Source organism: Hordeum vulgare, chromosome 3H (genome assembly GCF_904849725.1).
Source record: "Hordeum vulgare subsp. vulgare chromosome 3H, MorexV3_pseudomolecules_assembly, whole genome shotgun sequence".
NCBI lineage: Eukaryota > Viridiplantae > Streptophyta > Magnoliopsida > Poales > Poaceae > Hordeum > Hordeum vulgare.
The window spans coordinates 502,789,414-502,933,592 of record NC_058520.1 but is presented as its reverse complement, the minus strand read 5'-3'; positions in this window follow the sequence as shown (position 1 = coordinate 502,933,592).

Here is a 144,179-nt window from a genome sequence, read left to right as displayed (position 1 = left end):
TCTACTTTTTATTTGATATTCCTATTTGCCTTTTTATTTGGCTCGCCTATTGATCCCCACCCACTTGTCCAAAAAAAATCAAAAACACAAAAATATTTCGGTTTGCTAGTTTACTTGCTTTGCCACTATGGTAGTCTTTTATTATCACTTGTACTCCCGAGAATGAGGTGATTAACTTTAAACAAAGGGGAAGATGAAGTTTAAAAGATGGCTGGTATATAATTTGTGATGCTAAAAAGTTGGAGGAAATCATTAATAATTTGGGTTCCGCTTTTTCTTCTGTTAAAACTATTGGGAAAGCTCCTCATAAAAGAAAATCTAGGTTAAAGTACATTCCTAAGGATAGAAGTGCCACATCTAGTAAAGGAAGTGAGGATCTTAAAATGATTACTGTGCACCCCAACTTCATTGATTTGATAAAGGTACCTATTCATGAAAACAAATTTATCTACTTTGTCCCTAGGAGTATGATCATTAAAAACTTGTTAGCCGAACCACCTAGGAAGTATGGTTGTATAATTGCGGAGTTGGATATGAAGGATTCCAATACTTGATACTATACAATATGCCTAGCTAGGGGCTTAAAATAATAGCGCTTGTTGGGAGGCAACCCAATAGTTATATTAAATGTTTTTACTTTTACCTTTTGTTTTGGTGTGATGGCATAATTATTGATTATGTAATAATTGTGTATTTATATTTTAATTAGTGTTTGTGCCAAGTAAATCCTTTGGGGTGATTTGGATGATAGTAGAATCGATCATGTGCAAAAACATAAAAATTTTGCGTCCAATATTTATTTTGTGTAATTTTACTGTAATCTCTTTGATCTGATTTTTTTACACAATATGGTTATAAAAATTACCTAGCTTTTCCTTGTTTTTTTAATGTTCTAAGTTCCATAGGTATGGTTTTAGTGTAGATAATTACAAACTGTTATGTTTTAGACACATCATGTTGTTTGCTTGCATAGTTTGCTTGTTTTGATGATGCTATGGATTATATCGAGGGGTATAAGTCATGGAGAAGTTTGAATACAATAGCTATCATGCAGTAATAAAATATGAGTGAGTTTATGACAGTACCTAAGGGTTATTATATGTTTATTATACTAACAGATCTCATTAGGTTTCCATTGAGCTTTGTGTGACGAAGTTTTTATGTTTTGGGTGAGACAACAATGGATAAAGAAATAAGGAATGTCAAGACCCTAATATTGGCGATTCCCAGGGCACCCCAATGTAATGTTCAAGGAAGACCCAATCATCTAAGTGTGGGTTTGCCCCGAATGGCATCCCCTCTTTCGTCTACAATCTATTAGTATGTCACTTGGAGCAATATTTTTATTCATCACGTAATACGAGTTTTGCTTGGAGCATCATGTATTATAGTTTTCTTTGTTTTTAGTTTGTAACAATCATCATTTCCTGCCAACACCTTTTGAGAGATGGACACACAATTATCATGATTTGTTAGAATACTCTATGTGCTTCACTTATATCTATTGAGCTAGACAGTTGCTCTAGCGCTTCACTTATATCTTTTAGAGAGCACGATGACGGTCATATTTTATAGAAATTATTGCACTCTCATGCTTCATTTAAATCTTTTTGAGAGTCTAAAAAACATTAATGGCACCATGCACGTGTTATAAGACTAGTCCGAAAAGGATATGTATTCAAGGGGGATATAATGAAAACCTTCATTTAGGTCACTAAATAAGAAAGCGTATAATTTAATTATATTGATGTCTTAATATGATGGGGTATTGGTCCACGATCATTCATTAGTATAAATATCACCATTAAGGTTTGTCAATACTTTTCATCTAAATGTTGGTCATGGCATGTTAGTGATGTATGACCGTTTTTATTTCTGACTGAAATACTTGAGTGTTGTTATAATCGGATGTATGTGATGGTTAATTCCAACGAACCAATTCCTTGGTGGCATGCGAGTAGTACTTTGCTTCGAGGAGCTAATAGAATTTCAAAACAAGCATATGAGTTCTTTATGACTAATGTGAGTTAATCGATATTACGCACACCTATCCTTCCACACTTTTCTAGCCTCTCGGGTACCAAGCATTGCCCTTTTCTCACCTTGAGAGTCAGTGCAAACTTTGAAGATACATCCGAACCCCGTGAGATTATACTCTTTCACACATAAGACTCCTTATATTACCCTCAAAATAGCCACCATACCTTCCCATATATCATGGTATTTTCATAGGCATTTTGAGATATATTGCCATGCGGTTTCCACCGTTCCCACATGAATTGTGTGTTCATCATCATTTTTCTTTGCATGATCATATAGAGCTCACATGATATTTTTGGCAAAGCCACCATTCATCCTTTTATACATGTTACCCTAGATCATTTCACATCCTCGTACACTTAGAGAGGCATTCATATAGAGCCATTATATTGAGTTGTAATATCAAGTTGTAAGTACATAAAAATGTGATGATTATCATTATTAGATAATTTCCCTAGTGAGGAAAGGATGATGGAGACTACAATTAACCCACAAGTCGAGACGAGACTCCGGATGAAAAAACTCAAAAATTTCCCAAAGAAAAAAATGGAGGAAGAAAGAAAAAAATGAGAGAAAAGAGAGAAAGGGCAATGTTACTATTATTTTATCACGCTTATACTTCACACTAGCACTATATTCTTCATATAAAGAGTCTCATGAGTTATCACTTCCATATACTAGTGGGATTTTTTTGTTATATAACTTGCCTTGTATATTCTGATGATGGGCTAACTCAAATGCCCGAGGTCTTCATGAGCAAGCAAGTTGGATGCACACCCACTTAGTTTCCATTGAGCTTCCATACACTTATAGATCTTAGTGCATCGAATGCAAGGAAATCCCTACTCCTCGCATTGATATCGATTGATGGGAATCTCCATAGCCCGTTGATCTGCCTAGTTGATGCAAGACTTTCTTCCTACTTCCTTTGATCTCCACTAGAACATTCTATTCCACCTATAGTGTTATATCCATGGTTGATGCTCATGTATTGCGTGAAGTTGAAAATGCTAAAGCGTGTTAGAAGTATGATCTAATTGCTGGCTTAACACTGAGGTGCTCATGATTTATACTTATGCGGTGAAGTCAGAGTCATGCCATGCCAATACGATAAAATGAATAGGGATTATACATTCTTTAGCGATCATATATTTTGAAGAAGTAATGATTATGTTCTTATATTTAAGAATATTATTATGCTGATATCAATTGCTTTATTGTTCTCAATATTTATACCATGATCAAGATTACATGTTGGGTAGCATTCAACATCAAAAATTACAAGCGGGAAAGTAATAATGATTGCAACGGAAAAGTAAATGAAAGCGGGAAATGATGGAGGTGTAAACAATGATGGTGATATGGACCGGAGTCACATGATGTTCACTAGTGATGTCTCTCTCCCAAAGGACGATAAACAACTATGATTCGGTAAACAAATCACAGTTGGGCAATTGACAGAATTATGATCGCACCGCAATTGTAATTATGCTACTTGATAGTTAGAGGTTCAATAGTAATGGGAAGTATGCCAAGACAAGTAGACCTTTTATTCACCAACATCTACTTACTAATCATCCACCTTGAGATATCTATCCAGAAGATCTCTCCAGTATTAAGTTGCGAGCCCCACCCAAAGTGTAAACTCAAAGCAACGGACAACTGCATTAACGAACTATGCGTAAGGTAAACAATCCTTGCAACCGTGGTCACAAGCACCATTGTTTTCTCCCTGGTAGCAACAAGCACATCCCCTAGTCTCATGTTTCTATCACTCAAGCTAGACATTGGGGGGCATGAACCCACAATCATGCATAATGCTCCCTCTTGGAGTTACAATCTACTACTCGGCTAAAGAAATAAATAGCAAAGGAAAACATGCATGAATCACTAAGGAACATAATATAAAAGGATAATTAAATATATAACTCATAACAATATGAACATAATCTCATAATCCATCGAATCCCAACAAACCGAGCATAGAAATAGCAGGAGAATTACATAGATGCCTTGATCATGTAGGGCAGCTCACAAGGACTAACCATTGAAGCACAAGATTGGAGAGAATACATCACATATCTACTGGTCATGGACTCATGGTCCAAGGAGGACTACTCACGGCACGTCCGGGAAGCGTCAATGACGGTGGAGAAGCTCCCGAAGGTCAATCCTCCCTCCGGCAGGGTGCCGGGAAGGGGTCTCCTGACTCTCCCGATCTCGGAAGCACTGCGGCGGCTTAACAATGGAGAAATTCGTGATTCCATATGTTCTGGAAGGGTTTCTTATTGAGACTCTAAATATAGGCCAAAGGAGGGCACCGGAGGAGGTGGAACCCACCCAGGCGGCCTCCTGGCGCGACCTAGGGCCTGGCCGCGCCAGCAGGTCGCCTAGGAGGCCCCTCTCCCCCCTCTGGCCCATATTCGGTGATCCGGAAGCTTCTGTTTCGCTGATTTTTTTTTATATTTTTTCTGGAATTTTTCAGCCTTCGGAAAACTAGGTAAAAGCCCCTGCAGAATAGACATCAACAGACAGAAACTGGCACTGGGTGCATTGAGTTAGTAAGTTAGTCCAAATATGTGCAAAATGATATGAAACTGTAGCAAAACATATAACAATGTCACCCAAAAGATCATGGAATAAGAAGAAATTATAGATACGTTTGGGACGTATCAACATCCCCAAGCTTAGTTTTTGCTCGTCCTCGAGTAGATAAATGATAACACAATAAATTCTATGGTGACAGGCTAACACACATATAAGAACTTCAAAGTAAAGCAAGCGAGATATGCAATTCAAGTCAAGAAAATAACAAGCAAGAGTCTATATCTAGTATTGAGTTTAGCAAAGTAAGAACATAAAGGTGCAAGAGCTCTCGCTGTCCATGACTCGAATGTCTCCAAATGGTTTTTGCGTGCAAGAAGTGGGAGATGGGTTGAGATCATAAAATATTTTTTAATTGAGAACTCTATCTACTAAAATTTCACACTTAGTCTCCTTCGGAATCTTATTTAGACTCATCCCTAGACCACTAGTCAGGCACAAGTCAAAATGATCCTCTCCCTTTCGACTTTGAGCACTCATGCAATGGATGAGCGTAAGCAAGATATGTTGGCACTTAGGATGGAAAATAGAATAATGATGGGGAAGGAAGACAAAAAGGTGTGAAAGACTCAAATCAATGAGGACAACCATAGGCGAGAGAAAGCCAAATGATAGATATGATGTGAGGAGTAGGGATTGCCATGTAACAGATGCACATATGAGCTAAGGTAAGCTCTTCGATGGAAATAGTGGGGGTGCATCCAACTTGTTTTCTCATGAAGACCTAGAGCTCATTTGAGGAGGCTCATCATTGGAATATGCAAAACAAGTTCTATAGTGTAAGGGTCCCCACATAGTTATGCATGAATAATAATCTCTATGTAGTACCAATATAGCAATGCAGTACGGGTGTGGATCTTTCAAAAGGAATAGTAGTGTTGCCCCCTTATCTCTTTTTATTTCTTTTTATTTATTTATGGCCTCTTTGGCTCTTTCTTTTTTATCTCTCATTTGTCCTCTCCGGGATCTTTTGTTTTGTCCACTTTGGGATCTTTTCCTCACTTAAGGGAAACACTCTATGTTTTACATGAATAAAATAAAAATCATCACACTTTATAATAAGTACTCAACATAAAGACAAGTGAAAACTATCACGATGTATGCAAATGTATGCCTCTGCTAGTGTAGCAGGATATGCAATGATACTAGCGCGTCATGTAGCAGTAATAAGGGCAATGCCCAACTAGCATGCGACTCCTCGATTAAGCAAAAGCATTTATGACATGAAGATCAAGTCATGAGATGGTGGATGTTGCATGGCAATGTATCTCAGAAAGGCTATGGAAATGCCTTAATAGTAGGTATGATGGCTGTTTTGAGGAAAGATATAATGAGGCTTATGTATCACAAAGTGTATCATGTCATGGGTTTGGATGCACCGGCGGAGTTTGCACCAGCTCTCAATGTGATAAAGGGCAATGCACGGTAACAAAGAGGCTACCAAAACATGAATGGTGGAAGTGCCAACAATCGAATACTCGCATTAGTCCGAAGAACTCATACACTTATTATTTGTAACTCTTTATCTAGTTAGGAAATTCACAAACAGATAAGTACCCCGAGGAGGAGTGTTTGGGGGTTTGGTTATCCTTGCGCATCCTCGACTCATGGTAACATGAGGGTACTCTATATATTCCAACCCCTCCAGAGGTTAGCGATCAATTTAGTAGCCAGAGTCCTCAACTAATTTTTAGTTTTTGAAAAATGCACGGATTTCCCAAAATACGACACCTATCACTAATAGGCTCAAGCTCTTGGCACCAATAGTCCAAACATTACTCAAATCAATACCTCAAAACTATTGCAAGTTACTACTATACTTAAATAGCAACCTCAATTACCTACTCATGCAAGACACACAACTCAGTGCAATGAGCCAACTCTCTAAACAAGATAAGCATGATAACTCAAGAGAGTTCCAAAAGAAACTTAAATAATAGCTCTTAAAAATATAAGCATGAAAACTAAGAGCTAATCATGACAGTAGCTACGAAAAGATGAAGAACAGGCAAAAAGGATAAGCATGAGAACCTATGTTGTGTTCTAGAGTGGAATGGAGCGTATCTTTCTCCCAAACAAGGTAGGATAGGTTCCGACTTGTTGTGAACAGCAAGCAAAACTAAAACAAACTAAAAATTAAAGAATGAGACGCTCCAAGCATAGCACATATCATATGAACTGATAAATATATTGCATGGAGATGGACGAACTGATGATTCTTGATAGAGAAGGGGATGCACGGGGGCATCCCCAAGCTTAGACGCTTGAGTCTCCTTTCAATATTTTGTGGGGTGCATGGGTGTAAGTGCATCTAGTGCCCCTTAGTGATTTTGGTGGTTTGAAGACTTATAGGTTAAGTATCTAATGTGTTCGTGAGTGTACACAGGATCTATAAGTCGCTGAGGAGTTTGAAATATTCGATGAATATCGACCCCTAAAAATGTATATCTTCGGCTGAAGAAATTAGTCCTCTGCTGAAGACTTTGAGCGCGAAGAAATTGCGATGAAATTGATATTCCTCATGAAGATATTGAAGATGAGGAATTCGGTGTGTCCTGAAGAAAATCAATCCGAAGACTTTGAAGCGTGAAGATTTATTGTTTCTATTTCATTTTCTTCACTCTTGAGTCATAGGAAAACCGTACTGTTAAAGGGGGTCAAGGTAACACTTCGGAATGAATTTCCTCATGATGGTCAACCCAAGCCTAATCCTACCAAAAGCCTCAAGTGAGGAATATGAGAGACATGAGGACTCTCACAGTTGAGGGTCCCGATCGTTGCCGCAATTCGCGCCACATCACCGATCTTATCCACTCCAACGGTCATATTATTTAAGGGCATTAATGTAAAATCATGTTGGAATGCTCCCAGGCTATAAATAGCCGCCCCCACAACCATTAGCTGGTTGGCTGCTCCGTTAGAAACTGACACTTGTCATAAGAGCAACCCAAATTCGTCAAAGTCTTCGAGAGTAAATCATCAGTGAGGAAATACCCCAAACACCAAACCACAAACCAAAAACCAAGTGATTGAGCATCACTGAAGAATTTGTTCCTGTGTGGAACCGAAGCCTTTTACCTTTGAGTATTGTGCATCCTCTAGACGGTTAGGCGTCATGGTCTAGAGCAATCCAACAGTCTATTGTGGATCGCCGGGTGACCAAGTTTGTGAGGGTTTTGGAAGTCTGCCCTGAAGACTTACCACGAGTGTTGGGCGAGGACTGTGTGTCTTTAGCTCAAGGAGAATACGGTAGGGATTGTGTGTCTCGGGACTGTGTGTCCTTTGGTTTCAGTACCAAGCCGCTCCGAACCAGACGTACAACTCTCACAATAGTTGGAACTGGGTCATCAACCAATGTCTTCACTGTGATACGGGTTCTATTTCTTCATCTCTTTCAATTCCTCAATATTGTATGTTGAAGATTTTCATTGTCATTGTTTGAATAATTTGCTGAAGACTTTCTCTGAAATTCCTCAACCCCAAATTCTTCACACGAGTTAATCCTCACCTGTTTTCTCTGTGCCTGCGTACTGTGTAAACTACTTTTCATTTTCCTCATCTTGAAAACCGTTGTTGTGATACTTTGCACTCCTGATCCTTCGTTGTTTCCGCTGCAAGTTAGTCATCAGTGAGGAATTTCCTCAGTGATGAAATTCTAAAAATCTCCTATTCACCCCCTCTAGTCGATATAACGCACTTTCAATTGGTATCAGAGCAAGGTACTCCCTTGTTCTGTGTGATTTTGGTTTAACCTCCTGGAGTTTTAGTTATGTCGACTGCAGGCATGATCAAGGTTACTGTAGGATGTCCTACTTTCGAAGGAAAGGACTTCCCCTTCTGGAATACCAAGATGCAGATGCATCTACAAGCTATTGACAATGATCTCTGGTATATTGTGGAACATGGTGTCCCTATCATCACTGCTACTGTCTCTGCCGCTGATGTGAAGAAATTCAAGCAACTTGATTCTCAAGCAAAGAATATCATTTGTGGCCATCTGAGCAAAGGTCGGTATGGCAGAGTGAGTGCTTTGGGCTCAGCAAAACTAATCTGGGAAAGGATGTCCAAAGTAAATGAAGGAGTATCAACCCAGCGTGATTCTCGTGTTGATGTTCTTCGCAATCTCTTCAGTCGCTTCAAGAGGCTTGACAATGAAAGCTGCCAAGATACCTTTGATTGCCTCACTCACATATCAAATGAACTGCAAGCACTGGGAGCTCGAGAAATTACTGACCATGAAGTTGTGAAGAAACTACTAAGATCTTTGGATTCTTCATTTGATACTTTAGTTCTGATGATTCAAGAAAGACTAGACTACAAGATGCTTGATCCTGCTGATATCCTCGAAAGACTCAATACTCATCAATTCCAACAAGAAGAAAAGAGAGATCTATATGGACCAAGCTATTCTAGACCTCGTGCACTGAAGGCCAAAGCAATTTCCTCATCCGAAGAAGAAGACTCGGATGGCAGCATTGGTGAGCCTGAAGAATTTGGACACGAGCTTGCAATGCTCGTGAGGAAATTCCAGAAGTTTATAAGACGTGGTCAGTTTGGTAAATCTTCAAGAAGAGATATGAGGAAATCAGAATCTTCATTTGAGGACTACAAGAAAAGAACCAGCCACAAATGCAAGAAATCAGGTCACTACATTGCTGATTGTCCTCGTTGGGTGAAGGAATCAAAGAAGAAGAAATACAAGGATGAAACTTCTAATGATTCGAAGAAAAAGAACAAATCTTCAAAATCCTCATCCTCAAAGTCCTAATCGCACAAGAAGACTAGTTTCAGAAAAGCTCGGGCAGTTATTAGCAAAGAAATGGATTCTGAGGCAGAATCGGAGGAATGTGATGAAGAGGAGGGTTCCGATGAAGACTCATAATCTGGACACGCTAGTCTTGCACTTGCAACCACATTCGTCAGCAAGTCAATCTACAACCTTGAAGAAAATGATAACACCATCCACACTGATGACTATGCTGATGACTTCGCTCCAACCTATTGCTTCATGGCAAAAGGTTCAAAGGTACCGAATGATGCTTCCTCCTTTGATTCAAGTGACTGTGAACCTAATGATTATAAAAACCCACTTAGTAAACTTGCTATTATTGCTACTAAACAACAAACTTCCCTAGAAAAGCTTCAAAAACTGCTAGACAGAAGCGATGATCTATTGAATGATGAAATGAATCTTACCCAAATCCTCACTGAAGATATGAAAATTCTTCAGTCCAGATTTGATAATCTTCAAGATCATCATGTCACACTCCTAGCTGATCATGAGAAACTTTCCTATGAATTTCTTCAAAGGAAACTTGATCTTGAGAAGCTGAGGATTTCTCATGATGATCTTCATATGGAAAATGATTCATTACTCGCTCAACAGATCAGTGCCACTCAGGACAAATTCATTCCTCCATGTCTTAAATGCATCGAACATGAAACTGCTAATTCTTCACCAGAATCATCAAATGCTTCTATTGCAACAAATTCTTTAACTGCTCCTGTGGTATCAAGTTCCTCACTTGAGGAAACCACAAATTTCACTAATGAAAATGCAGGGCTGAAGGAATTATATGTGACATGCATGTACAAAAGTATCAAAGGTCACCAAACCCTTTGCGATGTGCTCAAAAAGGATATTTTGAACAAGAACCCGAGGAAAGAAGGAATTGCCTTTGAGAGGAAATTGAATGATGATGGATCATACTGGAAACCTGAGCAGTATCCCAAAACCTCATGGGTTGCTCCTAAAGGGCCTCATGTTGATCCATCCAATCTAACAGGCTTTGCATGTGAATTATCCTATTCCTCAGATGAGTCATTTGACAACAACTACAAACTGTTCAAAAATCAATCTGGTGAAGTATTTGCTCGATATGTTGGAACGAACTGCAGGAATGGACCACCCCTGAGGAAAATCTGGGTCCCCAAAAGTTGCCTTGAAAATCTTCAGGTGAATGTCCTCATGACACCACCTGTGAAGAATAACCCCAGATCAAATTCCTTAGGAGGACCAAAGTCTTCAAGAGGATCAAAATCCTCAACTGGTCAAAATTATGCTCATACCCGTGCTAAGGCTTCTAACATGGAGGGAAAGTACAAGGTATATTAATATGAGCATTATTCTTCAAATCATTATGTTCATAAATCTTGAAAGAAATTCTCTGCATATTCGTTTGAGTACTATAACCCCCCTATTGTAAAGAGAAGTGCATTAGCTTCAATGCCCCCTTTCTCATATGGTGCTCGCATGATGATGAACTCTTTACCACCCCTTCAGATGTGGGTGGTGAAGAAATTGAACTAATCACTTCTGTAGGACAAGTCTCCAGATGAAAATCATCATCTGAAGAATTTGCTGGAGACCTGAGGAAAATACTTGATAGGACGCAAGCTAACACTGATGAAATGAAAAACATTTGACAAGTCCTCATAATTTCTGTTTATGATGATATTCCTATTTGATGAAATTGATATCATATTCTTTAAGTCTGAAGCATATGAGATGGTAAGATGTACTAATTCATCTACAGGATGACAAACCTAAGAGTACTGAGTGGGTTCTTGATAGTGGCTGCACACATCACATGACTGGTGACAAAAGCTTGCTGATGAATATGCCACTAACTCCATCACCCCTGAAGCAAATCACTTATGCTGACAAAGGTAAAAGCAAGGTATTGGGTCTTGGCAAAGTGGCTATTTCCAAGGACATGCACATGGATAAAGTGATGCTTGTTGAATCCCTTGGGTTTAACCTCATGCCAGTCTCAATGCTTTGTGATCTTGCTATGGTTGTTATCTTTGGAAAATATAGATGTGTTGTCATCATGGAATCTGACAGATCCAAAGTCTTCGAAGGTGTTAGAAGTGGGGATTCACTACATGAATTAGCTTCTTTGCCGTCTGCCATCACAGACGGAAAATAGTAAACCACCGACGGCAAAGAGTAATACACACACGACAAAGAATCCCACTGTCGGCAAAATTTCTGCGTCAGCCTACGACGGCATTGTAGCTTCTTTGTCGTCTGCCTCACCGAAGCGGACGACAAAGAACTTTGCCGTCAGCTTTTCATAAGAGCAGTCGACAAATATGTCGAGACGGCAGCCAGTAGGCGTTGCCTCCGTTAGGGGCTAACGGAGGCTTTGCCGTCTGCCTCCCCCTCTTCTTTGCCGTCTGCCTCCACCTCCTCCCCCCACTCTTTGCCCTATGCCTCCCCCTCTTCTTTGCCGTCTGCCTCCACCTCCTCCCTCCCTCCACTCTTTGCCGTCTGCCTACCCCTCCTCCCCCTCCTCTGCGCCCTCTTCTTTGCCGTCTGACCAGCCCTGGAAGCAGACGACAAAGATACTATATGCCCAGCCCTGGAAAAAAAACAAGAAGGAGGAGGAGGAGGAGGAGGAGGAGGGGAAGGAGAAGGAGAAGGAGGAGGAGAAGAAGAAAAAAGAAGAAGGAGAAAAAGGAGGAGGAGGAGGAGAAGAAGAGAAGAAGAAGGAGAAGGAGAAGAAGAAATAAAGGAAAACAAGCTAAGTATCCCATTTTAGAGGAAAACAAGCTAAGTATATAATATTAATGAGCTAACGAAGGTTCTTATGCCATTTTGAGGTTATTATGGCATTTTGGATCTAAATGGGCTAATTATGTCATTGTTGGGGAAATTAAGGCAAGGAGAATATGAAAGAGGATAAGAAAGAGGAGGAGGAGAAGAAGAAGAAATAAAGGAGGAGAAGGAGGAGGAGGAGGAGGAGGAGAATTACTAGAAGGTCCTTGGCCTTCTCCTCCTTCTCCTCCTCCTACTTCTTCTCTTCTTCTTCTTCTTCTTTCTTTTCATTTTTCCTATTTCTTCTCCTCTTCTCCTCTTCTTGGATCTAAATTAGCTAACTATGTATTTTTGGAGCTAAATGGGCTAATTATCCCATTTTAGAGGAAAACAAGCTAAGTATATAATATTAATGAGCTAACCAAGGTTCTTATGCCATTTTGAGGTTATTATGGCATTTTGGAGCTAAATGGGCTAATTATGTCATTGTTGGGGAAATTAAGGCAAGGAGAATATGGAAGAGGAGAAGAAAGAGGAGGAGGAGGAGAAGAAGAAGAAATAAAGAAGGAGGAGAAGGAGGAGGAGGAGGAGAAGGACTAGAAGGTCCTTGGCCTTCTCCTCCTTCTCCTCCTCTTGCTCCTCCTTCTCCTTCTTCTCTTCTTCTTCTTCTTCTTCTTTCTTTTCATTTTTCCTATTTCTTCTCCTCTTCTCCTCTTCTTGGAGCTAAATTAGCTAACTATGTCTTTTTGGAGCTAAATGGGCTAATTATCCCATTTTAGAGGAAAACAAGCTAAGTATATAATATTAATGAGCTAACGAAAGTTCTGATGCCATTTTGAGGTTATTATGGCATTTTGGATCTAAATGGGCTAATTATGTCATTGTTGGGGAAATTAAGGAAAGGAGAATATGAAAGAGGAGAAGAAAGAGGAGGAGGAGAAGAAGAAGAAGAAATAAAGAAGGAGGAGAAGGAGGAGGAGGAGGAGAAGGAGGAGAAGTCCACCTCCTCCTCCTCCTTCTCCTTCTTCTCTTGTTCTCCTTCTTCTTTCTTTTCATTTTCCTATTTCTTATCCTCTTCTCCTCTTCTTGCAGCTAAATTAGCTAACTATGTCTTTTTGGAGCTATATGGGCTAATTATCCCATTTTAGAGGAAAACAAGCTAAGTATATAATATTAATGAGCTAACCAAGGTTCTTATGCCATTTTGAGGTTATTATGGCATTTTGGAGCTAAATGGGATAATTATGTCATTTTTGGGGAAATTAAGGCAAGGAGAATATGAAAGAGGAGAAGAGAAACTTACTGTAGTGGTCATCAAGGAGGAGAAACACGTGGAGAAGGGTCGTGCGATGCCGCTCGGGAGTTATTCTGCAGAATAGATATTTTGCAATGTCTTAGTTAGCATGATGACACTCAATTATTAATACTAGTTTATAATGAAACTCACCGTGTCAATCGAAGAGAAGACGGGCATCGGCGGAGGGACTTGACCGCTCTTCTCGCACAGACCCTCAAGAGTGGGTCGTATTAGTTAGTAATGAAACAAACATTATACACATGATTTGGCTAATGTGAAAAAAAACTTACCACAAAAAGCTCGTACAGGGCCTATTGACCCGCCTCATTCCGGCCCCTCTCCTCCTCAATCAATCGTGTCGTGGTCTGGTCCCTCTCATCAAGAGCAGCCCGAAGAGCAGCGTGGCTTGCCAATCTCTCTTTCTCAAGAGCAGCCTGGTTTGCCAATCTCTCTTTCTCAAGAGCAGCCTGGTTTGCCAATCTCTCTTTCTAAAGAGTAGCCTGAAACACCATTCCTCGTTACCACAGTAATGATCTATGGTGACACACATAATGAAATGGATGAAAGTTTTCTTAGTCCGTACAACTAACCTCGATGGCAAGATCGACTCCCCGTGGACGACGTGTTATCTCAGGACAGCTGCTCGACTGGTGCGCCTTGATCTCCGGGAGAGTGAGTGGACAACGTATTATCCCATCTCCAATGGCTATCGAGCCATGGGGCCTCTCGCCACCAGATATCATCACCACCTCTGGATCCAAAGGTTCCTGGCTAGGGCTAAAGTCATCCCCTTTCGTAGCCTTCCCCGTGTCCCTGTATGTCACGAGCTTGTGGTGGTATGATATGTTGGTGAAGTTATTTGGATCATCTAGGTCAGACTCAGAGAATGCCTTCACCTTCTTGTACGAGGCAGTATGGGCCATGCCATAAAGGTCGTACAAGTGTGGCATCTCCGTCTTATTGTGATGCGCCTAAAAGAGAGGAACAAAATATTAGCATGAAGAATGAATTGCATGAATCATGAAGCAAATCACATACCCAGTTTCATCCGAATTGAAGTAAGTTGGCGCTGCCTTGATGGTGTGGCACACCAACCATTTGGCTACGCTGATCCTTCGCATTCTCGTGGACGGCTCGCCAGCTGCCTGTGCACCACTCGTCAACCAACGCCTCCCAACAATCCATCTTATCCGCACACCATCTAGGGGCACCTGTAAGTTATTAGAAAGAATTTTGAGTGCTACGCCTATGAATGAAATCAAGAACACTATGTAGAAGGACTTAAGAATAGGTAATTACCTTAATGTATTTCTCCTTCTTCAGAAACTTTCCGCGGCAATCCTTCTTCTGCTTCTTAATACCACATGTGGTGTAGTAGTCTCGAATAGCCTGCGGCCGAGCCTCGTGGCGTAAGTTCTGTAGTAACCGCCTACACTCGGCCTCGAGAAACTTAGCCGCCTCCTCCTCATATCCATCCTCACACCTATAGAAGGTCTGCAATCAAACGTGAAAACACTGATTAGTACAATAATTAGCTATATTGTTAATTTTAGATTGTGTAAAAGGATAATTTACCCCAAAGCTCTTGATCACCATCTCGGCCCTCGTGTGGCACAAGACACCATCTATAATCTCCTCCGGCGGGGCCTGCGCAGCCTGGTAGTGCTCCCAGGAAAATCCTAGTGTAGGAACCTTACCCTCACCAGGCAACGTGACAAACCCCGGGAAATTTGTCCGGCAAAGCACACCAAGGACGGAGTTCGGCTTGCGGACTACACGAGGGTGTGCCCATCCCCTGTAGTATGATAAGGTCAACGCATTAGATATTTGAACAAACTTGAAGGCAAAAGCTAAAAAAAGAGTAAATGTACTTACCTATCTCCTTCAGGTTTAATCACCGGCCTCTGCTCGCGGGTAGCCAACACGACCGGGAGACATGTACTACCATGCTTGTACACGCTGGCCCCGTCCACCTGCACATCGCCCTCACTATCCGTAAACTCATCCCCGTCATCCCCGCCCCCTAAGCCACCCGGACCCTCGGTCCAATCCGGCAACTCGGTCCGATCCGGCCAGGTATCCCATCCGGGCCTCTCCACGTCGGGTGAAGCCTCCGGAACTGTAATCTCGTGGGCCGAATGCACCTCGACCCGAGGCTGATCCTCGACCGGAGTCTCATGGGACGAATGCCCGTCAACATCAGGCTCCTGGACCTGAGTCCCCGTAGTCTCCTCCGCAAATGGGTCGACCATAGTAGTCCTATGCTCGGGTGAATGAGCTGGTGGTGGTGGCGAGGACGGCTCAACAGTCCTCCTGGATCTTCCGCGGCCACCACCTCTCCCTGTACCCTTCCCCTTCTTCCCAACCCGACCAGCACCTCTCGCAGTGGGCAATGCCGCCGACGAAGAAGAACCCACGGGTGGTGTCGACAAACTGTCTGCCAAGGCTCTGCGGAGAGATAGGGGTCGAAGGAAAGTACCACCCCTCGTGCGGGGCGGCTGGGAAGAACCCGTCGAGCACTCTGGACCAACGCCCACCATCTTTCAACACCTGGTGACCTGCCATGATAAAGATTAAAATAAATTAGTACAACATAAAAAAATTGAATAACTGACATGAATAATAATATGTACATGAATAATAAAGATTAAAAAATATATAATTTAAGTTGTGAATCTTACAAACTAATAATCATCATCAATAAATGCATCATCATTATCACTATCACGCATGTCTTCATGAATGACGTGCTCGTCGGGTTCAACGGCGTGCAGTTGTGAAAGGCCTTTCTTTAATCATTGAAGCATTGACAGGTCATCCGCATCAGTAACCTCTACGAGTTCCAGGTCTTCTGGTTCTGGCTCAGGGGTGGAGTCGGATTCATTGTCGCTGTCTACTTCCATGTTCTTGGGTTTAGCACGGCGGTTCTTGAAACGTTTCTTGGAAAGACGTGTTTCTTGGAAGAATTCTCCATCATGTGTGTCTGGGTTAATGTGAGGTTCATAATCCTGTTCATTTGGGAGAGGTGGTCTGACATGTGGTGGCACTTCATAAATAACATACCAACCTTCCAAATTCTTATCCGTTTGGCATGCCCACGGTAGATAGAAAACTTGGGTCGCCTGTTGAGCCGTAATATAGACATCGGGAACATCTAAATGGGTGTTTGGATTGATTTCGACTAGTCCTATATGTTCATGAGTCCTTCTAGTCTCGTTTGGCTGGAACCAATAACATTTGAAGACTACGACGTTCGGTGGGTTTTCACCATAGAATTGAAGTTCATAAATTGCTGCAACTCTTCCATAATACTCGATAACACCTTCACCGATAGCAGAGACACCACAATTTGTAGATTTCCGGTCGGGCATAGATAGCTCTTTGCCAAAGGTATGAAAGAGATACCGGTTGATGTTGTATTTCTGAAATGAACGAACCTTATAGTCAAAACCATTAGCGACTTGTCTCAATTCGGCGTCCATAGACTCTGAATTAGCCTACAAGTCTAATACGAAACGATTGGTGCATTAGCCGCAAGTTAGACCAAGAAATGAAATGGTCCATTATTGATAATTACCGTTTATTTGAACCAAGAGATGAAACCGGGATAGCCGCCTCCTGTCTTTGACAGAAGCTCATACTCTTCGATGGAATCATTTTCGATCACCGCTCCATCCGAGAATTTGGCGACATAACGGTTGTTTGAAATATCCCGGAATAAGAGCAGTTCAAAGGAATTAGAAGTTACGGGAAAATGTGCCGAGAACTCACTTGATGTACAGCCACACTTCTGTTAGGTTGTTGAAGATATAGAACGAAATGTTCTGCCATTCTTCGACATCCAATGTTATTGGTTTCGAAGCACCGGCTGGTGCGAGCTTCCCTTTGAATAGGCTGAGGTTGGACCCACCTTTTTTAGGGTCTGCATCATTGTGCCGAGGCTTCGGATTATGCAAATGATGATTTTTGCCTTCGTAGTGTGCTGTCACAAAGTTTTCCACCTCCTCAGTAATGAATGCCTCAGCCATCGATGCTTCAATTCTACACTTATTTTTACATTTAGCTCGAAGGGTCTTCTACATCCTCTTAGTTGCATAGCACCAACGATCTTGCACGGGCCCACCTAATCTTGCCTCGGTCGGTAGATGTAAAATCAAATGCTGCATTGGATTAAAGAAGCCTGGTGGAAAGATCTTCTCTAACTTGCACAACAACTCCGGTGCAAACTCCTCCATGTCTTCTACCATGCCAGGCGACAATTCTTTCGCACAAAGAACATGGAAGAAATAGCTCAGCTCCACTAGTACTAGACATTCATCCTGAGGAATAAAGCCACATAACATCACCGACATTACCCGCTCTAGCAATATGATCCAATCATGACTCTTGAGACCAAAGATTTTAAATTTTTTAAGACTCGCTCCCCTCTTTAGATTCGCTGCATACCCATCGGGGAACATCAAGTGCATTTTGACCCACAAGATAATTTCCCTCATAGCTGGCCTTCCAAGATTGAACCAGGCATTTGGCTTCGACCACTTCTGCTTTCCTTTGCCTTCTCGCATGTTTTGTAACGGTCTATTACATAGTGTCTCTTGATCGACTCTAGCCTTAATATTACCCTTTGTCTTCCGATCTATGTCGAACAATGTACCAAAAATAGCTTCTCCGATATTCTTTTCAGTGTGCATCATGTCGATATTGTGTGGAAGAAGGAGGTCTTTGAAGTAAGGCAGATCCCAGAAGCATGGCTTGTGAGTCCAGGCGTGTTTTGAATTATACCCCTTGAAATACCCTGGACGCTCTAGATTAGGCTCGAGGGCATTTATCTGATCCAGGATCTGTTGGCCTGTCAACGTAGGTGGTGCCAAGTTTTTGACAACTTTACCTTTGGTAAAGTTCTTCTTGTCTTTTCTGAACTCATGGTCAGGATCTAGGAACTGTCTATGCAAGTCAAAGCAAGAATACTTCCGACCCTCCTGCAACCAATTAAACTGAAGAGCTGCCTTGCATTGGGGGCACGGGAACCTTCCATGCACACACCATCCAGAGAATAGTGCATACGCCGGCAAGTCATGCATAGAGTACATGTACTACACATGCATTTTCAAGTTTTGTTTTCTAGCGGCATCGTATGTCTTGACCCCATTATCCCAAGCGTCTTCCAATTCATCCTTAAGATGCTGCAGGTACACATTCATATTCTTCCCGGATAATTGGGCCCTGGAATTATCAACGTCAGAAATATGTTCTTTCTTTGCGTAATCTGTCCGGGGGGGGGGGAGATTGAGTGGAATGACAAATACAGGCCAACAACTATATTTGGTTGCCTTCATGCCGAAGGGATTAAAACCATCCGTGGTGATGCAAACTCGAGGATTCCTTGGATCTGCCGCTTTATCCTGATGCAATCCATCGAAATGTTTCCACGCTTCCCCATCCGATGTGTGTACCACCATCTTATTCCCATCTACATCTAGTTCGGTTCCTTTGCCCAATTTGTGCCATGTCATCTATCTGGCTGTCTATTCGACCATGAAAAGACGTTGAAGTCTTGGTACGATTGGCATATATCGATGAACACTAACTGCGATTTTGGTCTGCCTCTTCTCACCCATACCGTTATCTACCACAAGATACCTGCAAGACTCGCAATTGGGACAATAGTCCAAGTGTGCATACTCCTTCCTAAATAAGACACATCCTTTCTCACATGCATCTATCTTCTCATAGGGCATCTTAAGTACACGAAGTATTTTGTCCGACTAGTACAGGTTTGCACGCATGACATGGCCTTTGGGTAGGAAGCGTCCAAATAGTGTCCTCATCGCGTGGTAGCATTCTCTTCCCAAGTTGAACTAAGCCTTTAGAGCCATTACTTGTGCAGTTGCATCTAGCTGACAAAGCTCAGTGTGCTCATGGAGAGGACGTTTTGAAGACTCCAACATTTCTTAAAAGGCCTTTGTAGATTCCTCCATCTCATCTTCCGAATCCCAAGCATCATCAAAGTCTTGCACCATGTCTTCGATCCCGGTACCATGCTCGTCCGTGCGACGACGGACCACCTCAGCTCTTGTGCGTTGTATAGACTCACCATGAAATGTCCACACCGTATAATTAGGCTTAAAACCCCTCCTCTGCAGGTGTTTAATCATTACAGCCTCTGTCGTCTTTTTATAGTTGTCGCATCCAGGACAGGGGCAATAGTTTCTTTCCTGGCCATTTGCGAATGCGGCTTTCACAAATTCCTTTGTTTTTACAAACCATTCTTTCGTCATCTCTTTCTGACTAGCGTGACCGGTATACATCCACGCACGATCACTCATCTTGCCTAGCTACTAAAGACAGGAGAAATATATTTATATATAATTTAGCATTTATATTCATCGGTTAATCAGGTTCGCCATTTTTATTATGTCTAGGCAACCTACACGCTAATAGGTAAAGATAGGTCCTAATCCCACCCGAGTATGTGTAGATTGGGTTCGTTTTCCCATGCTCTGCTCCGGATCCAACGCAAAATTTCGGCAGCACCTCCCCGCTGTTCTCCTGATACACGTCTCCACAATAAACAGAAAGGATGTGCATCCGGAGAACAACAGGGAGGCACTGACGAAATTCCGCATCGGATCCAGAGCACAACATACGGGAAAACGAACCCAATCTACACATACTCGGGCTGTCCATGGATAATGTTGGACAATTCGAAAGGATGGCGGTTATAAATATGCAAAGACATGCATATTTATAGATGTCGCCCTTTCGAACGGGAGATGCATACTGGTCACGCATACTGATAAATTATATTCATTACCTAAATCTAGAAAGTTACATCCGGAAACCAAGCCATAGTAAATGAAGGCGCGAGGAGGAGATGAAATTTGTACTGACCCACGAATGCAGGGGCGGAGCTCGTACAATGCACGGGGAGGTCTTCACACAGTAGACCTCATAGCGACGAGACAACTATCACATGTAAATCCACCCCATCAACACAAATATTCTAATTATGTCATTTTAGAGGAAAACAAGTTAAAAATATAATATTCATGAGCTAACCAAGGTTTTTATGCCATTTTGTAGCTAAATGGGCTAATTATCTCATTGTTGGGGAAAATAAGGTAAGGAGAATAAGAAAGAGGACAAGAAAGAGGAGGAGGAGGAGAAGAAGAAGAAATCAAGAAGAAGGAGAAGGAGGAGGAGGAGAAGAAGGAGAAGGTATTCTTCTTCTCTTCTTCTCTTTTTCTTCTCTTCTTCTTTTCTTCTTCTTTTCTTCTTCTCCTTCTTATTTTTGTCTTCTCCTCCTCTTATTCTTCCTCTTCCTCTTCTTCTTCTTCTCCTCCTCCTCCTCCTGTTCTCCTCTTCTCCTCCTCCTCCTCTTCTTCTTCTTCCTATTCTTTCTATTAAGCTAACTAACTAACCTAACTAACCAAGCTAACTAAACCTATCGCTAAACCTATATAGCACTAAACAGCAAAAAAAATAACGAAAATAGAATCTACCACTAAGTAACTAAAAAAGAATCTAGCTACCACTAATTAACAAAACAAATTCTACCACTAAACGACCTACTAAATCTACTAATTAACTAACTAAATCTACCAACTAACTAAACTACCACTAAAACTACTAATTAACTAACCTACCAACTAAACTATATATGCCACAACAACTACAATAACAACAACAACTACAATAAAAAGAACAACTACTACAACAACAATAAAAAATCATGCTGGTAGTTATAATCTAATTCCAAAAAACTAAATACCAAACAACAAAAAATCGACTTCTTCTTCTTTTTTCTCTTCTTCTCCTTCTTTTTTTTCTTATTCTCTTATTCTCTTCTTCTTTACTTCTTCTCCTTCTTATTTTTTTATTCTCTTCTTCTTCTTCTTCTTCTTCTTCTTCTCCTTCTTATTTTTTTCTTCTCTTCTTCTTCTTCTTCTTCTTCTTCTTCTTCTTCTTCTTCTTCTTTTTCTTTTTCTTCTCCTCCTCCTCCTCCTACTCCTCTTCTTCTTCTCCTCTTCTCCTCCTCCTCCTCCTCTTCTTCTTCTTCCTCCAAAATACTAAATAACAAGGGGGTGGGGGTGTGGGGGCTTACCGGCAGTGTTGGGGCTGCGGGGGTGGCGCTGGGGCCTGCGGGGCAGTGCCTGGGCCGGTGGCGCCGCCGGTGGGGCTGCGGGGGCGGCACCAGGGGCGCCGGGGGTCGGGCTGCGGGGGCGGCACCAGGGGCACGAGCGGCGCCGACGGTGGGTCTGCGGGGGTGACACCAGGGGTGCCGGGGGGTTGTGGAGCGCCGGGGGCGCCGGGGGTGGCCGGGCGACGGTGGTGGCGGCGTTGGGCGTCGGGGGGAGGAGAGAGAGGGCCGGGGTGGGGGCGGGACAACCGTTAGTAGATTCAGGACCTTTGCCGTCTGCTGGCGGACGGCAAAGGGGTCTATACTCTTTGCCATCTGCCTGTGGCATCTTTGCATCAGCCAGCAAACGTCAAGGAAGGGCGTAGTTTGACCTAAGGTTCCCCCAGCCAGATGAGCTTCTTTGCCGTCTGCTGTCGCCTTCTTTGCCGTGTGCGGCAGATGGCAAAGAATTGACTGCTCGCAAAGACCTTCTTTGCCATCAACCAGTTCTTTGCCGTCTACTTTCTGGGAGCTGACGGCAAAGACACTCTTTGCCATCAGCTAGCAGACGGCAAAGATTTGGCAGACGACAAAAAACTGATTTCCAGTAGTGATTTGTACATTGTTGATTTCTCTACAGGTCCTCAACCAGCCACTTGCTTACTAGCAAAAATCTCATAAGCATGGCTATGGCATCGAATACTTGGTCATGCAGGCATGAGGAACTTGCACACACTGGCGAAGAAGAAGTATGTCATTGGCATCGAATCAGTCAAATTCCTAAAGGACCACCTCTGCGCTGCTTGTGAGTGTGGGAAAATGACCAGATCCAAGCACCCCTCGAAGACTATCATAACCACTACTCGTCCATTTGAATTGCTTCACATGGATCTATTTGGACCTAATCATTATGCCACTCTAACAAATGCTGCATCTTTATATGGATTTGTCATAGTTGATGATTATTCCAGATACACTTGGGTGCATATCATTCTGTATGAAACTAAAGTGCAGGAAGTCTTCAAACAATTTTCCTCAAGGGCCTCGACAAACTTCGGCGTCAAGATCAAACACATCAGGAGTGATAATGGAACAGAATTCAAGAACACTGGTCTTGATAATTATCTTGATGAACTTGGTATTACTCACGAATTGTCTGCTCCTTATACTCGTCAATAGAATGGTGTCGTCGAAAGAAAGAACATGACTCTGGTGGAGATGGCACGAACCATGCTTGAAGAATATCAGACTCCTCGTCGTTTCTGGCCTGAAGCAATCAACACTGCTAGCCATATCATCAACAGGGTATATCTTCACAAATTCCTCAAGAAAACCTCATATGAACTCCTCACTGACAAGAATGTAAGTTATTTCAAAGTCTTCGGTGCAAAATGCTGAATTAGAGATCCTCACCATAGCTCAAAGTTCGCACCTAAGGCACATGAAGGTTTTATGCTTGGTTACGGAAAGGACTCGCACACCTACAGAGTCTTCAACACCTATCACAACAAGGTTTTTGAAACTGTAGATGTGCGGTTCGATGAAACTAATGGCTCGCAAAGAGAGCAATTGCCTCCTGATCCAGATAAGCTGTCTCCTGAGGAAACAATAAAGCTCAAAGCTACTGAAGACATTGTTCCTACTAAGGAAATTGCTAAAGAAATCATTCCCAACACTGATGAAAATCAAGAAGATGCTCCTGAGGAAATTGCTCCAGAACCAATTCCTCAGCCCAGAAGAAATCCTCAACCAGCTCATCCGAGGAATGCAAATGAAGTAGAACTTGATGAAATCCTCGATGACATTAACGCGCCAGGTCCTCTCACTTGCTCAAAAGCTTCACACTTAGTTAAATTTTGTGGGCATTCTTCCTTTGTGTCTATCACAGAACCTTCAAAAGTTGCTGAGACTTTCATGGAACCGGAGTGGATTCAAGCCATGCAAGACAAACTTCTTCAATTCAAGTTGAATGACGTATGGGAGCTCGTCAAACGACCAGATCCTCGCAAACACAATATCATCAGCACCAAGTGGATTTTCCAAAACAAGCAAGATGAGGAATAAGGAACGACTTGTAGCCCAAGGCTACACACAGGTTGAAGGAATTGATTTCGATGAAACTTTTGCACCTGTTGCTATACTTGAAGCTATTCGAATACTACTTGCTTATGCTAATCATCATAACATTACCTTATATCAAATGGAAGTGAAAAGTGCATTCCTCAATGGATAATCTTGAGGAAGAAGTATATGTTGCTCAGCCCCCAGGTTTTGAGGATCCAAAGAATCCAGACAAAGTCTTCAGACTCAAAAAGGCGTTTATGGTCTCAAGCAAGCCCCTCGGGCGTGGTATGATACATTGAAGGAATTCCTCATGTAGAAAGGCTTCAAACCTGGTTCACTCGATCCAACTCTTTTCACAAAATCCTATGATAATGAACTATTTGTGTGCCAGATATATGTCGATGACATCATATTTGGCTGTACCGACAAACGTTACAATGATGAATTTGCTTACATGATGAGTGAAGAATATCAGATGTCCATGATGGGGGAGCTGAAATTTTTCTTAGGTCTTCAAATTCGTCAACAACGCAATGGGATCTTCATATCACAGGAGAAATACCTCAAGGATGTTCTAAGGAAATTCGACATGCATGAACGCAAAGGCGCTAAGACTCCTATGCCTACCAACGGCCACCTCTGCATTGACGAAAATGGTAAAGAATTTGATCAGTAGGTATATCGCTCCATGATTGGCTCTTTATCGTATTTGTGTGCATCTAGGCCTGATATAATGCTTAGTGTTTGCATGTGTGCACATTTTCAATTAAAATAGAAGGAATCACACCATAAGGGTGTGAAGCATATTCTTCGATACTTAGCTCACACACCAACACTAGGATTATGGTATCCCAAGGGCTCAAATCTTCATCTTGTGGGATATTCTGATTCTGACTATGTCGGTGACCGTGTGGATCGCAAGTCAACTTCTGGCACTTGTCATTTCCTCGGAAGATCATTAGTCCGCTGGTCCTCAAAGAAGCAGAACTTCGTTTCTCTCTCCACTACCGAAGTTGAGTACATTGCAGCTGGATCATGATGTGCTCAATTGCTATGGATGAAGCAAACCCTCAAGGACTACGACATCAACATGAAGAATGCCCCTCTCTGCTGCGACAATGAGAGTGCAATCAAGATTGAATACAACCCAGTACGACATTCGAAGACTAAGCACATCCAGATTCGTCATCATTTTCTTCGGGACCATGTCCTCAAGGGAAATATCCTCATCAACCATGTGAAGACTGACGATCAACTAGCAGATATCTTCACCAAGCCCTTGGATGAGAAAAGGTTTTGCAAGTTGCGGTGTGAGCTAAATATCTTAGAATCTTCAAATTTTTTGTAAAAACATGCACACATCCTAACACTTATGCAAAATTGATGACTTAGATGTGAACGCACGAAGAATCGATTTTCTTCAATCAATGAAGAATATCACTCTTAGTGTGAGGAAATTAATAAAGAAATTGGTTCTCAGGGCCCTACGACAATTGTACGCGGTGCTTGGAATCATCATTCTTGTACGGTGGGTCACGCCACCACCCAACTTTGTAAATCCTCAAGTTGATTTTCTTCAAAGTTATTTTTCCTCAAAGTTGATTTTCTTCAAAGTTGATTTTCTTCAAAGTAGTGTCTCTTCAAAGCTAAAATTCATTAACATGACGCTTTGTCACAAAATCCTCAACTTAATCAAAATCTTCAAAACACCTGATGTTTTTCATTTGCCTAGATATATATATATATATATAGACTGTGATTTCAAAGTCCTCAACAACATTCACTTATAGCTATTTCTTCAACTTGATATTTCATCTAAGTGAATCTGATCGGACCCTACTCCCCTCTATGGTTTACTCACCCAGTCTATTCAATTCTTCATATGCGTTCTACTTGAAACTTTGTTCAAAATCCTCACTGTGTCCTTGTCAGCTGATGAATTTGCAACAAAATCCACAAATCCTCAAAAATGATTTTTATATTGTTACACAGTAACTGAACCCCACTTCCCACGATCAGATAATCACGATCTCGGCCGCTTTAAACTGTAGCTACACGTGTCTTGCGCGGATGAAAGGGCAAGGGCAGTGCGGTCCGAAAGAATCGGCCGGACAGTTTTCATCTAAGCTATAAATATGCCCTTAGCCCCTTCGGTTAAAACTCTTCGTTCCTTCTTGACCATCTCTCCGCCACAGCAAAGACCTAGCGCCACCGATAGAAGTTTCGTCGCCGGTGAGGAACAGCTTCACTGCCTCGACCTCTGCGTCACCGAAATCACGTCGGAACCGGAACTTCTTCGTCTGCCGCCTCCGTAGCCGTCTTCTGCCGCCAAGTTAGGGCGCAGTGGACTTGCACCGAAGAGCATACCCTACTACTTCTTCTGTTTTTGTGCTTGCTATATAGGGTAAATAAAATCCTATTTTTACACTCCCTTTCAATCTACTATTTTACCTTAGATTCGTGGAAGCTGTTTTTCCTCAGTGTCTATCAGTCTCTATTCCTCAAACACTGCTTATTCCTCAAACACTTGATGAATTTCACTAAGCAACTAAAATACTTCACGTGATTCCTCAATTGTGAAATTTTTTGAATCTATACAACTCTGGAACCCAAGATCAAAGTGCTTAGACAAATTCCTCAACCCACAGGTCAAATTCCTCAACTTTAATTTTTTTTCAATTTCTTCAAATCTAAGAACGCATATGACCTCTCCAAATCCTCGCAACTATACTCTGTTCACAGGTAAAAAATGTCAGCTGATGAATCTCTAGGTCCTCATCAACTTAACTCATTTGCAACATTTCTTGAAGAAAATTTGCGAGTGCCATCAGAATCCTCAAGATCTCAATTTCCTCAGCAAAAGCCTCAGCTTAAGAAAATGGAAGATGACAGGAAGCAAAAGGGTGGCAAGAAACTAGAACAAAACACTGCCATTGATGTCCCTGAGGATATATACTTGGACTATTGCACACCAGATGAGCAAGAATCAATGCCAAAGAGGAAAATCAGGCTCCAAAAAATAGAACGCAGGTGGGCTAAGGAGTGGAAGGAATACTAATTCCTCACTCCAAAGTACGCGAAGAAATTCGCTCTTAAGCCACCTGGAAAAAGGCCTCTTCTCGAGGATCATCAGAATGCCCATCCTTCAAGCCTCAAGACGATTGATGATTATCTAGAGGAAAAGACCAAACACTTGTGAAAGCTTCAGAAGCAAGCAGAAGCTGTTGTGAGGAAATTCAATGAAGAATCTGCTGCTGCTGCTGCCGCAGCCACCTCCTCAGCTGCTGAAACTTCTGACATGGCCATTCCTCAAGTGAAGCCTGTGCCACAGAAATCAACGACTTCAAAACCTCAAGAGAAATTGCTTCAGAAGGCTGCGCCTGCGTCTATGCCAAAACCCTCAACAACCACACAGGCTTCAAATCCTGAACACAAGCAGATTGTGAAGCAACTGCCTACTGTCTCCAGATCCTCTGTTCCATCTGCCACGAGCTCAGAGACAAAGTATTCACCAACACCATTGAAGACTAAGATGACTGCTGGAAGAGGAAACAGACCCAGCCCAAGCAAAGTCATCAAAGTCTCTTCTTCATCAGAAGGAAGTGATGAATATGATGACCAGACACTGCAAGCAATCATCATAAACAAGCAGGAACGGGTCGCTCAAGCTTCAGGCAGTGCCATTCCTCTTGCCATGGACCCAAAAGTCCTATTGGACTACATCAATGTCTGGTATGATGACTCAAACACACCCGTTGATGACTTGAAGCTTCCTCCGGGCATCAGCCATATGGTGGCCACATTCATCAATGATGCCAAGTGGAAGGAGACGCAAGCCAAACAAGCAAAGGCTACAAAGCTGAAGAAGGAGAAATTCCTCACACAGAATCTCTTCAGCCTGACGCCTGATGCTCTTGTGTCAACCCAGGCAGAACTGAAGACTTTGACAGACAAGTATACCAAACTATCTAATCGTCAAAGTCTCGAGACCAATTTCATCAAGTTTGCAACCAACGTAGTTGATGATTACAACAAAAAGGCTGCTCCTCCAGCAAAACCACAGCAGCCTGAGGAAGAGGCAAAACAAGCAACCCCTACCGAGGAAATGCCTCAAGAAAGCCGTGCTGATGCACCGGCTATTGAGGAAATAGCTAAGGATATTCCAGATGATGCATCTAAGCCAGCTGATGAATCTGCTCGAGCTGAAGAAAAAGCTTCAACTGAGGAAACTGCCAGGGCGGATACGGCTCCACCTCCTGAAGAGAAAATGCCTTCACCAAAATCCTCAAAGGTGAAGAAAATGACTCCATCAGCATCAGACGTGAAGAAAACCAGAGATGCAGAAAAAGAAGCTAAGAAAAGCTTCTTCAACACCAGAATCAACACATGCGAAGCGCCTCAAATCTCTTGACGAAAATGCTCCTTTGGATGCTGTGCCTCTCAAGATTGCTCCATCCTACCCTATGATTCCCTTCGAAAGCGAAGACAAGGAGCATCTAACTAATGAGGAAATGAAAACTGCTTAGTCTGAGGAACACACCGATGAGAAAATTCAAATTGATGATATTCCTCAAACATTCATTCCTCCTGAAGAACCTGCTCAAGGATCAGTTGTAACAGCTGAAGTATTTGGCTGCTCCTCCAGGCAAATTCCTCAAGCTGAGGAAAACCAAGGAGAAGATCCTCAGCCCGAGGAAAATCCTAATCCTGAGCAAGATCCTCAACCTGAGGTTCAGGCTGAAGAAAATCCTCACCCTGAGCAAAACCCTCAACCTGAGGCACAGGCTGATGACATTCCTCAACCTGAGGAATGATGACCCACAAGCGTGTGGATCACAGCAGTTTTCGAGGGTAGAGTATTCAACCCAAATTTGTTGATTCACCAAGACGGAAGCGAAAGAATATTCTCAAGTATTAGCAGCTGAATCTGTGAGATTCAACCACACCTGAAAGATTAGTGTCTACAAACAAAGTATCAGTAGCAAGGTAGTATGATAGCAATGGTGCCAGAAGCAGCCTTGTTGACGGGGTGTTAGTGCTGCTTACCTAGCCTCCCCGGCAACGGCGCCAACAAAGTCTTGCAACAAGTAACAACGGAGTAGTAAGGAACAGTAGTAGTAGCAGCAGCAAAGTAACAAGTAACAACAGTAGTGACAGCAGCAACAAAGTGGCCCAATCCCTTTTGTAGCAAGGGACAAGCCTAGGCAAAGTAACGTAGCGAGAACCAGTAGTAAAACACTCGTAGGCAGTGGATCGGTGATGGATGAGTATAACAGATGTGATTGATCATGTAACAACTATAACACAGAGAGATAAGTAACTACCTCCCGTTCGTTAATCTAATGTAGGCATGTATTCCGTATGTAGTCATACGTGCCTAGGGAAAAGAACTTGCATGACATCTATTGTCCATCCCTCCAGTGGCAGCGGGGTCCTAATGGAAACTACGGGATATTAAGGTTCTCCTTTTAATAAAGAACCGGACCAACGCATTAACACGTGGTGAATACATGAACTCCTCATACTATGGTCATCTCCGGGAGTGGTTCCGGCTATTGTCACTCCGGGGTTGCCGGGTCATAACACATAGTAGGTGACTACAACTTGCAAGATAGGATCTAAAACACGCATATATTGTCGACAACATAATAGGTTCAGATCTGAAATCATGGCACTCGGGCCCTGACTGGCACTCTCTGGCAATGGTCAGACGAATGCTATTCTCGATTGCTCAACAATTAGAAATTGTCTTGCAATAACCCACCAGCGCGTGGGATCGAGGCAGTTTTCGAGGGTAGAGTATTCAGCCCAAATTTGTTGATTCGCCAATAGGAAGTGAGAGGATACCTAATGTGTCAGATTCAACCACACCTGAAAGATTAATATCTGCAAGCAAAGTATCAACAACAAAGTAGTATGATAGCAACGGTGTCAGAAACGATCTGTTGACGGCAGACTATTCCTAACTGTCGTATCAATGGCGCTAGTAGTTGCCCGTTGATGAAAATTGTCTTTTCCCATCAACGCCGAGCGAATCAGAATTGTAGCAGGTAGCAGCAGTGTAACGAGTAACAGCAGTGGCAAGGAACAACAGTAGTGACAGCAGTAGCAAGTAGCAACAGTAGCAAGTAACAACAGTAGCAAGTAGCAACAGTAGCAAGTAACAACAGTAGCAAGTAGCAATAGTAGTAACAACAGCAGAGCAAAACAAGTAACAGCAGCAATGGGACAAACTCGTAGGCAATGGGTTGGTGATTTGTTTGGATGATATTCATCGTGCAACGGTTATAACACAGAGAGATATGTGGCTAGCTCCCGTTCGTCAATGTGATGTAGGCATGCATTCCGTGTGTCGTCATACGTGCTTTGGGAAAAGAACTTGCATGACATCTATTGTCCATCCCTCCCGTGGCAGCGGGGTCCAAAAGGAAACTATGGGATATTAAGGTTCTCCTTTTATTAAAGAACCGGGCCAACGCATTAGCACTTGGTGAACACATGAACTCCTCAAACTATGGTCATCACCGGGAGTGGTTCCGGTTATTGTCACTCCGGGGTTGCCGGGTCATAACACATAGTAGGTAACTACAACTTGCAAGATCGGATCTAAAACACACATATATTGGTGACAACATAATAATTTCAGATCTGAAATCATGGCACTCGGGCCCAAGTGACAAGCATTAAGTATGACAAAGTAGTAGGAACATCAATCTCAGAATATAGTGGATACTAGGGATCAATCCCCTTCAAAACTAAATCGAATACATGATAGATCTCATCCTACTCATCACCGCCTAGCGAGCCTACAAATAGATTACTCACGAACGACGAAGAGCTTTATGGAACTGGAGAGGGAAGAAGGTTGATGATGACGATGGCGATGATTTCCCTCTCCGGAGCCCAAAACGGACTCCAGATCTGCCCTGCAGATGAAGAACGGGATGTGGCAGCGCCTCCATATCGCAAACGCGACGAAATATTCTCTCTTGATTTTTTCTGGGACGAAAGTGAATTTATAGAGCTAAGATTGGGGGCGGCAGAGCCACGTGGGCCCCACAAGCTTGCTAGCCGCTACCAGGGCGGTGGCGGCTACATGGCTTGTTGTCCACTGGCCCATCCCCTCTGGTGGATCTTTGCGTAGGTATTTTTCATATTTTCCAGAAATATTCTCCGTAAATTTTCACGACGTTCTGAGAACTTCCATTTCTGCACAAAAACAACACCAAGGCAATTCTACTGAAAACATCGTCAGTCCAGGTTAGTTCCATTCAAATCATGCAAATTAGAGTCCAAAACAAGGGCAAAAGAGTTCGGAAAAGTAGATACGATGGATACGTATCAACTCCCCTAAGCTTAAAACCTTTATTGTCCTCAAGTAACTCAGTTGACAAGCTGAGAGAGAAAGAAAAACTTTGACAAACTCTGCTTGATCTTGTTGTTGCAACTATGTCTAACTCATAACCAGAATTTCAGCAAGATCACAAGTTAACCACATAAGCAAGTGACTCAAAGGTCTCACGGTAAACTAATATCAATGGCATAATCAGCTAACGATCAAATAATAATGAGTTTCAAATACCAACACTTCAATCAAAACAAGCATGAAGCAATATGAATAGGTGGTATCTCACTAGCTCTTTCTGAGACCGCAATACATAAATGCAGATCACTTTCAAAGATCAAGGGCTGACTAAACATTGTAATTCAGAGCAACGCAGACCCAGTCATGGTCATACTCAATATCAATCAAAAGCAAAGCATAAAAATGACAGAGGTGCTCTCTAATTGGTGCTTATACAAGATGAGGATGACTCAACAGGAAAATAAATAGACAGGCCCTTCGCAGAGGGAAGTATTGATTTCAGAGGTGCCAGAGCTCAAGCTTTGAAAACAGAGATAATAATTTTGGGTGGCATGCTTTCATTGTCAATGCAATGACCAAGAGTTCTCAATATCTTCCATGCTACTCATGCTATAGACGGTTCCCAAACAGAAAAGTAAAGTTTTAACTCCCCCACCATCAATCAATCACACTCCATGGCGAGCCGAATCCTCGGGTACCGTCCATACTAACATCAATCCGGGGGGAGTCCTGTTTTACAGTTATGTTTTCTATTTAAGCGTGGAACTGGGCATTCCAATTACCGGCCCCTTTCTCGTGAATGACAGTGAATAAACACATGTCGAGGATAACACTCCTAGCATGGAAGATACCAATAGCCCCCTGTCACCACATGAGCGGTTCGGGCATGCAAAACAGATTATTTCTTGAAGGTTTAGAGAGTGGCACATGCAAATTTACTTGGAACGGCAGGTAGATACCGCAAATAGGTAGGTATGATGGACTCCCATGGAAAAACTTTTGGGTTTATGGAAGTGGATGCACAAGCAGTATTCCGCTTAGTACAAGTGAAGGCTAGCAAAAGACTGGGAAGCGACCAACTAGAGAGCGACAACAGTCATCAAGATGCATTGAGTTTGACTAACATTGAATGCAAGCATGAACAAGATATAAATCACCATGAACACGAACATCATAGAGGCTATGTTGATTTTGTTTCAACTACATGCATGAAGATGCGCCAAGTCAAGCCACTTGAATCATTCAAAGGAGAATACCATCCTATCATACTACATCATAATCATCTCAAAATCTATGTTGACATTCAAGACAAACCATTATAAGCTCTTAGCTAGTTAAGCATGGCATCATAAACTATGATCTCTAAGTTGTCATTGCAAACATGGTTCTCTAACAACAAAGCTGAATCTGGGATGACAAGCTAGTCATATTTACAAAAACAAAATAGATAGAGTTCATACCAGCTTTTCAGTCCCAGTCACTTCATCATATATCATCATTATTGCCTTTCATTTGCACGATCGAACGATGTGAACAATAATAAGAGCGCTCGTGCATTGGACTAAGCTGAATCTGTAGGCAAACACAAAGGAGAAGACAAAGTAATATGGCTCTTTGAAAGCTAAACAGGTATGCATGCAAGAAGCACTAAACATTGTAACCAATATCTTCTACCTTGACCCAAAGAAAAAGAAAACTATTTACAAGGGAAAGCTCCCAACAAGCAAAATAAGAAAGAAAAATCTTTTTGGGTTTTCTCAAAAGGACACAAAACAAGAAAATGAAAAATAAACTAGCATGGATAATACAGTGGCAAAGTGTAAACACCGGCTAACAAAGTTAAAGCATAAGCATGAATGTAAGGTCGGTGAGAACACATACTCCCCCAAGCTTAGGCTTTTGGCCTAGCTTGATCTACTCCCATGGATGGTCCTGGTGAAACACAAAATCATAATGGGTGTTATACGGGAGTGCTACAGCCACTGCCTGAATAGCTGCCTCACGAAGTCGAGCAGCCGTCGCCTCCCTCTCTTACTCCTCTGCCTCTCCTATGGTTATATAGTATCTTCGTTTTACCTGAAAGTCAAAGAAAGCAGGAGCAGGAAGGGTAACATGGAAAACACGCTGCCGGTTAAATATCAAGCGGTATAGGAGGGATCCATGATCCCTCTCAAGGAACTAGTAGCGTGTTAGAGCGACACGATCAAGGTAGGCTGTACGGAGAGGAGGGTCTTCTGAACGGATGGATACTCCAAGAAAATTTGCTAAGCATGTAGCAATAATTCCACCAAAGAAATCCCCCTCAATGGCATTATTATTCAGCCTCCTTGCTATTATAGCTCCCATATTGAAGCTCCTGTCACTTGTTACTGCGCTCTTAAGGATATTAAGGTCGGAAGCGCATAGGTGACAGTGTGCACCCTTGCCGTTAATGCACCTACCTATGAAGAGGGAAAAGTAGTGCAAGGAAGGGAAATTAATGCTTCCTATGGTAGCTTGTGTGATATCTCTGGTTTCTCCAAAAGTTATACTAGAGATAAAGTCTCTGACCGAAGACTTAGAAGGATCATTAATACTACCCCCATCGGGATCTTGCAAATCCTATTGAAATCCTCCAAATCCATGGCGTAGGATTTATCATACAGATCAAACAGCATGGATGAGTCACGGCCAACTGAAAATTTAAATCTATGCATGAAAGAGGCAGTGAGCATAGCATACTGTTCACATTTATCTGAGAGGAATTCTGCTAACCCGGCATTGCGGACAAGTGTATCAAACTCATCCTTGAAACCTGCTTCGATCATGAACTCATCGGAAGGCCATTCACATGGTTGTACCGGTGCGTCCCTTAGTTGATAAGGTTCGGGCTCCAAAAAAGAAAGACGGGGACCCTTCCTACTTGAGGAACCACCATGAAACTTCCGCCTGAACATAATTTCATTTTGCTGAAATTTTTGAAGTTCAAGAAAAAAGTGAATGAAGACCAACCACACCTTGTAGCAACTACTCCTACTAGTGCCTAGAGACTGTATCACGCGCTAAAACTACTTGGGACTAGCTAAAATCAACATTTCTAGCTCAAGAACAAGGTCACCAAGGTAGCAAGAATACGCGAAGGATAAAACACTAGAGCAAAAACTAATTGGACCAATGGAGGAGTCACTTACCAAGGAGTAATTTCCCCAAAACGGTTCGGAGAATGGTGCTTTGAGAAAGGAGATCAAAAATCACAGCCAAATGAGCAAGAACACGGGTTTGAGCTGCGAATTTTTTTTTTCTGGAGGTGGAAGAAGAGGATGGGAGCTGGAATGAGTGGAGGGGGTCCCTGTGGGCCCGACAAGCTTGTTAGCCATCACCAGGGGGCGGCGGTTGTACGGCTTCTGGCCCACTGGTCTGGCCCCCAGGCTAGCTCTCAGGCCCAGTATTTTTCAAATATTCCAGAAAAAATCATACTAAATTTTCACGACCATCGGAGAACTTCTATTTTCGGGGTATTTTTCTCCGGAACGCTAAAACAGAAAACAGAAAAAACTAAACTAAATCTATCATTTTTCTTCTAAGCAACAGAAAATGAAAGCTCTTTGATTCATCCATTTCGTGGTCATTTTTCTTCTATTTTCGGGGTATTTTTCTCCGGGACGCTAAAACAGAAAACAGGAAAAACTAAACTAAATCTATCATTTTTCTTCTAAGCAACAGAAAATGAAAGCTCTTTGATTCAAAACAGAGGTATGTGACTCTTTGATTCATCCATTTCATGGTCATCGAAAGAAATCCGTTAATAGGGTTGATCAAGTCCTCATGAAAAAACCTTCTCGAATCGCAAGAGAGAACGGAGAATTTTCGAATAGCCACTAAGTCACCTCAATGGGGATAGTATCTCCCCAACAAGCAAATCATACTTCATCTTGACATGAGGAATAGGGCATTCAAAGCTCCCAATAAGAATCGATGAAGTCTTTCTGATAGCATTGATGCAATGTACTTGATATCGTTTCTTTGGAAAGTGCACTGTATGCTCATTACCGTTGACATGGAAAGTGACATTGCCTTTGTTGCAATCTATAACGGCCCCTACAGTGTTTAAAAAGGGTCTTCCGAGGATGACAGCCATTGCATCGTCCTCGGGAATATCCAAGATAACAAAGTCTGTTAAGATAGTGGTGTTAGGAACCACAACAGGCACATCCTCGCAAATGCCGATAGGGAAAGAAGTTGATTTGTTGGCCATTTGCAGAGAAATTTCAGTGGGTGTCAACTTATCCAATTCAAGTCTACGATAAAGAGAGAGCGACATAACACTAACACCGGCTCCAAGGTCACATAAGGCAGTTCTTATGTAGTTTCCTTTAATAGAACAAGGTATAGTGGGCACTCCGTGATCACCAAGCTTCTTAGGAGTTCGACCTTTGAAAGTGTAATTGCCAAGCATGGTGGAGATCTCAAGATCTGGTATCTTCCGTTTATTGGTCACGATATCTTTCATGTACTTGGCATACGGAGACATTTTGAGCATATCAGTTATCCGCATCTACGGAAAGTTTGGTCTTATCATCTAAACGAAGCGCTCAAAATCCTCATCATCCTTTTTCTTGGATGGCTTAGTTGGAAAGGGCATAGATCTCTGAACCCATGGCTCCCTTTCTTTACCATGCTTCCTAGCAGTGAAGTCATTCTTATCGTATCTCTTAGGTTGTGGGTTATCAGGATTAACCATAGGTTCAATCTCCACATCCTCATCATTGCTAGGTTGAGCATTATTATGAACATCACTGTCCATATTGTCACCAGGTTCATGTTCATCACCAGATTGTGTTTCTGCATCACACGTAGAAATATCATTAGGTTCTTCAGGTGTGACAGCATTTGGTGAACTGGCATGTAGGTTTCTATCATCCTTCCTCTTCTCCTTAGGATGACTGGGTGTATCAGCATTAATTCCTTGAGAATCTTGATCAATTCTCTTAGGATGACCTACAGGATACAAAGGTTCCTGAGTCATTTTGCCTCCTCTAGTGATGACTCTGACAGAGTTGTCATTTAATTCATTGAGCAAGTCATTCTGAGATTTAAGTACTTGTTCTTCCTGAGTAGTAATCATAGAGGCATGTTTACTCAGAAGCTTCAGATCATTGACATTTCTGTCTACACAAGCACTTAAATGGCTAAGCATACGAGTACTTTGTTCCAAATGTCTGCTAACATAATCATTGGAACTCTGTTGTTTGGCAACAAAGTTGTCAAATTCATCAAAGCATAGGCTAGCAGGTTTGTCAAAAGGAATATCACTCTCATCAAACCTACGCAGAGAATTCACTTCTACTACTTGTATCATGTTATCGAGACCATGGATCTCTTCGATAGGTGGTAGATTTTTGACATCTTCAGATCTAATGCCTTTCTCTTGCATAGATTTTTTGGCTTCTTGCATATCTTAGGGACTGAGGAATAGAATACCTCTTTTCTTTGGAGTTGGCTTAGGAGGTGGTTCGGGAATAGTCCAAGCATTATCATTGATCGAGATGTTATTCAATAGGGTCTCAGCTTGTTCTACAGTTCGTTCCCAAAAAACACAACCGGCACAACTATCTATGTGGTCCCTAGAGGCATCGGTAAGTCCGTTATAGAAGATATCAAGTATCTTGTTCTTCTTAAGAGGGTGATCAGGCAAAGGATTCTGTAGCTGGAGAGCCTCCCCCAAGCTTGTGGGAGACTCTCTTCTTGGAGTTGAGCAAAGTTGTATATTTCCTGCAAGGAAGCTTGCTTCTTATGGGCAGGGAAATATTTCTCACAGAAGTAATAGACCATATCCTGGGGACTACTCACACATCCAGGAGCAAGAGAGGTGAACCAGGCTTTAGCGTCATCCTTTAGAGAGAAAGGAAATAGCTTAAGGATGTAGTAGTGGCGTATCTTCTCCTCACTAGTGAAAAGGGTGGCTATATCGTGTAGTTTGGTAAGATGGGCTACGACCGTCTCAGACTCATAACCGTGGAAAGGATCAGATTCGACTAGAGAGATTATCTCAGGATCGACAGAGAATTCATAATCCTTATCGGTGATAAAGATAGGTGAAGTGGCAAACTTTGGGTTATATTTCATCCTAGCTTTCAGAGACTTTTTATTCCACTTGAGAAGTAATTTCTCAGCATCATAGGCATCCTTACACGCAAGAAAATCCTTAGCTATCTCTCCTTCCATAACATAACCCTCAGGTATATCAGGCAATTCATATCTAGGAGAGCTAGATCTAGCAGGAGCAAAAGCAGGTTCTATCTCAATAGTATCGGCAGTTTCAGAAGCATCACGAGCATTGGCAGTAACTCTAGCAATATGAGCATCAAGCACTACTGGAAAACAGTTTTTTGCCATCTGCCTAGTCTTTGCCGTCTGCTAGCTGATGGCCACTCTTTGCCATCAGCTTTAGCAAAACAGACGACAAAGCACAGGCTGATGGCATAAAGTGTTTTTGCCATCTGTCACATCTTTGCCGTCTGCTAGCAGACGACAAAGAGTCCGGAGGCAGACGACAAAGATATAGATGGGCCCACCTGACCGCAGGGTGGCTAGGTCAAACTGGAGTCAGACCTTTGCCGTCTGCTAGCGGACGACAAAGAGTCCGGAGGCAGACGGCAACGCGCTAACTCCGTTAACGGCTCCTTCCCCCACCCCGTCCCTCTCTCTCTCTCTGTAACGGTCACCCCGCGCGCCCCTCTCTCTCCCCACCCCGCGCGCCCCTCTCTCTGTAACGGCCACCGCCGCCCCCGTCGCGCCGCCGCCCCTGTCGCCCCCGCCGCCGCCCATGTCGCCCCCGCCGCCGCCCCTCACTCTCTCCCCCACCTCGCCCCCACTGCCGCTGCCCCACCATCGTCGCACCGCCGCCCCTAGCGCCCCCGGCGCCGCCCCGCCACCCCCAACACCCCGGCCCCTCCACAGCCGCCCCTCCCGGTGAGCCCCCACACCCCCACCCCCACCCTCACCCGCATTATTTTTTAGTAGTTTTATTATTTTTTAGTAGTTTTAGTAGTTGTTATTGTTAGTAGTTTTAGTGGTAGATTTAGGTAGGTTAGTAGTTTTAGTTAGGTTAGTTAGTTAGCTTGGTTAGTTAGGTGGAGGAGGAGAAGATGAGAAGAGGAGGAGGAGGAGGACGAGAAGAGGAGAAGAAGCAGAGGAGTAGGAGGAGGAGGAGGAGGAGAAGAAAAAGAAGAAGAAGAAGAGGAGAAGAAAAAAATAAGAAGGAGAAGAAGAAGAAGAGAAGAATAAAATAAGAAGGAGAAGAAGTAAAGAAGAAGAGAAGAAGAAGAGAAGAAGAGAATAAGAAAAAATCAAGAAGGAGAAGAAGAGAAAAAAGAAGAAGAAGTTGATGTTTTATTGTTTGGTATTTAGTGGTAGCTAGATTCTTTTTAGTTACTTAGTGGTAGATTCTGTTTTTGTTATAGTGGTAGATTCTGTTTTTGTTATTTTTTTGCTGTTTAGTGCTATCTAGGTTTAGCGCTAGGTTTAGTGAGCTTGGTTAGTTAGGTTAGTTAGTTAGCTAGCTTAATAGAAATAATAGGAAGAAGAAGAAGAGGAGGAGGAGGAGAAGAGGAGAAGAGTTGGAGGAGGAGGAGAAGAAGAAGAAGAAGAAGAAGAAGAAGAGGAGGAGGAGGAGGACAAGACAAAAATAAGAAGGAGAAGAAGAAAAGAAGAAGAAAAGAAGAGAAGAAGAAGAGAAGAAGAGAAGAAGAATACCTTCTCCTCCTCCTTCTTCTCCTCCTTCTTCTCCTCCTCCTCCTTCTCCTTCTTCTTGATTTCTTCTTCTTCTTCACCTCCTCCTCTTTCTTCTCCTCTATCTTATTCTCCTGGCCTTATTTTCCCCAACAATGAGATAATTAGCCCATTTAGCTACAAAATGGCATAAAAACCTTGGTTAGCTCATGAACATTATATTCTTAACTTTTTTTCCTCTAAAATGACATAATTAGAATATTTGTGTTGATCGGGTGGATTTACATGTGATAGTTGTCTCGTCGCTGTGAGGTCTGCTATGCGAAGACCTGCCCGTGCATTGTACGAGCTCCGCCCCTGCATTCGTGGTCAGTACAAATTTCATCTCCTCCCCGCCCCTTCATTTACTGTGGCTCGGTTTCTGGATGAAACTTTCTAGATTTAGGTAATTAAACTAATTTATCAGTATGTGTCTCTCAATCGAAAGGGCGACATCTATAAATATGCATGTCTTTGCATATTTATAACCGCCATCCTTTCGAATTGTCCAACATTATCCATGGACAACCCGAGTATGTGTAGATTGGGTTCGTTTTCCCGTATGTTGTGCTCTGGATCCGATGCGGAATTTCGTCAGGGCCTCCCTATTGTTCGCCGGATGCACATCCTCTCTGTTTATTGCGGAGACATGTATCAGGAGAACAACGGGGAGGTGCTGCCAAAATTTTGCGTTGGATCCGGAGCAAAGCATGGGAAAACGAACCCAATCTACACATACTCGGGTGGGATTAGGACCTATCTTTACCTATTAGCGTGTAGATTGCCTGGACGTAATAAAAATGGCGAACCTGATTAACCGATGAATATAAATGCTAAATTATATATAAATATATTTCTTCTGTCTTTAGTAGCTACGGAAGATGAGTGATCGTGTGTGGATATATACCGGTCACCCTAGTCAGAAAGAGATGACGAAAGAATGGTTTGTAAAAACAAAGGAATTTGTGAAAGCCGCATTCGCAAATGGCCAGGAAAGAAACTATTGACCTTGTCGTGGATGCGACAACTATAAAAAGACGACAGAGGCTGTAATGATTAAACACCTATAGAGGAGGGGTTTTAGGCCTAATTATACGCTATGGACATTTCATGGTGAGTCTATACAACGCACAAGAGCTGAGGTGGTCCGTCGTCGCACGGACGGGCATGGCACTGGGATCGAACACATGGTGCAAGACTTTGATGATGCTCGGGATTCGGAAGATGAGATGGAGGAATCTGCAAAGGCCTTTTATGAAATGTTGGAGTCTTCAAAACGTCCTCTCCATGAGCACACTGAGCTCTGTCAGCTGGATGCAATTGCACAAGTAATGGCTCTGAAGGCTCAGTTCAACTTGGGAAGAGAATGCTACGACGCGATGATGACACTATTTGGACGCTTCCTACCCAAAGGCCATGTCATGCCTTCAAACCTGTACCAGTCGGACAAAATACTTCGTGTACTTAAGATGCCCTATGAGAAGATAGATGCATGTGAGAAAGGATGTGTCTTATTTAGGAAGGAGTATGCACACTTGGACTATTCTCCCAATTGCGAGTCTTGCAGGTATCTTGTGGTAGACAACGGTATGGGTGAGAAGAGGCAGACCAAAATCGCAGTTAGTGTTCTTTGGTATATGCCAATCGTACCAAGACTTCAACGTATTTTCATGGTCGAAGAGACAGCCAGACAGATGACATGGCACAAATTGGGCAAAAGAACCGAACTAGATGCGGATGGGAATAAGATGGTGGTACACACATCGGATGGGGAAGCGTGGAAACATTTCGATGGATTGCATCAGGATAAAGCGGCAGATCCAAGGAATCCTCGAGTCTGCGCTGCCACGGATGGTTTTAATCCCTTCGGCATGACGACAACCCAATACAGTTGTTGGCCTGTATTTGTCATTCCACTCAATCTCCGTCCCGGGCAGATTATGCAAAGAAAGAACATATTTCTGATGTTGATAATTCCAAGGCCCAATTATCCGGGGAAGAATTTGAATGTGTACCTGCAATCGCTTAAGGATGAATTGGAAGAAGCTTGGGATAATGGGGTCAAGACATATGATGCCGCTAGAAAAGAAAACTTCAAAATGCATGTGTGGTACATGTACTCTATGCATGACTTGCCAGCGTATACGCTATTCTCTGGATGGTGTGTGCATGGAAGGTTCCCGTGCCCCCAATGCAAGGCAGCTCTTCAGTTTCATTGGTTGCAGGAGGGTCGGAAGTATTCTTGCTTTGACTTGCATAGACAGTTCTTGGATCCTGACCATCAGATCAGAAGAGACAAGAAGAACTTTACCAAAGGTAAAGTTGTCAAAAACTTGGCACCACCTGCGTTCACAGGCCAACAAATCCTGAATCAGTTAAACGCCCTCGAGCCTGATCCAGAGCGTCCAGGGTATTTCAAGGGGTATAATTCAAAACACGCCTGGACTCACAAGCCATGCTTCTGGGATCTGCCTTACTTCAAAGACCTCCTTCTTCCACACAATATCGACATGATGCACACTGAAAAGAATATCAGAGAGGCTATTTTTGGTACATTGTTCGACATAGATGGGAAGACAAAAGAATAATACTAAGGCTAGAGTCGATCAAGAGACATTATGTCATAGACCGTTACAAAACATGCGAGAAGGCAAAGGAAAGCAGAAGTTGTCGAAGCCAAAGGCCTGGTTCAATCTTGGAAGGCCAGCTATGAGGGAAATTATCTTGTGGGTCAAAATGCACTTGATGTTCCCCGATGGGTATGCAGCGAATCTAAAGAGGGGAGTGAGTCTTGAAAAATTAAAAATCTTTGGTCTCAAGAGTCATGATTGGCACATATGGCTAGAGCGGGTAATGCCGGTGATGTTATGTGGCTTTATTCCTCACGATGAATGGCTAGTACTGGCGGAGCTGAGCTATTTCTTCCGTGTTCTTTGTGCGAAAGAATTGTCGCCTGGCGTGGTAGAAGACATGGAGGAGTTTGCACCGGAGTTGTTGTGAAAGTTAGAGAAGATCTTTCCACCGGGCTTCTTTAATCCAATGCAGCATTTGATTTTACATCTACCGACCGAGGCAAGATTAGGTGGGCCCGTGCAAGATCATTGGTGCTATGCAACTGAGAGGATGCAGAAGACCCTTCGAGCTAAATGTAAAAATAAGCGTAGAATTGAAGCATCGATGGCTGATGCATTCATTACTGAGGAGGTGGCAAACTATGTGACAACACACTACGAAGCCAAAAATCATCATTTCCATAATCCGAAGCCTCGGCACAATGATGCAGACCCTAAAAAAGGTGGGTCCAACCTCAGCCTATTCAAAGGGAAGCTCGCACCAGCCGGTGCTTCGAAACCAATAACGTTGGATGTCGAAGAATGGCGGAACATTTCGCTGTATATATTCAACAACCTAACAGAAGTGTGGTTGTACATCAAAAGAGTTCTCGGCACATTTTCCCGCAACTTCTAATTCATTTGAACTGCTCTTATTCCCGGATATTTCAAACAGCCGTTACGTCGCCAAATTCTCGGATGGAGCGGTGATCGAAAATGATTCCGTCGAAGAGTATGAGCTTGTGTCAAAGACAGGAGGCGGCTATCCCGATTTCATCTCTTGGTTCAAACAAACGGTAATTATCAATAATGGACCATTTCATTTCTTGGTCTAACTTGCGGCTAATGCAACAATCATTTCGTATTAAACTTGTAGGCTAATTCAAAGTCTATGGACGCTGAATTGAGACAAGTCGCTAATGGTTTTGACTATAAGGTCCGTTCATTTGAGAAATACAACATCAACGGGTATCTCTTTCGTACCTTTGGCAAAGAGCTATCTATGCCCGACCGGAAATCTACAAATTCTGGTGTCTCTGCTATCAGCGAAGGTGTTATCGAGTATTATGGAAGAGTTGAAGCAATTTATGAACTTCAATTCTATGGTGAAAACCCACCGAACGTCGTAGTCTTCAAATGTTATTGGTTCCAGCCGAAGAAGACTAGAAGGACTCATGAACATAAAGGACTAGTCGAAATCAATCGAAACTCCCATTTAGATGTTCCCGATGTCTATATTACGGGTCGACAGGCGACCCAAGTTTTCTATCTACCGTGGGCATGCCAAACGGATAAGAATCTGGAAGGTTGGTAAGTTGTTTATGAAGTGTCGCCACATGTCAGACCACCTCTCCCAAATGAACAGGATTATGAACCTCTCATTAAGCCGGACACTTATGATGGAGAATTCTTCCAAGAAACACGTCTTTCCAAGAAACGTTTCAAGAACCGCCGTGCTTCACCCAAGAACGTGGAAGTAGACAGCGACAATGAATCCGACTCCAGCCCTAAGCCGGAACCAGAAGACCTAGAACTCGTAGAGGTTACTGATGCGGATGACCTGTCAATGCTTCAACGATTAAAGGAAGGCCTTTCACAACTTCACGCCGTTGAACCCGACGAGCACGTCATTCATGAAGACATGCGTGATAGTGATGATGATGATGCATTTATTGATGATGATTATTAGTTTGTAAGATTCACAACTTAAATTATATATATTTTAATCTTTATTATTCATGTACATATTATTATTCATGTCAGTATTCAATTTTTTTATGTTGTACTAATTTCTTTTAATCTTTATCATGGCAGGTCTCCAGGTGTGGAAAGATGGTGGGCGCTGGTCCAGATCACTCGACGGGTTCTTCCCTGGCGCCCCGCACGAGGGGTGGTACTTCCCTTCCACCCCTATCTCTCCGTAGAGCCTTGGCAGACTGTCTGTCGACACCACGCGTGGGTTCTTCTTCGTCGGCGGCATTGCCCACTGGGAGAGGTGCTGGTCGGGTAGGGAAGAAGGGGAAGGGTACAGGGAGAGGTGGTGGCCGCGGAAGATCCAGGAGGACTGTTGAGCCGTCCTCGCCACCACCACCAGCTCATTCACCCGAGCATAGGACTACTATGGTCGACCCGTTTGCGGAGGAGGCTACGGGGACTCCGTTCCAGGAGCCTGGTGTTGACAGGCATTCGTCCCATGAGACTCCGGTCCAGGAGCAGCCTCGGGTCGAGGTGCATTCGGCCCACGAGACTACGGTTCCGGAGGCTTCACCCGACGTGGAGAGGCCCGGATGGGAGACCTGGCCGGATCGGACCGAGTTGCCGGATTGGACCGAGGGTCCGGGTGGCTCAGGGGGCGGGGATGGCGGGGATGAGCTTACAGATAGTGAGGGCGATGTGCAGGTGGACGGGGCCACCGTGTACAAGTGTGGTAGTACACGTCTCCCGGTCGTGCTGGCTACCCGCGAGCAGAGGCCGGTGATTAAACCTGAAGGAGATAGGTAAGTACATTTACTCTTTTTTTAGCTTTTGCTTTCAAGTTTGTTCAGATATCTAATGCGTTGACCTTATCATACTGCAGGGGATGGGTACACCCTCTTGGAGTCCGCAGGCCGAACTCCATCCTTGGTGTGCTTTGCCGGACAAATTTCCCGGGGTTTGTCACGTTGCCTAGTGAGGGTCAGGTTCCTACACTAGGATTGTCCTGGGAGCACTACCAGGCTGCGGAGGCCCCGCCGGAGGAGATTATAGATGGTGTCTTGTGCCACACGAGGGCCGAGATGGTGATCAAGAGCTTTTGGGTAAATTATCCTTTTACAGAATCTAAAATTAACAATATAGCTAATTATTGTACTAATCGATGTTTTCACGTTTGATTGCAGACATTCTATAGGTGTGATGATGGATATGAGGAGGAGGCGGCCAGGGTTCTCGAGGCCGAGTGTAGGTGGTTACTGCAGAACTTACGCCACGAGGCTCGGCCGCAGGCTATTCGAGATTACTACGCCACGCATGGTATTAAGAAGCAGAAGAAGTATTGCCGTGGAAAGTTTCTGAAGAAGGAGAAATACATGAAGGTAATTACCTATTCTTAAGTCCTTCTACGTAGTTTTCTTGATTTCATTCATAGGCATAGCGCTCAAAATTCTTTCTAATAACTTACAGGTGCCCCCGAGATGGTGTGCAGATAAGATGGATTGTTGGGAGGCGTTGGTTGATGAGTGGTGCACAGGCAGCTGGCGAGCCGTCCACGAGAATGTGAAGGATCGGCGTAGCCAAATGGTTGGTGTGCCACACCATCAAGGCAGCGCCAACTTACTTCAGTTCGGACGAAACTGGGTATGTGATTTGCTTCATGATTCATGCAATTCATTCTTCATGCTAATATTTTGTTCCTCTCTTTTAGGCGCATCACAATAAGACGGAGATGCCACACTTGTACGACCTTTATGGCATGGCCCATACTGCCTCGTACAAGAAGGCGAAGACATTCTATGAGTCTGACCTGGATGATCCCAATAACTTCACCAACATATCATCCCACCAGAAGCTCATGGCATACAGGGACGCGGGGAAGGCTATGAAAGGGGATGACTTTAACCCTAGCCAGGAACCTTTGGATCCAGAGCTGGTGATGATATCTGGTGGAGGGAGGCCCCATGGCTCGATATCCATTGGAGATGGGATAATACGTTGTCCACTCACTCTCCCGGAGATCAAGGCGCGCCAGTCGAGCAGCTGTTCTGAGATAATGCGTCGTCCACGGCCATTCGATCTTGCCAACGAGGTTAGTTGTAAGGACTAAGAACACTTTCATCCATTTCATTATGTGTGCCACCATAGATCATTACTGTGGTAACGAGGAATGGTGTTTCAGGCTGCTCTTCAGAAAGAGAGATTGGCAAACCAGGATGCTCTTGAGAAAGAGAGATTGGCAAGCCAGGCTGCTCTTGAGGCTACTCTTGAGAAAGATAGATTGGCAAGTCAGGCTGCTCTTGATGAGAGGGACCAGACCACGACACGATTGATTGAGGAGGAGAGGTCCCGGAATGAGGTGGGTCAACGGGCCCTGTACGAGCTTTTTGTGGTAAGTTTTTTTCACATTAGCCAAATCATGTGTGTAATGTATGTTTCATTACTAACTAATACGGCCCACTCTTCGGGGTTTGTGCGAGAAGAGAGGTCAAGAACCTCTGCCGATGCCCGTCTTCTCTTCGATTGGCACGGTGAATTTCATTATAAACTAGTATTAATAATTGAGTGTCATCATGCTAACCGAGACATTGCAAAATATCTATTCTGCAGAATAACTCCCGAGCGGCATCGCACGACCCTTCTCCAGGTATTTCTCCTCCTTGATGACCACTACGGTAAGTTTCTCTTCTCCTCTTTCATATTCTCCTTGCCTTAATTTCCCCAACAATGACATAATTAGCCAATTTAGCTCCAAAAAGACATAGTTAGCTAATTTAGCTCCAAGAAGAGGAGAAGAGGAGAAGAAATAGGAAAAATGAAAAGAAAGAATAAGAAGAAGAAGAGAAGAAGTAGGAGGAGGAGGAGGAGGATTAGGAGGAGAAGGAGGAGAAGGCCAAGGACCTTCTAGTCCTTCTCCTCCTCCTCCTCCTTCTCCTACTTCTTTATTTCTCCTTCTTCTCCTCCTCCTCCTCTTTCTTCTCCTCTTTCATATTCTCCTTGCCTTAATTTCCCCAAAAATGACATAATTAGCCCATTTTTCCAAAATGACATAAGAACCTTGGTTTAGCTCATTAATACTATATACTTAGCTTGTTTTCCTCTAAAATGGGATAATTAGCCCATTTAGCTCCAAAAAGACATAGTTAGCTAATTTAGCTCCAAGAAGAGGAGAAGAGGAGAAATGAAAAGGAAGAACAAAAAGAAGAAGGGAAAGAGAAGAGAAGGAGAATGAGAAGGAGGAGGAGAAGAAGGAGGAGGAGAAGAAGGAGAAGGAGGAGGAGGAGGAGGAGGAGAAGGAGGAGAAGGCCAAGGACCTTCTAGTCCTTCTACTCCTCCTCCTCCTTCTCCTCCTTCTTCTTTATCTCTTCTTCTCCTCCTCCTCCTCATCTTTCTTCTCCTCTTTCATATTCTCCTTGCCTTAATTTCCCCAACAATGACATAATTAGCCCATTTAGCTCCAAAATGCCATTATAAGCTCAAAATGGCACAAGAACCTTGGTTAGCTCATTAATATTATATACTTAGCTTGTTTTCCTCTAAAATGAGATAATTAGCCCATTTAGTTCCGAAAAGACATAGTTAGCTAATTTAGCTCCAAGAAGAGGAGAAGAAATAGGAAAAATGAAAAGAAAGAAGAAGAAGAAGAAGAGAAGAAGGAGAAGGAGCAGGAGGAGGAGGAGGAGGAGGAGGAGGAGGAGGAGGAGAAGGAGGAGAAGGCCAAGGACCTTCTAGTCCTTCTCCTCCTTCTTCTTTATTTCTTCTTCTTCTTCTAGTCCTCCTCTTTCTTCTCCTATTTCATATTCTCCTTGCCTTAATTTCCCGAACAATGACATAATTAGCCCATTTAGCTCCAAAATGCCATAATAACCTCAAAATGGCATAAGAACCTTGGTTAGCTCATTAATGTTATATACTTAGCTTGTTTTCCTCTAAAATGGGATAATTAGCCTAGTTAGCTCCAAAAAGACATAGTTAGCTAATTTAGCTCCAAGAAGAGGAGAAGAGGAGGAAGCAGTATCCCGCTAAATGGCGTCTCCCTCCTCCCACCTCCCACGGCGGCGACCCAATGGCGATCTGGAACTCTAGCCGGCATATCCTCCATCGTCGCCACTCCTCTGCTCAGGTGAACCTTCCCGACCCTCCTCCCGTGGTCGTGCATGGCCTGCATGGGTGGTTCTACGTTGGATCTGGATTTCTCGCACGGTTTGGCTTTCTCTAATGAGGTTTATCGCCACTCGGGTATTACGGTGCACCCTATGAAGCACCACCGCCCTTTCATCATGGTGATTTCCTTTGGTCGTCACGTGTTCCGACTTTCGCCTCACACAGTCGCTGCAGCTCTGGAATCGGTGATTGGAGGATCGGCTATTGAGTTTTGTATCTCTCAAGTCACAGATTCGGTTTTCTCCTTCAAGGTCTCCTGCATGCAAGTTGGTTTTCATATTCTGGATTTGCGTTCTTTCAAGTGTTCAAGTTTTAAGTGCTTCTTCCATCTATGGGGACATGGAGGTCCTAATTGGCGTCGGGAATTTTCTCTGTGGAAGAAGCAATGTGATGCTGAGTGGATTATTGTGAGCCCTTCTAAGAGGAGAGCCTCTTTAGGTCTGATGGCCATGCATTCTAGACCTCTCAAGTCTTCTATTAAATCTGGATCTTCTGTTCGTAAGAAGCTGACTTTTGCATCCCTTCAGCAATATGAGGTTTGCAAGGGCTACAGATATCCTGTTTCCCATGATGAGTTAGTCACGCTTGAACAGGCTGGTTATTCGGTGCCTTCCCTTGAACGTGTCATCATCTCCGCACCACCGCCGGCGGAACTCCAGTGGACGACAACCACGCCGCATATTACGTTTGGGACAGTTTCTTGCCATGTTTCATCGCCCGGATCTTCCGGCGAGGATTTTCAAACTGCCAAATTAATCGGAACTTCTCCCGTGCAACAAGGAGCTACATCTGATCCAACCGAGATTCATGGTATTTCGAATGATGAGAATCAATTTTCGCTGGCAAGTTTGGATTCTGGGCCAATTTCCTCTCTCATTAATAAGCATGCTGAGGTTATTTCTTTCTCTGGGCCTGAGCCTAATCGCTCGATGGATATTCCTTCCTTTCAGGAGGCCCATCTGTCCTTTGACGAACTCATTAATAGCATGGTTGAGGATATCTTTTCTTGCTCTATTTGCAACGCTCGGGGCCATCTAGCTGCGAACTGTACGGCTTAGCCTGGATGCTCTGACAACAAGGTGGGCCACGCACGATCTAGAGGAGCCTCTTTTATGCGTAATAATTGTCTTACTTGGAACTATAAGAGACCCACCACCTCCCCTGTCGCTGATATCTCGGGAACTGCTGATACTCTCGGCGAAACAGCAACCCCCGCGACACAGTTCCGTCCTGTCTCATCGCCGTCGCCTCCTCGAACCCCCTCTGAGACGCCACCGGTCACTCCGCCACCGCCTCCCGCAATGGCGAACTTTGAGCTTGATCTCGAGTTCTTCCTCCCGCCTGGTCACAATATCATCGATGGAGGACCCGACCGGCTGCCTCGGACCTACACCACGCCTGCGGTCCCCATCACCAGACATCATGAGCGCTTTGTCATCGCTGACGTCCACCCAGCGCCGCCGGCTGAAGATGTGATTCAGGTACGGCAAGAAGTTGCTGCTCTTCTTCTACATCAAGGGTTGCATGTTCGGTCTGCTCAACCTTGGATTGAGGGTGTTGGATTGTTTGAGCTCCGAGACGCTGCAGAGAGCTATGCTGCGATCCACATGGTTCCGCAGCCAGTTGCTCATAACTCTGTTGTGCGCTTCATGCGTCATGATTAGGGTCTTGGGTTCCGTGGTCAAGAGGGTTTTCGTCAGTGCTGTCTCATGCTTTTGGGGGTCCCGTTGGATTTTCGTAATACTGAAGATCTCCGGGCTGCTGTCAACACCTTTGGGGAGTTTCACCATTGGGTCAGTGATGATCCATATTTGGTTCGCTCTATTGTGTTTGCTGCGTTCCCAGATGACCGGCTGGTACCTCCCAGTATCAACTTTTCTGAATATGCTGCTTGGGGTGGCGCCAAGGTTTCCTGGTCTGCTCCAGTGTACATTCTGGGTGCGGCGGCTGCGGAGATTCTACCTAATGATGAGGATCCCATGCCCCTCAATGGCAACCCTCATCCGCTCCCTGGACATCTTGTTCATGATAATCTGCAATTTGCTTTGCCCCCATATCCTGCACTGGGCTGGAATGCGGTACCGCTGGCAGCTGGAGACCCAGGTCCTGCTGTTGGTGCTGCTGATGATGGAGGCTGGGGACAGCCACCTGCTGCTGCTGATGACGAAGGCTGGGGACAGCCGCCTGCTGCTGCTGATGACGAAGGCTGGGGACAGCCGCCTGCTGCTGCTGATGACGGAGGCTGGGGTCAGCCGCTTGCTGCTGCTGATGGAGGAGGTTGGGAACCTGAAGTGGCCCCGACAACACCTGCTCCTGATCCTGTTCAGGACCAAGAATCTATGGTGATTGATCAGCCTAGTCCCTCTTCTTCAGATTCGGTTCACGAGTTGGTGGACCTTGACAATCTGCCGCAGGGTGACATGGAGGCGGAACCTGCTGCTCAAGAACCACCGCTGGCTGATCCTGACGCCCCTGATGCTGATGCTCCTGATGCCGACTTACCAATGGCTGCCCCGGACAATGATGCTGAGCCAGAGGATGAGGTGCCTGTGATGGAAGAGGTGCATGATGAAAATCCTCTGGCAATTGTTCTCTACAAACCCCCTCCACCCACTCAGACTCGCAACCTCTTTGTTGGTGCTGCTAGGGTTATGTATGGGCCTCCTCTGCCGCGTGTAATGTCCTGGGCACGCACCTTTGATGCTCTTATGGGGCCTGCTGCTGCTATGCACGTACCTCGTCAACTACAGCTGCAAATTCTCGAGCCTATTATGATCCCCAAGCGATCCTGGGACGTGGCTTTCGACACTGACGCTCCAGGACCTTCCCTGTCGGAGCCTGCTAGTGCCTCTCTCCCACTGCAGGAGGTAATCCCCCTTAGTCCTTCTTCATCATCAGAAGACTTATCTTTTCGTTCTCCTCCTCCATCCAAGAAGGGGACTCGCAAGAAGGCCACTCCAGTTGTTGACTCCTCGGTACGACGGTGTACTCGCGGCTCCATCAAGCGTGACAGCTTCAAGCCAATCCTGCAAGAGCTGCCTGCACATGTCCCCAAGAAGAGGAAGCCCAAGGCCAAGCCAATGTCCTCTACATCACATGAGACTGAGGATGTTCAAGTACCTCGTGCCACTCCTATCCCAGTGATTCAGGAGGTGGGACAGTCACTCGGCATAGCCCCTGAGAAGCTCACAGTGGATCGACTTATGGAAGATCCTGCTGATTCTGCGCCATCGTCTTCTGATGTTTAATCCATCTATGTTTATCTGTTACTGTACTGGTCCTATGTACTGTCGAACTTCTGCTTGCGCTGTCTTTTGGTTTTCGGAACCTTGGTTGCACTGGCTATTACATAGCCTTGCTTTTGCTATATATATGATCTGCAATGGATAGTCGTTCCACGAGAAGTTGGCGTGTGCTGTGTTGGAATGTGCGTGGCCTAAATTCGGATCATAGGCAGCGGGCGGTCTGTAACAAGATTGATGAGAGCCTAGCTGCTGTGGTCTGCTTGCAGGAAGCAAAAATGCAGTGCATTGAGTTTCACGCCGTTAAAGGTTTCTGCCCCAAACGCTTTGATCAGTTTGCTTACTCTCCTTCGAGGGGTGCATCAGGAGGGCTTATCACCCTTTGGAACTCTTCCATTCTCACTGGTCAATTAGTGGAATGCACACCATACGGATTGATCATCTCATTTACCTCAAATCACACGGGTGAATCATGGACTTTAGTTAATGTCTATGGGCCATGTCAAGGAGAGGCCCGAGATCTTTTTGTGAGCTGGCTTTACAATCTTGATATTCCCACTGGGGCTAATTGGTTGCTTCTTGGAGATTTTAATTTCATTAGATCTCCTGACAACAGAAACCTTCCTTTGGCTGATGTGAATGACATGTTCATCTTCAACGAAATTATTGGGCATCTGGGATTGTTGGAACTTCCCATTAAAGGTAGATCTTACACTTGGTCCAATATGCAGGATACCCCTCTTCTGAAGCAGCTTGACTGGTTTTTTATCCCTTTGGATAACTACCCCTTTTGAGACTACTTTCAAAGCATAGATCAACTACTAAGCCACGCACCGCTGTGCTCTAAAAGATATAAGTGAAGCCCATAGAGCAAAAGTATTTAGCTCAAAAGATATAAGTGAAGCACACGTGAGTTGAATTGTCTACCAAAGGATATAAGTGAAGCTCGACAAAATCACGGTGTGTGCATGTCTCTCTCTCTAGGTGTGCAGCAAGGATGATTGTGACACAACAAAAATAAAAGACTCCTACGATACAAGATGCTCCAAGCAAAAACACATAACATGTGGTGAATAAAAATATAGCCCCAAGTAACGTTACCGATGGATTGAAGACGATAGAGGGGATGCCTTCCCAGGGCATCCCCAAGCTTAGGCCTTTACGACATCCTTGAATCTCTTGGGGTGTCTTGGGCATACCCAAACTTGAGATCTTGCCACTCTTTATCTCTTTGTCCATAAGAACTTCACCCAAAACTTGAAAACTTCACAACACGAAACTTAAACAGAAACTCGTGATAACATTAGTACAAGAAAGCAAACCACCACTTCCTTAGGTACTGTAGAAAACTTAAATTCTACTTGTGCTGATGTTGGGTTACTTTACTTTCAATCTTCCATGGCTAATACCCCCCGATACTATCCATAATTTCATCAAAATAAGCAACCAACACAACAAAAACAGAATCTGTTAACAGCAGACCAGTCTGTAGCAATCTGTATATTTCGTATACCTCTCGTACTTCAGAAATTCTAAAAATTTACGACAGTCTGAGGAATTTGCATAGAAATCAGAAGCAAAAAGAATCAACTCAAGAGATCTTACAGAAAAAAATGAAAATTCTTTTCGTGAGCAGAAAGTTTTTGTCTTTTCCAGCATGACCAAACGATCATCCCCAAGACTAATCATAACGGTTTTGCTTGGCACAAACGCAAAAATAAACACAAAAAACACAATCATAACGGAATTATGGAAGTGTGGAAAACACAAAACAGAAAGAAAAAGGATAGATTCGTTGGGTTGCCTCCCAACAAGCGCTATCGTTTAACACCCTTAGATAGGCATTGATTTCAATGATGCTCACATAAAAGGTAAGGATTGAAACACAACGAGAGCATCATGGAGCAAATGGCTAGCACATTTAAGCCTAACCCACTTCCTATGCATAGGGATTTTTTGATCAAACAATTTATTGGAGCAAGAATCAACTAGCATAGAAAGGCAAAACAAGCATAGCTTCAAAAATTTCAACATTTGGTGAGGAAGCTTGATACTATTGCAATAAGTAGAAGCATATGATCCTCTCTCAGAGCAATTTTCAGCAGCATCATGAATGAATTCAACAATATAACCAGCACCTAAAGCATTCTTTTCATGATCTACAAGCATGCAAAGTTGACGCTCTTCAAAAATAGTGGGATTATCATCAAATAAAGTCATGACTTCTCCAATCCTACTTTCAATATTGTTGCAAATATCATATTCATCATGAGGTTTGAAAAAAATTTCAAGACCATAATAAAGATCATCACCCCAATCATGATTATTGCAATAAGTAGTGGTCATAGCAAAACTAGCATCCGCAAGCTTAGGGTTTTGCATATTCTTAGCATGATTGTCACTAATAGAATTTATAGTGAAACCATTGCAATCATGCTTTTCATCCAAGGAGCCCTCGTGAATCACTTCATGAATTTCTTTCTCACAATTTTCAGATTCACGCGTCTTAAGCAAAACTCCATAGATATAGTCAATTGTCCTCAACTCACTAACAATTCGTTTAACAGTAGTGGGTCTCTTAAAGAGACTAGCTAGTGGATGAGGATCCATATCAATAGATTTTCAACAAGCGAAGATGCAAGCATATTGAAGGCACATGGCACACAAGCGAACAGAAAGCAAGCGGAAGAAGGGCGAACGGAAAAAGGCAAATGAAAACGGCAAATGTGAAGTGGGGGAGACGAAAACGAGAGGCAACTGGCAACAACAGTAAATGCAAGAGAAGAGTTTGTGAGACCTACTTGGATAGATCTTGATTTCTCCTCCCCGGCAACGGCGCCATAAATAGGCGTGTTGACGGGAGATTACTCTTGTCTTGATCTCCTCGGCAAGCGATCCTCCTCCCTGGCAACGACGCCAGAAATACTTCTGCTACTGCAACAAAATACCTTCCAACGGCGCCAGAAATAGGCACGTCGACGGGAGAATACTTGGCTTGATCTTTCTGCTGCGGCTACGCCAGAAATAGGCAAGTATGCAAAGGATTTCCCCCGTGGCCTTGGAGCCTTGCGTTGGTGTTCCCTCGAAGCGGAAAGGGTGATGTAGCCTAGCGGTGGTAAGTATTTCCCTCAGTTTGAGAACCAAGGTATCAATCCAGTGGAGGAGTATCTCAAGATCCTGCACAAACACAAAAGCTTGCTCCCAACGCTATGAAGGGGTTGTCAATCCCTTATAGATTGTTTCCCAAGTGAGAACTGAAAGCAACAAAGTAACAAAGCAAAGTAAAAGCGGAGATGTAAACGATGGATGTGAATAGACCCTGGGGCCGTAGTGTTTACTAGTGGCTTCTCTCATGAAAGCAAGTAGACGGTGGGTGAACAAATTACTGTCGAGCAATTGAAAGAACCGCGCAAAGTCGTGACGATATCTATGCAATGATTATTTCTATAGGCATCACGTCCAAAACAAGTAGACCGATATTGTCTGCGTCTACTACTATTACTCCACACGTAGACCGCTAACCAGCATGCATCTAGTGTATTAAGTCAATAAGAACAGAGTAACGCCTTAAGCAAGATGACATGATGTAGAGGGATAATCTCAAACCAATGATAAAAACTCCATATTTTTACCCTTGATGGCAACTACTTGATGTGTGCCTTGCTGCCCCTACTGTCACTGGGAAAGGTCACCACATGGCAGAACCCAAAATCAAGCACTTCTCCCATTGCAAGAATCAAAGATCTAGTTGGCCAAACAAAACCCAAGACTCGGAGAGACTTACAAGGATATCAAATCATGCATATAAGAAATCAGCAAAGACTCAAATATATATCATAGATAATCTGATCACAAATCCACAATTCATCAGATCTCGACAAACACACTGCCAAAGAAGATTACATCGGATAGATCTCCATGAAGATCATGGAGAACTTTGTATTGAAGATCCAAGAGAGAGAAGAAGCCATCTAGCTACTAACTACGGACCTATAGGTCTGAAGTGAACTACTCACGAGTCATTGGAGGGGCGATGATGATGATGAAGAAGCCCTCCAACTCCAAAGTCCCCTCCGGCAGGGTGCTGGAAAGGGAATCCAGATGAGATCTCGTGGAAACGGAAGCTTGCGGCGGCGGAAAAGTATTTTCGAGGCTCCCGTGATTTTTTGCGGAATATTTGGGAATTTATAGGCCAAAGACCTAGGTCAGGGGGCGGCCAGGGAGGCCACAAGCCTGCCCACCGCCGCCTCCCCCTAGTGGCGGAGTGGGGGCTTGTGGGCTCCCTGGAGCCCACCTGGCTTGGCCCAAAATCCCCCTTGTCTTCTTTCGTTCGGGAAAAAATCATTTTGGGGTTTTTCTTCCGTTTGGACTCCGTTCCAAAATCAGATCTGAAAAGAGTCAAAAACACGAAAAAATAGGAAGTGGCACTTGGCACTGAATTAATTAGTTAGTCCCAAAAAAGATATAAAAGGTACATAAAACAACCAAAGAAGACAAGATAAAAGCGTGAAACCATCAAAAATTATAGATACGTTTGAGACGTATCACAGAACTATCTAGGTGGTCTTTGGAAGCATCGATAAGTCCATTATAGAAGATATCAAGTATTTTGTTCTTCTCAAGAGGGTGATCAGGCAAAGCATTCAGTAGATGGATGAGCCTCCCCAAGCTTGTGGGAGACTCTCTTCTTCAACTTGAGCAAAGTTGTATATTTCCTGCAAGGCAGCTTGCTTCTTATGGGCAGGGAAATATTTTTCAGAGAAGTAGTAGACCATATCCTGGGGACTACGCACACATCCAGGAGCAAGAGAAGTGAACCAGGTCTTAGCATCATCCTTTAGCGAGAAAGGAAACAGCTTGAGCATATACTAGTGGCGGATCTTTTCCTCACTAGTGAATAGGGTGGCTATATCGTGCAGTTTGATAAGATGGGCTACAACCGTTTCAGACTCATAACCGTGAAAGGGATCAGATTCGACAAGAGTGATTAACTCAGGGTCGACAGAGAAGTAGCAAACTTCGGGTCGTATTTCATCCTAGCGTTCATAGATTTTTCTTTCCACTTGCGCAGAAGTTTCTCAACCTCATAGCTATCCTTACACGCAAGAAAATCCTCGGCTATCTCTGCCTCCATAACATAGCGCGTATCTGGCATAACAGGCAATTCAGGCATAGTAGCAGGTTCTACTTCAATAGTATCAGCAGTTTCAGAAGTATAATCACGTCTAGCAGCAGCTCTAGCAATTTGTGCATCAAGGAATGCACCTAGTGGCAAAGCAGTGTCAGGCATAGCAAGCATAGTATCAAGCATAACATCATCAGGCATAGTATCAAGCATAGCATCATAAGCAGCAGAAGTAGCATCATCAAGCACATGCGACATATCAAGATTTCTAGCAGGAGGCGAAGTCCCAAACTTACTCAAAACTGAAGGTGAATCAAGTGCAGAGGTAGATGGCAGTTCCTTACCTGTCCTCATAGTGGAAGGTAGGATTTTAGTTCTTGGATCTTTCGGATTCCTCATAGTGATCAGCAGACGTCAATCCCAAGTGACTCGGAGAATATAGTTGTGCCTCCGCGGCAACGGCGCCAGAAAAAGCCTTGATGACCCACAAGCGTATGGGATCGTAGCAGTTTTCGAGGATAGAGTATTCAACCCAAATTTGTTGATTCGCCAAGACGGGAAGCGAAAGAATATTCTCAAGTATTACCAGCTGAATGTGTCAAATTCAACCACACCTGAAAGATTAGTGTCTGCAAACAAAGTATCAGTAGCAAGGTAGTATGATAGCAACAATGCCAAAAGCAACCTTGTTGACGGGATGTTAGTGCCGCTTACCTAGCCTCCCCAACAACGGCGCCAACAAAGTGTTGCAACAAGTAACAGCGGAGTAGTAAGGAACAGTAGTAGCAGCAACAGCAAAGTAACAAGTAACAACAGTAGTGACAGCAGCAGCAAAGTGGCTCAATCCCTTTTGTGGCAAGGGACAAGCCTAGGCAAAGTAACATAGCGAGAACCAGTAGTAAAACACTCGTAGGCAGTGGATCGGTGATGTATGAGTATAACGGATGTGATTAATCATGTAATAGCTATAACACAGAGAGATAAGTAACTAGCTCCCGTTCATCAATGTAATGTAGGCATGTATTCCGTATGTAGTCATACGTGCTTAGGGAAAAGAACTTGCATGACATCTATTGTCCATCCCTCCTGTGGCAGCGGGGTCCTAATGGAAACTATGGGATATTAAGGTTCTCCTTTTAATAAAGAACCGGACCAACGCATTAACACGTTGCGAATACATGAACTCCTCATACTATGGTCATCTCCGGGAGTGGTTCCGGCTATTGTCACTCCGGGGTTGCCGGGTCATAACACATAGTAGGTGACTACAACTTGCAAGATAGGATCTAAAACACGCATATATTGGCGACAACATAATAGGTTCAGATCTGAAATCATGGCACTCAGACCCTAGTGACAAGCATTAACAATAGCCAAGTAGTAGCAACATCAATCTAGAACATAGTGGATACTAGGGATCAATCCCCGTCAAGAACTAACTCGATTACATGATAGATCTCATCCAACTCATCACCGTCCAGCAAGCCTACGATGAGATTACTCACGAACGATGAAGAGCATCATGGAATTGTCGATGGAGTAAGGTTGATGATGACGATGGCGACGATTTCCCCTCTTCGGAGCCCGAAAAGGACTCCAGATCTGCCCTCGAGATGAAGAACAGGATGTGGCAGTGCCTCCGTATCGCAAAACGCTATGAAACCTTCTCTCTGATATTTTTCCGGGCGAGACGGAAGATATAGAGCAGAGTTTGGGGGCGGTGGTGCCACGTGGGCCCCACAAGCCTGCACGGCGTGGCCTAGGGGGTGGCTGCGGTCTGTGGGCTTGTGTCCCACTGGTACGCCCCCTCCGGTGGATCTTTGCGCAGGTATTTTCTTTTATTCCAGAAAAAATCTCCGTAAATTTTCAAGACATTCCGAGAACTTTTATTTCTGCACAAAACAACACCATGGCAATTCTGCTGAAAACACCATCAGTCCGGGTTAGTTCCATTCAAATCATGCAAATTAGAGCCCAAAACAAGGGCAAAAGAGTTCGGAAAAGTAGATACGACGGAGACGTATCAAGGAACATGCTGAAGAAAATGCTCCTGCACCCAATACACGCCCAATACAGAAACTGCTATTGTGGTTGTCAACACGGAGACTGCCATGATCGTCTCTTCTCAAGAGAAGGAGCAAAATCTTCAGCCTATGCGGCATTAGCCCTTGTCAAAGCGGCCAAAGTTTTAGAAGGAGGTGTTCTCTGAAGAACGCATCTATTTCATCGGAGACAATCCTTATGACAAGCTTCACATCAGGCACATGAAGTTTTGGACAAGGACTCAGCTCAACTATTATGCATCTGTGCTCTGTGGAAGAAACCAAATATTTCAGCACATGCATATTCTTCATGTTGAGCTTCAAGAAATTCCTTGCTTCGCCCCAGTCCTCAACGTTCTTCATGAAGCCGGACTACTGCCACTTTGCACTGATATCTATGATTGGAATAGCGACATTGTTCTTCAATTCTATGCAACTTTGCACATCTCTGGAGATCCAATAGATATCAACACTTGGGTGCTGGATTGGGTGACACAACACACGCACTTCAAGGCCCCTGCAATGAGCTGCTGCGAGTACTTCCTGTTTCAATTCCTTCAAAACATGCTGTGAAGATGTACGATGAACAGGAATTGCCCAATAAGCTGATGGAAGTCCTCATGAATCCTTTGGCCAAGGGCAACCACCAAGAACGAGTTCTCTGGTCCAAGATTTGAAGTATGAACCCAAGACTGTCTACAGGATTCTGTGCAGTGTCATTGCTCCAATCAAGGGCCATGATGATGAAGAAGATGTTGTAGGGATCATGAAGAATATCCTCTTCAACATCATCCATGGCATCCCCATAAACCTTCACGACTTCTTCTTGAGGACTCTGGTTAACAATGCTATGTTACCTTTCGACCTAGAGATTTATGCTCCATGGATCATGAGATTCATCAAACGCAGGTCAGGCATCAACTATCATGCTGATTTCAATAATCACATTGGATATATACCTCCGATCAGAGTCAACAAGAAGACTTTCGAGCCAGTTGAAGGAAAAGGCAAGTCTGTGATCGATGAAGGTAGTCGGCCCCTTGATGGCCAGTTTCGTGAACCAGATGCATATTCCTCATGGGATGATACTGAAACCCAGGAGCCGCCAAGCCCAGTTTCCCCAAGGGTGATGACTAACAGAGAGCTACTCCTCAGTCTTCATCAATAGGTCGATCGCAATCACAAATGGGTCAAACACCAATTCGGTGCCATTGTGAAAACCCTCAATGAGACTCAGAATGCAGTGAAGATTAATCACCACTATCTTCATGAGGTTTTTGATCGCACCTGGGCCACACTGGCTCATTTGAAGACTCCAGCAGAACTTGAAGAATTGGAGTTTACACAGGACTTTGACTGGTCATGGCCACCAAAGAAGAAATTCAAGCCAATTCCAGTTCCAGACCTTGATGACAGTTCATTTTCTTCATTCCGCACTGCAGAACCTGATGAACACCAAGAAGATACTGCCACTGGTGCAAGGACGAAGCCCGCACCCAAGAATCCTCACACGTCTTCCTCAACTGCCAAGAAGTGAAAGTGTTCAAGGGGCGTTAGTCCTCAATTTTGTCCCTTTTCATCCCTTGATGACAAAGGGGGAGAAATCTGAGAGTTAGTCTTCCAGTGGGATATATTTTGGGGCTTATCAACTTTATTATGTTACAAACTCTTGGTTCTTCTGAAGTGTTTTATGTAATGAGTTGTAACTTAAGCCCGATGGTACTCTGACACTTTTGAACGTTTTTTCTTCGCATGCTTACTCCTCAAAATATTAATGCACACATGCTGGATTTCGTCAGATACCATTTCTCATCATACATCCTCAAATTCTTTGTATTATATGTCATATGTATGCATGATTTACAAGACTCAGGGGGAGATCTCCATGATATAAATCATCAATGTGCATTTTCTGTGAAAAGCAAAATCCTCAAAATGTGCACATCTTCAGGGGGAGTATCTGTATATCTTGATTTCAAATTCCTCAAAATAAGTATTTACACTTCATATTTTTATCCCCGTTGAAGACTTAACCTAATTGTCATCAACCACCAAAAAGGGGGAGATTGTAAGTGCATCTAGTGCCCCTTAGTGATTTTGGTGGTTTGAAGACTTATAGGTTAAGTATCTAATGTGTTCGTGAGTGTACACATGATCTATAAGTCGCTGAGGAGTTTTAAATATTCGATGAATATCGACCCGTAAAAATGTATATCTTCGGCTGAAGAAATTGGTCTTCTGCTGAAGACTTTGATCGCGAAGAAATTGCGATGAAATTGATATTCCTCATGAAGATATTGAAGATGAGGAATTCGGTGTGTCCTGAAGAGAATGAATCCGAAGACTTTGAAGCGTGAAGATTTATCCTTTTTGTTTCATTTTCTTCACTCTTGAGTCATAGGAACACCGTACTGTTAAAGGGGGTCAAAGTAACACTTCAGAATGAATTTCCTCATGATGCTCGACCCAAGCCTAATCCTACCAAAAGCCTCAAGTGAGGAATATGAGAGACATGAGGACTCTCACAATTGAGGGTCCCGACCATTGCCTGAATTACTGTCACATCACCGATCCTATCCACTCCAACGGTCATATTATTTAAGGGCATTAATGTCAAATCATGTTGGGATGCTCCCAGGCTATAAATAGCCGCCCCCACAACCATTAGCTGGTTGGCCGCTCCATTAGAAACTGACACTTGTCATAAGAGCAACCCAAATTCCTTAGAGTCTTCGAGAGTAAATCATCAGTGAGAAAATACCCCAAACACCAAACCACAAACCAAAAACCAAGTGATTGAGCATCACTGAAGAATGTGTTCCTGTGTGGAACCGAACCCTTTTACCTTTGAGGACTGTGCATCCTCCAGACGGTTAGCCGTCATGGTCTAGAGCAATCCAGCAGTCAATTGTGGATCGCCGGGTGACCAAGTTGTGAGGGTTTGGAAGTCTGCCGTGAAGACTTACCACGAGTGTTGGGCGAGGACTGTGTGTCTTTAGCTCAAGGATAATATGGTTGGGACTGTGTGTCTCGCGACTGTATGTCCTTTGGTTTCAATACCAAGACGCTCCGAACTAGACGTACAACTGTCACAGCTGTTGGAATTGGGTCATCAACCAATGTCTTCACTGTGATATGGGTTATATTTCTTCATCTCTTTCAATTCCTCAATATTGTATGTTCAAGATTTTCATTGTCACTATTTGAAGAATTTGCTGAAGACTTTCTCTGAAATTCCTCAACCCCAAATTCTTCACGCGAGTTAATCCTCACCTGTTTTCTCTGTGCCTGCGTACTATGCAAACTGCTTTTCATATTCCTCATCTTTGTGCGTGCGTACTATGCAAACTGCTTTTCATAATCCTCACCTGTTTTCTCTGTGCCTGCGTACTATGCAAACCGCTGTTGTGATACTTTGCACTCCTGATCCTTTGTTGTTTCCGCTGCAAGTTAGTCATTAGTGAGGAATTTCCTCAAAAGGAATTTCCTCAGTGATGAAATTCTAAAAATTACCTATTCACCCCCCTCTAGTCTATATAACGCACTTTCAATGGGGCATCCCAAAGCTTGAGCGCTTGACACTCTTGTATCTTCTTTCATCATCTCCCATCGCATACTTGAAAACTCCCTTCATACGAAACTCATCATAAGCTGATTAGAGTGGTTAGTTCCCTTAATAAAGTAATTCATTAACTGCTGGAAATAAAGATTTTCATGAAAAGCTACTCCTTCTTATGAATTCCAAAAGTTTTTTGCAAAGAAAAAGTAAGCTTAGGATTTGCAAAACAATGAAAACGCAAAACATGGCAGAATCTGTGAAAAACAGAGCACCAGGTAGTAAATAATTTATTCGGGGCACTTCTGCAACTCAAATCAAAAAACTCAGAACAAATGCCATAAAGGTAATTATATAGAGCATGCTCTCAACAGAATTCAGATCAAAAACATGATCTGGTGATTTTTGGCAAATTTTTCCGTCAAGCAGACAAAATCTGTTTCTCGACAGTATGTCACAACTTATGAACTTTCTTGCAATCGAAGGCTATAACTTGGCACAAAGCTTAAAAATAAAGATAGAATGATGTTGCTACAATAGTGATAAGCATCAAGACCACTAAAACTTAAAGTAAAGATAACAAGGGTTGTCTCCCTAGAGCTCTTTCTTTATAGCCATAAAGATAGGCTTAAGATTTTAATGATGCTCTTGTAGGAATATGAGTTGTAGAACAATAGAGAGCATCAAGAAGAAAATACCAAACATATTTAAGTCTAACATGCTTCCTATGCATAGGAATATTGCAATAGAATAATTTATTGAAGCACAAAGCAATAAGCATAGGAAGGCAAAACAGGTGCAGCTTCAAAACCTTCAACATAAAGAGAGGGAACTTGATATTATTGAAATATCTATAAGCATATGTTCCCTTATCATAATAATTTTCAGTGGGATCATGAATAAACTCAACTATATAAGTATCACATAAAGCATTGTTACCATGATCCACATGGACTTCATGAAGAGGATAAAACTTGGAGTAAAAGAGAGATTGAATCTCATCCCAATCCCATAGGTGAGAATCATCTAGTAGCCTATACCAATCCAATGCTTTTCCTTTCAGTGACAAGGCAAATAATTTTCTCATGACTCCATCTCCTGTCAAACCTGAAATCTTACACAACTCACAAAGTTTTGTAAGTTTCAACAAATGAATATCAGGATTGACTGTTCCATCTCCTGCATAACAATCATTCCTAATTATTTCAATTATCCCAAGTGGTATTTCGAATGGGATACATTCAGTAGATGGAGGAGACTTCTCTGCCTCGAGTGTGGTAAAGCGGCCTTCCCCAAGCAACAAACTAAGAGTGCAGTTTTCCATTAAGCATAACTAGAAAGCAAACTGACAAGACAAAAAGCAAAGGTAAAGGATAGTGTGCAACTCCCCTATCTTGAAGACTGGAGTCCCCGGCAACGGCGCTAGAAATTTGCTTGATGACGAGTTGATGGATATACTTCTCGTCCCTTGTTGGTTACCCCAAGTGTAAGGTGGAGACGTAGTCAGAAGCAGATTTCCCTTACACAGAGACTATGGTTAGTATCGGGGGGGGGGGGGTACTAGCCATGGAAAAGTGAGAATACAGTAGCCCATCATGAATATAGATGGAATTCAAGTTTGCAACAGTACCAAAAGAAGTGGTAGTTTGTTTTCTTGTACTAATGTTATCACAAGTTTCTGCTTAAGTTTTGTGTTGTGAAGTTTTCAAGTTTTGGGTGATGTTCTCATGGACAAAGAGATAAGGAGTGGAAAGAGCTCAAGATTGGGGATGCCCAAGGCATCCCAAGACAAATTCAAGGACACCAAAAATCCTAAGCTTGGGGATGCCCCGGGAAGGCATCCCCTCTTTCGTCTTCAATCCATCGGTGACATTACTTGGAGCTATATTTTTATTCACCACATGATATGTGTTTTTCTTGGAGCCTCTTGTATCTTAGGAGTCTTTTATTTTTGTTGTGTCACAATCATCCTTGCTGCACACCTTTTTGAGAGAGAGAGACATGCACTCATCGTGATTTTGCTAGAATGCTCATAGTGCTTCACTTATATCTTTTGAGCTAGATACTTTTGCTCTTGTGCTTCACTTATATCTTTTGAGCTAGATACTTTTTCTCTTGTGCTTCACTTATATCTTTTGAGCTAGATACTTTTGCTCTTGTGCTTCACTTATATCTTTTGAGCTAGATACTTTTGCTCTATGTGCTTCACTTATATCTTTAGAGCACGGCGGTGCGTGATTTGGTAGTTGGCTTATGCTATGGAAGTAGTCCCAAATGTTCTAGGTACCCAAAGAGGATGCAAAAACCTCCATCTTCATGTGCGTTGAGTAGAAAGAGAAGTTTTGATTCCTCTCAATTAGTTTTGATACGTGGATTCGGTAATATTGAGAGTTATGATTAGTAGGGTGTTGTGAATCTAGAGATACTTTTGTTGGAGTTAGTGATTCCCGTAGCATGCACGTATGGTGAACCGCTATGTTAGGAAGTCGGAGCATAATTGATCTATTGATTGTCATCCTTTGTGTTGAGGTCGGGATCGCGCGATGGTTTACACCTACCAACCATTCCCCTCGGAGTATGCGTTTAGCACTTTGTTTCGATTACTAATAAAATTTTAGCAACAAGTATGTGAGTTCTTCATGACTAATATCAGCCCATGGTATAGATGCACTTTCACCTTCCACCATTGCTAGCCTCTCTAGTGCCGCGTAATTCTCGCCAGTGCACAAACCCACCAAATTCCTTCCTCAAAACAGCCACCATACCTACCTACTATGGCATTTTCATAGCCATTCCGAGATATATTGCCATGCAACTCCCACTGTTCCGTCTCATGACTTGTTCCATCACTCTCATATTGCCATTGCATGATCGTACTAGATCGTTGCACGTCCCGGTACACTGCCGGAGGCATTTCCTATGGAGTTATCATCATTGTGATCTTTGAGCTGTGAGTAAATAAAAGTGTGATGATCATCATTTTTAGAGCATTGTCCCATGTGAGTAAATAAAAAAAGGCCAAAGAGCCCAAAAAAAAAGGGAGAAAAGAAAAAAAAAGGCCTAAGAGCCCAAATAAAAAAATGAGAGAAAAAGAGAGAAGGGACAATGCTACTATATTTTTCCACACTTGTGCTTCATGTTAGGACCATGTTCTTCATGATTGAGAGCTTCTTGCTTTGTCACTACCATATGCTAGTGGGAATCTTTGCTTTATAACTTCGCTTGTATATTCCAATGATGGGCTTCCTCAAAATTGCCCTAGGTCTTCGTGAGCAAGCAAGTTGGATGCACACCCACTAGATTTCCTCTTGAGCTTTCACATACTTATAGATCTAGTGCATCTCTTGTATGGCAATCCCTACTCATTCACATTGATATCTATTAATGGGAATCTTCATAGCCTATTGATACGCTGAGTCAGTGTGACCATCTCCTCCTTTTTGTCTCACAACCACCACCACACTCTATTCCACCTATAGTGCTATATCCATGGCTCGCGCTCATGTATTGCGTGATAGTTATAAAAGGTTTGAGAAAGTAAGAGTGCGAAAACAATTACTTGGCCAATTCCGGGGTTGTGCATGATTTACATTAGTTGTGTGAGGATGATGGAGCATAGCCAGACTATCTGATTTCGTAGGGATAACTTTCTTTGGCCTTGTTATTTTGAAAGTTCATGATTACTTTGCTAGTTTGCTTGAAATATTACTGTTTTCATGTCAATAGCAAACTATTGTTTTGAATCTTACGGATCTGAACATTCATGCCACGTGAAAGAAGTTGCAAAGGACAAGTATGCTAGGTAGCATTCCACATCAAAAATTCATTCTTTATCACTTTCCTACTCGAGGACGAGCAGGAGTTAAGCTTGGGGATGCTTGATACGTCACCAACGTATCTATAATATTTGATGGTTTCATGCTATTATCTTGTCAAAGTTTGGATGTTTTGCATGCTTTTTATTTAGTTTTTGGGACTAACTTATTAACTCAGTGCCGAGTGCCAGTTCCTGTTTTTTCCATGTTTTTGACCCGTTTGAGAGGAGATTTTGAAACGGAGTCCAAAGAGAAGAAAATCCCCGAAAAGATTTTTTCTGGAACGGAAGAAGATCGGAGAACTTGGGAGCCAAGCCAGAAGAGCCCCAGGGGCCCCACAAGCCCCCACCCCGCGGCCAGGGGGGCCGCACCATCCAGGCTTGTGGGCCCTCTGGAGGTCCCCTGACCTAGATCTTGCGCCTATATATTCCCAAATATTCCCAAAAAAATAAAGAGATGATCGCAGTCACTTTTCCACCGCCGCAAGCTTCTGTCTGCACAAGATCCCATCTGGGGCACGTCCTGGTGCCCTGCCGGAGGGGGGATTCGAACATGGAGGGCTTCTTCATCAACACCATGACCTCTTCAATGATGCGTGAGTAGTTCACCATAGACCTACGGGTCCATAGCTAGTAACTAGATGGCTTCTTCTCTCTCTTGGATCTTCAATACAAAGTTCTCCATGATCTTCATGGAGATCTATCCGATGTAATCTTCTTTTGCAGTGTGTTTGTCGAGATCCGATGAATTGTGGATTTATGATCAGCTTATCTATGAATCTTATTTGAGTTTCTTCTGATCTCTCTTATGCATGATTTCATATCCTTGTAATTATCTTTGAGTTGTGGGTTTTGTCTGTCCAAATAGATCTATGATTCTTGCAATGGGAGAAGAGCTTGGTTTTGGGTTCATAACGTGCGGTGACCTCACCCAGTGACAGAAGGGGTAGCAAGCCACGCATCATGGTGTTGCCATCAAGGGTAAAAAACTGGGGTTTTCATCATTGGTTTGAGATTATACCTCTACATCATGTCATCTTGCTTAAAGCGTTACTCTGTTCGTCATGAACTCAGTATACTAGATGCATGCTGGATAGCGGTCGATGTGTGGAGTAATAGTAGTAGATGCAGAAAGTATCGGTCTACTTGTCTCGGACGTGATGCCTATATGCATGATCATTGCCTTAGATATCGTCATGACTTTGCGTGGTTCTATCAATTGCTCGACAGTAATTTGTTCATCCACCGTGATATTTGCTATTATGAGAGAATCCTCTAGTGAACACTATGGCCCCCAGGGTCTACTCCACACCATATTTCCAGCCTTACACTTTTTACTTCGTTGCTCTTTCCGCCTTCAGATCTCACTTTGCAAACAATCTTGAAGGGATTGACAACCCCTTTGAAGCGTTGGGTGCAAGCTTGTTTGTGTTTGCGCTGGTACTTTGGACTTGACGAGGCCCTCCTTCTGGATCGATACCTTGGTTCTCAAAATGAGGGAAATGCTTACTACTCCTGTGTTGCATCACCCTTTTTATCTTCAAGGGAAAAACTGACGCAAACCAGAGAAGTAACACGAAGAATTCCTAAGCGCCAGGGAAGGACTTTTGTTGCCGTAGCAATGCAAAACCCTTAATGTTTGAGGCGGTGAAGCTAAAAAGCCCTTGCAGGTTGTCGTATGATTTTCTTATCTCCAATATTTTCATCAAGACAAAGCATTGGAGGATGTCTCAACAACATATGGGTGTTTTATTACCAATATTTCATTACGAAGGGCATTGACCAGCAAATGTGATTGTAAAGACAGCTCGAAGAAACCAGGATTTTTGAGGATCCAATTAATTGAAATAATCCAGCCAAGGAGCAAGCCAGCCCCTTAACATATTTGTTATCATTATTTTCAGGAGCTTACCATGAATAAATTCAAGCTAATCTCGGGGCTAATGTCGGGGATATACCCCATGGTTTGACCAAGACAGGAAATATGACCCGACCTATCAGCTGGCGGCTCATGGGTCACCCTTCTCTCCGAACGACTTGGACGAAGAGGCCCAAGGCCCAATGTACAAGTCGGGATAAGGTGGTTCATGGAGAGGCCTGGAAGGCGGCTCACGAAGAAGTCCCAAGAAGAGGAGGAATTCCCTCCAAGACAAGCTAATCCAAGTCCTAGTAGGCCTCTATGTAAACCTATATAAGGAGGGGCAGGGCGCCCGAAGAGAGACAAGACAAATTCGGTCTAGACAAGACAAATCATGAGATAGGCAGATTAGAAACCCTCGAGACTACCAGGTAGCGATTCCGCACCCTTGTAATTGAGATGATCATCTTCATCAATGAAACACAAGAAGAACGTAGGCTTTTACCTCCATCGGAGGGGCCGAACCTGGCTAAACTCGCGTCTCTTTATTCTGACCAACCCCTCTCAAGCTGCCACATATATCACTACTGGAATTCAGAAATTTGCCGTCTGCTTGGCCTTTGCCGTCAGCTGACACATGGCAAAGGTACTCTTTGCCGTCACCTGTCACAGTGCTGACGGCAAAGACGTGGCTGATGGCAAAAGTTTATTTTGCCGTCGGCCACCTCTTTGCCGTCCGTTGGCGGACCGCAAAGAAGCCTTGTGCGGACGGCAAAGGGAGGGCAGACGGCAAAGGCCCCCCCCCCAAACGACCGAAACCCCACCCCACCCACCCCTCCCCTTTGCCGTCTACCTGGGGACCTTTGCCGTCCGCCTGGGAGCGCGGCGGACGGCAAAGGGGACGGCGGCCCACCAACCCAACCCCCACCCGGTGCCTCCCCCCCGGGACCTTTGTCGCCTGCCTTGGGGGCCTTTGCTGTCCGCCTAGGAGCGCGGCGGACGGCAAAGGCGCGGCAGCCCACCAAACACACTCACGCCCGCCCCTCTCCAACCGAGGCTTCCCACGTAGCCCACCCCGTTGCTCGAATCCCTCACCGCGCGCGCCACCGCCTGCCGACGTCCCGCGTCGCCTGCCTTGCGCTGCTGCCCCTCGTCGCCCCTCCTCCCTGCCCCACGCCGCCCCTCCTCCCTGCCCGCACCGCCCTCCTCCCTGCGCCGCCCCTCCTACATGCGCCGCCCACTCCCCTGGCGCCTGCCCCTCCCGGCGTCTCCCCCACCCTGCACCGCCCTTCCTACGCAGCCCCTCCTCCCTGCGGCTCCCCTCCTCCCTGCGTCGCCCCTCGTCCCTGCCCCTCCTCCCTGCGCCGCCCCTCCTCCCTGCACCGCCCCTCCTCCCTAGGTAAATTTGTTTTTGTTTTTTTTGTTTTTTTCTCTTTTGTCATTTTTAGGTTCATGGTAATTAGTTCATGGTAATTAGTTTGTGGTAATTAGTTTGTTAGGTTATACTGTATATGCCAATTGTTTATGGTAAAATTAATGACCCGAGGATGATAACATTAGTTGTCAAGCATGATATGTTTTTTGGTTTTGTTTCTATTTAATGGTATTTGTAGTTTGAAAACGCCGATGTATTCTGTGTCACACATGTGACACTTATTATCTACAAAAAAATATTTTTTTCTCATAGTACCTCTTGATCGGAAAGGCTAAAAAACAATATATTTTTTTGACTCGGGAGTACTGATGATGTGTTTCAAGAAAAAAGTGGTGTCATTAGAAAAGAAAAAGGTTTAGGGTTGAGCACATTATTCTATCTGCGAATATCGACCCGGTACCCTCCCCAAAAAAAGAACGACCCGGTCCAGCTGATTCATGAGCACAGCGACGTGGGAAGCACTATGTTGTGGTGTGTGTGCTTCCACCGGACAAAACAATGAAATTTTGAAACATGGACGCGGCGCCGGACCAGGCGTTGACGGCGGCGGCCGTGCTCTCCCCGAGCGGGCCGGTCAGGTAGCTGATGAAGTTGGAGGAGATGCCGTAGTACGCGAACCCCCGACCCCCGACGCCACTGACCCCGACCCCCGACGCCACTCACCCTCGACCCCCGACCCCCTACCCCGACCCCCGATGCCACTGACCCCCAACTCCGGAGCCCTGACACTTCTTCGGCCTCTTGTTGACCGAAAAGACCCCAACCCCCGACGCCAGTGACCCTCGACCCCCGACGACACTGACCCACATAGTTATGAGTTAGGTCACATAGTTATGTTAATTATAAAAACATCATATTTGTGTTGATCGTGTGAATTTCAATGTGCAGTTGTTCGACGACCTCCACGTGCGTTGGACGAGCTCCGCCCTTGCGTTTGTTGGTGAGCACAAATGACTTCTCCTCCTACCCCCTTAATTTGCTCTATCCCGGTCTTCGTGCCGATGAAACTTGCTAGCTATAGGTTTCTTCAATCATGAGTATGCGTGACCATTATGCGTCCCCCGTTCGAAAGGCCGACATCTATAAATATGCATTTCTTTGCATATTTATAACCGCCATCCTTTCGAATTGTCCAACATTATCCATGGACAGCCCGAGTATGTGTAGATTGGGTTTGTTTTCCCGTATGCTATGGTCGGGATCCGATGCGGAATTTCGTCAGTGCCTCCCCTGTTGTTCTCCAAGTACACATCATCTCTGCTTATTGTCGAGACGTGTATCAGTAGAACAACGGGGAGGTGCTGCCGAAATTCTGCGTCGCATCTGGAGCAGAGCATGGGAAAACGAACCTAATCTACACATACTGTGGTGGGATTAGGACCTATCTTTACCTATTAGCATGTAGGTTGCATGGACGTAATAAAACTGACAAACTTGATTAGCGTATGAATACAGATGATGAATTATATATTTATTTCTTGTGCCCCCATAGGTAGCTAGGCAACATGAGTGATCGTGCTTGGATGTACACTGGTCACCCTAGTCAGAAAGACATGACCCAAGAATGGTTAACAAAAACCAGGGGGTTTGTGAGAGCCGCATTTGCAAATGGCCAGCAAAAAACATGGTGCCCCTGTCCCAACTGCGACAACTGGAAAAAGCAGACAGAGTTTGAAATGGGTAAACACGTGCAGATGGGGGGTTTTACGCCTAATTATACGATGTGGACTTTTCATGGTGAGTCTGACCAACGTGCCAGAGCTGACGTGATTCGTCATCGCACCGACGAGCATGGTACTGGGATTGAAGACATGGTGCAAGACTTTGATGATGCTCGGGATTCAGACGATGAGATGGAGGAATCTGCAAAGGCCTTCTATGAAATGTTGGAGTCTTCAAAACGTTCTCTCCACGAGCAGACTGAGCTTTGTCAGCTGGATGCCATCGCGCAAGTAATGGCTCTGAAGGCTCAATTCAACCTAGGCAGAGAATGCTACGACGCGATGATGACGATATTTGGACGCTTTCTAGCCGAAGGACATGTATTGCCTGCAAACCTGTACCAGTTAGAGAAAATCCTCCGTGTACTTAAGATGCCCTATGAGAAGATACATGCCTGTGAGAATGGATGTGGCTTATTTAGGCTTGAGTATGCGGCCTTGAACTATTGCCTCATTTGCAATTCTTCCAGGTATATTGTGGTAGACAACGGTATGGGTGAGAAGAATCAGACCAAAATCACCATTAGTGTTCTTCGGCATCTGCCAATCGTACCCAGACTTCAACGTCTTTTCATGGTCGAAGAGACGGCCAGACAGATGACATGGCACAAATTGGGCAAAAGAACCGAACTAGATGCGGACGGGAACAAGATGCTGGTACACACTTCAAATGGTTTTGCGTGGAGGTACTTCGATGCATTACATAAGGATAAATCGGAAGATCCAAGGCAACCTAGAGTTTCCATCAGCATGGACGGGTTCATTGTGTATGGTATGACGGCAGCACAATACAGTTGTTGGCATGTATTTGTCATTCCACTAAATTTGCCACCCGGAGAGATTATGAAAAGAAAGAACATTTTCCTGACGTTGATAATTCCACGGCCCAACTATCCGGGGAAGAATATGAATGTGTACATGCAGCCGCTTAAGGATGAGCTGCAAGAAGCCTGGGATAATGGGATCAAGACCTACGACGCGGCTACCAAAACAAATTTCAAAATGCATGTGTGGTACATGTACTCGACGCATGATTATCCGGCGTTTGCGCTATTCGCTGGCTGGTGTGTGCATGGAAGGTTCCCGTGTACCACATGCAAGGCAGCTCTTCAGTTCCGTTGGCTGCAGGCTGGTCGCAAGTATTCTTGCTTCGACATGCATAGACAATTCCTGGATCATGACCATAAGTTCAGAAAACACAAGAAGAATTTCATCAAAGGTAGAGTTGTCAAAAACACTGCACCAGCTGCGTTGACTGGCCAACAGACCCTTGATCAGTTAAACGCTCTCGAGCCTGATCCTTTGCGTCCAGGATACTTCAAATGGTATAATACGGAACACGCCTGGACTCACAAGTCATGCTTATGCGATCTGCCTTACTTCAAAGACCTTCTTTGCCCACACAACATTGACGTGATGCACACGGAAAAGAATATTGCGGAGGCCATTTTTGGTACATTGTTCGGCATAGAGGGGAAGTCAAAAGATAATCCTATGGCTAGAATCGACCTGGAGGCTCTATGTGATAGACCGTTGCAAAACTTGTGACAACGGAAAGGAAAGCAAAGCATAGCGAAGCCAAAGGCATGGTTCAATCTTGAAAGGCCAACTATGAGGGAAATTCTATTGTGGGTGAAAATGCGGTTGATGTTCCCCGATGGGTATGCTGCGAATCTAAAGAGGGGAGCGAGTCTTGAGAAATTGAAAATATTTGGGCTCAAGAGTCATGATTGGCACATATGGATTGAGCGGGTAATGCCGGTGATGTTGCGTGGCTTTATCCCTGAGGATGAGTGGCTAGTACTGGCAGAGCTGAGCTATTTCTTCCGTTCTCTTTATGCGAAAGAACTATCGCCTGGCGTGCTAGATGAAATGGAAGAGTTGGCGCCGGAGTTGATCTGCAAATTAGAAAAGATCTTTCCACCGGGCTTCTTTAATCCAATGCAACATTTGATTTTGCATCTCCCAACCGAGGCAAGAATGGGGGGCCCGTTCAAAATCGATGGTGCTACTCAACTGAGAGGATGCAGAAGACGCTTCGACATAAGTGTAAAAATAAACATAGAATTGGAGCATCGATGGCCGAGGCCTTCATTACTCAGGAGGCGGCAAACTTCGTGACAGCACACTACGAAGCCAAGAATCATCATTTGCATAACCCGAAGCCTCGGTACAATGATGGCGATCCAAAAAAAGTTCGATCCAACCTCAGCATATTCAAAGGTAAGCTCGCACCATCCGTTGCTTCGAAAGGGAAATTGTTGGATGTCGAAGAATGGCGGACCATTTCTTTGTATATCTTCACCAACCTAACAGAAGTGCGGTCGTACATCGAGTAAGTTCTCGGAAATTTATTGTTCCGCAACTTCTAATTGCTTTGAACTACTCTTATTCCCGGATATTTGATATAGTCGATACGTCGCCGAATTCTCGGATGGAGCGGTCATCGAAAATGATTCCCTCGAAGAGTATGAGCTTCTTGCAAAGCATGGAGGCGACTATCCCGGTTTCATCTCTTGGTTCAAACTAAGGGTAATTAATTACCATTAAGGGCCCATTTGATTTCTTGGTTTAATTTGCGGCTAATGCATCCATTCTTTTGTATTAAACTTGTAGGCTGACGCAGAGTCTATGGATGCCGAGTTGAGACAAGTCGCTAATGGTTTTGACTATAAGGTCCGTTCAGTTGACAAATACAACATCAACGGGTATCACTTTCGTACCTTTGGCAAAGAGCTATCTATGCCCGACCTAAAGACTACAAATTGTTCTATCTCTGCTATCGGCGAAGGAGACACCGAGTATTATGGAAGAGTTGAAGCAATTTATGAACTTCTATTCTATGGTGAAAACCCACCGACCGTCGTAGTCTTCAAACGTTATTGGTTTGAGCCGAGGGAGACTAGAAGGACTCATGAACATATAGGACTAGTTGAAATCAACCAAAACACCCACTTAGATGTTCTCGATGTCTATATTACGGCTCAACAAGCGACACAAGTTTTCTATCTACCGTGGGCCTGCCAAACTGAACCAAATCTCAAAGGTTGGGATGTCGTTTATGAAGTCCCACCACATTTTAGACCACCTACCCTCGATGAAGTGGATTACGAACCTCACATTAACCCAAACACGTATGAAGGAGAATTCTTCCAAGAAACACGTATGTCCAAGAAACATTTCAAGAACCGCTCTACTTCACCCCAGAACATTGAAGTAGACAGCAACAGTGAATCCGTCTTAACCCGTGAGCCCGAACAGGAAGAGCTGGAAGAAGAAGAGTTTACTGCTGCGGATGACCTGTCACTTCTTGACCGATTACGTAATGGTGGCCTTGCACATGTTCTTCGTGATAGTGATGATGGTGATGCATTTATTGATGATAGTGATGATCATGATGCATTTATTGACCTCGAAGCATATATAGACGAGCACGATTGTTATTAGTTCATGTCAGGTATTCAACTGTTATACTATATATAAATTTTGAGTTCATGTTAGGTATTCAATTTTTATTAGTCATGTTCGTATTTATGACGATGATACACTTCAATTATATACATTTTATTACTCATGTTGGTATTTATGTTGTACTAATTTCATTTACTCTTTGTCATGACAGGTGTTGAAAGATGGTGGGAAAGGGTCGAAAGCACTCCGCGGCTCCTTCTTCGTCGGCGGGTGATGGGATGGGTACTTCCATTCCTGCCTCACCTCTTCGGAGAGCGTTGCTCTCTACTCTACAAGGAGTGCCCCCGTGAGAGGAGGTCGACCCCCCGCGAAGCCGAGAGGTACTAAAGGTACACGTTGTATTCATGTTGGTATTTATGTTGTACTCATGTTGTATGCATATTGGTATTTATATACATTTTATTACTCATGTTGGTATTTATGTTGTACTAAAGGTACACTTGGCCGCGGGAGAGGTAGGGCGGTGGCTGCCACGCCTTCTGGGGTGGAGGCTACACGGTCTACGCCACCACACCAAGCTGATTCACCTAAGAACAGGACTTCTAGGGTGGATTCGTCTGAGGTGGAGGCTACACGGTCTCTGGTTCACGAGACTCGGGTCGACGAGCCTTAGGTCGACGAGCCTTCGACCCACGAGACTCGTGTCCAGAGGCTTCATTCCAGGCGACTCCGGAGCAAAGCAGGGATGACGGTACGTCCCAGGAGACCCAGTGGGATACCTGGGCTGAGCTAAGTCCCAGGAGACCCAGTGGGATACCTGGGATACCGTCTACCAGCATGGTAGTTCGGGGCTACCCCCGAGCAGAGGTGGTCGATTAGGCCAAATGGGGACAAGTAAGTTAATTTACTCTTATTTATCCTTTTGCCTTCGCGTTTTCTCAAATATCTAACGTTTTGGCTTTAATTTGTCATACTGTAGGGGTTGGATTGTTGCCAAGGGTGTCCGCAAGCCCAACAGCGTCCTTGGTGTGCTTTGCCGTAAAAACTTCCCAGGGTTTGTTACTTTGCCCGGTCGGGAGCGAGAGGTAGGAATGACCTGGGAGCACTACTTGGGTGCCCAGGCCCCGCCGGAGGTGGAGATCGACGGTGTTTTGTGCGACACGAGGGCGAACATGGTGATCCGAAAGTTTTGGGTAAGTTCTCCTTCACACAATTATAAATCAACCATAGCTATTTATTGTACTAATCGGTGTTGTCTCGTTTGCAGACCTACTACAGGTGTGAGGAGGGATATGAGGAGGACGCGACAAAGGTTATCGAAACCGAATGTCGCCGCCTACTTCAAAACTTTCGGCATGAGGTTCGGGTGTAGGCTGTTCGAGACTACTATGCCATGCAGCGTATTAGGATTGAGAAGGCGAAGTGTCGTGATGCTAAGATGGAGAAGGAGCATTACATGAAGGTAATTACATATTATTAAGGCTTTGTAGTTAGTTTCCTTGATTTGGTTCTTACGCGCTCAAATTTCTCTTTACTAACTTAGGTGCCCCCGAGATGGTGCGTGGATAAGATGGATTGTTGGGAGGCCTTGGTGGACCAGTGGTACTCCGAAACGTGGGAGGCTAGCCACAACAACGCCAAGGAGAGGCGTGGCAAAATTGTTGGTGTGCCACACCATCAAGGGAGCGTCAACTTAATCCAATTTGGCGAGAACTGGGTATGTGGTTTGCTTCATGCTATCTTGAGCCCTTTACTAATACATTTTTCCTCTCTCTCTTTTAGGCGCGTCACAATAAGACGGATGTGCCACAGATGTACGACCTGTATGCGATGGCTCATACTTCCTCGTACAAGAAGGTCAAGGCATTCTCTGAGCCTGACCTCGAGCATCCAGAAAACTTCACCAACATCTCCTCCCACCACAAGCTCGGGAATTACAGAGATGATGGGAAGGCGAGTAAAGGGGAGGAATTTAACCCAAGCGAGGGGCCTATTGATCTAGAGCTAGTGATGATAGCTGGCAACGGGAGGCCCCATGGCTCGATCGCCATTGGAGACGGCCTTATACGTTGTCCTAGCACTCTCTGACAGATAAAGGCACACCAAACGAGCTCTTGTCTGGAGATAACACGTCGTCCACGGCCAGTCGAGCTCGCCATCAAGGTTAGTTTAATGGACTCAACTATCTTTCCGCATTATGTTGTGCGTTGGAACCAATATGATTACATTCTAACAATGAGTTGTTTGGCAGGCGGCTATGGCGGAGAAGGGTAAGGAGATTAGGGAGCTGGAGGAGAGGACGACTGCATTGGTGGAGGCAGAGAGGGCACGGAATGATGCGTCTATCAGGGCCATATATGAGCTCTTCGTGGTAAGTTTCTTCTTCATGTTATTTCAAATCTTGCATTTGAATGTCCGTTTCATTAATAAATAAAAAGTTTGACTTGTCGAAACCAAATGTACAGTCTATGTGCGAGAAGAGCGGCCAAGTCCCTCCGCCGATGCCAGTCATTAACGTGACGGGGACGATGAGTTTCATTTCACTCTAGTGATCTTAAGAGTGTCCTCATGCTAACGACACATTGCAAACGATGTTTGGTGCAAAATATCTCCCGAAACGCATTGCACGACCCTTCTACAGTGGAGCCTTCTCCAGGGCAGCCTTCTCCAGGTGAAACAAGCCAGAGCCACCGTGCTTCACCACCGTGATAACGATAATGGTATGTTATTTCTAGTGTTTTAATAAAAAATAGCTAAACTTCCATCTAAATGACATAATTAGCTTAGTTAGCTCCAAAACGGCTAAATTGGCTAATTATCCTACAAAATGACATAATTAGCTTAGTTAGCTCCAAAATGACCTATTTAATAAAAAATGACCTATAGTTAGCTAAGTTCTCTTCTAAATGACATAATAAGGCTTACGTAGCTGCAAGAGGACCTATTCCCCCTAACTTAGGTATTAAATGGCATAATTAGCTTAGTTAGCTCCAAAATGGTCTATTTAATAAAACATGACATAATTAGCTCCAAAAAGGCATTGTTAGCTAATTTAGCGCGAAGAAGGGGACAAGAGGAGAAGAAAGAGGAAAAAAGAAAGGAAGGAAGAATAAGAAGAAGAGAAGAAGAAGAAGAAGAGAAGGAGGGGGATAAGGAGAAGGAGAAGAAGGAGGATAAGAAGGAGAAGGAGCTCCTCCTTCTCCTTCTTCTTCCTCCTTCTTCCTCCTTCTCCTTCTCCTTCTTCTTTTCTTCTTCTTCTCCTCTTCCTTCTCCTTCTCCTCCTCCTCCTCCTCCTCCTCCTCCTTCTTTTACTTCTTCTTCTCTTTCTCTTCTTCTACGTAGCTTAGACTCATCCAAGAAAGGCTAAATTGGCTAATTATCCTACAAAATGACATAATTAGCTTAGTTAGCTCCAAAATGACCTATTTAATAAAAAATGACATATAGTTAGCTAACTTCTCTCCTAAATGACATAATAAGGCTTACGTAGCTGCAGGATGACCTATTCCCCCTAACTTAGGTATTAAATGGCCTATAATTAGCCTAGCTAGATCCAAAATGGCTTAATAAACATAGTTTGCTCCGGAATGACCTATTTTACCCAAGTTAGCTCCGAAACGGCCTATAGTTAGCTAGGGTTCCACCTAAATGACATAATTAGCTGAGTTAGCTCCAAAATCGTCTATTTAATAAAACATGACCTATACTTAGCTAATTATCCTCGAAATGACATAATTAGCTCCAAAAAGGCATTCTTAGCTAATTTATCCCGAAGAAGGGGACAAGAGGAGAAGAAAGAGAAAAAATGAAAGGAAGTACGAAGAAGAAGAAGAGAATAAGAAGAAGAGAAGGAGGAGGATAACAAGAAGGAGAAGAAGGACGAGAAGAAGGAGAAGGAGCTCCTCCTTCTCCTTCTTCTTCCTCCTTCTTCCTCCTTCTCCTTCTCCTTCTTCTTTTCTTCTTCTTCTCCTCTTCCTTCTCCTCCTCCTCCTACTCCTCCTCCTCCTTCTTTTACTTCTTCTTCTCTTTCTCTTCTTCTATGTAGCTTAGACTCATCCAAGAAAAGCTAAGTTGGCTAATTATCCTACAAAATGACATAATTAGCTTAGTTAGCTCCAAAATGACCTATTTAATAAAAAAATGACCTATAGTTAGCTAAGTTCTCTCCTAAATGACATAATAAGGCTTACGTAGCTGCAAGATGACCTACTCCCCCTAACTTAGGTATTAAATGGCCTATAATTAGCCTAGCTAGATCCAAAATGGCTTAATAAGCATAGTTTGCTCCAGAATGACCTATTTTACCCAAGTTAGCTCTGAAACGACATATAGTTAGCTAGGGTTCCACCTAAATGACATAATTAGCTTAGTTAGCTCCAAAATGGTCTATTTAATAAAACATGACCTGTACTTAGCTAATTATCCTCGAAATGACACAATTAGCTCCAAAAAGGCATTCTTAGCTAATTTAGCCCGAAGAAGGGGACAAGAGGAGAAGAAAGAGGAAAAATGAAAGGAAGGAAGAAGAAGAAGAAGAGAAGAAGAAGAGAACGAGGAGGATAAGAAGGAGAAGAAGGAGGAGAAGAAGGAGAAGGAGCTCCTCCTTCTCCTCCTTCTTCCTCCTTCTCCTTCTCCTTCTTCTTTTCTTCTTCTTCTCCTCTTCCTTCTCCTTCTCCTCCTCCTCCTCCTCCTCCTTCTTCTTCTTTTACTTCTTCTTCTCTTCTTGCTTCTTCTCTTTCTCTTCTTCTATGTAGCTTAGACTCATCCAAGAAACACTAAATAGGCTAATTATCCTACAAAATGACATAATTAGCTTAGTTAGCTCCAAAATGACCTATTTAATAAAAAATGACCTATAGTTAGCTAAGTTCTCTCCTAAATGACATAATAAGGCTTACGTAGCTGCAAGATGACCTATTCCCCCTAACTTAGGTATTAAATGGCCTATAATTAGCCTAGCTAGATCCAAAATGGCTTAATAAGCATAGTTTGCTCCAGAATGACCTATTTTACCCAAGTTAGCTCCGAAACGACCTATAGTTAGCTAATCTTCCACCTAAATGCCATAATTAGCTTAGTTCGCTCCAAAGTGGTCTATTTAATAAAACATGACCTATACTTAGGTAATTATCCTTGAAATGACAGAATTAGCTCCAAAAAGGCATTCATAGCTAATTTAGCCCGAAGAAGGGGACAAGAGGAGAAGAAAGAGGAAAAATGAAAGGAAGGAAGAAGAAGAAGAGAAGAAGAAGAAGGAGAAGGAGGAAGAATAAGGAGAAGGAGAAGGAGGAAAGAAGCTCTCCTTCTCCTCCTTCTCCTTCTTCTCCTCCTTCTCCTTCTTCTACTCCTTCTTCTCCTTCTTCTTGTCCTTTTTCTTTTCTTCTTCTTCTCCTTCTCCTCCTCCTTCTTCTTCTTTTTCTTCTCCTTCTTCTTCTCTTCTTGCTTCTTCTCTTCTTGCTTCTTCTCTTCTTGATTCTTCTCTTTCTTCTTCTACGTAGGTTATTTTCCCCATCAAATACATACTTAGCTAATTATCCTCCAAAATGACATAATTAGCATAGTTAGGTAAAAACATCATAAGAACCTGGGTTAGCTCATTAAAATGACTAATTTAGCTCCAAAATGACATAATAAGGTCAAAATGGATTAATAATCATAGTTGGCTACAAAATGACATATTTTATCCAAGTTAGCTCTAGAATGACCTATACTTAGCTAAGTTCTCTCCTAAATGACATAATAAGTCTATGTAGCTCCAAGATGACCTATCACCTAACTTAGCTATTAAATGGCCTATACTTAGCTAATTTCTCTCCGAAATAACCTATATACTTCTTCATCTAGTATTATTCTTCTAACTTTCTTATTTGTCATTTTGCAGATTACATTCACTTCACGGGAAGCTTGGATTATATTGATGGAATGCTTGAAGATGATTTCTTGTACCATGGTTTCACGGAAGCTTGTATTGAAACTATTGTAGTATATGGATATATATGAAACTTTGTATGCATGTGGATGAAACTGGTGTAATATATGGTTTGGTACGGATGCAACTTGCATAATATGTATATACTATGGATGAAAGTTATTTTAATATGGTTATGAGTACGGAAAGAAATTTATTTATGTCAAAAAAAAATATATATCCTGATTATTGTGAAACATGTTGGATATAATAAGAAATAAGTTAAAATGGGGCTGGTTCCCCCCTTTGTCGTCTGCCCCCACATGGCAAAGGGGGGATGGCAGACGGCAAAGGGGGAGAGAGGGGGCGCTGGTTCCCCCCTTTGCCGTCTGCCCCCACATGGCAAAGTGGGGATGGCAGACGGCAAAGAGGGGAGAGAGAGGGGCTGGTTCCCCCTCTTTGTCGTCTGCCCCGCATGGCAAAGAGGGGAACCAGCCCCCTCCCTCTCCCCTCTTTGTCGTGTGCCCCCACATGGCAAAGTGGGGATGCCAGACGGCAAAGAGGGGAGAGAGACGGGGCTGGTTCCCCCCTTTGCCGTCTGCCCCCACATGGCAAAGGGGGTATTGCAGATGGCAAAGAGAGGAGGCCTGCCGTTAACACTGAACGGGGCCGTTGGTGTTTGTGTCGTCCCATTTAATTTGCCGTCTGCCCCCTCATGGCAAAGATTCTTTGCCGTCCGCTTCAAAAAAGCAGACGGCAAAGAACCTCTTCACCGGATTTTTTTGTCGTCTACTTTGTCGTCTGCTGACCGACGGCAAAGCCTTTACCGTTAGTGGTTCCCCCCTTTGCCGTCCGCCATGGCAGACGGCAAATTTCTGAATTTCTGAAGTGATATCTGCGATGGCTCCACACCTAAGTCCTTTCACGAGGACACTTGCCGTGACAGAACCACGACAGGTACCATCTATACCAACACTTCCAAAGGAATTTATTATTCGACAACATAAAATGTATTTTTTTTCTTTTTCGAACTCGACATCCCTATTATCGCGATACTCTCGTGTAATGATAAGTGAATAAACAGTCACCTTGAGAATAACCTATTTACATGGAAGATACCGCCACCCCTTGTTGCTTCATGAGCGGTACGGGCACACAAAACATAAATTTATTTTGAAAATTAGAGTTGGCACTTGCAAATTTACTTGGAACGACGTTGAAGTACCGCATATATGTCGGTATGGTGGACTCATTTGGCACAACTTTGGGTTTAGGATTTGGATGCACAAGCAGTATTCCCGCTTAGTACAAGAGAATGATAGCAAATAGATTGAAAAGAATCCAACCAAGGAACAAAAATCATCATAAGTGAACATTAAACACAACTAACAACGAATAATGCAACACAACTAGGATGTAATTTCATAGAATAATTCTTGACTTCATGTGCATGCATATGGAATCGCAAACCTTAACACCAATATTCTTACTAGAGCATAATTACTCATCAACATAACTCACATATTACTATCTTCATATTGCAAAACTATTGCAAAGAATCAAGCTTAATATCCAATGATCTTCATGAAAGTGTTTATTATATCTTTCGTGGACATTCATCACTTTGGACTAATTTTCATTTAAAGAAAATTGCCAATGCAAATGACAAGCACTAAAATAAATATAAGTGAAGAACGAGAGCACAAGTTTATTTAAAAATTTTAATTCTCAAAATTATATAAGTGAAACAAGAGAGGATTTCTTCAAAATTTCATCAACTCTCAAAATAATCCAAACAAAACATGAGAGAAAATTTCTTCAAAATAACATCACCACCATGCTCAAAAATATATAAGTGAAGTACTTGAGCAATTCCGTGGCTCAAAAAATTGAAGTGAAGCATAGAGAGCGATTCTAACAAATCATAGCATAATTTAGCTCTCTCAAATGGGTGTGTACAAAATGGTTTATTATGACGAAATAACCAGCAAAGAAAGCAAAGACACAAATGATACAAAATGCTCCAAGAAAAACTCATGATATGTGACGAGTAAAAATATAAATCCAAGTAAAATTATTCATGGTTTCAAGAAGAAAGAGGGGATTCCTTTTGGGGCATCCCCAAGCTTAGCTGCTTAGTACTCCTTAGATATTGCCTTGGGGTGCCATGGGGCAGCCCCAAGATTAGGCTTTTATCATTCCTTATTCCTTCATCCATCGTTATCTCACTCAAAACTTGAAAACTTCAATCACACAAAACTCAACAAAATATGGGTGAGATCCGTTAGTATAAGAAAACAAAACTTTAATATAGGTACTATTGAAAACCTATTCTAATTTTGTTTTTGCATTATACGTACTGTACTATAACTTCACCATGGCTTATGCCCCCTCGGTATAAACCATAGAATCATTAAAATAAGCACATAACGCGAAGAAAACATAATATGTTAAACACAGAATAATCTGTAAAGATTCAAAATTTACTTATACTTATGTAACTCCAAAAATTCTGAAAACTTAAGACAACGTAGGGCATTTGTATGTTCATGTTGTGTAAAAAATACAGACACTTTTGAAGTTTCCTTGGTTTTTAGGATTTTTCTACTCGACTGTCACAGCCCCAGACCTAGAATTGTTTGTCTTTGCATCTCATGCATGCATTCCTATTTTTTTTCTTTTGGAAATGAAATGAGAAGTGTTGAAGCCTCATCATTTAAATTTTTGTCAAACAAGCAACATAAATATTGCTTCAAATTGATTCAAGGAAATGTCCCTGATTTTCCAATAAAATATTGGACTGAAATAAAAATTGTCAACCAATATTTTGGATCACAGAAACTTTTTATATTGGATTTTTGATTTAATCAAACAACTATTTCAAATGGAATTATATTTCTATTTATAAATATAGCTTTGTAAATACTGAAACTATTATGTGGTATTGGACATTTATATTTATGCCACATGAAAATATTATAAGGATTTTGCAAAATGATTTGGATTTATTTTCAAATAAACACAAATGTTAGCAAATAGAAAACAGAAAAGAATAAAGAGAAGAAAATAGAAAAGCTTACCTGTCGCCTCTCCAGGCCCAGTCCACCAGGGGCGAGGAGGTCATCTTCCTCCTCTGCCAGGAGGACGGGCAGAGCCGTGGCGAGCTCGCCGTCGTGCCTCGCCACCTCCTGCTTCCACCTACTCCCTGCGTGCCTGCCTCGCCTCCTCTCCCTTATGTTCGCGCCGCTGAGTTGCCTCCGCCCCCTCTGCCTCATCTTCTTCCTCCCCTCCATCTCTCTCTCGCCCTCTCCCACCATGGCCGAGCACTGCTCGACGCCGCCGATCGTCGTAGCCGTGGCCACCGGCCCCCTCTAGCCCAGCTGATGTGTCCCATAGCTCCGTCGCTCACCTCCCCATCTCTACGCGCGAAGAATCGAGCTCAAACACCCTGTCGCGCCGCCATCCGCATCAACTTTATCATCGGCCGCCGAACCTCCCCGGCGTCGACTTGCCGCAACCGGAGCTTCCCCGGCCTCTACGTGTGCGCAATCCGAACCCCTGTGAGCCACCGGACTCGTGCCCCCTCTCCTTGTCGAGCTCCCCTTCCTCTAACCTTGCTAGCCATCGGAGCCGAAGCTCCTGCCGCCGGCCATGGCGACGCCGTTGCCAGTGCCTCTTAGGGCCGCTGCCGAGCACCTCTGTGTGCTCTCCACGCTCGCAGGAAGCCGTAGCCGGCCTCAGCTGCTTTCCCCCCGGTCCCCTAGTCTCGAGCCCGACTAAGCAGAGCTCCGGCCGCTGCTTAGGCTCATCGTCGTCGTAGTTCCTGGCCCCTCCGGCCACCCAGCTGCCTCATAAGTACTCAGCGTGTCCCCACGATCCCATTCCGCCCTTCGGCGCGTCAAATGGATGCCGATGACGCGATTCCGGCGAGCCTCCGTCGCCCTATTGGTCGCCGGTGTTGACCTCGCCGGCCTGAGCCACTGCCATGTGGGCCCGGCCGGTCAGGATTAGATTTGCCCTAATAAAGCTACTAATTAACCCAGAGCCAATGACAGACGGGCCCCACTTCTAATTAATTCATTAGTTAGCTAAAAAACCCTGTTGTTAAACTGAGTCACTGACGTGTGGCCCCCACACGTCAGGTTTGACTCTGACCAAGCCAGTTGACTGCTGACGCAATGCTGATGCAGTGCTGACGCAGTAATTGATTTTCAATTATAAAATATATTCAGGAAATTGCTAAAACTTGTAAAAATCATAGAAATTAAAATATAACTCGGATGAAAATAATTTATATATGAAAAAGGATCAGAAAAATCCAATGAATCTCATTATGGCACTTTCATGCATGTTTGAAAAAGTTAACAACACTAAATAGGCAAAATGATGAATAGGGTAAATTTAATAAATAGTTTGGAGTTGGAAATTGATACTTATTTGAATTCCACTTCAATTGTTATGACCAAACGTTGGTCAATGCAAATCAGTACCTCAAAATACTAACTCCATACATGTTGGAGCAATTTGTTCTGAGCTTCAGGTCGAATCAATTAAAAGGGTATCCGGAAAAATAACCGGCTTGAAGTGATGTTGGAACCTAATTCAAACCAACTTCGACTTAAGAAATGATAGCCACATTAGCCCTGCCACCTTTCATTTCATGTCTTGAGCATGCATCATAGTGTTGCATTTCCGTGAAGTAATTGTTGTTCTTTCTTGTTTGCCGGTGTTGTTCCCTCTCGGTAAACGATGTTTCCGACGATGTGATCGTTGACATTGATGAAGACTCATTGCTATCTTCAGACATGTCAGGCAAGGAAACCCCCCTTGAGCATATTGAAATAAACCCACTCCCTCGCTCCTGCTCTCTTTTACTGCATTCGGACAAACACGTTTCAACTGTACATGTTATCGGTAGTTGAACCCATTCCTTTGCATGACCTGATTTTGTCACAATAAATAGTTGAAACCATTTAGCATGAGTAGCAACTGCTTGAGCCGTGATGTGCTTACTCATACATGCCTGTTTACAATGCCTGCTATGCTTAGAGTCGTGTCAGGTCTGATCCGTCTGGATGATGAATCGGAATGGTTGTGTTCATGTCCTACGGTGTGAGAGTAAAGGTGTGAATCTGATTTGGTAAAGGTAGCGATGAGAGGCCATGTAGGAGTACATGGTGGGTTGTCTCATTGGGACCGTCCTTAAGAACTGAGTTCTGTGTATGTTATCCAAGACAAGATACTACCATGCATTGGGCCCTGAAATATGACCCCGCTCGGCTTATTAATTGCCTAGATCCCTGTCCAGGAGTTGCAATTAGTTTCTGGTGTTTGTAGGAAAAGTGTTGGCGGTCGTGTTTAGCTCTGCCCGACGGGGTAGGCTTCTCGGCGGTAGATACACAGTGGCACGGTGTACCAAGTGGCACCCGGATGGTGGGCTTGGGAACCCTGCGCGCATCGTTTGGGGCCGTAGAGGAAACCTCGACCGGACTTCCTTGCGGGTTCAACCTCAAATAGGCGATAAACCTGGACTAGGGTCTTGTGTGGTTAACGGTCATGGCCGACACCCACGCCAGTGCTTCCGCTTGAAGGTTGCCGAGATGCATGATGTGCATATGGTGCTAAGTGGTGGGAGCATGTTGAAGAAGTATACCCCTGCAGGGTGATTTAATCTGTTCGAATAGCCGCGTCCTCGGATATGGACTACTTGGAAATATTACGTGGTACATAGACAATTTAAATGGATACTCTAAAACATCCAAGATAAGTGTGAGTGCTATGGAAGGCCTTCTCGTAGGGAGACGAGAGTGGATCCATAGTGGTGTATTGAATTGGTGAATATGTGGACTCGTGTGCATTATCTCACCTCAAAGAAAGAACTTGTAGTCGTAGTACAGGTTAGCCAAGAGTCAAAGCTGGCTTGCTGCAATCAAACCCCACAATCCTTTCATTGAAACATGATGCATACGTAGATAGTTCTAATGTAAGACTTGTTGAGTACCTTTGTACTCACGGTTGCTTTATTTATGTTTTTGCAGAGAAGACTTAGACTCATTAAAGGTTCTACGCGATGTGTTTGATGTTGACCGGAATAGCTTGGAAATCCCAGACAGAGGTCTGGCTCCTTTGGTAGGGTCTTAGCAGCTTTTCAGGCTATTCCAGCCACTTTTAGTAGATGTCTGTAACCAGACATGATTTGCTTCCGCTTGTTGTTTGTATGACTTGAGTGTCGGGTCAAGAGACCCCTATTTGTAATATCATACTATGTTGACTCTTATGAGTCTTTAATAAATGCTTGAGTCATAGAGTTATGTTGTGATGCCATGTTGTATCTACACATATCGTGCATAATGTGTGTATGTTTGAAATGCATTATATGTGTGGGACTCGACACCTAGTTGTTTGCCTCTAGTAGTACTCTTTATAGGGAAATGCCTCTTTGTGATTCCATCGAGCCTTGGTAGTTTGCTACTGCTCGGAACACATTGATTGACCGGCATGTATCCTTCTTTGTTGTTGTGTCTGTCCCCTCGGGGAATTGTCACGCGGTGTAATGGAGTCCTTGTAGCTTGCTATGACTCGTCTACACACGCTGATGACCGACACCTGCTTTGCTGGGCTATGAATGCCTGTCCCTGTACGGTTGTACCGCTGGGGTTTATAACTAGTCATGTCGACCCGGGTTCTTTGCCGTTTGAACGCTAGCAACATATTCATCTACGTGAGCCAAAAGACGCAAACGGTCCTGGCCAAGGTAAGGTGGCAGTCGTGGAGTTTGCCGTGCGTGAGGCCGCAAAGTGATGTGATGTGTTACAGGCTAGGTTCTTATGACTCAGGATCGGAGTCCCGACAGCTTTGGTATCAGAGCTTGAATGCCTGTAGGATAACCAAGCCAAACTGGTCGATGTTGAGTCTAGCAACTCTTTAGTTATATAAGGGAATTGTTTGTGGAAGGGAACGTAAGGCTCTTTTTACTCCTTTCCTTGTGTCATTCTTATTCTGAGTCACCCTCTTCTTTATTCTACGGGGTTTAAGAATTAGGCTTTCTCATCTATTCATTAGGATGACGAGTTACTGTGTTGGAAACTTATAGAGAAGTTGTTGTCTTCCTAGATCAGTGTCTCCATAAGAATTCAATTGTTATGTTGTTAAGTTTTCTTGCAGGTTGCCTCATATTTCATGCCCCTACAGCCGTTATGCTGTCCGAGTTTTCCAAAGTTTCCAAATAGCCTAATGCGATTGCAAATTCCTTCCTTTTTCCTAATGTCTTTTGGCCGGACATAGCACACTAATAATTGTGTTGAGGTACTTTATTACCTCAATGTTTTGTTGAAGTATTAGGAAAACATGTTACTCCAAAAACTACCCAATAGTCCAGATGTGTGGTATGTCTTCCAGTGTGATAGTTTTGGCCATCATTTTCAAAAAAAACATCTCATGATGTTATTTAGTTTTTAGGTATTTTTATTTTTGGGTCTTTGAATCCAAGGATCATTCTGCTCATCTCTGTTGATAGCGTTGCTAGTTCCTTTAGAATGATTAGTAACCTTGTTGTAGTTCCCAAGGTTCATGGTATATCATTCTTCCAACACCATGAATCATCTTTGGCAGAAGTTCTGTGTGAATTAAAGATCAAAACAAGAGTGCTTGTGATGAGTTCTCTACTCCATATTGTGATTGTGCCTACTCTGCCCTTCTGCACGGATTATCTGGAATAATTATGTTGAACTCGTTCGACATGCTAATCCATGCATCCACAACTCAAGAAACCATGTGCTCTTGAGTTGGCCCTATCTAGTTGTATTATGACCTTCATCCATGAGAGGATAGTCAATAATAGTTGTGCATTCGTGTCATTAATGTGTTTTATTTCGTGGTCTGTCAAGTTTTTCTATTCTCGAATGACTGGGAGAAGCAAACTCCAGTACCTCATCCATTTCTTAGATTGGGTCAAAGTAGTTGTAATCCGCAGATCAAAATGCCAATCTGGGTTTTGTTCTGTTCTATCCTGGAGTATTATCTTCTTTTGTCAAGAATGTCGTGAGAATTGCACCATCTCTTATGAGCTCTTGATGTAGTGATACTTTTCGCTATCATTGTTCATTCCAACCATGATGTGTGAAATGAATATTCCTAGAAATGCCATTGTTTAGTAGTCAATGGACAATAAATTCACTCTTATGGTGATGGTGATTGAATCGTCATCCTAAAACTGACCGTGCTACCTAGTCCATGGTTCATGGAGAACTTTTCGATCAATGAGTTAGGATTTTGTCAATCCCTCGTTCTATTGATCACATCATCTTGCCCTGAAAAGCGAGATTGTTCCCGAGCTTAATAATATATCGGTGGTTCGTGATTTTCCGAATATCTTCTCGGAAGTATTACCAGGTTGTTTCCTGACTGTTATGATAGAGTTCGTGATCAAGTTGGTTTTTCTATAAACCAACCCCTCCTCCAAGAATCTGTATTGGATACCCCGAGCTAGTTGGTTAAGCTAAACAACAACTTGGAGAGTTGGAAGATAAAAGCTTCGCCTAAACTCAACTCATTTAAAAGGGATATATTTCTGTTGTGTGAGTCTGAAGAAAGATGATATTTTCATCGGTTCATTCGTGTGATCAATTGTTGCATATATTATCTTGTTCAATTTTGATTGAGCATGGGCTATCGTCAAATCAAACTCAGAACCAAAGATTTTCGTGGTGTTGTTTTACTCATGGATTTATCTGAGCATACACCATTATACTCTTTGATCTGACCAATGCTATTATCTTACTCACATAGTTGTGGAAATCCATTTATATGGGTATCTTGATGAATTGTTGTTGAGCCCATCGACAACATTCTAATTTGTTCCATGATCTATGTTGGACATTAAGCTAGTGCTGGAAACTTTGTAGACATTGTCTTCGTGTCTCGTGCATGAGGTATATGTTAGGTGTAAGAAGTGAATTCCTCTAATTCATGTGCATCTGATACAAGTTGCCGCCGTGAATTCGAGAAAAGTTAATTTGTTTCTTCAGAACCATCCCAAATCAGTCATGCATGTGCGAAGTATGTTGTGGTTTGATAGCTTTGCAACCTCTCTCTCCATATGTATTTCCTAGCACACCAAGCCACTGATTGATTTGTTCAAGGAAAAGAAGGTAAGTGCCATTCCTGAAGGTACCAGATGGACTTGCACATGGCTTCGTTATCCACAATGATGGTTCCCATCCAGAACTCGGTAGTGTTTTGTTGTAAGACTTTTCATGTGTTCACAGTTGTCCTGGGCAGTGTGTTCACGTGGGTCTTGCGATCCAACTCATGTTTTGGAGTTGTCTTCCGCACTTCATTTCCTGAGAATCTCGCAACGTTATCTCATCGATTTGTTTTGCAAACTTTCTTTTTGGACATGCTGAGTCTGAAGCATCGTGGCACCAACCGGAGCTGAATCTCAGGCAGTTATAATGGTTGGAACTTCCCCAAGAATTATAATATTGGTCTCTATGTAACCCGGTAAAGTGGTGAAATGGCTAACACACCTAGCCGGAAGACTTGATATTATAATATCTTGTATCAGCAATCTTAGCCATCTCCTCGTGAGGTTTTGTATGACCTATTTTATAAGTTGTTCCTCATGGATCCCCTTTGAGCCCGAAGTCCAATCTATATTTGATGTGCTAGATATAAAGCATGACTTATAATTGGGTTGTGCTAGTACATCAAGGAGAACATTAGAAGCGGAGTGCTAAATGTCTCTCGGTCGATCAACCAGATTTCGTTTCCTTGGCACAACTAAGGTGAAATCTGAGGAAGTGTAGTCTTCCTTTGCATCTGCATCCTCCATCACTGTTCATCATGGTAGTATGTTGTGTCACCAGGATCCTTGGCACAGATATTGGTAAAACTTTGATGAATATGGAAATGCTCAAGTTCTTGAGAGCACGCTCAAACACTAGGTTATATCCTCAGTAATAATTGGAATGTGCCTTCCGTTCGCTGAGTTGTTCTATAACCCTAGTTTCTTTCCAACTGAGTATGCTATTCTTTCAAATTCCTCCAACAATTAATTGTGAATTGCCTTACCCTGGTATGAAGAGTTTCAATGATCTTGGGATCAAAAGTAATTCTTTTTGCCACTTAAAGGAATATCTCTATGAGTCATCTTCTAAGGTGCCCCGTTATGATATGAATGGCAATTTAATCCTCGCTACTTTGAAACCTCGTCACCATCTGATTTAAGCATGGATTTGTTCCCTACCAATTGAACCTTTGTCTTATGCCTCACTTCCTCGTTTCTGTCATGAGTGTTGTGTTTCAGCTCAAGGGACGTCTTTATGTCTCATTCTATGAGTTGATCTTGAGTTGCTCGATCTTCGAGGAGATCGAATCTTATGACGTCTCTCTGTTCTTTTGTCGTCAAGCTAGATGAAGACCTCAAGGACAAAGATGTCAAGATCAACATGGTACGATGAATCAACATCCTTGAGAGAAGCAAATAGATCGTGAAGATTGTGATAGTTTAGTGTCCCCTCTTCCTCCTCCCGACTACGCCTGAATCTCGGGACGAGATTCTTGTTTAGTGGGGGTGAGTTGTCACAGCCCCAGACCTAGAATTGTTTGTCTTTGCATCTCATGCATGCATTCCTATTATTTTTTCTTTTGGAAATGAAATGAGAAGTGTTCAAGCCTCATCATTTAAATTTTTGTCAAACAAGCAACATAAATATTGCTTCAAATTGATTCAAGGAAATGTCCCTGATTTTCCAATAAAATATTGGACTGAAATAAAAATTGTCAACCAATATTTTGGATCACAGAAACTTATATTATTGGATTTTTGATTTAATAAAACAACTATTTCAAATGGAATTATATTTTTATTTATAAATATAACTTTGTAAATACTGAAACTATTATGTGGTATTGGACATTTATATTTACGCCACATGAAAATATTATAAGGATTTTGCAAAATGATTTGGATTTATTTTCAAATCAACACAAATGTTAGCAAATAGAAAACAGAAAAAAATAAAGAGAAGAAAATAGAAAAGCTTACCTGTCGCCCCTCCAGGCCTAGTCCACCAGGGGCGAGGAGGTCATCTTCCTCCTCTGCCAGGAGGACGGGCAGAGCCGTGGCCAGCTCGTCGTCGTGCCTCGCCACCTCCTGCTTCCACCTCCTCCCTGCGTGCCTGCCTCGCCTCCTCTCCCTTATCTTCGCGCCGCTGAGCCACCCCCGCCCCCTGTGCCTCATCTTCTTCCTCCCCTCCATCTCTCTCTCGCCCACTCCCACCATGGCCGAGCCCTGCTCGACGCCGCCGATCGTCGTAGCCGTGGCCACCGGCCCCCTCTAGCCCAGCTGATGTGTCCCATAGCTCCGCCGCTCACCTTCCCATCTCTACGCGCGAAGAATCGAGCTCAAACACCCTGCCGCGCCGCCATCCGCATCAACTTCATCGTCGGCCGCCGAACCTCCCCGGCGTCGATTCTCCACAACCGGAGCTTCCCCGGCCTCTACGTGTGCGCAATCCGAACCCGTGTGAGCCACCGGACTTGTTCCCCCTCTCCTTGTCGAGCTCCCCTTCCTCTAACCTTGCTAGCCGTCGGATCCGAAGCTCCTACCGCCGGCCATGGCGTCGCCGTGGCCAGTGCCACTTAGGGCCGCTGCCGAGCACCTCTCTGTGCTCTCCGCTCTCGCAGGAAGCCGTAGCCGGCCTCAGCTGCTTTCCCCCGGTCCCCTAGTCTCGAGCCCGACTAAGCAGAGCTCCGGCCGCCGCTTAGGCTCATCGCCGTCGTAGTTCCGGTGCCCCTCCGGCCACCCAGCTACCACATAAGTACTCAGCGTGTCCCCGCGATCCCATTCCGCCCTTCGGCGCGTCAAATGGATGTCGATGACGCGATTCCGGCAAGCCTCCGTCGCCCTGTTGGTCGCCGGCGTTGACCTCGCCGGCCTGAGCCACTGCCATGTGGGCCCGGCCGGTCTGGATTAGATTAGCCCTAATAAAGCTACTAATTAACCTAGAGCCAATGACAGACGGGCCCCACTTCTTATTAATTCATTAGTTAGCTAAAAAACCCTGTTATTAAACTGAGTCACTGACGTGTGGCCCCCACACGTCAGGTTTGACTTTGACCAAGCCAGTTGACTGCTGACGCAATGCTGATGGAGTGCTGACGCAGTAATTGATTTTCAGTTATAAAATAAATTCAGGAAATTGCTAAAACTTGTAAAAATAATAGAAATTAAAATATAACTCGGATGAAAATAATTTATATATGAGAAAGGATCAGAAAAATCCAAAGAATCTGATTATGGCATTTTCATGCATGTTTGAAAAAGTTAACAACACTAAATAGGCAAAATGATGAATAGGGTAAATTTAATAAATAGTTTGGAGTTGGAAATTGATACTTATTTGAATTCCACTTCAATTGTTATGACCAAACATTGGTCAATGCAAATCAGTACCTCAAAATACTAAATCCATACATGTTGGAACAATTTGTTCTGAGCTTCAGGTCGAATCAATTAAAAGGGTATCCGGAAAAATAACCGGCTTGAAGTGATGTTGGAACCTAATTCAAACCAACTTCGACTTAAGAAATGATAGCCACATTAGCCCTGCCACCTTTCATTTCATGTCTTGAGCATGCATCATAGTGTTGCATTTCCGTGAAGTAATTGTTGTTCTTTCTTGTTTGCCGGTGTTGTTCCCTCTCGGTAAACGCTGTTTCCGACGATGTGATCGTTGACACTGATGGAGACTCATTGCTATCTTCAGACGTGTCAGGCAAGCAAACCCCCTTGAGCATATTGAAATAAACCCACTCCCTCGCTCCTGCTCTCTTTTACTGCATTCGGACAAACACGTTTCAACTATACATGTTATCGGTAGTTGAACCCATTCCTTTGCATGACCTGATTTTGTCACAATAAATAGTTGAAACCATTTAGCATGAGTAGCAACTGCTTGAGCCGTGATGTGCTTACTCATACATGCTTGTTTACAATGCCTGCTATGCTTAGAGTCGTGTCAGGTCTGATCCGTCTGGATGATGAATCGGAATGGTTGTGTTCATGTCCTACGGTGTGAGAGTAAAGGTGTGAATCTGATTTGGTAAAGGTAGCGATGAGAGGCCATGTAGGAGTACATGGTGGGTTGTCTCATTGGGGCCGTCCTTAAGAACTGAGTTCTGTGTATGTTATCCAAGACAACATACTACCATGCATTGGGCCGTGAAATATGACCCCGCTCGGCTTATTAATTGCCTAGATCCCTGTCCAGGAGTTGCAATTAGTTTCTGGTGTTTGTAGGAAAAGTGTTGGCGGTCGTGTTTAGCTCTGCCCGATGGGGTAGGCTTCTCGGCGGTAGATACACAGTGGCACGGTGTACCAAGTGGCACCCGGATGGTGGGCTTGGGAACCCTGCGCGCATTGTTTGGGGCCGTAGAGGAAACCTCGGCCGGACTTCCTTGCGGGTTCAACCTCAAATAGGCGATAAACCTGGACTAGGGTCTTGTGTGGTTAACGGTCATGGGCGACACCCACGCCAGTGCTTCCGCTTAAAGGTTGCCGAGATGCATGATGTGCATATGGTGCTAAGTGGTGGGAGCATGTTGAAGAAGTATACCCCTGCAGGGTGATTTAATCTGTTCGAATAGCCGCGTCCTCGGATATGGACTACTTGGAAATATTACGTGGTACATAGACAATTTAAATGGATACTCTAAAACATGCAAGATAAGTGTGAGTGCTATGGAAGGCCTTCTCATAGGGAGACAAGAGTGGATCCATAGTGGTGTATTGAATTGGTGAATATGTGGACTCGTGTGCATTATCCCACCTCAAAGAAAGAACTTGTAGTCGTAGTACAGGTTAGCCAAGAGTCAAAGCTGGCTTGCTGCAATCAAACCCCACAATCCTTTCATTGAAACATGATGCATACGTAGATAGTTCTAATGTAAGACTTGCTGAGTACCTTTGTACTCACGGTTGCTTTATTTATGTTTTTGCAGAGAAGACTTAGACTCATTAAAGGTTCTACGCGATGTGTTTGATGTTGACCGGAATAGCTTGGAAATCCCAAACAGAGGTCTGGCTCCTTTGGTAGGGTCGTAGCAGCTTTTTAGGCTATTCCAGCCACTTTTAGTAGATGTCTGTACCCAGACATGATTCGCTTCCGCTTGTTGTTTGTATGACTTGAGTGTCGGGTCACGAGACCCCTGTTTGTAATATCATACTATGTTGACTCTTATGAGTCTTTAATAAATGCTTGAGTCATAGAGTTATGTTGTGATGCCATGTTGTATCTACACATATCATGCATAATGTGTGTATGTTTGAAATGCATTATATGTGTGGGATTCGACACCTAGTTGTTTGCCTCTAGTAGTACTCTTTATAGGGAAATGCCTCTTTGTGATTCCATCGAGCCTTGGTAGTTTGCTACTGCTCGGAACACATTGATTGACCGGCATGTATCCTTCTTTGTTGTTGTGTCTGTCCCCTCGGGGAATTGTCACGCGGTGTAATGGAGTCCTTGTAGCTTGCTATGACTCGTCTACACACGCTGATGACCGACACCTGCTTTGCTGGGCTATGAATGCCTGTCCCTGTACGGTTGTACCGCTGGGGTTTATAACTAGTCATGTCGACCCGGGTTCTTTGCCGTTTGAACGCTAGCAACATATTCATCTACGTGAGCCAAAAGACGCAAACGGTCCTGGCCAAGGTAAGGTGGCAGTCGTGGAGTTTGCCGTGCGTGAGGCCGCAAAGTGATGTGATGTGTTACAGGCTAGGTTCTTATGACTCAGGATCGGGGTCCCGACATCGACACAAAAGTTTCTGTTTTTCAACAAGATTAAAACAACTAACACCCCACTTGATCCCAAAGGCTTTACTTGGCACATATACTAAATAAAACACAAAAAACACAATTATAACAGTAGCATAATTGTGCAAACACGCAAAAACAGAAATGAAAAGTGAAAATAAATTTTATTCACTGGGTTGCCTCCCAACTAGCACTATCATTTTACACCCCTGGCTAGGCATATAACATAGATTTTAAGTGTTGTCATCATTAGATATTGATCCGTAGGTTTCCACCATTGTTGATTCATATGGTAATTTAGTTTTAGTTCTCCGTAAGTGTTCCATGCCTGTTTTAGTGGAAACTGAAATTTAATATTCCCTTCTTTCATATCAATCACGACCCTATAGTACGCAAGAACGGTCTACCAAGAATTATTGGACAAGACGGATTGCACTCAATATCAAGAACAATAAAATATAGGGGCACATAATTCCTATTTTCAAGAATAAGAACATCATTAGTTCTTCCCATAGATTTCAAATAGTAGAATCTGCCAAGTGCAAATTGAGAGAACATTCTTCAATATTGGTGAGACCAAGCACATCACAAAGAGATGTTGGAATTGTGGAAACACTATCATCCAAATCACATAAAAGCATAGCACTAAAAATTCTTAATTTTGGTCTTAAAGGTGGGTTCCCATTCATCATGTCATTTTCTAGGAATTGAAATCTCTAGCTGTAACTTTTCTTACAAAGCTTTGATTACCGCATCCGAAATATGTTCAATAAAAGCTTTATTTTGTTCATAGGCATTGGGTGAATTTATAATAGCTTGCAACATAGAAATACACGCAATCAAAGAGAAGCTATCAAAATTATTATTTTCGCAATCCGAAATAGTGGGGGCATCACTAGCTAAAGTTTTGACCTCTTCAATCCCACTTTTATCAATTTTTTCAATAATATTTTCACCCTTCAAATCATGGGAACGCCCTCTAGCTAAAGTTGACACTTCTTTAGTTCCCTCGTCATAAATTTTAACATTATTAAACAGGTAATCAATAGAACAAAAACGAATCATTTTAATCTCTTAATCATTTTTATCCTCTAAAGATTCGGTCTTAGCCACCATTTGATTCACTAACGTAGCTTGTGCATGAGATATCCTTCCTAGAAGATTTTTGATAAGAGCATACTGATATTGGAGATTAGCAACTTCTTTACTAACATGATCAAGTTGTTTTGTTATAGCATCGAGCAAAATAGAATGTTCCTTTAGTTCTTTGATAAAAAAAGAATTTTGCTCAAATTGCATAGTCCTGTACTCCTTGGTACTTTTCTCAATCTCTAACAAACTATTTGGATATGGAACATCAAAATACCTTCTTTGAGGCATCATGTCTATGCAAGCAAGAACACAAGCAAACAAGAGACCCGGCAAGAAAATTGCAAATGGAAAGAAGGAAAATAAAAAAGGCAAATTTTTGTGAAGTGGGGGAGAGGAAAACGAGAGGACAAAGGAAAATGATGTAATTGCAAGGAGATGAAATTTGTGTGCAGGAACCTAATAGATCTTGACTTGATCTTCCCCGGCAACGGTGCCGGAAATTTTGCTTAGTCTCATTGATGCGTTGGTTTCCCTCCAATCTTAAAGGGTGATGTATCACAACGACAACAAGTATTTCCGTGAGTTAAGAAACCAAGGTATCAATCTAATAGGAAGACCCACAAGACTATGTAAGCAACACCTGCACACAAATAGCAAATCCTCACAACCCAACGCGTGGATGGGTTGTCAGTCCCTCGTGGGTAAAGTAAGGATAGACTGATATATGCAAATAAGAGTGATAGAAAATAGAACGCAACAAGGTATTTTTGGGTTTTTTAATAATATATCTATGAAAACAAAAGAGAAAATAAAGTAGAAACGCAAATAGAAAAGTAGAGATTGCAAATAGATGATATGAAGTAGACCCCGGGGCCGTAGGTTTCACTAGTGGCTTCTCTCGAGAAATAGCAAACAGTGGGTAGACAAATTACTGTTGGGCAATTGATACAATAGCAAATAATTATGATGATGTTCAAGACAATGATCATGTATATAGGCATCACGTCCAAGATAAGTAGACCGACTTCTGCGTGCATCTACTTCTACTACTCGACAAATCGACCGCTATGTAACATGCATCTAGTGTATTGAGTTCACGGAGAAATGGAGTAATACCTTAAAAATGATGACATGATGTAGACAAGATCTATTCATGTAGGATCAGACCCATCGTTTTATCCTTGATAGCAATGATAGATGTGTGTCATGTCTCTTTCTGTCACTGAGATTGAGCACCGCAAGATCGAACCATCACAAAGCACCTGTTCCCATTGCAAGATAAATGATCAAGTTGGCAACACAAAAGCGAAATATCGGAGAAGAAATATGAGGATATAATAATCAAGCATGATTATGTTTTCATAGATCTGATCATAAACTCACAATTCATCGGATCCCAACAAACACACCGCAAAAGAAAGAGTTACATCATATGGATCTCCAAGAGGCCATTGTATTGAGAAACAAAACGAGGGTGAAAGCCATCTAGCTATTGCCTATGGACCCGTAGGTCTGATACTAACTATGCACGGATCATCAGAGGAGCACCAATGAGGATGGTGAACCCCTCTGTGATCATGTTCCTCCATGGAGCAGGCTCTAGATTGTATTTCATGGCTCTGGAACTTGCGACGGCTGAAACAATTTTTCGTCGACTCCTCTAGGGTTTTCTGAATATTGCGATATTTTTAGAGCTCACAGGCGGTGGAGGAGGTTGATGACAAGTTTATGGATATACTTCTCGCCCCTCGTTGGTTACACCAAGTGGAAGGTGGAGATGTAGTCACCAGCATATTTCCCTTACACGGAGACTATAAGGTTTATCAAACCAGGAAGACTCCTAGGCTCAACAAGTAGGTGTCTTCCACCCTGGCGCTAGCAGAAGACGTGGACCTGCACACACAACAAATAACTTTGCTCCCAACGAGTACAGAGAGGTTGTCAATATCTCCGGCCTTGTAGTTTGCAAAGTATCAAAACACAAGCGGGAAAGTAATAGTGATTGCAACGGAAAAGTAAATGAAAGCGGCAAATGATGGGGTGTAAACAATGATGGTGATATGGACCGGAGTCACATGATGTTCACTAGTGATGTCTCTCTCCCAAAATACGATAAACAACTATGTTGGGTAAACAAATGACAGTTGGTAAATTAACAGAATTATGATCGCACCGCAATGCTAATTATGCTACTTGATAGTTAGAGGTCCAATAGTAATGGGCAGTACGCCAAGACAAGTAGACCGTTTAATCATCAGCATCTACTTACTAATCATCATCCTTGATATATCTATCCAGCACATCTCTCCGGTATTAAGTTGCGATGTGGGGACCCCGACTAGCAAGTCGAGTTCGCCGTGCCCAGTGACCCCAAGGATCAATGTTCACTGAACACAGATACTGAATAATAGAGTCTTACATCCAAGTACCGAAATTATTACATCAAACGACCAGAAGGTCAGGTTCAAGAGCGAGGCCTAAGGCCAAATTAAATAGATACATCGAGTAGCGGAAACTCGTAAGGGCTAAGCGGTGCCCATGCCAACAAGCCTACACCGACAGGCATTCTGACTTGGAAGCGTCCTAGATCGCAGGTTCGTCTCCGACGGCGTACTCATCGCCAAACTCCGGTCCTTCCATGTCTCGTCAATAATATAACCAGTGGCAAGCCAATGAGTACTTTGAATGTACTCGCAAACAGCCCATGAAATGAATATATAGTAAGGAATAACAGTAATATGTATCTTTAGTGGAATGCAATGTGGGACATGATCCGGTATATGCAACAAGTTAAAGAATTACTTTTTAAGAACAGGTTACAGATACCAACATATCGGACAAGGGTTGCACACACCAGGTTCACCCTATAACCTCAAGGTTTTAATAAGGGCTAAACCATCCGGGTTTACCCTATATGCCAATTCACCAAACTTGATCATATTATTGTGATTATCATAACAACACCTTTTTAACACCACACACACACACTTGGTTTATGCGAAAACACTGGACGTAGTTTAAGCAAGACCACCCAACTATCCTTGACCGTGGACACGGCTATTCGAATATTTTACACTCTCCAGAGGTAGTACGCTGGACCCACGAGAAACGGGAAACTTCCGTGTCATCCACGACTCGCGGTATATCACATATACCCGAGGTAAGTACCTGATCATCATCTTTCCCCTCACGCTACTAGACAAAGAGGTCCACTCGATTGGTACCAAGCCCACATGTTGTACGTCTTACGAGCACCGACTCTGGACCGTATCAACCATGCAGGGACCAACGGTGTGCCTGGAACTCATAATAATGGCATAGTCGTCCTACCTGGCACGACCACATCACGAGAGTGACACCGATCACTCCCGCCACTAGTAATGTGGCTCTTTGCTAGTACCGACCAGAGTAATCAACAAAGCCCCGTCCCATAAAGGGGTATCGTGGTCGTACTGGTAAGGTTGGGACGGTCGACACATTATAAATCTAATTCCATTTCCGAAACCATACTCACACAAAAACACCGGTGCATCACTTCACCAAAAGTGATCACCAACTCATCATCACCCTCGGGCATTAGTGGCACCCGACGGGGTTTTCATAAACTCTTTATTTAACTCATCATCATGTTCATGATAATATGCTCTATCTTTACTTGTCAATATGGTAATAACATGACCCTCACGGGGTAGGGTCAAGCTCAATGCAATGATCTTATAACTTTACTAATCAACATGACAGTAGCATGATCCTCATGGATAGTCGGGTCAGCTCATCATGTTTGTGCTCCGAGGAGCCATGTGAATATCATTACTACCATGCAAGTGCTTCGAATAAGCCTTCGGTACCATCACCACAATGATGAACCGGCACTGTGATCATATGCAATGGGAAAAGTATTTGCTATGCATCATTTCATATGCTCAAGTCATGGTCAAAGGGCTGCTTGCCTTGGTCAGCTAGGTATCCGGGGTCTTCGAGGTCTTCCGCTCCGGATCCTCCGTCACTCGATAACTCTACCGTCAAGAAAGGAATAAATAAATACTAGCTCTCACTAAAACAGATCACAAAGTGCCTTTCAAAAATGTTGCAAGGGTTGAATAAATTCAGTTTATTATTTTGGAAAATGTTACCTATAGTTTTATTAGCTAGGCATATTTATTTAAAAGCAAATAGAAGTAAATAAGTGCTTTTTAATATCATTTTATTATATCAAAATAGTTTTTGTTTTTGATAAATGTCAACTAATACAGAATCAAATACTACTCATTTTTAGAAAATTACTGGTGGAAGAATCATATTTTTCTACTGGCTAAATCTTTTTATAAAAATCATTTAAGTTACTAGATTAAAACAAAAGGAAAAGGGCCAGGGGAACAGATCCAGCAGGACTGGCCACCAGGCGCGCGCGAGCCAGGTTCAAACCTGACCTGCGGGGCCCTGGGGTCAGCTTCAGCGGCTGCGCACGCTGGCTGCCCCAGGACACCGACAGGTGGGCTCCACCTATCGGGTCCTTCTCCTACCTCCAGCCAGAGAGGTGGAGAGGGACGCCGGCGAGGTTGCCGTTGTCCTCAGGCCGATCTAGGAATGGGAACGGGTCCCTCGTGCCTCCGCCTACCTGCTCGTGGTCGGGACGTCACCGAAGGTGGTCTAGGTCGCCGGCGACGAGGTGCCCGTGGCGGAAGGGTTTCAGGTTGGTGTTGAACTAGGGGCTAGGGGCACGGATTCGCTCGGGGAAGTTAGGGGAAATGTTCCTGGTGTCAAGGGGAGTGTAATGGGAGGTCGGGCAGAGCAGGAGCCGACGTGTAGCCGGAGATCGACCGGAGCTCCGAGGCGGAGGGGCCTCGGTCGATATCGAGCACCGGGGCTCTGCGAGCTCGACTACGTGGCTAGGGAGTGTCTACTGGTCGTGCTGAAGCTGCTTGGAGGGTGCTGGGGTGCCGGGGGGACCTATTTATAGGCCAACGACGGTGACCCGACTCGGGTGCGCCGGTGACTCACCGGGGCGTGCGTGCAAGCACAGTGAGGTGCTGGCCATGAAACCAAGGGTTTGGGACGTGGTTTAGGACCTCCTGGTGCAATGGCCGCAGAGGGAAAGCAAGTGGGGTCGGGCCGTAGCGACCGTGCATGCTCGGTCGCGTCGGGCGCGCACGGGCACGCGTCGCCTGAGCTCTTGCGTGAGGGGGAGAGGGTCCCTGGGGTAGCTTTGCACTTAATGGTTGTCGGGGGAGTGTTTGGACATAACTAGGGAGGTTGGGACCGACCGGAGCGTCGTCCCCTTGCTGGTGACTCTCTGCAGCGCGCCTAGAGCGCAGTTTTGGCATGCCACGGCATGCTGGCTCGCTCTGGAGCACTTGGGACGTGTCCTTCATGTCCTGAGTGTTGCTGGGAGTGTGCCTAGCCGTTGTGGCTTAGTGGGAGCTCGAGCTGGTCAAGGGAGCAAGGAACACTAGTGTTGCTAGTACAGCCCTGCGACTTAAATTGGATTTCTTGTCACTTGTGCTTGGAGTTGGGGAGGGGCTGATTGACTGGGTGCTCAGGGTGTTCTGGTGCTCTATCCCACCAAGTTTGGGGCCTTGACATTGGGTAAAACAATGGCTAGGAGGGTTTTTACTTTCCTGTCAGTAGGTGTTCGACAATGACTTGGGGTGCTTCCACCCCACCACTGGAAATGAAACTTAACAGGTTTGGTCTTGGGGTAAAAACATGGGGTTCCACCAAATCTGAGCTCCATTGAACAAGTTTGGCTTTGTAAACTTGAAACTATCTCAAAATGACCAGTACTGTCCTTTACAAAGGGAGTGTGGCAAAACAGAGTCTCACAAATCCAATCTTTGGTGTGGAGTCCTTATTTGGGGTGTCAAACACCTATGCAAAGATTCAGCTTCATTGGAGAAACTTTGCAATGTAGAGTTGTTCCAACTCTACTCTGGACAGAGAGGGTTTTGGGCTCATTAGGTGCACTTCCCCACCTTGGATCAAGGTGAGATTTTAGGTGAGCACCTAATATGGCTTGGGAGGGCTCCTGAAATTTTATGGGATTTTATTGAGATAATTTCCTTTGGAAACATCTCAAAAAGCTAAAACAGACAGAAATGGTTTTCAGGGTTTTACTCAAATAATATTAATATAAAATAGGGTATAAAATCTTATATATGGAAAATATATGTCCTTCTGAGCTTCCATGAATTTACTCAGAATTTTCTAAGGCAGGAAAGCAATTTTCCTTGTGGGAATATCATTACTGGCCTTAGAAACACACATAGTTATAAAATAGGAAAACAATATTTTAAATCACCAATTAGTGTTTTTAATGAATGAAAATAATATTTGGATCAGACCACCAACTTTGGTTGGAAGTGCCACTTGGCTTCATGAGCTAGTAGTGTATCCCAATATGATGAAGGTGATCTTGATATAAAGGAAAAAGGGTTTTTGAAGAGAGCAAAATAATAAGTTTTCATAGGTTTGAGTCATCAAACAAACAAGCATACACTCAAACAAGGGTTCACATTGCACTCACAACATCACTTGAAAAAGTTTTAACAAGCTCTGATTTTTGCAACGTAAAATACTTGTGGTGAAAAACAGGGTGTGACAGACCTATCCCTCTTACAAGAATCTCGTCCCCGAGATTCCTAAGCTAAGCGCTAAATAGCTCGGGAAATTCTGATCGGAGATAGTCTTCACGTTCCCATGTGGCTTCTGCTTCGGTATGGTTGCTCCACTGAACCTTGAAAACATGATGGTGCGGCTTCTGGTACAACGTTCGTCTTCATCCAAAATGCGGATCGGTCTCTCGCGGTAGGTAAGATCTGGTTGAAGTTCAATAGCTTGATGATCAATGTCCTTGTAAAGATCGGGACGGTTCGGCACTTGCAAACACTTCCGGAGCTGTGACACGTGGAACACGTTGTGCACACTCGAAAGCTCAGGAGGTAGCTCCAACTGATAAGCTACTTCCCCGCGCCTTGTCGTGATCTTGAAGGGTCGAACGAACCTTGGAGCTAGCTTCCCCTTGACGTGGAAACGCTTGGTCCCCTTGAGAGGCATGACTCGCAAGTACACCTGGTCTCTGCGAACAAACTCCACGTTTCTGCGGCGAGGATCCGCGTAACTCTTCTGCCTTGACTTAGCTGCCTCTAAGTTCTCTCGGACAAGTTGAACCTTGTCCCCTGCTTCCTGCAGTGCTTCTGGTCCAAAGACTAGTCCTTCACTGGTTTCGGACCAATTTAGCGGGGTGCGGCACTTCCGCCCATATAACTCTTCGAATGGGGCCATTTGAAGACTGGACTGGTAGCTGTTGTTGTAGGAAAACTCACCAAACGGCAGGCAGTCTTCCCACTTGGCACCATGGGCCAAAACAAAAGCGCGGGGCATGTCCTCAAGTATCTCGTTTACCCTCTCGGTCTATCCGCCCGTTTGCGGGTGGAAAGCCGTACTGAAGGAGAGTTTGGTCCCGAGAGCTTCTTGAAACTTCTTCCAGAATCTTGAGGTGAATTGCGTGCCGCGGTCGGACATGATCTCTTTGGGAACTCCATGGAGACTCACCACTCGATGAATGTATAGACTGGCCAGCTGGCTGCCATCATAGGTGGTGTTGACGGGAATGAAATGGGCCACCTTGGTCAAATGATCGACTATGACCCAAATGGAGTTATGACCCTTATTCGACCGGGGCAACCCGGTGATGAAGTCCATGCCGAATTTATCCCACTTCCATTCCGGCACTTCAAGAGGTTGTAGCAATCCAGCAGGTCACTGGTGTTCAGCCTTGACTCGCTGACATACATCGCATTTAGCGACATAGGAGTCGATTTCCCTCTTCATGCCATGCCACCAGAATCGTTCTCGGATGTCTTGGTACATCTTCGTAGCACCTGGATGGATAGAGTACGGTGTGTCATGAGCCTCTTGCAGGATCAAGTCCTTAAGTTTGGCCTTGTTAGGTACGCATAAGCGCTTCCTGTACCACAGTACTCCTTGCTCGTCAATCGAGAATCCTGGGGCTTTGCCTTCTCGCACCTTCCTCTTGAGGCCTTCGATACACTTGTGCCCCTTCTGGGCTTCCTTGATGTCGTCTGCTAGAGTAGGATTGATTTCGAGGTCGGCCAGGTACCCTGGTTCGACTATCTCAAGCCCGAAGTCCTCCATCTCTTCATACAAGACGGGTAACCTTTCCTTGAGCGTGACGTTCATGGAGCCTGCCTTCCGGCTCAAGGCATCGGCTACCACGTTCGCCTTGCCGGGATGGTACTGAATGCTGAGGTCGTAATCCTTGATTAACTCAAGCCATCTCCGCTGTCTCATATTCAACTCCCTTTGAGTGAAGATATATTTCAGACTTTTATGGTTTGTATATATCTCACATCGCTTTCTCAGAAGGTAATGTCGCCACGTCTTCAGAGCATGCACTACAGCTGCTAGCTCGAGATCATGGGTGGCGTAGTTCTCCTCATGCGGTCGCAGTTGCCTTGACAAGTACGCCACGACCCTGCCATCTTGCATCAGGACTCCGTCGAGCCCGGTTCCAGAGGCATCACAATATATCACGAATTCCTTGCTGATGTCTGGGCTAGCCAACACCGGGGCAGTAGTTAGCCTCTTCTTCAACTCCTGGAAGCTTGCTTCACACGCCAGTGTCCACTCGAACTTCCGTCCCTTCCTCAAGAGCTGAGTCATAGGTCGGGCAATGCTAGAAAATCCTTCGACAAACTTGCGGTAGTATCCCGCGAGCCCGAGGAAACTCCTAACATCCTTCACGTCCTTTGGTGATTCCCAGTTGGTCACTGTAGTAATCTTGGAATGATCTACGGCCAAACCGCGTGCCGTTAGGGTATGACCCAGAAATCCAACTTCGTTCAGCCAGAACTGACACTTGCTGAATTTGGCATAAAGTTGGTGCTCTCGAAGCTTTCCCAGAACTAGCCTCAGATGTTGCTCATGCTCCTCTTCGGACTTGGAGAAGATTAATATGTCATCGATGAACATGACGATAAACTTGTCCAAATATTCCTTGAAGACCTTGTTCATGAGGTACATGAAGTAGGCTGGGGGATTAGTGAAACCGAAGGGCATGACAGTGCATTCATATAGACCGTATCGGGTCACGAATGCAGTCTTGGGTATGTCTTCGGGTCGGATCTTCAACTGGTAGTATCCCGATCGAAGATCGATCTTGGAAAATACCCTGGCCCCGTTTAACTGGTCAAACAGGTCTTCGATCTTGGGGAGCGGGTACTTGTTCTTAATTCTGACTTCATTAAGAGAACGGTAGTCGACGCAGAGTCGAATGGTACCATCCTTCTTTGAAACAAATAGAACAGGTGATCCCCAAGGTGACGCACTCGGACGGATGAACCCTTTCCAGAGTTGCTCATCCAGCTGTTTCTTCAGCTCTGCCAGCTCTTCGGAACCCATCCTGTAAGGCTTTTTATATATAGGCCTTGATCCGGGCATGAGCTCAATGATGAACTCGATGTCTCGGTCAGGAGGCATTCTGTGAAAGACGTCCGGGTATTCACAGACTATAGGCACTTGATCAAGCTCTATCTCGGATAGACTGTTGACTCGAGATGCGTGAGCCGATACTGGCTCGGAGACAAACTTGACCTTCACCCCTTGGTTGCTTATCATGGTAATGGCCCCGTTGGCACAGTCCAAAAGGCTCTGGTGCTTGGCCAACCAATCCATGCCAAGGATTACTTCTACACCTTGCGATTTAAGCACAATGAGGACTGCCAAGAAACTCGTCCCATTGATAACTATCTCGACCCTTCTACACCCTAGGTTGGTCCTCAATACTGCTCTCGGGGTTTGAATTGTCATTTGCCCACGGAGTAAAGTGGGTTTTAAACCGCACTTCTCCGCAAACCCTTGAGTAACAAAAGAATGCGAGGCACCACAATCAAACAACACTGTTGCTGGAGTTGAGTTGACGAGGAACGTACCCAGAATGCAGTCCGGGTCTTCCCGTGCTTCTTCTGCAGTGATGTGATTGATCCGGCCCCTGCCATTGAACTGTTGGTTGCGGGGGGCCTGGTTCCTTCCTGGTGCACCTTGACCGGGGTTGGGTGCATTGGGACGCGGTGCGTCGGGCTTCTTGTTGGGACACTGCCTGGAATAGTGCCCAGTCTGACCACACCCAAAGCAGGTGACTTGCCCCGCAGGGTTGGTCTTGACTCCATTGTTGTTCGGCGGGTTGACTGCTGGCTTGGCTTGCTAATGAGCCTGATAATTCTGGCGGAACACAGGATACTTGTATTGTTGCTGCTGAAAGTTGGGTCTTGCAGGTGCTGACTGCCATGGTCTTGGTCTTGCGTTACCGGGTCCTCCACTGCCTATCAGTTTGCGCTTGTGGGTGTCGTCCATCGCACGGCGCTTGTCTTCCAGCATAAGCGCCTTGTTAACCAGCTCGCTGAAAGTCTTGCAATCGCAAACCACCAGCTGGTATTGCAGGGACTGCTGTAACCCTTCCATGAAGCGTTCCACCTTAGCGGCCTCAGTGTTAACATCTTCAGGCGCGTACCTCGACAAGAGGTTAAACTTCTACAGGTACTCCTTAACAGTTCCACTGCCCTGCCTCAAGGCTCGGAATTGCCGCTTCTTAATGGTCATCAGTCCAGGTGGAATGTGAGCCGCGCAAAATCCTTCCTTGAACATCTCCCAAGTGATGACTTGCCCTGCCCGCATGATCTGGAATCCATCCCACCATGCCCTGGCAGTGCCTCCGAGACAGTGAGAAGCATAAAGGACTTTCTCATGATCATCGGTGCACTTGACCAGCGCAAGGAGGTCTTCAATGGTGCGAATCCAGTCATCGGCGTCCAGGGGTTCAGTTGACTCCGTGAATATGGGAGGCGTAGTCCGCATGAACTCAGAAAGAGTAGAGCGACCACCGCCATTCCCATTCCGCGGCGGGTTGTCCAGCAGAACTTGAGTCAGCTGCTGGATAGTGGCATTGCTGGCTTGACGCTCCTCCCGAAGAGCTTGAAGGAACTGAGCCATCGTCAAGTTCTCAGGAGGAGGTGGTGCCGGAAGGTCTCTAGGCTGCTCGTGGTGACCTCCAGCGTGAGCTTCTCCTTCGGTTCCCTGCGGCGTCCCTGAGGAGCCGGCGCCGGGGTTGCCGAAGGTGCTGTTGCGGGTTGCGTTCACCATCCTGTCATAGAAACAGACAGGTCAAAATGCCACCTTGCTCGGGAATACAAGGATTCGTTCCTAGTAAGAGGGGGTCCAATTCGTGCATGTGCCAAGTTTTCAAAACCAAGTTTTTTGACAAACTGGAAATTGCATTCACAACAACTAGGTGATGTAGTCACTTACAGGCTGCCTACGACAATAGGTGACTTACATCAAGCACACATACGCAAATTACAAACGGATACACGGATACCCTATGCTCGGGGTACTCCTAATTGTCTACGCTAAAACCTACACGGCGGACTGCTCGGTCTCAAAGGCGGACTCAACAGGATCCTCATCTTCATCAACATCTTCTTCCTTTATAGGAGTGGAAGAAAGAATCCGCACATCACGGCGTCTCTTGGGCGAGGCGGCGAAGATCTCAGTGTACTCTTCTGCTGTTAGACGGCGACTCCGAAGAGGGACTGCCTGGATGGGTAACACACCACCCTTAGTGGCAATAGCTGCCCTCCCTTCAGGTGCGCCTGCTGTAGCGACCCGACTCAAAACGAGTCAAGCCTCTGTGTTTCTGTGCCATCCCTGGATCAGTATGCTGGCACACACAGTACATCAATGTATATATCAAAGTGCAATCACATGTAAATAGCGTAAAACTGATATATACCTTAAATATCTCTGCGGAAGCAGTCAAGGGAGTGGAGTCCCAATAAACACCAACGGCAAGTTGAGTGTAGTAAAAACCGAAGAGGTATTATGATCTAATCTTACGCGTTGATTAAATATCTAACGGTAGAAAGTAAAACAAAAAAAACAGAAGGGAGAGGGAGTTACCTCGTGCTACAGAGGAGGCACGATGGCAGGGAGGAGCAGCGGCGAGGAGGGGGCACTCCGGCGAGGGGCGAGGTCGCCGCCAAGGGTGGGGCGGGGGAGGATGGTGCGGGCGACGGAGGGGGAGTGGCAGCGAGGCTCCAGGAGCTCCTGGTCGAGCAGGGGCGAGGGGGCGTGCTCGTGGCGAGGGCTCCTAGCTCGTCCTGGGCAGGGGCTCCGGCGAGGGGTCCTGCAGGGGCGAGGTGGAGGGAGGTGTTGCGGGGTTTGGGGGGGAAACGGGGTGCGATGGGGTGGGGAAGTTCCTTGCGGCAATAGAAGTAGTGGGGTGGCGCGGCAGGGGCAGCAGCAAGCTCCCGGAGTTCGGCTCCGGCGAGGTTTGGGCGGGGCGACGTGGCAGGGGAGATGGGGTTGGGGAAAGGGAAAAACGGAGAGAGGAGGTGCTGAGGGTTTTATAGGCGGCCTCGGATGGCGTCCGGAAGGAAAGAAGAGGGAGATCGGGAAGGAGAGGATTCCTTCCTCCATTGATGGAAGGTTCCTGGAACGCAGAAGGAAGTAGACGATCAGGGGAGGAAGAAAGGGGATCGGGCCCAAACCTGCCGATTGGGCCTCTGGCGATTTTCCTAATATAGGAAGATTTTCCTAATATAAAACAGGAAGGTAAAAGGAAAATTTAGGAAATCAAATCAATTCCGAAAATAGAGTTTCTATATACTAAAATTATCAGAAAAATAAAATCTAAATGATAGGCATTTTTCCACGGCCAAAATAAATACTTCAAAAATATATATTTTTTCAAAAAAAATCCCTAAAAGCTTTATTTCTTTTGCAAATATTTTCTCAATTAAATTTTGTTTTCTTGGCTCAAAATACTTCAACAAATGCCCCTGGCTTTGGTGGGTCATGTTCCTCTTCTCTTTCTGTTTGACAGAATATTATTCCCCGGCATTTCTTGAGTGGAGGGAAAATAGAATTTGCAAATTAAAATCGAAGGAAATTCGAATGCCAGCTCCATTCAAATTCTTTATAGTTGAAGAAGTCATGTCATCTCCTCTCATTGCTTTTAACTCGTTGAATTTGAATTTACCGGAGAAGGGGAAAGTCATTTTATTCCCTCTCATTCAAAAATTTTTTGAAAAGTTTTCAAATTTCACTCAAGTTTCAATCACTCAAGCAAACAAACAAACAATATAATAATTATATTAACATTCCAAAATTTGGGATGTTACACCTGCCTTCTTTACTTTGCGGTTCTGCATCTTCTCAGTGTGGAGCAGGCCCTTGACTAGGTGCAGCTCTTGGCGAAGCTTGACGGATTCCTTAACCAGGAAGTGTGTCAGGGTGTCCGATGAGAGGCTGAAGTAGGTCTGAAACCTTAATGGCATTCCATCCTCCACGGCTGGGGTCAGCGTCCAACTCCCATCCACTCCTTCCTTAACGAAAGGTAGGTGACGAGTGACAGGCTCATTAGCCATCTCAGGGAGGATGCTGCGGAGTTGCACGAGTGCCTCTCATGCAGCCGTCTCCACTACCAACATTAGCTCTCCCATCAGTGGTCCTTCGAAGAACCAAATAGACGGGGAGTCATTAGCCTTCACTATCACGTCCACGTGATATTCCTTGGTGTCGGCGTTGACCCAATGCTCGGGGTAGAGGAAGATGGGCGTGCGTCGTACATGGCACTTCTCGAGACAATCCACCAGTAGTAGTGGAAAGCCCTTCTCCAGAAGCGTCTCAGGTACGGCTGCCATCTACAAGGCATATGAGAGAAGTCAGAGGTTGTATGTGCAAAAGTCTGGTGCAAGGCTGGCGTTCTAACGTTCTCGGCTAACATCCATGCTATCTAAGGCTTCCTGTAGTCAGGATGGCGCTGATACCAGTTCTGTGGGGACCCCGACTAGCAAGTCGAGTTCGCCGTGCCCAGTGACCCCAAGGATCAATGTTCACTGAACACAGATACTGAATAATAGAGTCTTACATCCAAGTGTCGAAATTATTACATCAAACGACCAGAAGGTCGGGTTCAAGAGCGAGGCCTAAGGCCAAATTAAACAGATACATCGAGTAGCGGAAACTCGTAAGGGCTAAGCGGTGCCCATGCCATCAAGCCTACACCGACATGCATTCTGACTTGGAAGCGTCCTAGATCGCAGGTTCGTCTCCGACGGCGTACTCATCGCCAAAATCTGGTCCTTCCATGTCTGGTCAATAATATAACCAGTGGTAAGCCAATGAGTACTTTGAATGTACTCGCAAACAGCCCATGAAATGAATATATAGTAAGGAATAACAGTAATATGTATCTTTAGTGGAATGCAATGTGGGACATGATCAGGTATATGCAACAAGTTAAAGAATTACTTTTTAAGAACAGGTTACAGATACCAACATATCTGACAAGGGTTGAACACACCGGGTTCACCCTATATGCCAAGTCATCGGACTTGTCATAACCTCAAGGTTTTAATAAGGGCTAAACCATCCGGGTTTACCCTATATGCCAAGTCACCGAACTTGATCATATTATTGTGATTATCATAACAACACCTTTTTAACACCACACACACACACACACTTGGTTTATGCGGAAACACTAGACGTAGTTTAAGCAGCACCACCCAACTGTCCTTGATTGTGGACACGGCTATTCGAATAGTTTACACTCTGCAGAAGTAGTACGCTGGACCCACGAGAAACGGGAAACTTCCGTGTCATCCATGACTCGCGGTATATCACATATACCGGAGGTAAGTACCCGATCATCATCTTTCCCTGACGATACTAGAAAAAGAGGTCCACTCGATTGGTACCCAGCCCACATGTTGTACGTCTTACGAGCACTGACTCTGGACCGTATCAACCATGCAGGGACCAACGGTGTGCCTGGAACTCATAATAATGGCATAGTCGTCCTACCTGGGACGACCCCATCACGAGAGTGACACCGATCACTCCCGCCACTAGTAATGTGGCTCTTTGCTAGTACCGACCAGAGTAATCAACAAAGCCCCGTCCCATGAAGGGGTATTGTGGTCGTACTGGTAAGGTTGGGACGGTCAACACATCATAAATCTAATCCCATTTCCGAAACCATACTCACACAAAAACACCGGTGCATCACTTCACCAAAAGTGATCACCAACTCATCATCACCCTCGGGCATTAGTGGCACCCGATGGGGTTTTCATAAACTCTTTATTTAACTCATCATCATGCTCATGATAATATGCTCTATCTTTACTTGTCAATATGGTAATAACATGACCCTCACGTGGTAGGGTCAAGCTCAATGCAATGATCTTATAACTTTATTAATCAACATGAAAGTAGCATGATCCTCATGGATAGTAGGGTCAGCTCATCATGTTTGTGCTCTGAGGAGCCATGTGAATATCATTACTACGATGCAAGTCCTTCGAATAAGCCTTCGGTACCATCACCACAATGATGAACCGGCACTGTGATCATATGCAATGGGAAAAGTATTTGCTATGCATCATTTCATATGCTCAAGTCATGGTCAAAGGGTTGCTTGCCTTGCTCAGCTAGGTATCCGGGGTCTTCGAGGTCTTCCGCTCCGGATCCTCCGTCACTCGGTAACTCTACCGTCGAGAAAGGAATAAATAAATACTAGCTCTCACTAAAACAGATCACAAAGTGCCTTTAAAAAATGTTGCAAGGCTTGAATAAATTCAGTTTATTATTTTGGAAAATGTTACCTATAGTTTTATTAGCTAGGCATATTTATTTAAAAGCAAACAGAAGTAAATAAGTGCTTTTTAATATCATTTTATTATATCAAAATAGTTTCTGTTTTTGATAAATGTGAACTAATACAGAATCAAATACTACTCATTTTTAGAGAATTACTCGTGGAAGAATCATATTTTTCTACAGGCTAAATCTTTTTATAAAAATCATTTAAGTTACTGGATTAAAATAAAAGGAAAAGGGCCAGGGGAACAGATCCAGCCGGCCAAGCCACCAGGCCTGGCCTCCAGGCGCGCGCGGGACAGGTTCAAACCTGACCTGCGGGCCCCTGGGTCAGTGTCAGCGGTTGCGCGCACTGGCTGCCCTAGGACACCGACAGGTGGGCTCCACCTGTCGGGTCCTTCTCCTACCTCTAGCCAGAGAGGTGGAGATGGACGCCGACGAGGCTGCCGTTGTCCTTAGGCCGATCTAGTAACGGGAACGGGTCCCTCGTGCCTTCGCCTACCTGCTCGTGGTCGGGACGTCACCGGAGGTGGTCTGGGTCGCCAGCGACGAGGTGCCCGTGGCGGAAGGGTTTCGGGTTGGTGTTGAACTACGGGCTAGGGAAACGGATTCGCTCGGGGAAGTTAGGGGAAATGTTCCTGGTGTCAAGGGGAGTGTAATGGGAGGTCGGGCAGCGCAGGAGCCGACGTGTAGCCGGAGATCGACCGGAGCTCCGAGGCGGAGGGGCATCGGTCGATCTCGAGCACCGGGGCTCTGCGAGCTCGACTAGGTGGCTAGGGAGTGTCTACTGGTCGTGCTGAAGCTGCTTGGAGGGTGATGGGGTGCCGGGGGGACCTATTTATAGGCCAACGACGGTGACCCGACTCGGGTGCGCCGGTGACTCACCGTGGCGTGCGTGCGAGCACAGTGAGGTGCTGGCCACGAAACCACGGGTTCGGGACGTGGTTAAGGAACTCCGGGTGCAATGGCCGCAGAGGGAAAGCAAGTGGGGTGGGCCGCAGCGACCGTGCATGCTCGGCCGCGTCGGGCGCGCACGGGCACGCATCGCCTGACATCTTGCGCGAGGGGGAGAGGGTCCCTGGGGTAGCTTTGCATTAATGGTTGTCGGGGGAGTGGTTGGACATAACTGGGGAGGTTGGGACCGACCGGAGCGTCGTCCCCTTGCTGGTGGCTCTCTGCAGCGCGCCCAGAGCGCAGTTTTGGCATGCCACGGCATGCTGGCTCGCTCTGGGGAACTTGGGACGTGTCCTTCATGTCCTGAGTGTTGCTGGGAGTGTGCCTAGCCGTTGTGGCTTAGTGGGAGCTCGAGCTGGTCAAGGGAGCAAGGAACACTAGTGTTGCCAGTACTACCCTGCGGCTTAAATTGGAGTTCTTGTCACTTGTGCTTGGAGTTGGGGAGGGGCTGATTGACTGGGTGCTCAGGGTGTTCTGGTGCTCTATCCCACCAAGTTTGGGGCCTTGACATTGGGTAAAACAGTGGCTAGGAGGGTTTTTACTTTCCTGTCAGTAGGTGTTTGACGGTGACTTGGGGTGCTTCCACCCCACCACTGGAAATGAAACTTAACAGGTTTGGGCTTGGGGTAAAAACATGGGGTTCCACCAAATCTGAGCTCCATTGAACAAGTTTGGCTTTGTAAACTTGAAAATGTCTCAGAATGACGAGTACTGTCCTTTACAAAGGGAGTGTGGCCAAACAAAGTCTCACAAATCCCATCTTTGGTGTGGAGTCCTTATTTGGGGTGTCAAACACCTGTGCAAAGTTTTAGCTCCATTGGAGAAACTTTGCAATGTAGAGTTGTTCCAACTCTACTCTGGACAGAGAGGGTTTTGGGCTCATTAGGTACACTTCCCCACCTTGGATCAAGGTGAGATTTTAGGTGAGCACCTAATATGGCTTGGGAGGGCTCCTAAAATTTTATGGGATTTTATTGAGATAATTTCCTTTGGAAACATCTCAAAAAGCTAAAACAGACACAAATGGTTTTCAGGGTTTTACTCAAATAATATTAATATAAAATAGGGTATAAAATCTTATATATGGAAAATATATGTCCTTCTGAGCTTCCATGAATTTACTCCGAATTTTCTAAGGCAGGAAAGCAATTTTCCTTGTGGGAATATCATTACTGGCCTTAGAAACAGACATAGTTATAAAATAGGAAAATAATATTTTAAATCACCAATTAGTGTTTTTAATGAATGAAAATAATATTTGGATCAGACCACCAACTTTGGTTGGAAGTGCCACTTGGCTTCATGAGCTAGTAGTGTATCCCAACATGATGAAGGTGATCTTGATATAAAGGAAAAAGGGTTTTTGAAGAGAGCAAAATAATAAGTTTTCATAGGTTTGAGTCATCAAACAAACAAGCATACACTCAAACAAGGGTTCACAATGCACTCACAACATAAGTTGAAAAAGCTTTAACAAGCTCTGATTTTTGCAACATAAAATAATTGTGGTGAAAAACAGGGCGTGACATGCGAGCCCCACCGAAAGTGTAAACTCAAAGCAACGGACAACTGCATTAACGGACTATGCATAAGGTAAACAATCCTTACAACCATGGTCACAAGCACCGTTGTTTTCTCCCTGGTGGCAACAAGCACATCCCCTAGTTTCATGTTTCTGTCACTCAAGCTTGACATCGAGGGGCATGAACCCACAATCATGCATAACACTCCCTGTTGGAGTTATAATCTACTACTCGGCCAAAGCAATAAATAGCAACGGAGAACATGCATGAATCACTAAGGAACATAATGTAAAAGGATAATCAAATATATTACTTATAACAATCTGAACATAATCTCATAATCCATCGGATCCCAACAAACCGAGCATAGCAATAGCAAGAGAATTACATATATGCCTTGATCATGTAGGGCAGCTCACAAGGACTAACTGTCGTGGGTATAAGCCTGACAGTAGATGTGTAGGGTACTAAAAGGATGGGCAGAGCCTTAGCTACGGCGAGGTTGTATCAGTTCAGGCCCCTCTGCGGTGGAGGTAATAACCCTACGTCTCAATGCTCTGGGAGCTTGTTGTCGAGTGGAATATGGAATACAATGATTTGCTAACTCCTGCAACAGTGGGGGAGGGTGGCTCATATAGAGTGCGCTGCCCTCCACAACGGTTCGGTGCACATGGGTGGAGTAGTGGCGAATAAATGCCTACGTTACAGGTAACGTACCTCTTAAATGCTAATAAAGGGGTGCGGAAACGTATGACCGTTTCCCCCCACGGGGGGTTACGATGCACAGATTGGAATCCAGTCGGTTAGTTTGATATACTCCGAATGCTCGTCTCCGACTGGAAGGTCAAAGATCTGTTACCGACTGGATGATGGGAGCTTCTTAGTTCAGTCGGAACTGACTAAGGACCTTGTCCCTTATGAAGGGTAGTCCTTGGGTAGGACCTATAGGGCAGGCCTATGACCCTACCATAGGACTATAACCACTACAAGAAATTTGTTAATCCATGATGGATTTCTGATGACGTTCTCTGAATTGTCAGGAAAAACGTCATGGATGAGCAGGGTGTGACTCCCCTCACAATAGGATAGCCCCTTTATGACGGATATAGATGGACCGTCATTGAAATTGTCACGGGTAGATCTGTTCGGCCTACATTTTGATTTCTTTGTACACCACGAGACCGTCACCGATAGCTACTGTTGATATGGCGCCAAAAATTTCGAGAGACCGCGCGTGGACAACCAAAGTTTTAAGTTGCGGACGCGGCCCTGCAAAATTTCGAGCCAGCCTATTCAACACAAAATCCACGCCCAATCTAACCCTAATCCCCGTTCTCTCCTCTCCCTCAGCCGCCACAACTGCCCACCCCCGATTCCGGCGAGTCTGGTGGCTATCGCCGCCGTGGAGCACACCGTCGAGCTCCCCTAGTCGAGGTCCATTCTCCCCTCTGAAGAGATTTTCCTCTCTCGGCCTCTACCACTCGCCCAAAACTCAGAATCGTGCTAGGGTTTCGGATTCTCGCATTGCCTTCATCGTTGGTGCATCTCCGCCGGCCTTCTCGGGTTTCTCCGGGCGGCGGCGGTCCCTTCCCTAGTCGACGGACCATGCCGACGGCCGCCTCCGAAGCTCGTTTCCCCGCCTCCGCCGTTCCGCGTACGTGCCCCTTCCGCCGTTCCGCGTACGTGCGTGCGAGCGACCTTCTCCCCCCTTCCCTGCCGGTGGTAGCGACCGAGGCAGCCGTCGGAGCGGACGGGCGCGAGTCGGCGAGTTTGCTCGGATCTCCCGAAGGCCGCGCGGTTCCGACAGGCCATGGGAACGCCGGAGTTCCCTGACCTGGGGCGGCACTGCAGCGTCGGCGACTGCCACCAGATCGATTTCCTCCCCTTCACCTGCGACCGAGGCGACTTCGTACGTTTTCGCCCCCCTGTCCCTCTGATTCGTTGACCGAATTTGACTATTGATTAGCGTGAAAATTGGATCAATTGCATTTAGAGCTTGGGCCGGTCTGAGTATTGCTCTGTGGATTGTGGAACGCGAGAATCGTTGCTTCTCTGCACACGCGCTTTCCTGGAACAGATCTTGGTAGTGGTAGTTTGGGCGGTTTTACTTATTGTGATCTGACAGCCTACTAAGAAGTAAGAACTCACCTCAGGAGATGGTAAGGGCTAAGGGAAACCGAATTATTCTTGTCAATGCCCCTTGGCCATTCATGTTGTTGCCTGGGCAGCAGGGAAGAGCCTTTCTTTCTCTAATTTTGTGCAATAGAGTATCAACGCCTGCCATCTTGAAGCAGTGCTTCTGCTCGCTTTCTTGCTGAAGTAGAGTTATTGTGTCACTGCTTAGTATTTCGTCAGTAGTGCATGCTCTTCATGAACTTTTTAGTATGGCTCACAATGATGAAAGAACGTGTATTCATAACCGCAGCAGCACCCAAGTATTGTTTCAGTTTCACCCCCTGAAACCCCCCTTGATTCTCATCCCAACATGCAGAAAAGAAGGCTTAATCGGCAAGGAGTATATGTTTTCACTTTTCAGTATGGCTGACAATGATGAAGCACCCAAGTATTGTGAACGCGGAACGCCTCCGAAGCTCGTTTCCCCGCCTCCGCATCGCAGGTTCGTCCATCCCTCGATTTTCTTTCAGATCAGGCAAATCAGAGAAACCTGGGGGGAGGGAGGGACGGCGCCGCCGGGAGGTAAATACAGGTGGTATTGCTGCTGCTGCTGCTGATATGTGTGATTGCTGGTTATACAGTGATGATTGAATGCTGCTATTTGTACTGATTGATGTTCTCGTTGTTGTCCTATGCACATTGTTGTGATGCTAAATCACTAGACACTGTTGTATCAACATCTACATATAGTTGAAATCTGCATCTTCAGAAGAAAAAAACTTGATTCTACTTTGGTATTGTCCTAATTATTTGTGTAAAGTTGATGGTAAAGATAGATGTGGATGTGTGTACCGTCTACTTTGGTACCATCTACCAATTATTTCTGATGGCGCCATTGTTCGTTTGCATTGAATTATATTTTAAATAATAAGTAAAATGATTAATCATACATTTGAAATGAATTTTATCTTATACATTTGTGATCTATGATAGAACACCTTCTATCGTTCTCTTGCGTCTTATAGTTATAATTGGCTATGTTTTCTTGTCTACACAAAGGAGAGTCCTAAAGACTTAAATATCCAAATTAGTGCTCTACATACACTAGTCATGATATTAGAGGCAATCGGTCATTCCTCAAGAATTTCTTCTTTGGTCGAGGACGCAGTTCTCGGTCTTTGCTTTGTATGCAAGAATGCGAGGAGACTTCTGATAGAAAAGACAATGTATGCCTCAAGATTCCATCGTACCGAGCAGGCCATTATTAACACCAGCCCAAGTGTATGCTGCTATTTAGCTATCTGTTGCTGTTTCATTATGTAAACATTATGATAGTTGATGTAATTAAAATTTATCTAATAACCAACATCTTTTTCAGCTGAAACAATTGGTTGCTTCCCTTGAACAAGAAGTGCATAAGAAATCCTATAATGAGAAGATGAGCCTCCTTACAAAGGTACTTCACAAGTTCTAATTATTCACTGGTTTTTCTTACACTACAGTAACACACAGTGTGCTTCCTGGCCTTAAATCGTGTGATTAGTTGTAGGCTGATACGAGTCAGCTACAACATGCAGCATTGATCTTACTGTAGTTGCTATGTTCATGCGGATGAAGCACAACCTGTTGTTTTTTTAGATCCTGAAATAGATTTTTATTTCTGGAGAATTGCCAGATCTATGGCCTTTCGAATACTGAAACATTATTAAATCTGAACCTTTTGGCTGCTTGAACTTCTTTGAATTTAGTTCTGCGAGAATGATGTGATCACTAGATTCAACTGAATCCATTATGCAGCACAAATCCAACTTAACATATACATAGCTCACCCTGCTGCCACTACATTCAATCTGTATACTGATAATATTTGATTCTCCTCTTAACTATACTCTCTTTGTAAGCTATAATGATGGGCTCTTCGACTGAGTTAACTTGAGTTGTACTCAGCCACTAGAATCCTACTCTTGGACACTGTGGGTGGTGGTCCACAGCTGCTATATTTTTTATATAGTCCTGCTAAGAGCAGCATGTACGAACAAACAATCTTTTTGTAATAATATAATTCTGAATTAATGATCATGGCCATATGCTAGATTCGATAAGATGAAGGATGCACCCCTCCCCTAGTAATTTCTGAACCAGGCTCCATGCCTTGAACTTTTCCGCTATCTCTTGAGCAGTTAACTATACCGTATAGTTTATTCAATGTATTAAATAGTGCAATCTCTGTTTGGGCAAAATAAGATTTACATGAGTAGATAATGACATTCCTGAACCTGGTAACTAAGTTATTTATAGTCAAATAAGTGACATTAAACAGGCAATTACTATCAAAATAATTCAATAAAATATATCAACATGGGATATAATTTCAAATATCTCAAGTCAATAGTGAAATGGGTTGTCAATCAGATAGTGGTTCCAGATAAAAATCCTTTTTTACTAAGAATTTGTGGGGATCTTGCAGATGTTGTGCATACCTACTACTCCCTCTGTACCGAAATATATGTCGCTGGAGTAGCTGAACTTTAGCTACTCCAGCGACATATATTGAAACAGCAAGTCCAGCACCCCCTAGGCCCCTGCATCTTATCGTATAATGCTTGGACGACCCATTGACGGCTACATCGTCCTTGCCTCCTAGTGTGGTGAGCCTCTCCTCACTTTACCCCAAATCTGGATGATACTTGCTATCTGAATACAAATCATGTTTTGATATAGCTATTTTTGTCTAACGTGCATTGGCCTTCAATTTTCTGTCGTACTGATCTTTGGAATTCTATATCTTGCTAGAATGGACTTGTTAGATATAAATTCAGTTGCGACTCTATATCTTGCTAGAATGGACTTGTTCTACAGATGCGTGAATGTAGTACTAGAGAGCAAACCTGAAAACTGTACTTTTATCATCAGCAACTTAGAGCTCTAAATGTAGAACAAAGTGCATCCCCTTGACTTACTTTTTGTAACTTTTTTAAAGTTTCACACACGTTATTCAGGATATTTTCGTAGCTTGATTTGAGTTTAGTGTAGTGATAGCTTAGAACTTCATGTCAAATAAGCATAGTGGAGTTTACTACCAGCTTTTGTTCTATGCATGCTCATCATTTGTGTTGCCACTACCTGTTTCTTTTCACATGATTGATTAGTTTCACTACTTTGCATCGTGGGAGTGAAAAATATAGAACTTGATAAAGTGTATAAGCTACTTCGAGTTTAACCTACTGACTATAATATTCTAGTCTCACATAATTTTCATCATGTGGCACATATAGGTTTATGGGAGCATTTTCAGCAAAGACATGCATTCTCATGACTTCGGTTTGGATGGCTGGATCTACGACGAGGAACGTCGGATGACCCTTGGCTGACGTTCGAGGAGGACTGGGTAGTGTTGGTCGTAGAGTAGCATAGTGTCCTCTAAGACATGCTTGTAAAATTAATCTTTTTTGGGTCTTTTTCTCTCATGTATGTGTGTTTTTTGGGTGTGTTTATTTTATTTTTATCTGAATGACATCAACATATATTTTTCTGTGAAAATATTGTTCACTTAAATTTCCATAGACCAAGAGAAATGAGAGATGGGATAATACACTGGAATGAAATTAGTAGGCCTTACTTAAAATTAATGGACTTAAGTTGTAATTGGGTTGAATATTGTATGGGCCACCACTCTTGGAACGAGTTGAAATTTAATGGGCCAAAATTTTAGATGGGCTGATTGCTACATGGGCTGCCATGTCAGATCCATGTCAGATGATGATGTGGTACACAAGTTAACGCCGTTATGTGCATGTGAGTTGACTACCATCGATGACGGCTAAAAACCGTCATGGTCCGTGACGGATTTGGATGTTCGTCATGGAGCGTGCCGTGGTCAAATTATGACGCGATATACATGACGGAACTCACGTTCGTCAAGTTTACCCTTCCACGACAGTTTTGTGCAGGTCCGTGACGGGTTGAATCCGTCATGTATTAACAGATTTCTTGTAGTGAACCCCATCATTAGTCCTTGAATGGATTGGGGTTGGAACGACGAAGCGATGCTTGAAGTTTGGATCCGACTGGTACGGATGTGACTTTGGCATTGCTTGCCTCGATCCATTTTATCTTCTCTGACCAACGATCCGAGTGGAAGTTTTTGTGGAACAAACTGTCGGAAACCGAGTGTTTCCAGGGTATCTCGTGACGTGACCAGTCAACTGACAGCGGCGGATTTTCCGGGATCCTCAAATTTCGGTTTCCGCGTGCTCAGCGGGGATGACGCCAGCGCGCTCGAGTAGCGCCTGACGCCTCGATTCTCGCGCCTTCATCCTCTCCACTGATATCGTCGCGGTCGGTCGAGGGATAAGGTTTCGGGGCCACCTGCCAGCGACCCAGTCGGGGCCTTACTTAAATCTCGGCGGCGAGGGTTTTTCGTTACGCTCGCTGGATCTTTTGCCTTTGCTTCCTCCATCCTTCTCACCACCTCCAGCGCACCTAACCTCCCCACTCCTCCTTCCCCTCCGCGGATTCGCAGCTTCCGCCATGACCAAGGGTCAGACCAGCAAGATGGAGGCGAGGAAGAAGAAGGGGAAGGCGAAGGCTCCTGCTCAGCGGCGGCAGCGGCCATTGCCGGCGCGGTGGATCCAAGGCGACTTCCTCCCCTCCACGGTGACGGAGGGGGATCTACTGCAGCTGGTGGAGCACGGGATGATCGTGCACAAGTCTTGGAGGCTGCCGGCGGAAAATGAGGTCGAGCCGGCGCCCCGGGAGGGGGAGCGCGTCCTGCTGCTCAGCCATGTCTATCGAGGTTTCTCTCTGCCCCCGCATCCTTTCATCAAAGGCATCACGAACCATTTCGGGGCACAACTTCACCACTTTCCCCCGAATGCTATTGCCCATCTCTCTGCTTTCATAGTTCTGTGCGAGTGCTTCATCGACTGCCCCCCCCATTGGGGACTGTTCAAACATATATTCTCTGCTAGATCTCAAACTATCAAACGGCTCAGCCAGTCGGACGATAAAACACATCTTCTCCAACTCTGCAGAGGCTTACGTTTCCAGAAAAAGAGTCGGAGTAGTTATCCTGCTCTTCAACTGAGTGAGTCGGTTAGGAACTGGCAGTCGACGTGGTCCTACTGCCAAGACGTTGCCTGCCCGAATGCCTCGACAGGGTTGCCTCCCTTTAGCTTAGATCGACCCGCTCCGCCTAAGCAGCTTGTGCTCACGAAGGCGGAGAAGAACGACATCCAGCCTCTGGTCGACGCACTCGTAGATGTCGTCAGAAGAGTGTCACCGACATAGACTTGCGGGAGGTTTTCCTCGGTCGGCGCATCCAACCTCTGCAGGCTCGCGACCACGCCATGTGGCATTATACAGGGCCCGAGGATTCCACTCGGACCATCTTGTGGGCGTGACCGAGGAGAAGGTGGCGTCATGGGTGCTCCAGATCACGGGCGCCTGCGAGAACCCCAGAGGGTCCCGGCGAGTGAAGCCTTTTTGCGCGGACAATCCTCCTCCGAACCAGGTGAGTACCATTTGTCGAGTGCACGTAACTGTCTTAGTTTTATTGCTTGCTTGAATCTCTGTGCGATGTCTGATGTCGCCGACTGTATTTTATGCAGAAGTGGACCAACTGGTTTTCTCCCGTCTCGAACGGGAACCCGGCCGAGGAGGAGGAGGAGGGGAGCCAGGAGGGCAGCGTGGAGAGCGCCGAGTATGTCTCAGACAGCGGGGAGACGGAGGAAGAGACTAGTGAGGAAGAGGAGGAGGACGAAGAGCAAGACTCGCCACCCCCGCAGCTAGAGCATCGGACCAAGCGCCGACATGAACCTGCAGTTCCCTCTGTCCCTCTCGCATCCTCGAGTGCTCCTCCCACTGCTCCCGAGGTCCCGAGTGCTCGGAGCACCAAGAGGGTCAGGGATGTTGCTGCTGAGCCTGCGGGTCAGCCTTCCAAGGCGGCCAAACCGAGTGAATCTAAACCTCGAAAGGCTTTGCCGCGGATGAGGGTCATTGTTCCCGTCACCTCCACGTAAGTGCATTGATCTTCTAATTTCCTCTGATATCCGATTGGACTCCTGCTTTATTGGTCGAATGAATTTCACTCGACAGAGTTGCTACCTCGGCCACCTCTCTGGCACGCCAGGAGGATGACCCCATGGACACGGACAACGTCGTCTCGTCGCAGCCAGGTGCGTTGTAGTGACTCCGAGAGTTTTATATTATCGCGTCGCGAATTCTATCTTCGGTCTTGCCTCTTTCTTTTTCTGAGATCTCACGCCGTTCGGTCTATCAGGGGCGATTTGCGTGGACGAGGGTGACCAGGGGAGACCTGAGCAAGCTGCAGAGCCTGTTCTTGAGGCTGCTCCGCCAGTTACTGCTCTCGCGGCAGACGTGTTGCCGACTCAGGCGGTGCCGCCGACTGAAACGGCGCTGGTGGCTGACGAACTGACTGGAGCGGGCCTTGGGAAGCCCAAGGAGCTTCCAACGATGCTAGGCTCGTCGAATATCGAGTTCAACGTCCAGCGCATCCCGGAGGAACAGGTGGGAGCGGCCAAGGGGGCCATGGTGCAGGCGGAGCTGATGGCGGGAGAATCCAAGAAGGCATACGACTCCATCGCCTCCCTGTACCAGCGGAGCTTGGAGCTGCGGGAGGATATCCGAGTAAGTGGGCTAGTAAGTATTTACTTTTCTCTTGTAACTCACTGGGTGTTCTCGGATACTGTATGATGTTTGCAATGGGTTCACTCTGAGTGAACCCAGTGGGTGTAGTCCCCGAGACTTCTGTCGAGTGCTTGCACCGGCAGTTGTCTTTATACATATTGTCTTTGACTTGGTCAGATCTGTAAATAATATGGTCGACTGCGAACAGTTGTGGCACTCGGGGTGCACTTACTGTAAGAGTCCCCGAGAGTAATTTTATTCAGGTCGGGTAGTATTAGCCTCGTAGGCATAGGTGTTATCATGTATCTCAATAGGGCGGACCTGCTTGAGTTGCATGCCAGTGGGGTCACTCTCAGTGAACCCACTGGGTGTAGTCCCCGAGACCACTGTCGACTGCTTGCGTCGGCAGGGGTTTGAAGAACTTAGACTTTTATTGTTGGATTGTCTGATTGTCTCTTGGTGCTGGCTGGCAGAAAACTTGTGAAATGGGGACAGCATATGAGACTCTCAGGGCGGAGAAGATTCAGTTTGTTGGTGAGCTAGATGCGGCACTACTTGCAATGGCTGGTATGAAGGAGGTTCTGTCTGAACGAGAGAAGTCGTTGGAGCAGGATCGTGAAGCGAACAAAGTGCTGACCGAGGAAGTTGAGAAGATGGGGAAACAGACGACTGCTTTGATGGGACAAATGGACGTGCTGAACAAACGTTGTATAGCTCAGGAGAAATACGTCAGTGACTGGGCTAAGCAGATGATGACGCGTCTGGCTGGTAAGTCCTGCTTTTTCTGAGTGCTTGTGGTTATGTGCGTCACACTCGGTGCTTATTGTTTGCTTATCCCGTCGTTGCAGATTTTTGCATTGACACTGAAGCTGAAGCAGCTGACGTGGAGCGGTCGATTCGCGAGAACGTTCCACTCGGCGAGGACGCCAATCGAGATCTGCTCCGAGCGCACATCCGCATGGGCAAAGTTGGCCCTTTCATCGGTCGACTGAGAGAAGTCGTCGGCCGGATCGACAAGGAGCTTTGGCCTGAAGATGAGTCGCGGCAGGAAATGGAAAACTTGATGACTCGACTCGAGGAGATTCCAAACCGAGTGCAGTCATGGAAGAAATCTGTGGCTCGTTGTGGTGCAGATGTTGCTCTGTCCCTGGTCCGAGTTCATTGCAAGGAGGTGCGCGAGGAGAAGCTGAAAGCATTGAAGGTCGCCAACACGAAGAAACTTTGATTCGAAGACTTCATGGAAACCTTCCTTGAGAGTGCTACCCGCATCGCCGACGGTATCGATCTGGACACGTTCGTAGAGCCCTCCAGTCCTGGCGCTAATCCGGATGATGCGTAAGAAAACTTTATCCTCAGTATGTCGAGTGTTGATTTCTAAGGAACTTTGGCCACTGCTGTTGGCCGTCACATTCTTGGATCGGTGCGGGTAAGCTTGATCCGCACCGAGTGAACTATCTTTGTTTGAACTTTGAATCTGAATCAAATCGTTTGCTCTTGTGTTGCAATTTTGCCTCGAGTTTTTGTTTTGCGTTTCTTGGTGAAGCCAGTGGCAAACATGCGGAGCATGTAAGTGTCAGTTGTGTTGACATCTGCATGAGCCTCTATGAGGGTCCTGCGGGGTCTCCGAGTGGATCTATAGGGTACACTCGAAGGCAATAGAGTACTTAGGCGATTCATGATCGCAGCTAAGTTGTCGAGTGCGTTGGACAGGCCTCACTCGAAGCGAGTTGGCACTTCATGTAATTGTCAGTGGTCTTGACATCTACATGAGCCTCAATGAGGGTCTGCTACTCATGTAATTGTCAGTGGTCTTGACATCCACATGAGTCTCAATGAGGGTCTGGTGGGTCTCCGAGTGGATCTGTAGGCCACACTCGAAGGTCAAAAAATACTTGGGCGATACGGGATCGGCGCTAGGTTGTCGAGTGCGACTATGAGGACGCACTCGGGGCGATGTGTTAGTCATGTAGTTGTCAGTTGTTTTGACATCCACATGAGCCTCAATGAGGGTCTGCTACTCATGTAGTTGTCAATTGTTTTGACATCCACATGAGCTTCAATGAGGGTCTATTACTCGTGTGCTTAGGCGATTCTGGGTCGCAGCTAAGTCCCCGAGTGTGACATTAAGTGCACACTCGAAGAAAATTAATACTTAGGCGATTCTTGATCGTAGCTAAGTCCCCGAGTGCGACGTTTAGTGCACACTCGGAAAAAGTTATTACTTAGGCGATTCTTGAACGCAGCTAAGTCCCCGAGTGTAACGTTTAGTGCACACTCGGAGAAAGTTGTTACGTCGGCGATTCTTGATCGCAGCTAAGTCCTCGAGTGCGACGTTTAGTGCACACTCGGAGAAAGTTATTACTTAGGCAATTCTTGATCACAGCTAAGTCCCCGAGTGCGACGTTTAGTGCACACTCGGAGAAAGTTATTACTTAGGTGATTCTTGATCGCAGCTAAGCCCCCGAGTGCAACGTTTAGTGCACACTCGGAGAAAGTTATTACTTAGGCGATTCTTGATCGCAGCTAAGTCCCCGAGTACGACGTTTAGTGCACACTCGGAGAAAGTTATCACTTAGGCGATTCTTGATCGCAGCTAAGTCCCCGAGTGCGACGTTTAGTCACACTCGTAGAAAGTTGTTACTTAGGCGATTCTTGATCGCAGCTAAGTCCATGAGTGCGACGTTTAGTGCACACTCGGAGAAAGTTAGAACTTAGGCGATTCTGGATCGCAGCTAAGTCCCCGAGCGCGACGTTTAGTGCACACTCGGAGAAAGTTAGAACTTAGGCGGTTCTGGATCGCAGCTAAGTTTTTTTTTGAGACCGGAGTCTGTGATCGCGGAAGAATTCTGAATCTGCAAAAGCTCAATCTCCTTTATAATATTCCATCAATACTTGTTCTTTACATTGCTTCAGTCGACGGTCACATGTAGAAGCGCTTCAGGAGATCTCCGTTCCATGCTCGCGGCTCGTCTGTCTCCCTTCGATGTTGTAGAGTTTGTATGCTCCGTTGTTCAGCACCTTGGAGATGATGAAGGGTCCTTCCCAAGAAGGAGCTAGCTTGTGAGGTCTTTGCTGATCCACTCGGAGCACCTGGTCGCCTGCTTGGAACGTGCGACTCCTGACGTGGCGTGCATGAAAGCGCCGCAGATCTTGTTGATAAATGGTTGAGCGAGTCAGTGCCATCTCGCGCTCCTCCTCTAGAAGTTCCACTCCATCTTGCCTTGCTTGTTCTGCTTCAGCTTCGGAGAAGAGTTCGACTCGTGGAGCATTGTGAAGCAAGTCACTCGGAAGGACCGATTCTGCTCCATAAACGAGGAAGAACGGTGATCGCCCTGTAGATCTGTTCAGGGTTGTGCGGAGACCCCAAAGCACTGAAGGTAACTCGGTGACCCATGCGCTAGCGGCATGTCCCACCTCTCGTAGGAGTCGGGGCTTCAAACCTTGCAGAATAAGTCCATTAACCCGTTGTGCTTGTCCATTGGATTGAGGATGTGCTATGGAAGAAAAATCCACTCGGATACCTTGGCTTGCACAGAAACCTTTGAATCTGACCGAGTCGAAGTTTGTTCCTTTGTCCGTGATTATGCTGTGAGGCACACCGAATCTGGAGATGATGTCCCGGACAAACTTGATGGCTGTTAGGGCGTCGAACTTCTTGATGGGCTTGGCTTCAATCCATTTTGTGAACTTGTCGACTGCCACCAACAAATGTGTGTATCCTCCTTGGCCTGTCCTGAATGGACCGACTGTATCTAATCCCCATACTGCAAACGGCCACACAAGAGGGATTGTCTTCAACGCAGATGTCGGCTTGTGGGACTTGTTGGAATAGAACCGACAGCCCTCACATCGGTCGACCATATCTTTAGCCATCTCGTTTTCCTGCAGCCAGAAGAAACCAGCCCTGAATGCCTTGGCGACGATTGCTCTCGAAGAGGCGTGATGACCGCAGGTCCCCGAGTGAATATCTTCTAGGATTAGCTGCCCCTCCTCTGGGAAGATGCATCGTTCTAGAATGCCTGAAATGTTTCCTTGTAGAATTGGCCGTCAATGAAAGTGAATGACTTCGACCTGTGGACTATCTGCCTGGCCTGGACTTCGTCTTCTGGTAGTTCCTGCCTCAGGACATATGCAATGATCGGCACAGTCCAATCGGGGATGACAGCAAGAATCTCCATGACCAGATCATACACAGCAGGTACATCGACTTCAGTCGGATCTGTTGAACTCTTTGATTGTACTGGTTCCTACGTGAAAGGATCTTCTTTGACTGAGGGAAGGTGAAGGTGTTCGAGGCAGACGTCACTCAGGACTGGTCTCCGAGTGGATCCGAGTTTTGCCAACTCATCAGCTGCTTGGTTCTTCAGTCTCGGAACATGGTGAAGTTCTAGACCTTCAAACTTCTTCTCAAGCTTCCTTACTGCATTGCAATATATGGTCATGGTGGGGTTCCTGACATCCCACTCTTTCATCACTTGATTGACCACCAAATCCGAATCGCCGTAGACCATAAGGCGACGGACGCCGAGTGAGATGGCCATGCGCAATCCGTAGAGAAGAGCTTCATACTTTGCCTCGTTGTTGGAGGAATCGAAGTGTATCTGTAGCACGTACTTGAGCTTGTCGCACTTTGGCGATATGATCACAACGCCAGCGCCGGAGCCATTCCACATCTTGGACCCATCGAAGAACATTGTCCAATGGGCCGAGTAGATGTGGGTCGGTTGCTGTTGTTCTACCCATTCTGCTATGAAGTCAGCCAGAGCTTGAGACTTAATAGCTTTCTTGGCCTCGAACTTGATATCGCAGTACAACATCTCCATTGCCCACTTCGCCACTCGGCCTGACGCGTCTCGATTGTGGAGAATTTCCGACAATGGAGCATCAGAAACGGCAAACACCGAGTGGTCTTGGAAATAATGGGCCACCTTCTTCGCAGTCATGTAAATCTCGTAGATAAGTTTTTGATAGTGGGGATACCTCTGCTTGGAAGGAGTCAGGACTTCGGAGACGTAGTACACTGGCCGCTGAACTTTGTATGCTTTGCCTTCTTCTTCTTGTTCGACTGTAAGAACAGTACTGACGACTTGATTTGTAGCCGCGATATACAGAAGAAGGGGCTCTTTACTGAGCCGAGCAGTAAGAACCGGCTGGGTGGAAAGTAGGACTTTGAGGTCGTCGAATGCGACTTGGGCTTCGTCTGTCCACTCGAAAGTATCTGATTTCTTCATGAGTCGGTACACAGGAAGTGCTTTCTCGCCGAGTCGACTGATGAACCTGCTCAAAGCCGCTAGGCAACCTGTGAGTCGTTGAACATCGTGTATTCTGACCGGCCTATCCATTCGGACGATGGTCCCGATCTTTTCGGGTTGAGATCGATCCCTCGTTCGGAAATGAAGAAACCGAGTAACTTTCCGCTGGGAACGCCGAATGAACATTTGGCGGGGTTGAGTTTGATATCGTACCTACGAAGGTTGGCGAATGTTTCAGCCAAGTCGGTCAACAGGTCGGAACCTTTGCGTGACTTGACTACGATATCATCCATATATGCCTCCACATTCCGACCGATCTGGTCGAGAAGGCATTTTTGGATCATGCGCATAAAGGTACTCCTGAATTGTTCAAACCGAACGGCATAGTGATGTAGCAGAAGTACCCGAATGGGGTGATGAAGGCTGTTTTTAATTCATCAGGGCCATACAGACGGATCTGATGATAGCCCGAGTAGGCATCAAGAAATGACAAACGCTCGCAACCCGCAGTCAAATCGACAATTTGATCTATGCGGGGGAGCGAAAAATGGTCTTTCGGGCAGACCTTATTGAGATGCTTGAAGTCGATGCACATTCGGAGCGACTTGTCCTTCTTGGGCACCATGACAACATTGGCGAGCCACTCGGAGTGGTGAACCTCGCGAATGAAGTTGGCTGCCAGCAGCTTGGCCACCACCTCCCCGATTGCCTTCCTCTTGTGCGCGGCGGACCGGCGCAGGCGCTCTCGGACGGGCCGAGCGGTGGGATCCACATGCAGTCGGTGCTCAGCCAACTCCCTGGGTACACCTTGCATGTCAGAGGGTTTCCATGCGAAGATGTCCCAGTTCTCACGGAGGAATTGGGTGAGCTCGGCTTCCTATTTAGGATCGAGGGTGGTGGAGATGTTCGTCGGGGCAGCAGTGTCGTCCGTCGGGTGGATGCTGACCTTCTTTGTCTCTCCCGCCGACTAGAATGCAGACTCTGAAGCTGGCTTCTTCGAGCGCATCAGGTCGACGGGGTCGACTGTTTTCTTGTACTCGTCGAGCTCGAGGACGGCCATCTGCTGGTCGGCGATTCTTGATCCCTGCTGTAGACACTCTTCGGCTCAATGTCGATTGCCCGTGATGGTGATGACGCCTTTCGGGCCTGGCATCTTCAGCTTCAAGTATACGTAACATGGACGGGCCATGAAACGCGCATACGCTGGGCGGCCTAGAATTGCGTGGTAAGCGCTCTGGAAGTCCACCACTTCGAACGTCAGCTTTTCCTTGCAGAAGTTCTTGTCGGAGCAAAAAACGACGTCCAACGCAACCTGGCCGAGTGACTTGGCCTTCTGTCCAGGGACGACCTCATGGAACTGCATGCTGCTCTCGCTGAGTTTGGACATCGGAATGCCCATCCCCTTGAGTGTGTCGGCGTACATGATGTTCAAGCCGCTGCCGCCGTCCATGAGGACTTTGCGCAGTCGGACTCCTTCCACCACCGGGTCGATGACGAGATCCTGTCTCCCTGCGGTGGGTACGTGTGTTGGATGATCCGACTGGTCAAAGGTGATCGCAGTCTAAGACCATTTGAGGAACTTGTTGTTGGTAGGGGTGGCCATGTTCACCTCCCTATTCACCAGCTTCAGTCGACTCTTGCTCTCATCGTCAGCAAAAATCATGAGTGTTGCATGGACTTAGGGGAACGGATCCTCCTTATCCTCCTCATCCTGTTCGTTGTCCTTTTCACTCGATTGCCCTTCGCCGAACCCCTGGATCAGGAGGCGACACTGTCGAGTGGTATGCTTTGGATATATGGGGTTGCCTTCTTCATCCATCTTCGTATGAACCGGACATGGCTGGTCCAGGATGGGATTACTCAACTGCTTCTTCTTGGGGGTAAACTGCGCCTTCCCTTTGCCCTTGAACTTGGCATTGGTCACGGCTGCAGCTTCTGCCTGCGGAGTGGACGGAGCTTTTTGCTTCTGCTTCCGAGTGTTAGTCCCGTCTCCGTCGCCGACTGTCTTGTGCTTGCCGCTTTGGATGCGGTCTTCTTCTTCGCCATTTGCATAGCGTGCTGCTATCTCCATCATCTTGCTCATGGAGATGTCACCTGTTCGGCCGAACTTTAGGTACAGATCCCTGTACCGCATGTCTGCCTTGAAGGCACAGACTGCTTGATGCTCGGTGACGTTCTCCACCGTGTGGTAGAGAGTTGTCCAACGCTGAATGAAGTCACGCAGGGGCTCATTCTGCTTCTGGACGCAATGCTGGAGCTCCACGAGGCCTGTAGGGCGCTTGCACGTCCCTTCGAAGGTCCTGATGAACACTCGGGCCAGATCTGCCCAACTGTAGATGCTTGAGGGGGCCAACTGGTTCAGCCATGCCCGCGCCGAGCCGTCGAGCATCAGAGGGAGGTGCTTCATGGCGACATGGTCGTCTCCTCCTCCGATCTGGACTGCCACTCGGTAGTCATCCAGCCATGTTTCTGGCTTGGACTCTCGTGTAAACTTGCTGATTCCCGTCGCCAATCGGAAGTTGGGCGGGATGTCAGCCGAACGCATGGCTCGACTGAAACACTCGGGGCCGGACACGATGGTCTTGCTTCCACTCGGACGGACCATATCGTAACCATCACGGTGGGCTCGGCCCCTGTCGACCCTCCGCTGGGCGATACGCCCTCTCGCGTCGGGCCTTGAATCGTAAGTGTCACCGACTGAACGCCGATCATCATGATGTCGGGGCCCGTAGGGCCCACCCCGCGGAGGGGTGCATGAACGGCGACGATCTTCAGGATTTATGGAACGGCTGCCTCCCCTGTGTCGCTGATGGGAACCAGGGCTGTGAACTGACGGATGCTTATTCGCATGAACAGAACTATTGTGGATCCTGTTGTGCGACTGGGAAACAGCCGAATTTTGTTGCTGCGCCGTGCGCAGCAGGGCGCAGATTTGCTCGATCCCCCAGCGAGCCTCTGAATCAGTCGTCTGAAGGGAATCGACTATCTTGGCAGCCGCAGCCAAGTTGAGGAGAGGTGTGCGGAACAACTCCACGTGGCTCCGCCGAGTGTGCTGACTGGCAGAACAACGAGGTGGACGGCGCGCGCCAGACGTTTCGCCGACCTCGTGCTCGTTCCGGCCAGCTTGACGGGGATCTTCATGGGAGTTGGCCATGTGTACTTCTGCTGCTGGCCCGCGACCCTCGTACTCGGAAGGAAACTCAGTCGGAACCGACTCCGAGCACTGGGACGGTGGGGCAACCACAACAGACTCTAGAACCGCCACTTGTGAAGACGCGTTCTGGCGCGCCTAGGCATGTTGCACCCAACGCTGGAGCCGCGGACGGCGAGACCGCTTGTTGCGGCGCGTGACGGTAGTGAAGATCGACACCGGAGCCGACTGCTGGAGAAGAAGAATGCCGCGGGCACCGGCACGGAAGTGCGTAGCCCCGTGACGGGGAAGTGCCTCGACGTCGAGAGGACCATCCCGAAGCCACGCCGAATCATCGACGATGAAGGAGAGAGCACCAAAGAAGATCTGGTGGCCCATGCTCGAATCTTCACCGGACGACATGATGAAAGGAAGAAGTCGCAAACTCGCCGGAAGTCGCTTAGACGCCTGCCCCAAGGTGGGCGCCAACTGTCGTGGGTATAAGCCTAACAGTAGATGTGTAGGGTACGAAAAGGATGGGCAGAGCCTTAGCTACGGCGAGGTTGTATGAGTTCAGGCCCCTCTGCGGTGGAGGTAATAACCCTACGTCTCAGTGCTCTGGGAGCTTGTTGTCGAGTGGAATATGGAATACAATGATTTGCTAACTCCTGCAACAGTGGGGGAGGGTGGCTTATATAGAGTGCGCTGCCCTCCACAACGGTTCGGTGCACAGGGGTGGAGTAGTGGCGAATAAATGCCTACGTTACAGGTAACGTACGTCTTAAATGCTAATAAAGGCGTGCGGAAACGTATGACCGTTTCCCCCAGGGGGGTTACGATGCACAGAGTGGAATCCAGTCGGTTAGTTTGATATACTCCGAATGCTCGTCTCCGACTGGAAGGTCGAAGATCTATTACCGACTGGATGATGGAAACTTCTTAGTTCAGTCGGAACTGACTAAGGACCTTGTCCCTTATGAAGGGTAGTCCTTGGGTAGGACCTATAGGGCAGGCCTATGACCCTACCCTAGGACTATAACCCCATCGCTAACCATTGAAGCACAGATTGGAGAGAAGACATCACATAGCTACTGGTCATGGACTCATGGTCCAAGGAGGACTACTCAAGGCACGTCTGGAAAGCATCCATGTCGGTGGAGAAGCTCCCGGAGGTCAATCCTCCCTCCCGTAGGGTGCCGGGAAGGGGTTTCTTGACGCTCCCGATCTCGGAAGCACTGCGGCGGCAGAACGATGGAGAAATTCGTGATTCCACATGTTCTGGAAGGGTTTCCTCTCGGGACTCTAAATATAGGCGAAAGGAGAGCACCGGAGGAGGTGGGACCCACCCAGGCAGCCTCCTGGCGTGACCTAGGGCCTAGCCATGCCAGCAGGTCGCCTGTGAGGCCCCTGGCCCCCTCTGCCCATCTTCGGTGATCTTGAAGCTTCTATTTCGCTGATTTTTTATATATTTTTTCTGGAATTTTTAGGGCTTGAGAAAATTGGGTAAAAACCCCAGCAAAATAGACATTAGCAGACAAAAACTAGCACTGGGTGCAGTGAGTTAGTAGGTTAGTCCAAATATGTGTAAAATGATATGAAAGTGTAGCAGAACATATAGCAATGTCACCCAAAAGATCATGGAACAAGCAGAAATTATAGATACGTTTGGGACGTATCAGAGGTGCCCGAGGGGCCCACTAGTCACCAGGTCGCCTCGGGGCCCTCTGGCGCGCCCTGATGTCTAGTGGGCCCATGGGCCTCATCTGGTGCTCATTCTTGGCTCCGAGGTTTCCTTCTAGAACAATCATAAATTGTAGATACGTTGGAGATGTATCACAATCGCTGCCTCATCCGCGCGTGCAACCTTGATTTACTTCTCCGCTGACAAATGCTCCTTGAGATCCTGGCTATAATGCATGCTCTATGGCATTCAGCAGCGATTATTTGGAGGATGGGGCGGTGATTTTGATGGAAGGTGTCGCGTCGATAGTCGGGCCATGTGGGATGGAGGACGAGGGGGTGGGGGAGAGGGGGTATGGGGGAGTTGTCGATTAGCTAACTAGGTGGATGAGGACGAGTACTAAAAAGGATCGTGTCGCTGAGGAGGTGGCTCTACAAGCAAACAGTGAAGGTTTGAACAAGGAAAGGAATGAGGAAAGAGGATAAATGTGCCTTTCCATTGGTATCGGGGGTGAGGGAGGTATATATTTCCGTGGTAAACCAAAACTTTCGTTCGTTGTAGCAAAAAACTAGCACTGAACGTTTCATCGAACAAAGTCCCTTATTCAGAACTATGTGCGATATCGAAACATCACAAACAAATCTTGTACTTTACCTAGTGTACGATGATCTTGAATGTGCAAATTTTGGTCCCCACGCTTTCGACGTAAGATTGGATACTACATTGCACATGGTTCGTGCCAACAAATTGTGTGTGATGTACTAGAACTTTATTTTCATTTCGAAGAAGGAGTGGGGCTATGGCGGAAATTTTTGGTCTGAATTTCCCTGGTTACAATCTTCATTCACATCGTTGCATAATTTGACATCCATTTCTAATATGGGTACTACACAAAAGAGCCTACACCACAACCCACACTTACTTAATCGAGCAATTAAACAGAGTTAGTTGACCTAAACATTACTATAACAAAAGATCAACGCCCTAAACAAAGACTAATGTTCGTGATGACGCTCGTCGACCTCTGCTGCATCCTCCATGACCAGCTTGCGCTCGACGACCTTTGAGGGAAGGGGCTCCATGCCATCCATCGCCAAATACTTCGCAAGCGTCTTGTAGTGTGTGTCCACCATCTCTTTGGAAAAGCCCACCATGAGCCGGGTATGGGGAAACGTGGTCCTGGCATTGACGGCCTCCATCTCGGCTAGGGAGGCCGTCGACGAATGGACGGCTGCCCGAGCGCTCTCGACAATTGCCAACTCTTCGGACGTAGGTTCACAACTGGTGTCGGGGAAGGCCGCTGCTATTTGTGTGGTGAGTGACACGAGCTGGGCATGGATGGCCTCGGCATATGTGTCGGTAGCCGCCATCACGGCTACTGTGGTCGCCTAGGAATGGGCAGCTCCTTTGTCATTCTCGCCATTTTCTATCTCGGTCGCGGATGTTGCTGTCGCCATCTCAGCAGCAATAGCTGCCCTTTCGGAGGATACAACCACCATGTAGGAGATTGAGATCGTGCTCATGGATGTTGGCAGTGTGTTCATGGTTGATGCGGCCGTGCTCGGGCAGGAGTTGGTCGCCGAAGTTGCCTTCATGATGCGGATATATATGCCCATCTTTCACCACAAATGTTAGAACAATGCGGTGGTCTTGGGGAGCAAGTGTGACTGTGTGGTTGATGCGCCGATGGTGAACCGTAGCCGACGAAGCTTCCGGTGTAAGCCATATGAGGATTGTCCCAAGATATTTTATACCACATCACACACGTTTCATGATCATGAACTTCTTGTGATGTACTTGATTTTCATATTGTTTTGAAATGAAAAATGAGGTTACATCGACAATTGAAGGTGTTCGGATTACAATAACATTTATCTACACTCAACATGCAACTATAGGAGCGTAGGTTAAAATATGGAATCATTTAGGGTTGTTTAGGCCTTTTTAAACATTTAAGGAGTTTTCTAGACATTTAATGTGCATAGTTCAAATATGAATTGTCGTTAAGCACATGCTAGAGTGCACCTGAATGGGTTGAAAAATCATATATGTGTCACTTTATACATGTTTTGGTCCCATGCAAGATATGGGAATGAATTTCAAGCCTCTCGGTGTTTCGGCTTGGCCATAGATATTGAGAATCTGTGTTTTAAAATTCCAAAATCCAAATATCGTCAAAAATTCATGAAACTTTACATGATGTCATGTCATCGCTCATGCGTGTTGTGGTAAAAAAATTGCCCAATTTGGGACAAGTTTTGGCACAAACCTCTTATAAACCGAAGATTCACATAAGAAGCCATGTGGTTTTCATAGGGAACGTTCATATTTTATGTGCGAAGCAACATCCGCTATCTCTTCTTGCCTTGAATTTATTTCTAGAGTCATCATAGAGCAACATGACTGTCGTGCTAAACTATGGAACTTTACAGGGTTCCTTTGACCTTTATAATACATTAATTGAGTTTTCTAGGCATTTGATGTGCATAATTCAAATTTGAACTACAATCACAAGGTCCAGCACACGAAAATTGGTTGAATAACCATATATGTGTCCCTCGATGCATTTTTAGGTCGCATGCAAGAAACGAGAATGAATTTCAAACATGTCAGTGTCTTGGCTCTGCCGCAAACATTTAGAAACTTGGTTTTCAAATTCCAGTAAATCAAAAACTCGTCAGAAATTCATGAAACTTGGATGGTGTCCTGGCAAGGCACACATATGCAATGGTAAAAAAATCCAACTTGGACATGTTTTGGCACAAGCCTCTTACAAACTGGAAATTCTCACAAGAAACTTTCTGGTTTCGATAGAGAACATGCATGTCACATTTGTGAATGAAACCATATCCGATGCCTCTTCTGTCCTTGATATTTTTTCTAAAAACAACATAGGTCTTGTGGCTTTTTTATACATTAATTGAGTTTTATGTGCAATTAATGTCCACAATTCGAATTTGATCTACAATGACAAGGTCTAGTGCACCAAGATGGGTTGAAAAATCTTATACGTATCCGTGGATGCATGTTTAGGTGTGAGGCAGGAAACGAGAATGAATTTTAAACATCTCACACTAGTAGGGAGAACCTTATAGGTAGGACACTAGTAGTAGCACTGGAAAAGAGAACGCGCTCCTTCTACTTAGCAGTAGCGCTGGCCTCGAGCAGCACTACAAGTAAAGCACTAGCAGTAGCACTGGAATGATGGTGAGCGCTACTGCTAAGCGAGACCCGACGAGCCCAGCGACGGTAGCTGTAGTAGCAGCACACCCCTAGAAACAGCTCTACTACTAAGGCCAATATCAGTAGCCCTCAGAGGGGAAAAGCGCTACTGCTAATGGGCCCAAGTTAGTAGTACTGCTACTCAAGAACAACGCTACTACTAAGACCCATAGCAGTAGCGCCCTGAGGGAACCAGCGCTGCTGCTACTCATGGCTGGTGGCTTTTCACCCACACCCCCTTTCTCCCCCTTCCTCCCCCTTTTCCCTCTCTCACCCATGCCCCTCTCTCCTCCTTTCCCCTCTCCTCTCTCTAAGTTGCCTCTCCACCATTGTTTCCCTTCTTCTCTCTTCCTTCTACCTCTCTTCTCTCCCCATTCATGCGGCCTACACCATAATTCTCCTCCTTAAATGGCCTCTTATAGCTCTATCTTTCACATTTATTAGGCTCTACTCCCTGCTTCCATACATGTAGATCTAGCTAGATCATCTATCTCCCTCTACATTAGTTAGCTAGAGTCATCTCTCCTCCCAACAACTAGATGTAGCTAGCTATTTAGCCATCCACTTTCGATCCCTATAGGTCACGAAGGCCTAATGATCTAACTGTGCACAATCTCTCTCGGGATATAGGTGAGAAAAAATTATGCATTTCAAGAATGGCAATATGTGTGTTTGCGAAATGAAGGGATTTGCGTGAGTGGCATGCCTCATGAGTTGCTTATGTTTTGCCAAAATGTCGATATGTCCTATTTTTAGGAAAGGTCATGCCAAATTTTTATATGACTTTGATGCATGCACGCATTTTGTTTATAACCCTTTTGCTTATTATATCGAGCAGTCATGAAGGTGAGTGGAAGGAAGGTGGAACGATACTTGCAATCCACGGTGAGGGACATGTATGCAAATAATCGGACTCAGATTAGATGTCCGTGTACAACATGCAAAGAAGGAGTAATTTTGGACCATTTTGATCATGCCAGTTTGAAGGCGCACTTGCTGATGAATGGTTTCATGGATGGCTATACTCGGTGGATAAGTGAATATGATGAAGAGGACGTCCTCATGGCATGGAAAAATGACATGGGGCTAGACGAAGAGATGACTGATCGACACCAAGACGATGGCACCAGACACGTCGTCGGGGAAGAGTCCGGACACGGCGGAGGGGAAGAGTCCGGACATGGCGGCGGAGAAGATTCTGGACACGGTGAAGAAGAGTCCGAACATGGCGGAGAATAGGTGATGGAAATGCTGCAGTCTTCAACACTACTAAGTTCAGTTGTGCAGGACCCTCATGTTCAAGACCTCCTTCGCAAGAGTACGACTAGTGACAGAGTTGCTTCTAGAGAGGAGTCCAAGCTGGCGCAACTTGAAGTACACTCGGAGACTCCATTGTATGACGATTTCGATCCCGACGTGAAATGCTTGAGTTTCATACTCGAACTTCTAAAGACGAAGTCCAAAAAAATGGACAAACAAAAGCCTCGATGACCATTTGAAGTATCTACATAATAAAGTTCTTCCCGCAGGGAACCTGTGTCCTACTAGTGTTGAGGAGGCCAAGAAAATCGTTTGCCCTCTTGACCTACTGCACATTAGATACCACGCATGCATCAACGATTGCATCATTTATCGGGGGAGCATGTGGAAAAAACCAGGTGTCCAGTATGCAATACTTCTTGATACAAGAAGGCAGGAAAGAAAGCTCCTCAGGAAGTTGTATGGTACTTTCCGATCACTCCCCGTCTGCAGCGGTATTTTGTAGATCCTAGGAAGCAAAGCTCATGAGCTGGCACGTGGAGAGGAAGAAGCCCGATGATGGAGATGATCCGAAGGTGATACACCTCGTAGATGCTAGCCACTTGAGAGCATTCAACGTAGAATATCAATTTCTGGGAGAAGATGCAAGGAACATTGTGCTTGGTGCGAGTACTAATGGCATGAATCCGTTTGGAAACCAGAGTACCAACCACAACACATGGATCGTCTTTGTATGGATGTAGAACCTCCCCCCATGGAAGTGATGAAGATAAAGTACATACACATGAGTATGCTGATTCAAGGGCCGAAACAACCAGGAAATAATATTAACCTGTGTATGGGGCTTCTGAAATAGTAGTTAGACACATTATGGAAATCGCCGGTCCAGACATGGGACGCCACCACAGGAGATTATTTTTATGTGAGACCCATGCTCATGACGACGGTGCATGACTAACTTGATTACGGGTACACCTTAGGCCAGGTGTGCCATGGATACTACGGATGCATGAGGTACATGGATGATATAATGTCTCAGCAACTTACGTTAATGAAAGATGGCGGGTGTGGGAAAATCATGTACATGGGGCATCGTAGATGGCTCGAAAAGGATGACCCGTGGAGAAAACATGGAGATCTATTCAATGGTTTGGCTGAGCATAGAGGACCTCCACATAAGAGGATCAGCGCTGAAGTCAACAAGCTGTTGAATAACTGGGAACAGTGCCCCATGCCGGGAAAGATGGAAAAGGCGTCGGGGCCGCTGCTGAAGGTATGGAAAACGAGGTTTGTTTTCTAGGACTTGGAGTACTAGCCCAATCACTACACGCCTCATTGCCTCGATCAAATGCATATCACGAAGAATGTCCTCTTGAACTTGCTTGGCACACTGATGAACAAGTCGGAGAAGAACAAGAATGGGCCGAAGGCAAGGAAAGACTTGGAAGATTTGGAGATCAGGAGGAATCTCCACATACCCCGTAAAAAGTCGATGGAGGAGATAGAGATGGAGACGGCAGCGGAGCCAAGGGGAAGAAAAGTCAACAAGACGGAGGAGAATTGTTGCCCTCCTTCTTGCTTCACCTTAAGTGCGAAGGAGATCGATCAATTCAATAAGTGCCTTACCAAAGTCAAAGCCGATTCTGGTTACTGTGGGAAGATAAGCAGATTTGTGGTCACAAAGAAGAAAAGGTTCAGTGGGATGAAGTCTCATGATTGTCACGTGATGATGACACGGATACACCCGGTTGCCATTAGAGGGATAATGGACAAGCACGTCCGTGAGACGCTTAATGGTCTCTCCAACCTCTTTGACGTTATCTCTTGAAAGTCCATGAGTGTGAAGCAGCTCCAAAGGCTAAAGGAAGAGATCGTTGTCGTACTATGTGAGCTTGAGATGTACTTCCGGCCCGCGTTCTCTGACGTCATGGTGCATCTATGTGTCCACATCGTGGACGACATAATCGACCTCGGGATGACATTCCTTCATAGCATGATGTCGTTCGATAGGATGAATGGAGTCATCAAAGGATTTGTTTGTAACATGTCCCCTCCCTAGGGGAGCATCGTCCCAAGGGGAGCAGCCGAAAGCAACGACTTGTCTCAGTCGTCGGCAAGGCCCAAGTGGGACAACCCATTCAACTGGGCGCTGAACATACTGAAAAATGTCTCGATGGACGAACCTCTGTCGTATGGGCGACTGCACGGCATGGGAAATGGCGCCTCGTGAAAGAAGTGCTGCCACGAGTAGCCGGAGGATAAAAGGCTGAGACAGATGCTTACTCAATTGACCATCGACGAGAAGGTCATACTTGCGGTCGATAAGAAGCAACCTGAGACCAAAGAAGAGTTTGTCAAGGTACATGAAGAAAGGGTCAATGCAGTTGTGGTAGCTTCCTTCGGCACCTTCGTTCCGGCAGTTTGGGATTGGTCGAAGAAGAATCCATAAAACAGGCGAGAGGATTTTCCCCTTCTCGGCTTTGTCGGGAACAATTCGGTGAACATCTCACCACCAGCACCTGCTCACGCAACAACACATGCTCCCGTACCTGGTCCTCCTCCAGTTCATAGCAGCCTGTCCTCCATCTCTGGCATGCTCGGCGGGGTTTCGTCTTTGGCTGAGCTCGACGCCATCATGGTAATTATGTGTCATACACTCTTCACCAGCATATCTATAGTCTTCTGTTTCTAGTGCCTTTCGGATGTCTGATGTCGTAGTCATCTCTTCGCAAGCCGATTAAACCCCATGCACCCTACTGTACGATATCAATGGCCAGAAGGTGGACATGGGAAAGGCAATGATGGTGAAGCCGAAGGAACAAATGCTCCACAACCTAAAGATGGCCCATAGCGTCTTCAAATTTGCATGGCCAGCGTTAAAGCGGGCTTCAAGGATTTGCCTCTTCCGATACCAGTCGATGACGACGAGACCCCTAAACGGATTGGCACATGCAAGAGGCAGTTCTTGCCTTGGCTGAAGACTATTCTTCATGTCGAGGTGCCCGGTAGCACACCAACGACAACTCCTCAACAAGGTATGAACACCACCCCAGCTACCCAATTACTTGCACCTGTCGTGGCTGGTGATAGGAGATGACACAGCAAGGGAGAGCCTCCATTAGTGTGAGATGACGTCGCCGGTGTCGAAGATGCAAATGCTGATGATGTCATGGAGGAGGAGGATGATGACCCTAACAAGTATATCAATATAGCCTATGTCGATGCTCGGGACTATCACTCAGGCTATGAGCGTGGAGATGACTTGATGCTGCCTGATTTGCTAGAGCCAGAACGTCCTACGGATGGTTGCAAAAATTCTCTCTTCATGCGATCCTCACAGGAGACGCCTCCAGATGCCGCCTCTACCCAGCAAGAACAACACGGGGCCATCCACTGATTAGCCAAATGACACTGGGGTGGTGGTTACGGAAGGTATGGTGGACTCACTACTGCAACCCGCCAAGAAGCAAAGGAGGAGATCGTACATGAAAGGCTCTAAAGGCGCGAGAGCTGCTTCAAGCAGCGAGCCTCCTCTAAAGCCCTCGGATGTAGACAAAATACCTATCGTAGTTGCGGAGCGTTTCCATGTCGCCGGCCACCCGATCCTACCTCGGGAAGAGCTAGAGAACATACTGAACAATGATCTAAGGAGACTTCATGATGATGTGTTGGCCACGGAAAAACCAGGATAGCCGCTTTATGCGGCTCATGTTCTGGTTACGATGTCATACACAGACAGATGGCCCGTGGATAAGTTCATCCTGCAATTTGACTACATCTACGACATGTTCCACATGACCAAGCTAGATTTTCAGTTCATCCGCCTATATGCGATGTATCTCAACTACATCATAAGGTGCAAGAACATAAAATATATTTGTGTCGCGTACCCGTACTATATGCACGAGAGCTTCTTGTCAGTCTGCAAAGAGCACCGTGACTATGTGAGCAAGTACATCAGTGAGTTCATGATTGCTAATAAGGACAAGGAAACGATTATGTTGCCTTATCATCCCACATAACTCATTTGCACATATCCTTTCGTAAGTTTTTATCATTCCTTTGTTAGCGTGGAGGCTAATTTGAGGTGTACTTACTTTGTACTTGGACTCACAATACTCCCATGATCTCTACTTGGACTCAACAAAGAACATAAAGAAAATGAATTATACACACATAAAGAGTGTTCCCGATAGTGCCATTTTAACCTTCAACCTTACTGGTGGATATATCAAGGGGAAAAAGTACACGAATAAAGCACCGGCTTTTGGACATCAGACCGACTTCTACTGCATCCAGCAATCGAATTGTAGCAAGGCTGATGGATTCTACCTCATGCATCACATGATCGAGTACAGAAGGGATAAACAACGCCTTCGCATGTCAACTACTTCCGGCGATGCCGTGATTGACAACTGGGCCACAAGCATAGGAAGTACACCGGATCATCGAATCTGAGCTGAGTTATATCACATACAGTGTAACTTGCCCAAGTGATCATGAAGGAGGTCGTCGAACAAACATGGATGTTTTCCATGGGCCAATGAGGAGGGAGAATGTTCGATAAGTGCTACTCGCTCAGTGTCTGGACCTGAATCCTTTCACGAAGCTTGGGTCATTCATCCCTAACTATGAAGATTGGGGCACCGACATGGAGGAGTGATTGACGATGACAATGTGTGTTTATAATTAGTACTATTATCTTTCTATGAACTAGCGTACATCGATCTACTTAATTAGTTTGTGTAGGACGAACTTCGTTATTTATGTTTACTATAGGTTGCTTGTATTTTGCTAACTATGCCTCTTTTTTGTTTCTCAAGTATATTATGTTTCATATTATCCTTGAATTCATCAACTTACGGTGCAGGTACATAGATCGGTGATGGTGAAGGACTGCTACGTCGTATTCATTGGGAGGGTTCCAAGAGTGTACGTCCACTGGCCAGACGCTCAGGTCCAGGTGGACAGGTACCCGGGCGCTAGCCATAGAGGGTTCGACACTATATCTGAAGCGGAAAATAGAAATTTGAGGTGGATGCTATGGCAAGGTAGGGAGCGAAACCAGTGCCTCAAGAAGTATTACATAGTCATGCTCTTGCTCATGCTGATCGCTCTTCTCTTCTACATCATGGTTTAGATAGAGATGATGGGACTTGTGGGTGTACCATGACCATGCAGTTGCATTTATTCGAGACATGACTAGTGTATGGCTATTTTCGAGATGTAATGATATTTGTGTTGTATAATGATGATGATGATGGTATATATGACAAGACTATTTTATGTATATGATATGATGAGAATAATATATGTTTACTATGATATGATGAAACTACTGTATAGAGCATGCACAAATACGTAGGGGGTCACCAATATATAGAGGGGAATTAAATTTTTGAAAGCAGGAATATTAGCAGTAGCGCTGGTAGGAATATTAGCAGTAGCATTGGTTTAGCAACAACGCTTTCTATCTACCGGCGCTACTGCTACCTTATTTACAAATAGCACTGGTTTTCCAGCGCTACCACTAAAACTTAGCTGTAGCATCATAGCAGTAGCGCTGCCACCAGCGCTATTGGTATTGGCAAAACAAGCGCTACTACTAGGCTTTCTCCTAGTAGTGTCAGTGTCTTGGCTTGGCCTTAAACATTGAGAAACTTGGTTTCTAAATTCCTGTAAATCCAAAATTCTTAACAAATTCATGAAACTTGGCATTGTGTCATGACAAGGCACACATATGACATGGTAAAAAAATTCCGACTTGGATATGTTTTGGCACAAGCCTCTTACAATTCGGTGCTTCTCACAGTAAGCTACGTGGTTCCAATAGGGAACATGCATGTTAATGTGCGGGTGAAACGACATCCGATGTCTCTTCTCTCCTTGATTTTTTTCTAGAAACAACATAGACTAATAGGTGTGTACTACAAAAAATATGATTTTATTAAGGGTTCGTCTGGCTTTTGATACACCAATTGAGTTTTCTGTGCATTTAATGTGCATAATTCAAATTTAAACTACAGTCATAAGGTCTATGTTGTGTAGGGCCTCGTCGTACAGCACAAATGTGGTGTGGTATTTTTGTGTCCGCTTTGAGAGAAGGCGCAAACATTAATAGCCAACAAAGGCATTTGGGAACAAAAAGTTGTCATGTTACCATCGCAAACGGGCGTATTATTTATAAACCATGGACGTTCTACTGACCATTTACGTGCTTCCACGCATCACACTCTTTATTGGCTAGGATGTAGCGTACAAACATGTGTTTGAGTAGACGGGAGGCATGGGAACAGTCCTCTGCATGCTCATGAGGGAGGCATGTCCTTGACCGTCATCGCAAATGTTTCAAGTTGAATACAATGTATGCAGACAGAGGACAATGGTTCCTTCACTAAGCGGAGTCAACTATCGTGAAGGATTTTTTTCATTACGTCGTTGCAAAACATTTGTGTTGATGACCCATCTGCTTAGTACAGACAATGAGTTTGGATTTGCATTTTTCATATAGGGTAAATTACCAATTGTCAAAATGGAAACATAGGCATCTCTTAATCTAGTAACATTCAGATTTAATGACCTTGTAACACTAACATTTGTAAATTTTGCACACAAAAAGTCACTATTAAGATGAAATTTTGCAACTAAAATTCAGGAAACATACATTTCATTCTTGAAAACTAAAATGAACAAACTATACCCCAATTGTAGCCAACCACATACTGAAATAGCTAGGTCAACTATATATACTAGCTAATTTAAAGTACATGGCATAGTTCAACCATATCTATAGTTAGATGAACTGAACAAAATAGCCCTTAAATACTAATATAGAGGGACTTTGTCTACTTACAACATCCTCTCCTATGTCGAGCGTGTTCAGTAAGAGGCGGAGGAGGATGAGCCTATCGACGAGCTAGAGGAGTTGAATCTGTCGCTTGCCGTTGCTGCCCTCCACCGCTCCTAACGCGCCTCCTCGAAGCGTCAGGACTCGGCATAGATATCCTCATTTCGCACCATAGTTGTGGTGTGTGTTGCAGACACGGCACAAATGAGCCTCTTTGCATGCTCGCCCTGACGCTCATCCTCATGTAGGAAGTTGATGTACCGCGCAAGGCCGTTGACGGAAAAGCCAAGCAGGTGGGCGTCGGTGGAAACCTCCTCCTTGTGCCTTCGGGTCGTGGTGGCGGAGCGGGTGACGGTCCGTACGGCAGACGG